Source organism: Leptopilina boulardi, unplaced genomic scaffold (assembly GCF_019393585.1).
Source record: "Leptopilina boulardi isolate dan_hultmark-lab unplaced genomic scaffold, ZJU_Lbou_2.1 LbouV2_237, whole genome shotgun sequence".
NCBI lineage: Eukaryota > Metazoa > Arthropoda > Insecta > Hymenoptera > Figitidae > Leptopilina > Leptopilina boulardi.
This window is the reverse complement of record NW_026137793.1, coordinates 548,364-668,746: the sequence shown is the minus strand read 5'-3', so window position 1 is coordinate 668,746 and position 120,383 is coordinate 548,364. Positions and strand designations below refer to the sequence as shown.

The 120,383-nt window shown below is 27.4% G+C and overlaps 5 protein-coding genes and 1 long non-coding RNA gene across 11 annotated transcripts; 5 read left to right on the top strand and 1 right to left on the bottom strand.

Moving 5' to 3' along the window:
* Positions 1–29,143: 29,143 nt before the first annotated feature.
* Positions 29,144–30,888, bottom strand: LOC127280351 (uncharacterized). The gene is made up of 3 exons (XR_007842823.1): positions 30,801–30,888; positions 30,555–30,657; positions 29,144–30,471 (listed from the first exon to the last, which is right to left on the bottom strand). It is a non-coding gene; the product is annotated as an uncharacterized LOC127280351 (long non-coding RNA).
* A 398-nt stretch (positions 30,889–31,286) lies between these two features.
* LOC127280342 (uncharacterized) lies at positions 31,287–42,483 on the top strand. Of its 2 annotated transcripts, none has more exons than XM_051303268.1 (2): positions 31,287–31,348; positions 38,343–42,483. In XM_051303268.1, exon 2 carries the CDS (start codon positions 38,496–38,498, stop codon positions 41,832–41,834), a length of 3,339 nt encoding a protein of 1,112 aa, XP_051159225.1. In that variant the 5' UTR covers positions 31,287–31,348; positions 38,343–38,495; the 3' UTR covers positions 41,835–42,483. The 2 variants fall into 2 exon arrangements, with proteins under 2 accessions (XP_051159225.1, XP_051159224.1); XM_051303267.1 differs by lacking the exon at positions 31,287–31,348 and adding an exon at positions 37,881–38,029.
* Positions 42,484–43,919: 1,436 nt separating this feature from the next.
* On the top strand, positions 43,920–76,196 carry LOC127280337 (uncharacterized). Of its 3 annotated transcripts, none has more exons than XR_007842822.1 (2): positions 43,920–44,047; positions 45,305–45,484. XR_007842822.1 is itself a non-coding variant. In XM_051303260.1 (2 exons), exon 2 carries the CDS (start codon positions 72,289–72,291, stop codon positions 75,655–75,657), a length of 3,369 nt encoding a protein of 1,122 aa, XP_051159217.1. In that variant the 5' UTR covers positions 44,008–44,047; positions 72,105–72,288; the 3' UTR covers positions 75,658–76,196. The 3 variants fall into 3 exon arrangements, 2 of the variants coding, with proteins under 2 accessions (XP_051159217.1, XP_051159216.1); XM_051303260.1 differs by lacking the exon at positions 45,305–45,484 and adding an exon at positions 72,105–76,196 and having other exon boundaries at positions 44,008–44,047; XM_051303259.1 differs by lacking the exons at positions 43,920–44,047; positions 45,305–45,484 and adding exons at positions 70,580–70,847; positions 72,105–76,196.
* LOC127280330 (uncharacterized) lies at positions 52,027–56,100 on the top strand. The gene is made up of 2 exons (XM_051303245.1): positions 52,027–52,187; positions 52,253–56,100. The coding sequence occupies exon 2, from the start codon at positions 52,400–52,402 to the stop codon at positions 55,772–55,774; it is 3,375 nt and encodes a 1,124-aa protein (XP_051159202.1). The 5' UTR covers positions 52,027–52,187; positions 52,253–52,399; the 3' UTR covers positions 55,775–56,100.
* On the top strand, positions 59,312–69,284 carry LOC127280334 (uncharacterized). 3 transcript variants are annotated; one of them, XM_051303253.1, is made up of 2 exons: positions 59,312–59,373; positions 59,688–64,400. In XM_051303253.1, exon 2 carries the CDS (start codon positions 59,834–59,836, stop codon positions 63,200–63,202), a length of 3,369 nt encoding a protein of 1,122 aa, XP_051159210.1. In that variant the 5' UTR covers positions 59,312–59,373; positions 59,688–59,833; the 3' UTR covers positions 63,203–64,400. The 3 variants fall into 3 exon arrangements, with proteins under 3 accessions (XP_051159210.1, XP_051159212.1, XP_051159211.1); XM_051303255.1 differs by lacking the exon at positions 59,688–64,400 and adding an exon at positions 65,119–69,284 and having other exon boundaries at positions 59,351–59,373; XM_051303254.1 differs by lacking the exons at positions 59,312–59,373; positions 59,688–64,400 and adding exons at positions 64,724–64,806; positions 65,119–69,284.
* A 2,053-nt stretch (positions 76,197–78,249) lies between the features above and the next one.
* Positions 78,250–82,862, top strand: LOC127280331 (uncharacterized). Its single transcript, XM_051303246.1, has 2 exons — positions 78,250–78,485; positions 78,551–82,862. The coding sequence occupies exon 2, from the start codon at positions 78,698–78,700 to the stop codon at positions 82,070–82,072; it is 3,375 nt and encodes a 1,124-aa protein (XP_051159203.1). The 5' UTR covers positions 78,250–78,485; positions 78,551–78,697; the 3' UTR covers positions 82,073–82,862.
* The last annotated feature ends 37,521 nt before the right edge of the window (positions 82,863–120,383 follow it).

Sequence of the window (120,383 nt, the reverse complement as noted above, 5' to 3'; positions counted from 1 at the left end):
ATTAAAATAATAATTATCATTTATATTAATTAAATTATTTTATTTTTAATAAATTATTTTACAAAAAATAATTTGTGTTGTAAATTTTTTTATTTTTTTAAATTCCTAATATTTAATTTTTTTTACTTTGCACTTATACTTAATTTAATAATTATTTAAAAATTGATATTACACATGAACAAATATTGTACTTATAACACTTAAAACTAAGAACGAAAAATCTCGCACGCATGGGGGATCGAACCCTAAACCCTTAGAACGCAAGTCAGATACGCATACCGCACAGCCGCGCTGGCTTGAAGTGCTGACTTGAAGTAGTTCACCTAATACAAAAGTTTTGATTTCAAAGTTTGTATTATCTATTGATCACGAAAATAAAATGAATTTATTCTTAAATTTTTTAAACTCATAAAATTTTTTCAATTTTTACAAAGATTTAAGGAAATAAAACTGGATATCAATTTCAGTTAAATATTTTTAATAAATTATTTTTACCGTAAATAATATTAAAACAGACAAAAATGATTGATGAATTACATAATTAAAAATAAGTTAATAAAAGACGACTGTAAAATATGAATGGTAAAAAATTTTTTAAATTTAATATTTAATTATTAATAATATTTAAAAATTACAGTGAAAAAATTACATTTGCTTTATTTTTAAAACTATTAGAAAAAAATTCTCAACTTATTGTTATTGCATGCATGATAAATAACTTAATGCACATATTTCAATGAGTACTAAAATAACTAAAAAAACATAAATATATTTTATATAGGTATATAATAATACATTACAATTACATCCAAAATTTTGAGGGAAAGTATTCGAAAGAAATTAATATACATTTTTTTAAATAAAAAATCATCGTTCTCTACCTATTGAAATAATTTAAAGACTTTTTCATTTAATGTTTTTTATCACCGACATAGTACTGATTCGGTGTGAATGACAGTGTACTGCCAGTACTGGTTTTAATATTTTTTTACCTCCGACATAGTACTGATTCGGTGTATTAGTCAGTACACTGCCAGTACTGAAAGTCAATACCGACAGCCAGTATTGGATCAGTACCATGCCGGTGTTTAATTACGGCGAGCTACGGATATTTCTACTTGGGACAGATCACAACGCTTGACCTTGGCGGGTCGAAAGTTTTTTCCCTTCATGCGACTATATATATAAGAATAAGACTTCCTTTATACCATTCCTTTTTGCTATATAGCATATATATTATATTTTCTATCAATCGAAAAATCAAGTTTATTCAATTTGACTGAAAAGTTATTTTGCATTTATAATCATAATAATAGTTAATTTTTTTAATCCTTCCATTATCTATATTGAATGAAAAAAACAAATTTTTTTTAAAATTAATTTATTTTATTTTTGAATTAAAAAAAAAAATGTTTTTCCCTCTATTAAAAAAAAAATTTTCATCTACAATTAAAAAAGAAATCTAATTATAAACTATGCGAAAAGATATTTGTAAAACTATCTATATAGAAATTGAATTAAAAGCAGAATAAAAAGTTGTCATTCTTTAGATTTATTGACATTCTTGAATTCCATTCACATTTTTGAGATTCTATATTATTATCATTACGGTTAATGAAATTCTTTTTTTTTTTTTTTTGTAAATTATACGTGATACTCGACGTGAAATGATTCGGGTCTAAATTTGAATTATCTGGGATCAGATTAAAAGTTTGCATCTCTATTTGATACAATTATTGTAGATAGCAAATATTGTTAATTTATTTAAACAAATGTAAAAAAGTGGTGGAAATGAAAATTTTAATCTTTTTTGCATATATTTAAAAAAATTTCAAGTTCCTTTAAAAACAAAATGAAAAAATGTTTTGAGGTATATGGATTGTTTAAATTTTTTTTTTTACGAACTTTTTAATGGCGGAAACAATTAAAAAAAAAATAATTTTTTTTTTATATTAATTATTAATGTTTATTATTTAATTATGATTGTTTAAAGTAAACGCTGTATGCCATTGAGTTTATCAGTGTTAGTCTTTTTATTATTATTAACAGTGAAAAAGTGTTTAAATTAAATAAAAACTGAAAAATTATTCTGGAAAAATTTACAAATTTTTAAGTAAAAATGATTAATTATTATTTATTTAGATAATAATTAATTTCATAAGTTTTGAAATTTACCGGTATTATTTAAGTTGGCAGTACCGTTCCTATTGTAAAAGTTACTAAATTCTCACTAGAACAGGATGCGGTAGTTGATGAGAATTATGAAAAATGACTAGTGTGGGGACAATGGAAACCAACCAAAACACTTGTTTTCATTTTTATAACCTAAAAACATATTTCTTTCATTTATTTTATTACTCAATTACAAGCAGTTTTCAATCGAATATATTAAGTCTAGTATGTTTTTTTTTACGTTTTGTAATTATTATATTTCATGTATTTTTGCAAAATTATTCGTTATTTCACAATATTTTCCCCTTTTTTTTTATTTTTAAAATTAATCTTGCCTGTTTCATTTTGATACTTTTATCTTAGAACTCGAAATGAGACAAACAGTTTAATTTTTGATGCGTATATCAATTTGAGTATGAGTGACTATACACCGCAGTGAGAAGAGAAAAATTTTCATGTGAAAGTGAGAAACTTTTCTCCTCTATGAGTGAGTAAAATCAAGGTTGCCAACCTAGGAGACGTGTTGGTAAGGTAGGTATTGAATAGTTTCTCAAGAAAAAGTTAAATACCTATCTTACCAACACGTCATCTAGGTTGGCAACCTTGATTTTACTCACTCATAGAGGAGAAAAGTTTCTCACTTTCGCATGAAAATTTTTCTCTTCTCACTGCGGTGTATAGTCACTCTATATGAAATTCGTATACTCACTTTGAGTTCAGGTTTTTTCTGTAGGCCGGTTAAAGTTAGTTAAAACTCACCGTGATATTGGGATTGGCGGTCTAGGGAGTTTTACCTATACTTCGTCAGACATTTTGGTTTTTATTTCTCTTTCTATCGTGTTAATTAAAGAAAGACGAAAAAGAAAAATGGTTGTCTGAAGTATAGGTAAACACTAGATAGCGTATTGAAGTTTAGCCTGTAACGTTTGTCATTACTAAATCAATTTAAACTCGTCGAGACAGGGTTCGTTGATTCAATTTAATAATAATAACGAGGTTAATTACAAACAACAACAAATTATTTATTTACACTGTATATTTACAAATGTCGATAGTTAACGGAGGAAAAGGGCGTATCGAGGAAGTCGGTTTCTAGCTAAGACTGTCGGTGTCTATCGGGATACGATGAGCCGCGAAATCAAGAATATCGGCATCAATCTGGGTAACGTCGCTTTATTTGAGCCACGAATTAATGATATTGGCTTCAATCTGGATACATGATGAGCCGTGAAATCTATTGTTATATTTCCTAAAAATCCGCGATGTTTTGGCGAACCACGAGTAAAACTCGTGTTCGAATTGTAGTAGGAGTAAGACTCTTACTTTACATTGTGTTACGTTACTTTATATTGCGTTACTATACATTGCGTTACTTTACATTGAGTTACTTTACATTATATTATTATTAAACCGATTTACTGTTTCAACGGGTGAAATCGCGTTGAAATAAGAGTAATACTCTCTACGATAAGTATTTGGAGTAAGACTCCTGTGGTAAGACCTCTTGTCTTGGTGGGTAAAACCCTCCTTGACTCTGTAAAGCACGAGAGTGACGATTTTATGCGGGAGCGCAGTTTCTATAGCCGGTCGGTAGCTAAGGCACATGCGAGAGAATTCAACGATGCAGCTCGCGCGGCGTCATCAGGTACTACGTCGGTGTACTCTGCGGTCGGTAATATATTTATCGACATATAAAAATATTTAGTATAAATATTTACCCGCGGATTTTCAAACTATCGTTACAAGCCAATCACAATATGATGAGAAAAAACAGAAAACTCACCTTAATCTTATTATAGGTAAATATCATCTGGGTTTTATGAAAAATATATATTATACCTATGGGGAAATTTTCATTGTTCACAAGAGACTCATCTTAAGAAACAAGTCAAACTGAAGTGCGTATTAATATAGTATCCACATTATAATCAAAGTGATTTTCAGTTGCCAGGAAACGCATGTTGGAATATACATGGATCAGATTGAGATGGTTGCAATAGGTAAAACATGAACGTATCATATATGATTCAAGTACGTGAGATACGTATATACATAAATACACACACACACACATATGTATACATATAAATAAAATGCAAAGCATATATATAGGAGCATGCATGCTATAACGGATAACAAACGGGTAAGTCTCGAAGCAATGCGTCAGTCCACCACGAACGGTTACACCACCTAAGCAATAAGTAATCGTTTAAAGCCGTCATGATTCAATGCTACTACATTCAAGAAGATTTAACCCGTGCTCGAGCGCACATTGACTTCTCAGTTGACTCTTGTGAAGTAACATTAATAGGGAGCGGGGTTAGAGTAACTTCACTTGATTCATATGATCCTCCCATTCTCATAAGAATTCAAAATAAAATAAATTTGAAGAAAATTGAAATTTTCTTTTTAAAAATTCCAAATGAATATTCCAAAATAGCGAATAATTTTTAAAGAAAAATTATCAAATTTACCTTCCAGATAATACAAAAGCTTGCGTCAAGCTGCAGCAACATTACAATGAAAGGTTATCGCAAGCTTTAACAAAGTATAAAAAAAAAAAATATAAGCCAATTAAATTAGCGGTTTACATTTTCTTCAATATTTGCGCAAATAAATTTAAAAAGATTTTTTTCTGAAGAAAACAAAAAAGAAAAACATATAGAGAATTCAAAAAATTTCAGAAATTTCTTTAATAAATTCAACATTTTTCTTCTTTTTTTTTTTCTTGCAGCTTATCGTTTGTCCGGGATTCTCTTCTTTCCCTTTTCTTGTGCTCAAACACAGCACGCGATCTCCGAGTGTAGATACATGAGTATAATAATTTCTGCTTACCCACGGGTCGGATTTCGTGCAGCGAATCGCTCGCGAATCGCACACAGAGCGCTCAGACAGAATTCGAATGTTGTATTCGAATTCGCGTCGCGAGTCGTCTGAGCGATTTACTCACTTTGTCTCGAGGAGGATTGTATATACACACATATATATATATATATAGAGGTTGTGCCACGTTCAGGGTAAGATCTCTTTTTAACAAGAGAGTCTCGCAAACCTTTGCCGGACAGTGTAATGTATGATAGAAAAAGCGAGCATAATGTTGGCAAGGATGTCAACAGCTCTCAAGAGATGTATATGTCGCTGAGACATAAGACGCTCCACGCGATACGCATAAGAACTCGTTGGATGCCTTCTATATATATATATATATATATGTTTATACATCTATACATTTTCTCTACATATTGTATATATCACTAAGATTCTTTTTATTTCTCTTATATTAAAGTGTAATAACATCTTAGATTGATATAACAACCTCTTCATTCCACAGATAAAAAGTGTAATTAATTCAATAACACCCCACAAGATTGCCTTCCTCGCGCATGGAACTACAGAATAAGACAACCTTTTGCTCGTAGTTTATCTTAATTTGCACTCTTAATAAGATTTTATACGTGTTCAACTATTGTAAAAAAAAAAGTATACAAAAGTATTTTGTTCAAATAATTTAATTTAATCTTCATTATACAATTTTCACGCACTCAAGTCTGCAAATATGTTGCTCCACAAGAAATGGGAACTTAGAGACAAAAAATTTTAGGTTATATTTGTAATTTTAACTTTATTTCATTCATATGATGTTTATTACTTTTAATGTAATTATTATTATATTACTAAAAAAAAACTATAAAATTTCAAAAATGAATTCTATAATCTATAAATATAATTTCTATTCTATAAAATTGTCAAAATTGTGAAAAATAAATAATAGTACCAAAAGTAACCGTCGCATTGTTTTGATTAGTAATGGGCTGTTTAAATTTTTGTGAAAATATACAAATTTTAGGCCAAGTATTACGTCTTCATTTCGAAATATTATAAAATGAATAAAAGAAAAATTAAATGTTCATAATTTGATAATGTGCTCTTGCCCTCTCATTTTTGATAAAACCGTGAGTATTTTCTGCATAAAATGATTATTTATGTACTTATAAAACAGATTTTTTCGCGATCACATTTTTTTAATCTCATTAACAAAACTTTATTATAATTATTCAGTAAATTGTAGTAAATCACTTTTTTAAAGAAAAATACTATTATTTCACCTTGCAGGGCCGCAGTAAAAGGTCTCTTTAAAATATTTTCAGTTCTAGGGGAAACAATGTCAATTCTCCAACGTTCTTATAAGTAATCCGCAAATTAAGATGATGAATTAAGTCGGGAAATTAAATTAGACACAAAAAATGTATAAAATCACTTTTTAAAAAAATGAATTATTAATGTAGGATAGATTGAATGATTTCGATATTTTCGATTTAATCTTCAATCAAAAAAAAAAAAATTAAAGTAAAAATGAAACACTTTATCATTGATAAATTAATTCTCACGGATTTGATTGATGAATTTATTATTTATATTCAAGTGCGTTTTAAAGAAAAAAAAAAACGGTCATTCAACAAAAAGTTAGTGAGGCAGAAAAATGTTGCCAATCGAAGACTGTATTATTATTTTTTATACTTTCCTCGCAATTTTTATTCCGTAATATATATAAATGTGCCTCATCATTGATGCCACCATCGATGACGAACACGATAATTCACATGCTACGCAATTAATTTCCTGCCACTCGCGACCTTAATTTCCTAATCTGAGAATGGAATTTATAAAAGTAAAATTGAAGCCTGAAGATATGAAAATCAAGACAAGTATTTATATATATATTGCGCGCATCAAAGGCGGATCGCAGAAAACGATAGTGAAGGTATGATTCAGTTTGCTCTCTTCAACTTTTGTAACACGTTGTAACAGCTACAAGATGGGTTGCTATAATTAAAATTACGTATTAAACGCCCGCTCTGAAAGCACTAATTACTACCAACAGAATGCATTTACATTCACGATAACGGCACATATAAAGTGCACACAATATTGGACCTCCTACACTTCACATTTAAGCGTTAAGATAATCCAAATGACTTTTTATTGGTATAAATTCAAGCAATCTGTAAAAAAAATCTCAACAAAAACTGACCCAACGGAGCATTCCTTTCACATTACACATATGTATATATATATATATATATATAAATATATATATATATATATATAAATATATATATATATATATTTTTTTTTTAAATTATTCATCTAAACTTATTATTATGTTTTTTTCAAATAAATATGTTACATTAAAGATATAATATTTAGTAAATAAAAAGTGACTGTAAATTAATTTACGATATGTAATTATAGTTAAGTATAAATAACTAATACTTTGCTATTTGAATGGTGGTGAAAAATATTAAATTCCATCAACAAATAATTTAACAATTATTAATTTAATCATCAGTACGTAATTATAATTAACTTTACAAAAATTAGTTCGGAAAAGCAAATTCCAATGTTCTTAAAATATTCTGACAATACTAATTAATAATTAAATGAAAAAAAATTTCAATAATAATTGCTAAAAAAAATTAACTCCGGGAGTTATTAAATCAAGTCATGATCCTGTCGTGTTTAAATGTCTATGCAAGAAAATGGCATTTTTATGTTCTGGAAATGAATATAAATATTCATAAATATTGCTCATCATTAATCTTGATTTCTCTAGTAATCTAAAACCACTTTATTATGAATTAAAATAAATTTCAAAAAATATATTGACGCGCATCTCGTCGTTTCAATATATGATAGTCGATTTTGCAAAAATTAAATGATCATCCTTTTTCTTCTTCTTTTTTTTTTTGGTATGCAGTCACCTATTTTTACTGCAATTAATTATAGGAACTACCGTATTGCGGATGGTTTGTGTAAATAACACTAAATTCGACAGTATGCCTGCTGGGCAACATTTATCACTAGAGGAGAGTCTCATTCGCAAATGCTTTTTTTTCTGCCTCGCTTATTATTCTCACAGTGTGTGTAATATAGTACACACATATATATATATATATATATATATATATCTGTGTATTTATTATTATTATTCTTTGAAATATGGAAGATTGAGTCTAGGTCGTCTGTGCCTAAAAACAGCAATCTTTCTTCATTCACATACCTTCTGTTCGCAAACCTGTTTCCCTATAGAATGTATTATTGCTGATGTCTTCTATTTACTTCTAAAAAGGCAATTTTTAATATTTCTATAAATATACAATTCGCAACTCTTAAAATCCAATCTCCTAATTTATCTACTTAATCCAGAATATAAAAAAAAAATTTCACAATTTTTTTTTGTTTTGAACGAAAAGCGAGACGGTGAGTCCTTTATGTTTTAATGAATAAAAATGGTTTAACTTTTTTTTTGAAAATATTAATCTTTATTATATAAGATTAATAATTCAGTAGAGGGTGTAATATAGGTAATAAATTTTTTTGTAGTAGTACACGGAGAGAAAAATCAGGGCTTTGTAGCACGGAAGTAGTTCGTGAATTTTTCGCCCGGCGCCTTTCTTCCCCGTAAAGTATGAATTCGTACGCTTTCTGCGCGACGAATATCTATGCTACAAGTCCAAGTCAGATGTGCCTTGGTAGCAAGAAACCGTGCTGCATTCGTAGCGACGCCACGCGAATAACGCAAGCACTAGCAAGGTGCTTCTTTTCCACGAGTTCCGCCCTATTTCGGTAAGAAGAGCTTCTTGCAAATACACTTTCGTGCAAACGTTTCAGAAAACGTATTTTAAAAATTCAATTTAAAGCCATTTAAAGCATATAACTTCAAAATTGTTTTTAATAAATAAACTATAATGGGTAAAAGAAGTCTGATAAATTTAATTATTGAATAATATAATAATATTATGATAAAAGTAAATAAAATAATATTATAATAATATTATACACAAGTACCCACGAAAGTGTATTTGCAAGAAGCTCTTCTTACCGAAATAGGGCGGAACTCGTGGAAAAGAAGCACCTTGCTAGTGCTTGCGTTATTCGCGTGGCGTCGCTACGAATGCAGCACGGTTTCTTGCTACCAAGGCACATCTGACTTGGACTTGTAGCATAGATATTCGTCGCGCAGAAAGCGTACGAATTCATACTTTACGGGGAAGAAAGGCGCCGGGCGAAAAATTCACGAACTACTTCCGTGCTACAAAGCCCTGATTTTTCTCTCCGTGTAGAGTTAATAAAATATTGTTTAAATTGACTTAACTTTACACCGTATGTGTTTATTTCCTGTCGGTATAGTTGTCATAATAATTCTCGTTAACTACCGCATCCTGCTCTAGTGAAAATTTAGTAATTTTATAGTACCTTTTAATTTTAACAATAAAGTCACTAAACTTTCACTAGAGCAGGATGCGGTTGTTGACGAGAATGATGAGAAATGGCGAATGTGGGGACTTTAGCGAGTGGAGACAATGGAAACCAACCGATGCAAATTGTGTCCTTACCCTGACTTTAACTTCTGAATTTATTAATGCTACGCAACCCTGAAATACATTGGATTCCAACCTAACATTACTGTTGTCAGTTAATAGAATTTGAATTGTTTCAAGTATTGATTTTGTTTATTGATATTTTTAAAAGAATTGTTTCGTAATAAGATGTCAGAAAATAAAAAGCATTCTGGGTCCTACTACAGAAAAAAAAAATTGCAAAATACTACAGAGTTGCAAAAGCAAACTTCTACTTTCAAACGTTTTGTTCAAGTTTGTCATGATAGTAAGAAATCCGCCGGTAAATATTTATCCTAAATATTATTGTAAGTCGATAAACGTATTACCGACTGCGGAGCGTACTAACGTAGTACCAGATTTCGCCGCGCGAGCCGCATCGCCGAGCTCTCTCGCGTGCGCCCAGCCCACCGATCGACTATATAAGCTGCGCTCCCGCAGAGGACCGTCACTCTCGTGCTACACGGAGTCGAAGTGGGTCTTACCAACCTGACTAGGGGTTTTACCCCGAGGAGTTTTGTTCCAGGAGTTTTAATCCGAATAAGGTAAATGTCCCAATTAGTGTCCTACTAAGAATTTAACTTTAGTTAATAAAGAAAAAACTCGATTTATATTCTTCCATGGAGATAATTTTTCACATTAATATAAAGGTAATCATTTTTTGAGCAGAAAATAATTTTTATTTGAGTATTATTATCAAAATATTTTAAATTTTCTTTTTTTTTAAAGTGATGTTATTGTACCAATTTGTGTCCGACGAATTTTAGGTTGCCCCTATTTGTGACCTGCGGTGTACCAATTAGTACTCAGCAGCCATATTTGTGTCAAGAAATGCAAAATATAAAAGTAATTGTTATTTCATTCTTTTAATAAATTTATAATAATTAAATTAATACTAAATATGGAATATTAATGTGATAAATTAAATTAGTGTATTTCACAGTCTGAGTAAATAAATAAGTAACTAAAGGAAATAGATGTTCACTATTTGGTACACAATCATAAAAATATGCTTTGTCCTAATTAGTGTCTTTAAAAAATACTCGATGTTCTTACACTGTCACATTTTTCACATATTTAAATAATTTTAGGTTAAAATATAAAAACTCTCACAATAATTTTCAAAATTAAGAGTTATAGAATTAATAAATGAAGTATTTTTCAGAAAAATGTAATAATTTCTTTAATTAAAGTTGTGTTATTGTATGTAAACACAAATAGGATCATTCTCATTTTAGTGTACGTATTTATATTTTTAGGTATACATAAAAATTAACTTACCTTTGCATGAAAAAAACCTTTAAACAGTAAAACTATATTATCTTGAATTATTTACTTAACAATTTAATTCAGTATTAGACGTTAATTATCCTGTGCTAACAACATTCTGTTAACCTGTCTAATGACAATCTTTATAAGATGGTGGCATACTTTCCTCGTTTTGGCAGAGAGGGCGGCAGTGCAAATTTTTAAAATTTAATTTATAATTATTTAAGAATACTAAGACCCTAAATGCAAATCTACACGAAAGATATATAATGTAATATTCAAAAAATATTTTTTTGAATATTTTTCTAAATTGTTTTTTATTTTATTTCGTGCATAAATGTACAAGTGGACACAAATTGGGACATGGTCACAAATTGGGATATTTACCTTAAGTATCGTAGAGAGTTTTACTCTCGTTCGACGCGGTTTTACCCGTCGAACATTATATCGGTTTTTAATGTATTATACTGTATAGTAACAAATTGTAAAGAAACGTATCGCAATATAAAGTTACGTAACAAAATGTATAGTAACAAATTTGTAAAGTAACGTAACGAAAATGTCCAGTAACGTCATATCGTTATCGCAAATATTGTTTCCGTTTTATTACCGTTTTTAAATATACTTAGAGTTTTACTCTTAGTATAATTAGAACACGAGTTTTACCCGTGGTTCATGAAGACATCGCGAATTTTTAGGCAGTATAGTAACAGATTCCACGGCTCATCGCAGCGAGTTGAAGCCAATAACGTTAATTCGCGGCTCAAATAAGCAACGTTACCAGATTGATGCCGATTTTCGATTCCGCGGCTCAACGTATTTCGATAGACACCGATAAATCTTACTTGCAACCGATTTTCGCAATTCACATGTAATCTCCGTTAATTTTTTGACTATTGTAAATACAGTTGTAAATAAATAATTTGTTTTGTAATTAATCCCGTTATCATTTTTGTGTTTTGAATCAAACGAACCCTGGCTCGGCGAGCTAAATATTGATTCCTCAATTACAAACGTTACAAGTTGGTTCTAGACAGAGTAGTGATTCATTATTCAATGTTACAAATCAAGAATCGCTTGAATCATCAAAGGTGAATTAAATTGAATTACATTTTTATCTGAAAAATACTTAATTACATATTGTTAATTTGATATTGTTAATTTGAAATGAAAATTATAGAATTAAATTAATTCAATTATTAATTTAAAATTCAATTAAAATTCATTGAAATATATATTTATAAATTTTTTTTTTTCAATAATATTTCTTACAATTTGTGTATAAATGAATTTAATGTATATCTGCATATATATATGAAAAAGATGTTGACATTTTGAAGAGATAGAGTTGCGAACAATATATATATATATATATATGAGACGAAAAGAAGGTGGACGACGTATGGGTATATATTGGTAAAGAAAGAGTTTAACGAGGGGATCGCACGATCTTTTCCGCAAGAGAATGAAACGATCCAATTAGAAGGCGCGCACGTATAAGTAAACTGGGCGCATAATCAGCAATTTGTATTGTCGAAGCTATAGCGAGTGCATGCGCTTAGCGCATGTCTTATTGTATATAAAAAAAAGATATCGGCCCACTTAGTACAGGGAATAACTTCATACAAGGAACAAACTCACGAGAATTCATTGTGGGGACGTTCGATTAAGCTATGCAATCGCCAATTATCGATAATTTGATCCGGTTATAACTCAATTTAAAGTAATTGGGCCGAGTGCGCCATATACTTCACCAATAAAGGCCCTTGAGCGATGACGCGACTTTTAAATCTACATTCTATAGAGCAATAATTTCTTTTTCACAATTCGTCGTTCTTTTTAATTTATCGCGATTCATAAAATCCTGTTTCACTTTTTCTTCTTTTTAATTCCAAACTGATAAAAAAAAAAAAAAATTTCATAAAATTCAAAAATGAGCATATACATATATGTATTATTATAGAGACGCTCTATTTATAATCACAATATATTTCGCATAGCAATGTTGTATATTAACGGAAATGAATAATTCAAAAGCACGACAATGCACCAACGAACGATTTACGACGGTACAAGGTAATTACGAACATTGCCTACGTTCGTATACACCGCGAGTTCTATTCTGCTGTCCTCGTGTCTTCCCTTCCCTTTTTCTTTTCCTTTACCTCGCGTAACATACGATCCTATGTAGTCCTCAGATTAGTTGGCAGCACTTGTCTTGTTTCCGCACTTACGACCTATTCGTAAGTGGTTTCTATCCGTCGCAAGGCGCGAAGCAATTTTCCTGAAACCCCATTAACCCTTTCGAGATGAACGTTTCAAGTTACATTGAAGATGAGAGAGAAAGAGGGAAAATGAAGACTCTAACATATATAGATGAGAAGGGAATTTGCACTTCTTCGATTATGCATTATATGCGAAAAGTGCATTCTGAAACTACATCTTCTTATATTTAAGCGAGATTGTGTGCAGACTATACAAATTTTAATAGAACATTTTTTTATAACTACCCAGATAGCACGGAAACTTGCAGCAAGCTGTTTAATACATTTAAAAAATTTTATTCATCTTTTCAATAAGTATTTTCATATTTTAAATGAATTTCATAAAATATAACAATAATAACATTGATTAATTAACAAATAAAATAGAAAACACAAAATTTCTATTTAAAAGCATTTTGAAAAAGCCCGCCGTTTTTCAACTCATAAAAACAGTCGAGGGTTAAGAGCGAGATTTTTTATTCTCTGATAGTTGGTCGAGTAGGTTCTCGGTTAGGGTCTTTGGTTAGTGTCTGTCGAATCCGTGTTCAATTCCCAGTCCCCTCAAATTTGTTTCGAATATTTTCTCGTTAAGTTTCCAAATGAAAATAAACATGACATAATTAATAATAATAAACGTCACAAGGATTTTCAAATTTAGAAAACAAATAAATATTTTTTAATTTAAAATGTATTTTTTAAAAATTGCAGCAACCTTTCCAGAAGCTTGTTGAAATTCTTCTGCAACCTTACGTAGCAAGCTTACAGTAATCTTTCACGGCAAGCTTGCCGCAATCATTCTTAATATGCTTGCAGCAATCTTGTAGCAATCTTTCATGGCAAGATTGCAGCAACCTTTCCTGGAAAGCTTACAGCAATCTTTCATAGCAAGATTGCAGCAACCTTTCCTGGAAAGCTTACAGCAAGCTTTCACGGCAAGCTTGCCCTGGGTGGGACATTTCGCTAGCTCAGAAAAGCTTGCACGGTAAGCTTGCCGCAAGCTTGTTGCAAGTTTCCGTGCTATCTGGGTAGTTATAATCCAGGCGAAATTTAAAATTTGCGCCATTTCTAAACTTGATGGTGGGGGTTCAGTTATGGAGGTGAAAAAAACTTTGAACTGTCAACTGTAGATGGCTCTTTCGGCAGAGTCAGCTTACAATTTCTTTTCGAGTTATGCTTCTTCAAAATTTGTTCTCGGTTGAATTTCATCTAGTTATTAGGGTAAAAGGTACAGTGAACGACCCCTCACAACACAAGGATATTCAGGATATCCCTGGGACGTCCTGGGGATATCCATTTGCTTTTGGCGATTCGGATATCCCTAAGATATCCTCTGGATATCCATGGACATCTCTAAGATATCCCAGGGATATCCAAACCGCCGAAAACAAATCGATATCCCCAGGACGTCCCAAGGATATCCTGAATATCCTTTTGTTGTGAGGGACACCTCTGCTATTAAAAATGATAATAACTATAAAAATAATAAAATTGAATTAAATTTCACTAGTAAATTAATTAATATACAATATTTTGAAACTGATATAGTTGACACAAAATTTTATATGTTTACATTTTTCCCAATATTTTACTTTCTAGAAAAATAACCTCAAAAAATTTACTTTATTGATTAAAAATTTTATAAATATGAAAAAATTATTAAATAATTATATTTTAAAAGCAACTTTTTTTGTTTATTAAATCTGAATAATAAAATTTGTGATAATATTAATAATTATAATGTTACTTTAATAGTAGTTTAAATATTTGTTATTTTATTAATATGGGTGTCGTTTACTGTTTTCATACTCCATACATTTCTAAATTAATATTATAAACTCTTATCAAAGTGTTTTTTTTTTATTTTAAACTTATATGTACTATAAATTTTAACCCTTTTAATAATAACAGTCAGACGCAGTTTTTTAAATTTTTCCTAATTAAATATTACTTTGATATTTTTAGCACAAATGTTTCTAGAATTATATAATAATTGTCGATAGGCCAACTTTCTTTATAAAATTCATCAAAGATTTTCGATATAAACATTTTCAATTCACCAGAGCTTGGAAAAATATAAATAATTCGTTGAGGTTGACTTTGATGAAGTGTATTATCATTCGTTGAGATCACGAAGAATAGATATTGTAAATATATATATATATATATATATAGAGAGAGAAAGAAAGATTTCTCCTATTTTAGCGTTTGACATTTTAGAACCGCGAAGAAGCTTTATGTGTGCACACACGCAAGGAAAAGTTGACGAACCGAGAAAGGACCCACGTGGGTCCGGTTTTTCGTAATGAAAGAACGGGATGATAGATCTTTGGCGATGACAGTAGTTTGAATTCTGTGTCAAAGTTGTGCTACTATACACATCTTGAGAAAAGATTTCCGTGAGAGCAAACGTGATTCGAAAAGTCAATATATATATATATATTCTGCGCAGCTAACCGGTGAAACGAACGAGTGGCCACCTTAATGATTCGATCGCTGTATCGATTAGCGCCCGTTAAGAGCGATCGATTGCGTGTCTTGTCAAATTTGTCAACGGGCGCGAACCGGACTTGGATGTAACCATTTCACTGTCCATTACTTTTGGTATATTTATTCACTTTACAAAATCGGTATTTGTAAAATCAATTTTATTAAACCTTGGGGAAAATTGTCTTTTCTCTCTTTTCTTTCACTACTGGTATATATGATGATTAGGTAAACAATTACTCAATAATTGTCTAACAGTTCTGTCAAAATCGTTTACGGAAACTTAATGTCATTTTTTTATACAATGTAATTTTATCGTGTTTTTAAAAAATTTCCACACCTTGCTTAAAAGTGGATCTAATAAATGAGAAAATTTTTTCAATCTTCAAATATTACACGGAAAAAAATCTAGAGATGCGAACGAGCGATATTGGAAATAAAGCTGAAATAGAAATACATACAATTCATTTTTAGAATCTATTCAGCTATTGCTAGTAAATTTTTAAAAAAAAATTGGCACTTTTTATGTTATCGCTAAAATGGCAAATTTCCTTTATTAAGAAATTATCTATTATTTTTAAATAACAGAAACAAACAAGTCTTTCAAATAAAGCAGCAAAATATACACCCAACAGCGCCAGACATGTAGTTGAATTAATCATGCGAAAATCAGTAATTTGTCGATAGTCAAAATCCCCTACAGTACAGTGTGTGAGTGCATCGAAAAAATTAAGATGGCCGCAAGTAATTAATGTGTGATACAAATTCTTTTAAATCTAATTTCAATTCAATCAAAATTCATCGATATAAAAATTTTTTGTTAATGTGAAATCCACTTTATAAAACTTTGCCTGAATAGAAATTCAATAATTTAAGATTTAACACCGTAGAAATTCTTATAAGTTAAATTTGAGGATTATTGATAGGTCCCACTAATTTTTTCAAATAATTCATTGTTTTATTCTAAAAAAATTTAATTTTTTTTGTTTAAATCAATTATATAATTCATCGAAATATTTTTTTAATAAAATAATGTATTAATAAATAATTTACTTTACTTGAATCATTAAATTAAATTTGTTGTATCAAATAATTTTTATTTATATTAAAAAAAACAAATATTTCACTGAAAACATAACCTCAAATTTCAAAATCCGTAAATTATAATTTTGTAAACACAAGATATGATTGAACAATATTTAAATTAAGAATTTTGTTACTATATAATCATTTAATTATTATTTTCTGTATTTTACATCATTTTCTATAAACTGCAGGGCATTTTTTGTTTGCTTTCAGTCCAATCTTTATAATTATTCACCAGAATTATGTTTTTAGCTATACATTTTGAATACTGTAAACGAGGAATTTCAAAATCTTTATTATAAAGTGACATAAAGTATAAATTAGCAGTATACATACTTTCACCAATATAGAGATATTGAACAAAGATTTTCACATTGGCCAAAACAGCGATAATGCCAGTATTGCTCGTTCATTTTCGATGAAATATTTAGCTACTATGGCGAAAAAATTCTCAGATATAGTTTTACTTTTTTTTCCGTGATGTACTTATCAAATCAGTGACATATTATTTTTTAAAGAAAGTAAATAAATTTTGCATTAGTTTAAAAATTCTTTTATATAAGATTATTGCAAGATTGCTCAGTAAGATAAAGAAAAGATTGCAGTGTAAGGTTACAGAAAGATTACAGAAAGATTACTCAGTAAGCTTGCACGATAAGCTTATTGAGCAATCTTGCGATAATCTTATTTTGCAATCTTGCAGTAACCTTACACTTCAATCTTTCGGTTAGCTTACAATGCAAGCTTTCGGTCATGTAGGACATTTGTAGCTTGCCGTAAGCTTGCGGCAAGTTTGGGATATGATATTAATGGTTAAAAACTGATTGTCGTATAAAATTTTGAAATAAAAATGTGAATTAAAAATTTTCTATTGATGCGAGTAATGTTGAGAAAATGACTTCAAAAAAAAAAAAAAATGATCTCCCTGATCAAATGACAGTTGAAATGAGCGCGCGTATTATAAGGTTTTGCAGTGACATTTATAATGCTTAGGAAGTTGTTTAAATTTATAAGTCTCTCTGGCATAAAGAAATAAGTTATTGCAGCGAATGAGAATAAAAAGCAAGCCAACTCTTTTCTATATATTTCTCGTCAAGTTGTCAAATTATCACACACCCCTGGCACTGATTTTCAAAGAAGATCAATCAACCTTTTTTAAGGTCATCGCGCTGTCAAAGCGAACTTATACCATCAGCGACGTCTCGCCGATAATGATGGAAAAACGCGAACGAACATAAAAAGTTGTTTGAAAGCAATCGATGAGTCGTTGCATCAACTGCGTGAGTAACAGAGCAGTTTCTTGATTTGTGCGTGAGTAATTGTCGTATTCCGTTAGAAAACAAATTCGCCAGTTCGTGCTTTATTAACACATTAAATGTTTCCCGTTTTCCTTGCTCTATTTTTTTTTCATTATTTTTCCTATTTATATATGTACAGCAATTGTAATAATTTCAAAATTATTTATTTAAATTTTTTTGCAAATTTAAAAATTAGATCGATTCTGTTTAGCGGAGATTTGTTTATTTTATATATAGAGTATAATACAAAATAATAGAAATTCTAAATAAGGTTTGTAAAATCGACATAACGAAACTGGTACGAAAAGACAAATAACGAAAAGAGAGACACACGTTCCCATCGGCAAAGACCTTTGGAAAAGATCATTATTTCCATTGGAAAATTTATTACGACTCATTACCATTTATTGCCGTTTATACCTTTCGATAGGGACAAATAGTAATGATTGGTATTTCACTATGTTGCACCGATAGAAATTATAATGAGAATGAAATTTTCTTGGTAAATATACTTATCAAGATTGTCGATATTTTTTATATAAACAATATAAAGGAGAAAATTATCGAACGAGAATTAATACAAAAAATAATAAACATATATAAAAAGAGGGAGAGAGAGAGAGAGAGAGAGAGAGAGAGAGAGAGAGAGAGAGAGAGAGAGAGAGAGAGAGAGAGAAAACGGTTAATGAATAGGAAAATTAATAAAAGTGTGAGAATAATTTTTTTTTTTTCTTCTTCCTGGTACATACGTATATTTATATACAACTGAAATTCATTGGAGTTTTATATAGAAATAATAGAAGACACTAAATCGTCATTAGCTCATAGTTTATCTCTTTCGGAGCACACAAGAGTGCAATTAACCAAGTTTATTTTCCTGCTGAAGAAAAGATCTTAAATTCCATCTAACTCAACGCCTCACGCGAGACATGAAACGGCCACTTTATCGATGAAGTTCTGTGATTGAAGAGGAAATCTTTTTTTTTTTCTTCTTCTTCTTTTCATCCTAGGGTGAAGAAAAATAAAAAAGAAAAGAAATATTTAGAAAGCATGAACATACTCGCGCAAAGTTGTTTTCCATAGTTGAAGTACCAATAATCATTAGCTGCTGAATGTTTCAAACTCGATTCACTCATTTGCTATGGTGTGTCAAAGTCTTTATATAAAAGGGATATACACATCTTCGTCTTATAATATATAAGAAATTGCAAAAGATCACGATTGACGGATCGATTTTCTCTCATATTAATTACGTTTATTTTTTTTTATTGAGATTTTTAAAATAATCCATCCGAGGATTAAAATTTTAAATATTTAAAAATTTGAACTTAGAAATATGTTAATATGGTACACTGAAGAAAAAATTTATTTAATTCAAATTATCGATTACTTGACTATTGTCAAATAAATATTTATTTCAACCAAATAATTTTTATTTGAATTAAATAGACTTTATTTAAACTAATTATTTCTGTATTTGAAAAGGATCTCGGTTTTGCTCCACCTTCCCCTAGTATTCTCGAGTTAGTTTTTCAAAATTCAAAATGGCGAATCCAATATGGCAGATGATTTTTTTCTAAATTGATCCAATTCTCTTGAAACTTATTACTCGGAGGTTTTTGATGTCGTAGTTTAAAAGTTTAAAGTCAGTTTTATAAAAACGACAATCCGTTCTTTAAAGTGAGTTTTAAATTGTAAAATTTTGTTATATTTATATTTAGAGATCCAAAAATATTAAAATAATGAAAAACTCCCACTTTTTGTAATTTTGACTTTCCCTATTGAATTTTAAAGAACTGATTTCCAAATTCATAATTAGTCTGTGACGTAAAACTTTTATTAATTTTACAATTAACAAATTTTTATTTATTTTAAAAAATTGATTAAATAAATTTTATTTATTCGGTTTTCATAAATATTATTAAATATTTGTAGGTTGCATCGGATATTCCAAGATTGATTTAGTTTAATTAATTTTAAATTCCTTTATTAATTTTGTAAATTTATTTCATTCATGTAAACTTCGTTTCCTGATTCCTAATTCCTGTTCAACGAGTCATTGTGGGAAATTATAATTTTATTCCAAGGATTATTGGGCGCGCTTATTATCCATTGGAAAATAATAATATCGAGATTCAAGAAAAGATTTCAAAGTTTACCGCCTATTCTAATGTGTTATCCATCGACCAATCAGAAAATCAAAACCTGTTCTATATTCCTAAAAATCCATGGCAAAAGAAAATTTGTTTTTTATTATGTTTTATAACGAGATTGCTGCCTTTCTGCGTTAATATATTTTGGAATTTTATAAACCTTGGTAGAATTCAACTAGCCTTTCGTCTCCTATACGCGAAGCTACCTATTGCCAGAGGCCAATTTAAATCGTCATACGAACCTAGCAATAATTTTGTAAAATTTTTGGATTTAGTCCCGTTGTGTTTTGTGACATATAGTCTTGACAGAATAATGTATTAGGGGATAATGGAGGAGAGAATTTTTGGATTATTTATTTTATACTTTTATAACATCTGGATTGAATACCCTTCCTCATTAATATTTATTTGTGTTTTGACAATTATTAATTTCATCTTTTTATCTGTTTTGAGCATTCTCTGAAAAATTTCTCGATTAATTGAATTTTTAATTTAATATTTATCATGATTTAATCGATCTTGAAATTCCGTGACAACATAGCACAAGCGTCTTGTTTATCGTTTGTTTTGTCTTTTTTCATTTTGAAAACCATTTTGAAAAATTACGTGATAAATTAAAAATGTTTCATTAAATTGAAATTTATATTTTGTAATTTTGTTGAATTTATTGTGTTAATTTTGAATTATTGTTTTGTGGCAATTCTTGCAGCATTCTTTCGCTAATCTTCCCTCTCTACTGATTTATTTTGAGTTAGCTAAGAAAATAAAGTCGATGCAATTTATTATTAATTTCTTTTTGTGTAATCATTCGATCTTGCGTCCGCGGATAATTTTAATAGTTTAAATTTTTCTTGATTGACAACGCCAGTGTAACCTTAAATTTGTTTCGTTTAATGAAAATTTGCTAAAAAGAAGTGATTCCAAAAACCCCCGATTAATGAATTTCAAGTGAATTGGAATAATTTTAAATTTTTTTGTCCTCCATATTGGATTTTTCAATTTTGAATTTTTCGAATTATTAAATTTTCATATCATATTTGGATTTAGAATTCTAAAAGACATTTTAAATCATTCTATTTTAGTAAGTTAAATTTACCGTATTCAATTTTGAAAATCTAATATCAGATTCGTTATCAGCGATCCTGAAAACCTCCGATTAGCAAGTGTTAAAGATATATTTAATAAATTTTTATTAACTATTTTTAAGTCGCGTCTATATGCGTCATGTAGCAATCTTGAACATTTTCTTTATATTTCTTGCGGCTACATGCGTCATCAACGCAGACAAGGGGTTAAATAATAATTTGTTTGAACACGTCTGTTAAATTCTGCGTTTTATAAAAATTTCGATATATGTAAATTTTAAACTCGATGGTGATCTCATACCATTTGCGGGCATCGACAAGTAAATATATATATATTCCACATATAGCCCTTCGCCAAAAGCGCGAAGTTGGTAATAAAGACGTTTTCCCTCCTCTGACATTATAGTATAGAGTTGATTAAGGGAATAGATATAATACGTGCGTGTATTTAATGATTTCGATGAAAAATACTCTAGAATAGACGAGAGAATGGCCAATTATATGCTGATGTTTTCGTGGTTGAAGCGATAGTGAAAAAAAAAAGATGCACATCCAACTTGCGTGTTCCCGTACTGAACCTTTTGGTGCAAATACGATGAAGTAGTATAATAACGTTTTCGGTCAGACGACGCCACAGCTTGGCGCCACCTAGATCGTGTACGTCGGTGTATATATATATATATATATATATATGGGATTCACTGTAAACTGTAATTTATGCCACGTTTTCATGCTTGGGAAAATATTTATTTTTGAAAAATCAAATCCTATCCGTCCATCATTTTAACCGTGTGTAAAAAAAATTAACTTATTGAAATTGAAAAATTTAATTTTTACGCTTAAATTCCACTAGAAATATATTTTGATTTCTTAGTCTTAAATTATTTTAATTTATTATATTATAATAATTTGTTTGAACTTATATAAATGTATAAGAAAAAAAAGTATTTGAAAGAAAATTTGAGAAATAGATTAGTTGGTCAGTATTATATTCATATAAAGGGTAAATGACGTTTTGATTCTCATAGATTTCTTTCTCATCTTTGGTTCCTATATCATATCTTTAGATATTGTAAGTCTTTCGATGAAATACAATGAGGCTTTTGATACTCGCGACTTCTCCGATCATCGTCATTATGCTCTCGTCACGATTTTCATCTGAGCCTCGAATTCGTTTCGATCGTGCGCGCTTAAAGGAAAATTAATTTAACTCAGGACCTTTTAATGTCGTTAATATAGCCACAGTTATGAAGGCTTCCTCATTATTACCTCATTTCCTTCAACCTTTCGATCATCAACAATAACAATAACAACGAATTATACATTCCATTCATTAATCTAAATTTCATTTAACTGTTGCTCTCTCGTCAAGACAAATTCAACTACGAAATAATCATTTTTTTTATGAAATGCTATCATCAAGTTAGTTTGATTCAATTGTTTAATTTACCCTCAATATGGGACAGATCTAAACTGAAAGAAAATTCATTTCATTTAAATGATTGGTTACTTGCGTAGAATAAATATATATATTGGAACCAAATAATTTTTATTTCAATTAAATACATTTTATTGTAACTAATAATTTCTGTATTTAAAAAAATACGATATTTAACTCTTTAAAGTCATGTGGAAAACAAAGTGTGTCAGTGCTCCAGGAGGCAGCGCTAATGTTAGCTATTGGCCACTGAATGAACTAGAAAAGAACACAGTTTACTATTTCCTACTTTATTTTTATTATTTTTGTTTTAAATTAATTTTCCTTTAATAGAGAAAGTTTAAGAGTTCCAAAATATGTTTTTTTCTCACATGTCCTTAAAGAAGTTTAATTATTATTTTAAATGAAAAAGATTCTGATGAATTTGAATCTAAACTCAAAATACAAAAATTTATCCATTTTTACACCACGACGCCTTGAATACAAATAACACATAAATAACATAATAATAATAATAAGAAAAATAATAGTAGTTAAATAAATAAATACACAGTATAGTAATAAAAATAAATGGAAAAATGGCAATAAATTAAGATAAATAAAAAAAGAAATGATAAGGGAAATAAATTAAACATGATTTCTGGCGTTTATTTTAAAGTAACAACATTCAACTCAAAGTGAGATTTTCATGTGATGATATCTTTCGAGGTTAATTACAAGCTTTTACTGTGATTTTTCCTTCCTAGATGATCGTTTGTTGCGCTATGAAAACGCATAGCGAGAGATGTTTCAGAAGGAAGGAGATTTCTGCTCTAACCGATCAGAGTAAAAGGCTTTTGTTCTGCAACTGCATTACATTTATGGTCCATAATATTTGCGTGATTTATAAGTCGTTATTTTCACCCAAGCCTGCGCGAGTTGTCTTTCCCACAATATAATATATGCGTCACGATGTGTCCTTCCTGTGTAATGAAAGCAACGGTGTAAAATTATAATTCCTACTGTAGAAACAGTAATTCATCAAATGCATCGCTCATATGTATATACATATATATATATATATATATATATATTTTTTTTTTCTTTATATATAATAATGTGTACCTAAATTAAAGGGTCAAAACACAAACAGAATGTGTTTAAATCTTTTATAAAATTTCAATAATTTCAATAATTGGAAAATAAATTTAAATTTCGCGCCTCTTATAACTTTGCAACAATTCTTCAAAGGGGAGAATCGCTACTCCCCGGTAAGAAGAAGTTTATTAAAAATTATTCAAATTATTCAATTCCTAACAATTCGTTTCTTGTCCAATTTTTTTGTATTCCCTAACAGTGTATGGAAAAAATAAAATTTCAATTCAGCTGTAACTGAAACATAAACCCGATTTCGCCTTGATTAATATTTTAGTAAAAATTTTGTCACAACAACTAAAAGACAGTGAAGAAAGTTTACAAATAACAAATCATTTTTTTAAGAGAAACCCCATTTAGATAACATAATTATATCATTTTAGTATTTTCCAAAGTTTCAAAACTGTAAAATTATGCTATAACTAATAAATAAACAACAATTTAAAGTACTGCATTGGAAGGAATTAAAATATTATTATTTCAATATCAATTGTCAATATTCGGAAGTTTTCATAAAACGAGTCAAAATTTCTGACGACATAATAAATTAAAATAATATAAATTACTAGAAATTTAGTAAATAAACGGCAACAGAGTGGAAATCTAGACTCCAGACATAATTTTTATGTCGGTTTTATATCGGTTCTTATTTGTCCTTTTGTTTTGTTATAAAAAACTCTTGCGAGGAATTGAAGATTCTCGTCGGATTACAAAAACGTTAAGGACATTACTGTCGATCAGTGAGATTTGAAGTCATCAATGGAAGAGCTTCCTGCTGTATATGTATTCGAATGTGAGTTCCGAATATTCAAGAACACCAGGAAGACGAAAATACTGTTTTTTTTGACGATCTGTCAAAATCCAACATCGGATAATTCAGGAATCTGCGTTAGCACCGGCCACGTATCGATTATTATCGACTGCGGAAATTATATTGAATATTAATTAATTTAAATGGCAGCGAGAAGAGAGTTTGACTCGTCGGCCATTTTAGTCTCATTCTGGGTGTTTTCGACGTTGACACTCTGAGCGCTCTGAGAGCTCGAAAAGGTTCTCAACCACATTTTATTATTTTAGTGTATTTAACCTAATTTAACCTAACCTAATCCAATGCAATCTTCTCATTACGCTTTCAAGACCGGTGAAGACCACGCTGTTGCATCATGGAGGAAAGAATAATTTTAAATGATTTAGTTTTAAAGAACAATAAAACATTATTCAAGAATAATGGTCGTATTTCATGCGACGTAACGAACGTTGATACGGGTAAGTATTAATTTTAATGTAATATTTATATTTTTTATTTATTTTATTTATTTTATTTTATTTATTTTATTTATTTTATTTATTTTATTTTATTTATTTTATTTATTTTATTTATTTTATTTATTTTATTTATTTTATTTATTTTATTTATTTTATTTATTTTATTTATTTTATTTATTTTATTTATTTTATTTATTTTATTTATTTTATTTATTTTATTTATTTTATTTATTTTATTTATTTTATTTATTTTATTTATTTTATTTATTTTATTTATTTTATTTATTTTATTTATTTTATTTATTTTATTTATTTTATTTATTTTATTTATTTTATTTATTTTATTTATTTTATTTATTTTATTTATTTTATTTATTTTATTTATTTTATTTATTTTATTTATTTTATTTATTTTATTTATTTTATTTATTTTATTTATTTTATTTATTTTATTTATTTTATTTATTTTATTTATTTTATTTATTTTATTTTATTTATATTTTAGCAAGATTTTGTACAATTCCTATAGCGTTAACGTAATTGACTTCAGGGTTTAAATTTGCCATTTTTGAAAATTTTCCGTTATTTACCTTCGCACTCAGAAAACACGCTCGGTTTATTAAACAAGATTGAGAAACCAGAGCACGAGCACAGCCCGAACGCATCCTATTTCAAATAAAGCATGCAAATAACACACCCTTTTTTGTGCACATCACCTAAAACTGCAGCCCGTATCACAAACATGTCATTTTTAGCATGCTTTAGCCAATCATAATAAGTTATGGCTAATCATAATTTTTAATATTGGTTGAGAACCACTTAACACTTTCAGAACACTCAGAGCGTCGACGTCGAAAACACCCTCTCATCCTGGTGTTCGTCGAGTTAGTGTCATTCTTTTTTTGGTGAAATATTTCAAAATTTAAAGTGTAAAATTCAAACGAGGCGATGATCATCGTTGGCAACATTTAAATTCGGACGGTGTGTCACAATTATTTATTTTAGGGTCGTTTTCCTTCCGAAATGATCTCATTAATATTATTAAAATTTATAATTGATAATATAAAATTATGAATCTTTCGACCTTCTGCCAATTACTTGACTTTTTCTAAATTTTAATGTAAATATTAATAAATGTGGGAGTGATAGCAAAAGTGGGTTACAATTTAAGTGCAAGCATAAATAGGATAAAAATATTGTGAGCAAAAATGAGTTAAAATATTGTGATTAATTAATCTATTTATTAAAAATATTTATACTTTTTTATAGTAATTTTAGGTTTACAATATTTATTTAAATAATAAATTTATAAGTAAAGTTAAAGTCATAAACATATCTTTCAAATAGATAAATTATTAATCGAAATATTTTAAGCCGTTTTTGCTCGCAAGGCTTTTAAACTATTTTTGCTCCTATTTAAATTATAACCTTTGCTATCAGCCCCTCAAATAGTGTATTGTTGTAATTTTTTGTGTACTTAAAGGTGTTTATTCTTAGTTCTTAGTTCCAGAGCTGGTTTTTCCTATATGTAAAATTATAAACTTTTACTTTGTCGGGTTCAATATTAAACCAATCGTGAGCCTCGACAATTTCCCACTGGGTAAGATATCATAGGAGATCATCAAAAGATGTTTAAATTACATTTTATTCAAAAGCAAATAATTGATAAGATGTTTAGATGAAATTACACAACACATGAAAATTCCTTCATTTTAGAAAATCGACCATATATAAATATAAAATATAGCTTTCTCAATGTTTCAATATTTACGGTTTTATATAGTTGAAAGACGCGATGACGGATTTAAAAAAAAACAATCGTTGACAGGAACGCGACTATCTAGAATTATTTCAATGCCCTTAGGCGCAAAAGTTGAGACATTGGCGTCCTTTTAAGATTCACGCGTGACTGTAAAGTGCGCGCGCGCGCGCGTATAGTCAGGTCAAGGGTTCAACGGGACTTGGAGTTGAATGCAATCACTGACCCTCACGAATATACGCACGATTTAATTATATTTACGCGCAATGAAGACGTTGTTAACTCTGAAGAGTCAGTTTTTGACCTTCTGACAAAAGAATATTAACACATGAGAATCCAGGCAACTGCAATCTCACCATTAACGACGTTGCGCTTAGATCCTCTCTCTCTCTCTCTCTCTCTTTCTCTAAACATTATAACTATTCAAAGAGGGGAAAAAAATTAAGATATTCATTAAATGATGAAAAAATTTTATTACTGAATAATTAATAGACAGTAAAATTATCAAGTACATCGTATATATTGATGCATATGAAAAATATGTTTTTATGGCTTAAAATCAAAAAATTTTTAATAGAAAAGATGTTATTTGAATAGATAATTCTGTATTGTATGTTCAAGATACAAAAAAAAAACATTTAAATATGCATAAGAAGTTATTCGAAAATGATTTTGGTACCACAAAGGATTAAAGTTATCAAGATATAATAAAACTTGATCAATAACAAAATATATTATGTAATGATAATTTTCATCAAATCCGTATTGAAAAAGATAAATCATAACCTTGCCACCAATTTTCAAGATCATTTTGCTATTAATATTTGCATTTTTTTTTTTTTTTTTTAATAAGCATATGGATCTCTAATCGTATCTTCTCTTGATGCATTAGCGGCAGTTACATTACGTAATCAATCGTGAGGTGATCAGGTATAACATGACCCAGGATCAGCATATATAGAATCATCTGCTGATGGCCCAGGTTCGAGGTTGATTCATATAAGCGATTCTTAAGCGCGTGTTTGTGCATTTTTTGAATTTTTTTTTCACATTTGTGCGATCACTATGTCCTTGGCCGGCATCATAGTCAATGCACAAGTAAAAGAATTACTCTTTCATGTTCATTTTATACAATACATGTTCATCTTCATATACATTTTCATTGTCTAGATGACTCTCGACGTATAATAACGATTGGTCGAGTTTTTTTTCTCTCTCTCTCTCTTTCTATATTATCGATCTCGTATTTACGCTCTTCGACTCTTGATCGATCGTGATCTCGCGACATGTGCTTCTAATAACAATGATAATAGCTACAGTCAGAGACGAATTGCCTTGTTCATGAAATAAAAGAATTCTGAGAATATTTCAAAAGAAGTTTTATAAATATTGGAATTGCACTTTACATATATATATATATATATATATATATATATATAATAGAGTGAATAAATTGATCTTCATTTAAGTAGTATGGTTAGTTTTTAATGAGAATAAACTACGCGCTAGATCCTCCTTTTATTCAGAATAAGATTTATAATTTTGTACAATCTCCTCACAACCTGTTGAATTGCTTCATTATGTTTAAATTACTACTTAACGTTCTCCACATTTCGAAGGTGTATAAATTTACCTTAATTGACAAGAATGAAAACTTTATCATTATAAGTTAGCGCGCACGGTATGAAAATAAATCATTCTTTATATATTAAAAAGTGATGATGAAACGCTTGTTTAAAAAAAATTATATTTGAAAACGAATGCTATGTGTATGTATATATATATATATAAAAAAAAATATATAAATGGATCTGAAAATTAAGATTGCAAAACACAAGGATCCGATAAACTTGCCAACCTGCTTTAAAAGAGAATAACATAAAGCTAAAAGATTAATGATCATGGAGTGCACATTTCTTTGGATTGTATTGAGTTTATTTTCATCTCAATGACACCTGAGACATCTTTTCTGTCTTGCAAATAACGGAATTTCTCTCCCTGCATCTCTCGAGTATATAGAAAGTTTCATGTCACATAAAAACTCTACGTAATCGCCAACATTTATAAATGTGTATCATCGAATATCGTTTACAGTCCCAGGATTTTTTTTTATCCTCACTATAATATATATATTATCAGCTCGAATACCATTCGCCAGAAAATTTACTTAATTTCAACTTCTTTAGTTTACTGGGTAAATTTATTAATCATAGCGAGTAAATTTTAAACTAAATATGGGAATTAACATTATAATATACTGAAATGAAAAAGAAATCTGACCTTGTTTAAAAAATAAATGACTATGGTTTAAAAAAAAAATCGTTTTTCGACACACTAAAATTGTTTGCATTCTTTCTGATAATTAAAATAATTCTTTCAGACGCAATATTAATGGTCGGTGAAAGAAATTTATTTTTCTTTTTTTGCATTATAATAAATATATAAAATATTTTGTGAAAATTGTCAAGATGAAATCAACAAATTTGATTCTTATTAAGCCATTAGTGCTGGTACAAATATATATAAAGATTGCAATCGCAAAACTATGATTACAATCGTGATTATGATCATTACCATATAAAGGCATCTGGTAGAATCAGACTTGTAAAATTTTGTAATGAATTGTCGTCTGATCCGTGACTTCTGCTCAGTGTAACATATAATTTATACGGTAAGAGCATGAAAAAAATCGCCAGCAGAGCTTGTTCGCTCTTTCGTCGCTTGTTGGCAGTGCGCTATTAGCAATTTGAAATGTCGTATTTCCATAAGTTTATACTCGGGAAAGTTCATCTCACAGAGAATGTAGGAAGCCAGTATAATCACGCGCTAATAGTAGATAACAGATATATATATATATATATATATACAAGTTACGATTTTAGATTTCATGCAATGAAGATTAAAATCAGGATATTCATTGTCTCCACACATTTTCTGCAAGGATATACCCATAACAACAATTAATTATAGACATCACGCGATAATCAAGTCTATATATACATAAGAACTAAAATAAACATTTCTGGAAAAATTTTGCAGGATGCTGCACAGACAACCAGGAAATAAATCCCATAATTTATTTAATTTTTTTAAAAAAATTTTCTTTAACTTTACATTTATATAAAGAAATCTTCAATTTTTTGATATATGTTGAATTTTGTTTCTAAATAATAAATTATAGTTCTATTCTAATATTTTCAATGTTAATGGTATTAAAGTTAAAATCAATTGTCTTACCGGAAATAATTTAATTTTACTACTAATAAAATAAAATAAAAACCAGCTGTAAAAAAAAGTAACTCAAAGTTAACGCCATCTCTCAAGTTTACATCAGACTCTCATATCAACTTAAGAATTAAATCCTTTTGAATTCCCAAATTGGGAGAAATTTTTTGTCAATTTGAATCCCTTTCTGTTCCCATTGTAAATGTTGATCGATATTTCTCGAATGGGAGCCAAAGAAACAAAATGATAATTGAAGGAAAGGAAGTCCTCTCGATACGTCGATTTAACAATATAGACGACCTTACATAATGTCGAGGCCACGACTGCTTTAATCTCTTCTCATTGCTTGCAGCCATCTTCGGATCACGTTTCTTCCTAAGCGGACGAACCCATTAGTCGTCGAGATCTTTTTCCTCTACTCTTCCTTCTAATTCGATTCTTGAAAAAAGAAAAAATAATAATATCGTGCATTGTAATTCTCTCTACCCAATTTATTACATCTTGAGAATAAATATTCCCACCTCTATTAATTTTGCAAGATTTAATTGATCACGCTGCAAGTTAATATGACATAATTGTAATAATCATAACAATTAATCATAGAGTCCTGTCTCATTATGTGGTCTGAAAAGGTCACTCAATATTATTATCATCATTTTTTTTAAGAAATCACTTTATTAATTTCCAAGAAATCATTATTTTATTTATGTTTCCAGTTTTTGTAATCTTACTGTTATTATTAATAAAAGGAAAATGAATAGCTTTACCATAAGAAAATATATATGTACATAGAAAAAACGTGAATTCAAAATAATGCCTGCACAATATTGATTAACAATATTAATTATATCTAAATACAATTAATATAATATTTCTTTCTGTATATAAATTCAGAATATTTATAACTAAAAAGTTTTGATGATATAGATATTGAATAAATAAAATGTTTATAGAGTTAGTTTACTTATGATCAAATATTGATAATATTGTCATTATATATAATTTGCAACAGGCAATATGTACTTATGCTTATTTCGAAAAATAAAAAAACTATTTTACATTATACTAATTTATGTTAATTTTAACATTACGATTATAATATATTTGTATTGACTAAAAAATTTTTTTTACTTTATCAGTTGTATCAATAAAACTGTGGACATAGTTATACACTTTATTTGGAGATGAACAAAAATTTTATATATATTTTACATATTTTATTAAATATATTGTATATATAAACCCCCAGTAAGAAATAATTGTCAACACTATCACAATATTATTAAAAGCTCTAGAGTTTCATGAACAATATCAGGTAAAAAAATATGTTTTAAAATTTCTTCCTCATGCATTGTTTCCATTTTACGTAACTATTTGATAATCATAAACCAAATTTAAAGTAAAGATTTTTTTTCTTTAGAGTGTATTATATAAATCTAAACATTAAGAATTCTACTGTTAAATAAAAAATATTTTTATTATTAGCGTGGAAATTATTAATTGATTTATTAAACAAATTCTTCATAGCATATGATTTTAAAATTAATTTCAAGTAACTGCTTAAATTTTTAATAATTTTAATATATAGTAACATTCATTGTTCAATAATAAAATTTATTATTTTGTAGATAATATTTTCATTTGAATAAATAGTGCCCTCTTAATTGAAAGAGAAAACATTCACATCAACGACAAGAAAAAATAACTGAAATAGTATCATATTAATCAGACTGGTAAATATAAATGATAAACTATTAAAACTCAAATATCAAGAATGGATACATTTAAAAATCCACTAGAAACGGTACAACTTATACCAATCTTTAGTTATTTAAACATACTGAGTGATTTTTTATTTATTGAAAATTACCTGTCAGAAATCGATCAAAATAAACAAATCCCAATTGTTAATGCACTTTATAAATATATACACGACTATGAGAAGAATGAATTCAAGAAAGTACAATTAATTAGAGAATTATTAAAAGGAAGCGATCTATATGGAGCGAAAGACGACGAATACGTTGATGTTACTTTTGCTAATGTTATGTTTGACCACATTATTAGTTCTCTAGTATTTGACAAATATGGGAATATCTATGGCTTTTTAGCTAATATTTTTCGTAAAGCTGAAAACACACAAATAGAAGAAGTATTGAATAGGATAATATTAGATCTTGAAAATGCGTCCTTTGAAAATGAATATGGCGATAGTTCAAATCTTAGTTTTCTAGCAGTAGGTAGAATATATAACGACATAATCTTACCTCTATTTCCTATACCAAAAGCCAATCTTAGTTTATTGTCTATTGATTATATTTATGCACAAGCTGGTTCAATGTTTCTTCGAGGTGGTAGAATAAATACCAACAATTATATTAAATTCGAAAATAATGTTGAAAATCCAACTGAGGATAATTTATTTGACCAATACTTAATAACCGGTCAAGTAATTGAAAAGTTAATTTTAACTGATGAGAAGAATTTTCAAATGTTAAAAGCTTTTGCTCTCCCTGCTCTAATGTATTATATTTTTAATTCAGAATATTTTTTTGCCTATGAAAACATGGTAAATGTAATTTCAAATTTACATTTCTGGCAGACAGCTTATAAACATTTATTTCAATATACAACTAAAACTTTTAATGACATTAATGTTAAGTTAAAGAATGACTACACATTAAAAATACACGTGCCACTTTCTAGTTTTCAAAGTAGGATATCATTGTCTAAAACTTTGATGAAGCAACATTTGCGTAGTTTGGATGAAAATGAAAGAGAATCTCCAGATTCATTTTACAGGCATTATCCTGAAACTTTTCGTTGTGAAATTCAACAGTGTCGTCTTGGTCATGATGATTATTTTAGGAGTCAAGTAAGTAACATAACGGAATTATATGGAACATATGTTTTACAAATAGTTCAAGAGGCCTTTCCAAAATCTCTTATAGAAAAACTTGGCAATATTACGGTTATTATAAAATTATTAGTACCTATAAATATAACAACATATGGTGATTTTGAAGAACCGCAAAATTTATCTTATGACGTTTTGGAATTTTATTATCCAAATAATAAAATAAGTTTCGAATACTATATTTTAAAACAAGAAGATTACAATGCAATATTAACCAAATATACTGATAATGAAAAAGTCTTTACAGAAGACATTAGGTTATATTTTGAAAAATTATTTAGTGTGTCAACACCTATAATTTTAAAAAGAACTGATGAAAATATTACAGTCTTTTTCCAAAACTTACTAAATTATAAAAAATCACGGTTTGAGTCTCAGTTAGAAATTTTAGACGATTGTCAAGCGGAAAATAAAGAAATGAAAAGTGATTGGTGGAAAGAATTTGGTTTATCATTAGTGCCATATTATCCTTGTTTATCAGATACATTTGGAAAAAATTATAGAAATATTTGTGCATCGTATAACACAGTATTTTTTTATAAATCTCCAATTGACATATGGGCAAATCCACAGAACCGGCCGATTTTTACTTATCAAGATGAAAATTTTCCAAATAGCAAGCACACCTTTTATTTATGGTTTACTTTCTTTAAAATATATTCAAGAACAATTATCTTCTTGCGTGATTCATTTTATTTTAATGCCGTTTGAGTTAAAAGCCAAAAACGAAAATATTATTTTTCTTTTGGAAATTATAATTAAAAATGGCATTTCTTTGTTTTTTTTATATATTATTTGAAATATGTGCAAAACATTTTGAATAATAAAATATGATAAAATACAAATAATTAATTTTTTAATTATCAAAAATAAATTATTTATATTTTATCATATTTTATTATATATTTTATTTATTAGCATTTAATTTTTTATTTCTGTAAATTAAATTGTTTACTTACTAATTTTGATATTAACTATTTTAACCAACAAACTGACATTATTGACATCGATTTTGATATAACTTTGAAAATAAAACAAATGAAAGGATAATTCATTTTTCACGATTAACTAGTTAAATTTCGATAAATTTTTTTTTATTTTTAATTTTTAGACGTTATAAATTGAAAATATAATTTGGCGTTTGCATACAAGAATTATAATAATGTCTTTATATAATCACACATGTTTTCAACTCATCATATTTTATCCTGTAGTTGTGCTACTGAAAAAAGGCTAAGTTGAAAATGGTTCACGCTTAAACATAGAGTGATAATTATTGGAATATTTTCTTTAATTCTGATTGCACTCTATTCTATGATACATACATTTGTTCGTCTGTTCACAAGCAATAAGCTCCAATTTGAAAAATTCAAATCGAATAATCGCCGCAAAAGATATTTACAAAAATGTATAGACATTTCATTATTATAAAATAATGAGTAACGCTACTTTCAACGACTATCATTTCTTTTTATTTAAGAGCACATATTTTTTATTACTTTCAAAACATTCTTCAATAAGTAAACTATAATTCACCACAGTTTGGAATTGTTCGGATCTATGCCGAACAAGTTATACCTATAAGAATTAAAATTTATACCTGGAGTAACACCGTAAATTTCATTTTTTAAGTTACTTAATTCGATTTTATTTTTTATAAAAGACTAGAAGGTTCACATTTATTCAATTTTCTTATTTCAATAGGTTCTCAGAGATATTACAAAATGGTTGAAGTATGAAAATAATTAATATAATACTTCTAAAATAGAAAAATATGTGAGTAACATGAAATCGGCCGGTTCTGTGGATTTGCCCATATCTTCAAAAGCAATACAAACTAATTCACGTTCTTTTCTGTCTTCATTAGGCACAAATATCAAATCTGTGTTTTTGAAAATTGCAAGTAGTGAAACAGTAGATGAAATTATAACAAATCGACAAAATTATAAAATTTTAATAATAAATCTATTAAGTAAAAACAAATTTCTTGAAGAAATTTGTTTACACATAAAGGATCCTGCATTTCAATTGACATTTATAACTAAAGACGATGTGAGTGTACTTGAAAGAATAATTAATTCATTAAGAGAAAAATTCGATTTCAGTTTTACGTCAGTCATTAATAGTCTCTCTAAAATATCAACTTTAAAATCCAACTTATACAAAAGCGTTGGTATTATTGGTGAAAAGAATTCTCGATTAATTTTCATAAATACTTTAAATAACCAAAGTGGTTATGGTTATAAGTTTATTTTTATATCTGACGATGTGTCAAAAATTGCACAGTTAAGAACAGGTTACGAATTTAAAGATAAAAGATTTTTAGCACAAGGGGACATAGAAAATGAAATGAAAATGTTTATTGCTCTTAATAATGTAAGTTTTAAACCTGAATATGTTATGTATGAAATTAATAATCAACTTTGGCGTAGACCTAAAAAACTTTTATTTTCTGGAATACCAATTCAAGCTGATGATTATGATGAGAAATGTAATAATGAAATTAGTTATTTTAAAAAGTCGAAACTTAATAATCTTTGTCAAAGACAACAACGTTTTAATGAAAAAGCTAGATACGAAAAAGAGGCCGTAACATTTATTAAGAACAGTTCAAGTGTTCCTGATGATCGCATACGCAATGTACTTGGAAAATTCACATTTCCAGATAAAGCAACCCTAGTGCAATTTGTCAATTATTGGCTTAAAAACAATTCCTTTGAAGAACCTATTTGGAGTGCAAACTATATACTAGAAAATCCTGATCTTTTAAGAAAATTAAGATATGACCCACGTTTTGAAGAACACAATATTTCAAACTTTGATGGTGAATTTAGAATCAATGCTCTTTATTCGAAAGAAGAAAGACGTCAGATTGAGGAAGAAGCATCTATAGAAAATATAATTAAAAATTACAACGAACAGAAAGCAAGGTATTCAGTAACATTTCATGATTACTATGCGATAAGAAATTATGTGACAACAGGATACACAAGAATAACAAGGGATACCCAAGAAGCAAAGCTGATGAAAATTGCATTATATAAATTGGCTATAAGACAGTCAGACGATCCGGACCGGGAGTTTGACTTAAAATTATTTAGATTAGAAGCTAAACCAATTTCCATTGCCAGAATGTTATCTTCTCAATATAACATTATTTTACAAAAATTTACACAAGCTTATCCAAATCGAACATCCGCTATTAGATTTGCTGGTTATCCAGCACCTGAATATATGAATATTTTGTATGAAATGGATTTTAATGGATTATATGTAAGGGCAAAAATTGAACAATTTTATAATGTAAAAGAGAAAAATGTTATTCTTTTGCCTGGAAGTAAGTTCTTTATCGAAGACCACGAAATAGTGAACGTTAAAGAATTAGGCAAGGTTTTAAAATTAAAGCTAACGTTTCAACACACTATTGATGAGAAGTACATGTGGTATAGAAATATCATGAACAAAATCGAACATATTAGTTTCTAAATATTGTATATGGGCGATTCCACGTTAAATTTACAATCAAATTTTTAATTCGGCCAAAAACATTTTTTCTTCATTCCTTATTGAAAAAAAGGATACGTATTTTTTTTTTATGGCCAAATTTTCTCACTATGAATTTTTGAAATTTTAGATTTTCAAAAGTCGATTTATTTTCAATCACATGTATCTTTAAAATTATCAACTTTAGAAAAATTTTGCTAATAGAAAAAAAGTTTAGTTTTTTCACGACTTTTAAATAATTTAAACAAAAAAAAAATTTGAATTTTTATAAAAAAATATTAGTTTTTTATAAACAAATTAATGTTTTTTACATTTGGGCCCGATTTTTTTTTTATACCTACCTGGAAGTGTTAAGAAGACTTTAGAAAAGGTTTCAGAGTGGGCCTGATAAGTTTAATAAGTTTAAATAAATATTTAAACTCGGATTGCAAGCTTAATGCGCGCGCGGTGCTTTGTGAGTCTATCTAGTTTGAAAAGAAATTTTCTTTAAGAGGCATTTTATATTTTTTTAACTTGTTACATCTGTTTATTACAAAACGGATTTGTTAAAACTTTAAATATAAACATATTTAAACATTTCTATTGTTTATACGATTAATTAAATTATAAAATTATAAAAAACTAATATTTTTTTTATAAAAATTCAAAATTTTTTTTTTGTTTAAATTATTTAAAAGTCGTGAAAAAACTAAACTTTTTTTCTCTTAGCAAAATTTTTCTAAAGTTGATAATTTTAAAGATACATGTGATTGAAAATAAATCGACTTTTGAAAATCTAAAATTTCAAAAATTCATAGTGAGAAAATTTGGCCATAAAAAAAATACGTATCCTTTTTTTCAATAAGGAATGAAGAAAAAATGTTTTTGGCCGAATTAAAAATTTGATTGTAAATTTAACGTGGAATCGCCCATATACTGAAATTCTAAATCTTAAAAAAATTATTGTTTCTTAAACTTCAGTTGTCACAAACTGTTACAGTATTAGTGATGTGTTTTTTTAAATATTTTTTTTTCCTGGGTGTAAAACCATTAAAAAGTATTATATTTATCATAAAATAAAATTTTATAATGGTCTGAGCATTTTTTTTAATTTTCTTTTTTTGACATCAAACTGCTGGTTCAAAAGTTTTGTTTCATTTTTCAAAGGATGCTAACATTCAAATTGTCAACACAAGAAATATTGTTAATATAGATATAGAATAAATAAAATGTTTATAGAGTGACTTATGATAAAATATTGATAATATTGTCATTATATGTACCTTGTAACAGACAATATGTACTTATGCTTATTTCGAAAAATAAAAAAACCATTTTACATTACACTAATTTATGTTAATTTTAACATTACGATTATAATATATAAGTTTTGACTAAAAATTTATTTTTACTTCATCAGTTGTATCAATAAAACTGTGGACATAGTTATACACTTTATTTGGAGATGAACAAAAATTTTATATATATTTTACATATTTTATTAAATATATTGTATATATAAACCCCCAGTAAAAAATAATTGTCAACACTATCACAATATTATTAAAAGCTCTAGAGTTTCATGAACAATATCAGGTAAAAAAATATGTTTTAAAATTTCTTCCTCATGCATTGTTTCCATTTTACGTAACTATTTGATAATCATAAACCAAATTTAAAGTAAAGATTTTTTTTCTTTAGAGTGTATTATATAAATCTAAACATTAAGAATTCTACTGTTAAATAAAAAATATTTTTATTATTAGCGTGGAAATTATTAATTGATTTATTAAACAAATTCTTCATAGCATATGATTTTAAAATTAATTTCAAGTAACTGCTTAAATTTTTAATAATTTTAATATATAGTAACATTCATTGTTCAATAATAAAATTTATTATTTTGTAGATAATATTTGAATTTTAATAAATGATGACCTCTTTATTGAAAGAGAAATCATAGACATCAACGGCAAGAAAATATAACTGAAATAGCATCATATTAATCAAACTGTTAAATATAAATGATAAACTATTTTTATAGTTTTCTTAAATATCAAGAATGGATACATTTAAAAATCCACTAGAAACGGTACAGCTTATACCAATCTTTAGTTATTTAAACATACTCAGTGATTTTTTATTCATTGAAAATTGCCTCTCAGAAATCGACCAAAATAAACCAATACCAATTGTTAATGCACTTTATGAATATATACACGACTATGAGAATAATGCATTAAAGAAAGTTCAATTAATTAGAGAATTATTAAAAGGAAGCGATCTGTATGGAGCGAAAGACGACGAATACGTTGATGTTACTTTTGTTAATGTTATGTTTGACCACATTATTAGTTCTCTAGTATTTGACAAATATGGAAATATTTATGGTTTTGTGGCTAATATTTTTCATAAATTAGACAATTTACAGATAGAAACAGTACTTGATGAGATAATATTAAGTCTAGACAATGCATCTTATGAAAACGAATACGGCAACAGGTCTAAACTCAGTCCTTTATCATTGGCAAGAATATATAACGACATAATATTACCTCTTTTTCCTATACCAAATAGTAATCTTGATTTATTGTCTATTGATTATATTTATGCACAAGCTGGTTCAATGTTTCTTCGAGCTGGTAGAATAAATACTAACAATTATATTAAATACGAAAACAATGTTGCAAATCCAACTGAGGATAATTTATTTGACCAATACTTAATAACTGGTCAAGTAATTGAAAAGTTAATCTTAACTGATGAGAAAAATGTCGAAATGTTAAAAGCTTTTGCTCTTCCAGCTCTAACTTATTACGCTTTTAATTCAAAATTTTTATTTGACTATGAAAACATGGCAAATTTTATTTCAGAGTCATATTTCTGGCAGACGGCCTATGAACATTTATTTCAATATACAACTGAAGCTTTTAATGATATTAATGTTGAGTTACAGTCTGATTACACATTCAAAATGCACATGGCACTTTCTAGTTTTCGAACTGGCAACGCATTAGTCGAATCCTTCGCGGAGAAAATCAATAATTGTAATTTAGCACTTTATTCATCTAATTCTGAATCATTGTACTATCAATATAGAAAAGGTCAAGCTAATATAAGTGAATATGCTAAAAGTAAAATTAATAACATTTCCGAATTATATAAAACACATGAATTGCAAATAGTCGAAAAGGCCTTTTCAAAATCTCTAATGGATCAACTTGATCTTATGACAGTTGTTATAAGATTGTTAATTCCTAACAATACAGTGTTTTATAATGATTTTGATGAGTCAAAACATTTACCTTATGATATTTTAGAATTTTTTTTCCCTAAAAATATAAGTTTTGAATACTATATTTTAAAACGAGAAGATTACAACGCAACATTAATCAAATACACCGATAATGAAGACATTTTTGCAGAAGATATTAGATTACATTTTGAAAAAGTATTCAGTGTTGCGACACCTATTATTTTAAAAACAGTTGACGAAAATATTACTGTCTTTTTCCAAAACTTAATAAATTATAAAAAATTGCGATTTGAAAGTCAGTTAGGAATTTTAGACAATTGTCAAGAAGAAAGTAAGAAAATAAAAAGTTACTGGTGGAAAGAATTTGGTTTGTCATTAGTGCCATATTATCCTTGTTTAGGAACAAATTACGGGAATATTTGTGTGCTAAGTAAAGAACATTTTTTTTACAAATACCAAAATAACATATCTTCAAAAGCAATCAACAATAAATCACGATCTTTTCTGTCTTCATTAGGTACAACTATCAAATCAGTATTTTTGAAAAATGCAATTTCTGAAACAGTAGATGAAATTCTAATTGAAGAACAAAAATCTGGACTCACAATAAAAAATTTAGTAAATAAAATTGAATTATTTAAGGATATTTGTTTACACATTAAAGATCCTGCATTTCAGTTGACATTTACAACAGAAGACAGAATACTTTTATTTGAAATAATAATTATTTCTTTAAGAGAAAAGACAAATTTTAAAATTAATTCTACCATAAATAGTCTTTATAAGATAAAAATCTTAAAATCAAATTCTTTCAAAGCCATTGGTACTGTTGGTGAAGACAATACTCGATTAATTTTCATAAACAATTTATATAATCAAAGTGATACTGGTTATGGTTATAAGTTTATTTTCCTATTTGACGATATATCAAAAATTGCTCATTTCAGAACTGGTTATGAATTAAAAGATGAGAGATTATTTACAGAAGGGGACACAGAAAACGCAATAAAAAAATATATTGCTTTAAATAATGTTAGTTTTAAACCTGAACCTGATCATTCTATGTATGAAATTAATAATCAACTTCGTAAGAGTCCTACTAAAGTTATTTTTTCTGGAATAAAAATTCAAGCTGATGATAATAATGAAAAATGTAAGGATATACAGAACCTTAAAATTTGGAAAAGTTTTAACATTTGTCGAAGACAACAACGTTTCAATGAAAAAACTATATACGAGAGAAAAGCGATAAAATTTGTAATGAACAAGACAAATATCCTTGAAGAACAGATAACCAGCGTATTTGATAAATTCACATTTCCAGATAACTTAACTCTAATGCAATTTGTCGATTATTGGATATATAACAATTCCTTCGAAGTACCTGCTTGGAGTAGAATCTTCGAAATTGAAAATTCTGACCTTTTAATAAAATTAAGATACCACTCACGATTTGAACAACATGCTATATCAAATTTTGATGGTGAATTTAGAATCAATGGCCTCTACACGAAAGCAGAAAGACATCTAATTGAGGAAGAAGCACCTATAAAAAATATAATTAAAGAGTACAATGAACAGAATGCAAGTTATTCTGTTGCATTTCATGATTACTATGCGATACGAAATTTTGCTACAACAGGATACACGAGAATAACAAGGGACACCCAAGAAGCAAAGCTGATGAAGATTGCATTATATAAATTAGCTATAAGACAATCTGATGATCCAGAAAATCAGTTTGATTTAAAATTATTTAGAGTCGAATCTAAACCAATTAAAATTGATAGAAAGTTATCGCCTTATAATAATATTACTCTAACTAAATTTACACAAGCTTTTCCAAGTGCGGCCTTTGCTAAAAGTTTTGCTGCTTATCCAGCACCTGGATGTATAAACATTATGTATGAAATGGTGTTTAGTAGACCTTATGTAAGGGCAAAAGTTGAACAATTTTACAACCAAAAAGATAATAATGTAATTCTTCTACCTGGAAGCGAGTTTTTGATTGTACATCGTACATTTGTGAGCATTGGAGGATTGGGCAAGGTATTAAAACTAAAGCTAATGTTTCGACATACTTATGATGAAAAATATGTTTGGTACAAAAATATCATGAATGAAATTGCACACATCAACTTATGAATATTGTATAAAAAAATTTGAAATTAAGTATTTCTGTCACTAAAATGCTTACTTTATATAGATATAGAATAAATTAAATGTTTATGTATTTAGTTAGAGTTAGTTTACTTATGGTAAAATAGTGCCAAAAGACAATAAATAACAACTTATTTGTTCTTAACAACTCTCACAGCAACTGATACTTTAGAATATCCTACGGACAGCCTAGAAGTATCTGGAGTGGGATTACAAATAGCGACAGCTATTCAAAGCTACATTCATTTTAAAAAATTTTCTTGCTATCGGGTGACTAAAAAAATGGTATCATTTTGATAGATTTAGGTTGGTACAATTGTTTTTCTGTGTATTTTTTTACTCATATTTGCTTTATTTTATAATTTAACAATTTTTTTAATATTAAAAATGTATCAAATTCATAAGGATTTCCCACGATGAAGAAATGAAGCAATTAAAAGAAATATCTAAAAGCCTGACAAATTTTCCAAGTGTAACAATTTCAAAAGTTATAAAAAAGGCAATTTGAGGCAACGATAATTATTAATATTATTATATTAACACTTTTATTTCTAAATTTTAACCTGAAATTTTTTTATAATTAATAATTATAAACTAAATAAAACATAAGAATAATAAAGAAATAAAGAAAACATTTATTTTAAATTTCTATCCTTACAAAATGTCAAGAAAATAATTCAACTTTATCCAATATTAGACATTGTCTAAAATGGGGAAAAAATTTAATTTAAAAAATTTTGAAGATATAACTTCGGAAATAGAATTTTTGTTCTCACGCCAGGTTTCACTAAAAAAATGTATAGGGCATTTTTTGTGAGTTAAAGAGTTTTTCAAGAAATGCAAATTTAAATCAATTTAATTTAAAAAGTTTATCAATTTTTAAATTTAGGCTGGTAAAGTATATGCTAATTTTAAATCTCATGCAATTATTATTTTAAATTCTTGCAATAAGATTAATTTTCTTAATTTTTATTTATTAAATTAAATTAAAAAAATTTATTTCCTTTATAAATTATTTTAACATTAAACTAGATAATTTATTTTTAAAGTTGTTATTTATTAAATTAATAGGTTATTTGCAATATTAAAGTATAATTTATTTCGTCACTAGTTAATTATTTTATTTGAAACTAACAGTTCGCAAACATGAAGTTAGAGAATTGTTTCCACCTTCGTGTAATATTTGTTTGCTACGTAGATAAAACCTTTTAGGAAATTGACATGAATTCTATGTCAAAGGTCTTATCCAGTAGGGTTATGTTTATATTCTCTTTGGAATTACGATCTTGCTGTTTAAGTTTTGAAAAAACTGTCAACGCTATTTTATTTTGGACATCATTTAGAACAAATTTGACTAAAAATATGTAAGTTTTTAACCCTAAATAGCGAAAAGCGCTAAATAGCGACAAGCGCTATTCGTAATCCCACTACTGGAAATTTGGATTTACCCAGAATATCCAATGACCAAATGATATTCCCAGAACATCCCAGAATATTCGTTGGATATCCTGAATATTTTGATGCTTTAATATTGTTACTTACAGGGTTTTTTGGAATCACTGATTATAAATGTAAAGTCAATTTAAAAAAATTCAAAATAGAGGACAATTTTTTATTGGATCTGTTGTTTTTAATTGTAAAAATATGAAATTAGATTTATCTTCAGCTACATGAATCCTACACAAAAATCAAGTTTTATAGAAATCCGTAATAGTTCAAATTTAAAAAAATTGTAAGCAGCCTTTCTGTATTCTTCATTTTAAATTACGGAAATCTAACATTATATTCATAATCATCAACCCAAAAAGAACCTGAAACCAAATTTCATATGAACTCGTTCATTGATTAAATTTTTTAAAAACTGTTGTTTATAATTTTCTTTGTAAAATTAAGAACTATTGTGCCTTACACTAATTTATGTTAATTTTAAAATTCCGCTTATCTTATCTACGTACTGAGTAAATATTAAGTTTTACTTTTTCAATTGTACCAATAAAACTATAGACATGGTGAAAAATTTTGGTGACAGATAAAAAAAAATATAAATCCAGTTTGAATATTAACACTGAAGTTTCGATCGCAATAGTAATTTGCTTATAAAAAATAATATATTTTTTTAAACTACTTTCTATATAATAAAGTATTTACAAAAATAATCTAACTATTGAAATCAGCAGCGTATTAAAATACTGTACAAGGTAAATAAAATTACGTAATAATATAATATAAATTTTATATTTCTGTTTCTATTGCACCTAACTATTTACTAACCATCAACTAAATTTCAAGTAAAGCATTTTTTCCCTCGAAATTAGTGTATTGTATTATATATACATTGTACTATTATATTGTTCTATTGAATTAAAATATTTCTGTCAAGCATGAAAATTACTTTTTTAAAAAAATATACAACAAAACTCACATTTTTTGACAAATTCTATAGCATAAATACATTTCAAATAAAAGCATTTAATATTTCTAAAGACGTTATTGTTTATTAAATAGAATGTTATATAAATTTTATAAGTTAATATCAAAACTAATTTTAACTTTTAAAAAATAATAATGTCGTTTTTTTTAACGATTAAATAAATATTTATCCAGAACAAAAACTTAAAAAAAAAATTATTTCAAATAATAATAATAATAATTTAATTAGTAAAAATTATAAAATAATAATTTTAGCTTATAGTTTAAAGTTTGTTTTAAATTTCAGTAGATGATAATATATTGCTTAATGTAACAGATTTTTTCAATCAGAGTGATATTAATTTATAATTTTTACATAATTTTTTACCTGTTATTTCCATCTTTTATTTCAATCCATAATATTTGATTCACTCGCAATAATAATTTTTAAGTAGGACTTAAAGTATTTTCCACTTTCTAAATCTGAATTAGTTGAAAATAAATAATTTTTAGTAAAATCTTGGCTGTCGTTTTGCTTCAGCAATTAAAAAAATAAATAACTAATAATTAGTAAAAAGTAACTATTTTTTATTGAAAAAATAGTCGAATTTAACAAATTTAATTAATTACCAGAAATTTTAAATACTTTGACATAACCTAAAAGTGAATTTAATAATTAGTTATTTTTAACTAAATCAAATCTAACAAGTAGTATGTGTTTATTAGGGCTACAATGTTAATTCTATCAAGAATTTGAATATTAAAATATAAATTAGATTGAACTACAATTTTTGTGAAAATGTCTAAAATACATTGTGACCCTTCATAAAAAAAATCTCAAATCAATCCATTCAATATTTTAAGAGTAAATTTCCCGATGAAATTAACACTGTGGATAAAGTATAAGGCAAACATTTGTGTTAAACATAAATTTTTCTAAAATAACCTCTCAGTTACTGTTTTAGTAGTTTTGTATCATTTTCTACTAATTTAAATTTATTAAGATTAACACTAATTCTTCAATAATTGTGTATATCATTTTTCAGATAATAATTGAATTACTGTAAATGATATCTCTTTTATGGAAACCAACGACATTGACATTAATGACAAAATAAAAAGTAAAATAGTTTCATATCACCAATTGTAAGACTATTAGTATCATACAATTTCATACAAATATTCAGTTGTAAATAAAAATGATAAATTACACCGTCCGACAAAATTCAACTTTTTTTTCACACATGAAAAGATCAATGATTTTCAGAAACTAGGACCAAAAAAAAGATACCCGTGTCTGGCCGTTTTGCTAGATCAGGTCATTTTTTGATTTTAGGGGTAAAAACAGCCCTTAAATGAAAGGTGATAGGAAATCTTGTACAAATTAATAATTTTTTATGAAACATGGTATCTCAGGTTTTTCCGGGTCGCTGATTACGAATCTGATTTCAGATTTTCAAAATTCAAAATGGCGGATCCAATATGGCGGTCGAAATTTATAAATATTAATTATTTTTTATAAAACTTCGTATCTAGGGGTTTTTGGGGTCGCTGAGTACGAATCTGAAGTCAGATTTTTAAAATTCAAAATAGATCTAATACTGTGAAAGATTAGACAGTTATTTATATGTTCGTTTTCAGTTGCATAGTTACGGAAAATAGTACATAAAACAAATGACAATTGTAGACTTTTTTACTTTGCACAGCAGTTTTAAACAATCACTTCACATCTTTAAATTCATCTTACTTGAGCCTATTACTGTTATCTAATAAAAATATTCTTACTTACTACAAAGCCTTTTTTGTCATTAAAAAAGTGTCCAATATACAACAAACACATATGTGGAAATTTTTATTTTTTATATATTGTTTTCTAATCTTCCACATTATTAGATCTATTTTGAATTTTAAAAATCTGACTTCAGATTCGTACTCAGCGACCCCAAAAACCCCTAGATACGAAGTTTTATAAAAAATAATTAATATTTATAAATTTCGACCGTCATATTGGATCCGCCATTTTGAATTTTCAAAATCTGACATCATATTCGTTATCAGCGACCCCAAAAACCTTAAAGTAACAAGTTTCAAGTAAATTCGATGAACTTTTATAAATTTCGACCGCCATATAGAATCCGCCATTTTGAATTTTGAAAATCTGACATCATATTCGTAATCAGCGACCCCAAAAACCCCTAAGTAACAACTTTCAAATGAATTGGTGAATTTTTATAAATTTCGACCGCCATATTGGATCCGACATTTTGAATTTTCAAAATCTGACATCAGATTCGTAATCAGCGACCTGGAAAACCCCGAGATACCAGGTTTCATAAAAAATTATTAATTTGTACAAGATTTCCTATCACCTTTCATTTAAGGGTTGTTTTTACCCCTAAAAGCAAAAAATGACCTGATCTAGCAAAACGGCCAGACACGGGTATCTTTTTTTTGGTCCTAGTTTCTGAAAATCATTGATTTTTTCATGTGTGAAAAATCGTGTCGGACGGTGTTATTATAACTCTAATATTAAGAATGGATACATTTAAAAATCCACTAGAAACGGTACAACTTATACCAATATTTAGTTATTTAAACATACTCAGTGATTTTTTATTCATTGAAAATTATCTATCAGAAATTGATCAAAATAAACAAATCCCAATTATTAATGCACTTTATAAATATTTGCAAGACTACGAGGAGAATGAATTCAAAAAAGCTCAATTAATTAGAGAATTGTTAAAAGGCAGCGATCTTTATGGAGAAAAATATGAAGAATACGTCGATGTTACTTTTGTTACAGTTATGTTTGAGCACATTATTAGTTCTTTAGTATTTGAAAAATATGGAAATATTTATGGCTTTTTGGCTAATATTTTTCGTGAAGCAGAAAACCCACAAATAGAAGAAGTATTGAATAGGATAATATTAGATCTTGAAAATGCGTCTTTTGAAAATGAATATGGCGATAGTTCAACTCTTAGTTTTCTAGCAGTAGGTAGAATATATAACGACATAATATTACCTCTGTTTCCTGTACCAAATACAAATCTTAGTTTATTGTCTATTGATTATATTTATGCACAAGCTGGTTTAATGTTTCTTCGAGCTGGTAGAATAAATACCAACAATTATATTAAATTCGAAAACAATGTTGCAAATCCAACTGAGAATAATTTATTTGACCAATACTTAATAACCTGTCAAGTAATTGAAAAGTTAATTTTAACTGATGAAAAGAATTTTGAAATGTTAAAAGCTTTTGCTCTCCCTGCTCTAATATATTATATTTTTAATTCCGAATATTTGTTTGATTATGAAAACATGGTATATTTAATTTCAAAATCACATTTCTGGCAAGCAGCGTATACAAATTTATTTGAATATACAACTCAAGCTTTTAATGATGTAATGTTAATTTAAAGAATGACTACACATTAAAAATGCACCTAGCACTTTCTAGTTTTCAAAGTAAGGTAGCATTGACAAAAACTTTCATGAATAAACATTGTTCTCATTTGGACAAGAAAGAAAGAGATTTAGGATTTCCGTTTTATTTGCATTATCCCAAATCTTTTTACTGTGAAATAGACAAATGTTTACCTGATCCAAATGAGTATTTTAAGAATCAACTGAATAGTTTAATCGAATTATATAGCAGATTTAATTTTCAATTAGTTCAAGAGGCCTTTCCAAAATCTCTAATAGAGAAACTTGATAATAGTACGGTTATTATAAAATTATTAGTACCTCTAAATACAACAGCACATAATGATTTTAAAGAACCGACAAATTTATCTTATGACGTTTTGGAATTTTATTTTCCAAATAATAATACAAGTTTTGAATACTATATTTAAAAACAAGAAGATTACAATGCAATATTAACCAAATATACTGATAATGAAAAAGTTTTACAGAAGACAAAAAGTTATATTTTAAAAAATTATTCATTGCGGCAACACCTATAATTTTAAAAAGAAGTGATGAAAATATTACTATCTTTTTTCAAAACTTACTAAATTACAAAACATTACGATTTGAGTCTCAGTTAAAAATATTAGACAACTGTCAAGGAGAAAATAAAGAAATGAAAAGTGATTGGTGGAAAGAATTTGGTTTATCATTAGTTCCATATTATCCTTGTTTATCAGATACATTAGAAAACAATTACACACATATTTGCGCATCGTATAACACAGAAAATTTTTTTTATAATTCTCCAATTGACATATCTTCAAAAGCAATAGACACTAATTCACGTTATTTTCTGTCTTTATTAGGCACAAATATTAAATCAGTATTTTTAAGGAATGCAAGTTATGAAACAGTAGTTAACATTGTAACGAATCAACAAAATTATAAACTCTCAATAACAAATCTATTAAGTAAAGATAAATTACTTATGGATATTAGTTTACACATAAAAGATCCTGCTTTTCAATTAACATTTATAACTAAAGACAATATAAAGGTATTTGAAAGAATAATTAATTATTTAAGAGAAAAGATGAATTTCAGTTTTACGTCAGTCATTAATAGTCTTTCTAAAATATCAACTTTAAAATCCAACTTATACAAAAGCGTTGGTACTATTGGTGAAAATAATTCTGAATTAATATTCATAAATACTTTAAATAACCAAAGTGGTTATGGTTATAAGTTTATTTTTATATCTGACGATTTTTCAAAAATTGCACAGTTAAGAACAGGTTACGAATTTAAAGATAAAAGATTTTTAGCTCAAGGGAACATAGAAAATGAAATGAAAATGTTTATTGCTCTAAATAATGTAAGTTTTAAACCTGATTATGTTATGTATGAAATTAATAATCAACTTTGGCGTAGTTCGAAAAAACTTTTATTTTCTGGAATACCAATTCAACCAGATGATTATGATGAAAAATGTAATAATGATATTAGTTATTTTGAAAAGTCGAAACTTAATAATCTTTGCCGAAGACAACGACGTTTTAGTGACAAATCTGTCTACGAAGTAGAAGCGGTAACATTTATTAAGAATTATGCAAGAGTTCCTGATGAACGCATACGCAATGTGCTTGGAAAATTCACATTTCCAGATAAAGCAACCCTAATGCGATTTGTTAATTACTGGCTTAAAAACAATTCCTTTGAAGAACCTGTTTGGAGTGGAAACTATATAATTGACAATCCTGATCTTTTAAGAAAATTAAGATATGACTCACGTTTTGAAGAACATAATATATCAAATTTTGATAGTGAATTTAGAATCAATACTCTTTATTCGAAAGAAGAAAGACGCCAGATTGAGAAAGAAGCATCTATAGAAAATATAATTAAAAATTACAACGAACAGAAAGCAAGGTATTCAGTAACATTTCATGATTACTATGCGATACGAAATTATGCGACAACAGGATATACGAGAATTACAAGGGATACCCAGGAAGCAAAGTTGATGAAGATTGCATTATATAAATTAGCTATAAGACAATCTGATGATCCAGACGAAGAGTTTGATTCTAAATTATTTAGAATGGAATCTAAACCAAGTGCAATACATAGAAATTTACTATCTCAAAACTACATTACTGTGCAAAAATTTACACAAGCTTATTCAAATCAAACGTCCGCTATTAGATTTGCTAGTTATCCTGCACCTGAATTTATAAACATTTTGTATGAAATGGAATTTATAGGACCATATGCAAGGGCAAAAATTGAACAATTTTATAATGTAAAAGAGAAAAATGTAATTCTTTTGCCTGGAAGTGTATTTTTTATCCAGGACCATGAATTAATAAACATTAAAAAATTAGGCAAGGTTTTAAAGGTATAGCTAAAGTTTCGACACACTATTAATGAGAAGGACGTTTGGCTTAGAAATATCATGAATAAAATCGCACGCATTAGTTTATAATTATTGTATATAATATAGATCAAAATTTTTAAAAATTATTTTTTAATAAACTACAGTTATCGTAAATTGGTACACTATAAATTTTGGTGATGTGCTTTTTTTCTTAAATGTTCTGTTTATACTGGGCAGAGAAAGCGTTAAAATGTATTATATTTAACCTGAAATAAAATTGGATAATAGCCTGAGAATTTTTTTAAGATATTTTATTTTGAAATCATACTGCTGGTTGAAAATATATGTTTTATTTTTTAAGGGAAAACGTGTCAACAAGTAATGCAAATGTTCAAATTGTCAACACAAGAAAAAAGTGTCTTTATAACAATAAAAATTGTGTTTAAACAATACGCAACACTTTTAACATCAATTGACGGCTTCTCTGTTAATCATTTATTATTCGTATCTCTTCTAACATCATGATTTAAAAAAATTTTAATTTAATGTTTTTAATAATGTAATAAATTAATAATAGTAATAATAGTAAAAATAATGTACATTTTTAATGTAAAATTTTATAAATAATAACTTTAGCATAACAATATTTGTAATTTCTTTAAAAAAATTAATTATATAATACCTAATTATTTATATTACAGTAATTATAAAAATGTATTTATCTATCTTAAAACTTTTAAATACTTCATATTTCAATATTCAAGTATTGTTTTCATATTCATTCTTGAGTGGTGGAAACACATTAAGACGCTTTTTTAAACTATTTTTGTGAATATAATGTTTTTAAATCTATATTAAATAAATAATCTCAACATATAAAAAACATTAACAGTTAATTATAATTTTAAAATACACTGAATTTTATAAATGCAATATTTCTAGATATAACAATATAAATACTACTCCAAATCGATCTCCTAGAATCAATTGAAAAATTTATTTTTTTATATTAAAGTAGTGTGTTAGTTAATTTTTTGTGATGAATTACAATTTGTAGATTTAATTATCTAATTTACATTTATTTTCATTATCTCGTATTATCTACTTGATAAATCTTTATTTTACGACAACTTAATGAATATTTTTCATTATACCAATAATTATTTTGAAAAGTAATTTAAATTTCAGAAAAAATGTTTCCTATATATTTAACAATTAAATAAATACTTCTGAATAACGTCTTTTAATAATTAATTTTTTTATGTGATTCTTATTTTTTAACCAGGATTCAATTGTTTTTTCTGTAATATTAAATGTATTTGATAATTCTTTTATAGATTTACCTGGTTCTAGACAACAATTAGGTACCAATTTAAAACTGACAGTAAATTTGAAAATATTTTGAAAAACAAGTGTAAGTGAGCATGCGCCGCAGTGGAAACATCTAATTAGTGTGATTAATCGTTGATGTGATGACGGGTTGAGGGGAATGGAAACTTAACGGACGAAAACTTATCGGACTTGTACTGCATGTACATAGAAAAAAAGGGATTCGAAATAATGCCCGTGCAATATTAATTTTACAAAAAAATTATCCTCAAATGATTTTGAGATTGAAAAAAAAGAATTAAAATTTAATTATATCAAGTAATCATAATATCTAACTACAATTAATATAATATTTCTTTCTGTATATAAATTCAGAATATTTATAACTGAAAAGTTTTCTTGACATAGATATAGAATAAATTTATAATGTTTTTAGAGTTAGTTTACTTATGGTAAAATATTGATAATATTGTATGTACCTCGTAACTGATAAGATAGTACATATGCTTATTTCGTAAAATTATAAACAATTTTTTATTATACTAAGTTATATTAATTTTGAAATTACGGTTCTAATAAATATATGTATTGAATAAAATTTTTTTTTATTTCTTTTCTTCTTTCAGTTGTATCAATAAAAAACTATATAAATACATAATTCCACCTTAACCAACAATTAACACATTTAGATTAGAATAGTCAATTTTATAGCAAATAATATTTATTTCAATTTTTCTTTGTGAAATAAATTAACCACAAGTACCTAATTATTGAAAGCTGCAGAGTTTCGTAAACAATATCAGGTAAAACAATATATTTCACAATATATAATATTCATTATTGAATAATAAACTTTATTATTTTTCAGATAATATTTGAATTTTTTTATAAAAGTCCTCTTTATTGAGAGAGAATAGAGTGACATCAACGACAAGAAAGAATAAATGTGTTAGCGTCATATTATTCACAGGCTGGTAAATATAAATGATAAATTATTAAAACTCAAATATCAAAAATGGATACATTTAAAAATCCATTAGAAACGGTACAACTTATACCAATCTTTAGTTATTTAAACATACTGAGTGATTTTTTATTCATTGAAAATTGCCTCTCAGAAATAGACCAAAACAAACCAGTACCAATTGTTAATGCACTTTATGAATATTTGCAAGAATATAAGAATAATCACTACAAGAAAGTTCAATTAATTAGAGAATTGTTAAAAGGCAGCGATCTGTATGGAGCAAAAAACGACGAATACATTGATGATACTTTTGTTAATGTTATGTTTGACCACATTATTAGTTCTCTAGTATTTGACAAATATGGAAATATTTATGGCTTTTTGGCGAATATTTTTCGTGAAGCAGAAAACCCTCAAATAGAAGAAGTATTAAATAGGATAATATTAGATCTTCAAAATGCGTCTTTTGAAAATGAATATGGCGATAGCGCGACTCTTAGTTTACTAGCAGTGGGTAGAATATATAACGACATAATATTACCTCTTTTTCCTATACCAAAAGTCAATCTTAGTTTATTGTCTATTGATTATATTTATGCACAAGCTGGTTCAATGTTTCTTCGAGCTGGTAGAATAAATACCAACAATTATATTAAATTCGAAAACAATGTTGCAAATCCAACTGAAAATAATTTATTTGACCAATACTTAATAACCGGTCAAGTAATTGAAAAGTTAATTTTAACTGATGAGAAGAATTTTGAAATGTTAAAAACTTTTGCTCTTCCAGCTCTAACGTATTACGTTTTTAATTCAAAACATTTAGTTGACTATGAAAACATGGCAAATTTAATTTCAAATTCACACTTTTGGCAGACAGCTTATGAACATTTATTTCAATATACATCTAAAGCTTTTAATGGCATTGATATTGAATTAAACAATGATTATACATTAAAAATGCACGTGGCACTTTCTAGTTTTCAAAGTAGGAAATCATTGTCTAAAACTTTGATGAAGCAACATTTGCGTAGTTTGGATGAAAATAAAAGAGAATCTCCAGATTTATTTTACAGGCATTATCCTAAAACTTTTCGTTGTGAAATTCAACATCGTCCTTCTGTTGAAGATGATTATTTTAGGAGTCAAATTAATGACATTACGCAATTATATGGAACATATGAATTTCAATTAGTTCAAGAGGCCTTTTCAAAATCTCTAATGGAGAAACTTGGCAATATGACGGTTATTATAAAATTACTAGTACCTCTAAATACAACAGCACATAGTGATTTTGAAGAACCGCAAAATTTATCTTATGACGTTTTGGAATTTTATTTTCCAAATAATAACATAAGGTTCGAATACTATATTTTAAAACAAGAAGATTACAGTGTAATAATAACAAAATATTCTGATAATGAAAATGTTTTTACAGAAGACATTAGGTTATATTTTGAAAAATTACTTAGTGCGGCAACACCTATAATTTTAAAAAGAACTGACGAAAACATTACTGTTTTTTTTCAAAATTTACTAAATTATAAAAAATCACGATTTGAGTCTCACTTTAAAATGTTAGACAACTGTCAAGGTGAAAATAAAAAAATGAAAAGTGATTGGTGGAAAGAATTTGGTTTATCATTAGTCCCATATTATCCTTGTTTATCGGATACATTAGAAAACAATTACACACATATTTGTTCATCGCATAACACAGTATTTTTTTATAAATCTCCAATTGACATATCTTCAAAAGCAATAAAAACTAATTCACGTTCTTTTTTGTCTTCATTAGGCACAAATATCAAATCTGTGTTTTTAAAAATTGCAAGTAGTGAAACAGTAGATGAAATTATAACAAATCAACAAACTTTCAAACTATCAATAACAAATCTACTAGGTGAAACTAAATTACTTAAAGAAATTTGTTTACATATAAAAGATCCTGCATTTCAATTGACATTTATAAGTAAAGACAATATAAAGGTATTTGAAAAAATAATTAATTCTTTAAGAAAAAAGATGAATTTCAGTTTTACGTCAGTCATTAATAGTCTTTCTAAAATATCAACTTTAAAATCCAACTTATACAAAAGCGTTGGTATTATTGGTGAAAAGAATTCTCGATTAATTTTCATAAATACTTTAAATAACCAAAGTGGTTATGGTTATAAGTTTATTTTTCTATCTGACGATGTATCAAAAATTGCACAGTTAAGAACTGGTTACGAATTAAAAGATGAAAGATTATTTACACAAGGAGACACAGAAAACGCAATAAATAAATATATTGCATTAAATAATGTAAGTTTTAAACCTGAACCTGATCATTCTATGTATGAAATTAATAATCAACTTTGGCGTAGACCTACAAAAGTTTTATTTTCTGGAATACCAATTCAAGCTGATGATTATGATGAAAAATGTAATAATGATATTAGTTATTTTGAAAAGTCGAAACTTAATAATCTTTGCCGAAGACAACAACGTTATAGTGAAAAAGCTAGATACGAAGAAGAAGTCATAAAATGTATTAAGAACAAGACAAGTGTTCCTGATGAATGCATACGCAATGTACTTGGAAAATTCGCATTTCCAGATAAAATAACTCTAATTCGATTTGTCAATGATTGGCTAAATAACAATTCCTTTGAATCACCTGATTGGAGTAAATTATATAAAATTGAGAATTCTGATCTTTTAAAAAAATTAAGATACGACTCACGTTTTGAAGAACATAATATATCAAATTTTGAAGGTAAATTTAGAATCGATGCTCTTTATTCGAAGGAAGAAAGACGTCAAATTGAGGAAGAAGCATCTATAGAAAATATAATTAAAAGTTACAACGAACAGAAAGCAAGGTATTCAGTAACATTTCATGATTACTATGCGATTAGGAATTATGTGACAACAGGATACACAAGAATAACAAGGGATACCCAAGAAGCAAAGCTAATGAAAATTGCATTATATAAGTTGGCTATAAGACAGTCAGATGATCCGGACCGGGAGTTTGATTTAAAATTATTTAGATTAGAAGCTAAACCAATTTCCATTGCCACAATGTTATCTTCTCAATATAACATTATTTTACGAAAATTTACACAAGCTTATCCAAATCGAACATCCGCTATTAGATTTGCTGGTTATTCAGCACCTGAATGCATGAATATTTTGTATGAAATGGATTTTAATGGATTATATGTAAGGGCAAAAATTGAACAATTCTATAATGTAAAAGAGAAAAATGTAATTCTTCTGCCTGGAAGTGAGTTCTATGTTGAAGACCATAAAATAGTGAATATTAAAGAATTAGGCAAGGTTTTAAAATTAAAGCTAACGTTTCAACACTCTATTAATGAGAAGTACATGTGGTATAGAAATATCATGAACAAAATCGCACATATTAGTTTTTAAATATTGTATATGGGTGATTCTCCGCGTAGCGCACAACTTGCTTTTTTTCATGTTGTGAAAGAAAAATCACAAATAATGTTCACATAATATTTCGATTCCAATGTAAATAGGTAATTTCTGTCATTACAATCAAAAACCAGTAGTTATTTTTGTATTTAACATTATAATTTTTCGTGAAAATTGGTTTTTAAGGCTGAAAACGTCAAAATTTGACCTGTCCCCACAGGATGTTTAAACAAAAAAGTTAATATTTTTAGCAATGTGCACTAATAAATACAATTTCTGTTGCTATTTTAGTATTGTATATTATAGTGGAATTGAATAAAAAAAACGTTTGATCAAAAAAATAATTATTTTCTTTTTTTATTGCTATTTATACTTGAATGCACTTTTGTGTGTTATTTTGCGTTTTATTATTAAACATTGAATTATTTAAATAAAAGTCAAATGTTAATATAGTTCTACTTTAGTAACATCAAAAGTTATATTCCTTAAGTTGATGTATGAAGAAAGTAATCAATTTTCTAATTGATTTATCCTTTTTTTACACATTTCAAGATTCAAATTTGTGCAGTTATATTATTTTAGTCTATATATATGTGAAACATATGAAACCGATTAAAAATAAATGACAATTTTCTCAAAAAATAAAAAAATGAAAACTATTAACATCAGTTCCACCGGTTCGACTAACCCCAGCGTCTCCACCCGCCACAAAATTTCTACCGTCACTAGTCCAAGTTTAATACACAATGAAACAAACGAAATTAAAAATTTATATTATAAACTATCATAGCTCCGGTAAGTTTACTATAACTTACCAAATAAATTTCTATAAATTACCATATAAATTTCCATAAATTACCGCATGAATTTCCATAAATTACCTCGAAAATTTCCGTAAATTACCGAAATAAAAAATTTTAATTGTCGTTCGCGCTATATATATATTTTTGTGAATTATTCCAAAAATTCCCATAAACATTATAAATCAAATTTCAACTATTTTATAGAATTGAAAAAGCAAAGAATTTTTTTTCAATTTGTTTAAAAAAATTATAAAAAAATTTTCCGGCCCACCATGGATATTTATTTCTTGACACTTTATCTTCAAAAATATGTATTGACATTTATGATTTCGATAAAAAAATATTTTTAAAGTTTCAGACACCAAATCGTGCGCTACGCGGAGAATCACCCATATATTGAAATTCTAAATCTTAAAAAATTATTGTTTCTTAAACTTCAGTTGTCACAAACTGTTACAGTATTAGTGATGTGCTTTTTTAAATATTTTTTTCTCTTGGGTGTAAAACCATTAAAAAGTATTATATTTATCATAAAATAAAATTTTATAATGGTCTGAGCATTTTTTTTTTGAATTTTCTTTTTTTGACATCAAACTGCTGGTTGAAAAGTTTTGTTTCATTTTTCAAAGGATGCTAACATTCAAATTGTCAACACAAGAAAAAATGTCTTTATTACACAAAAAATTGCATTAAAACAATACGCAACATTATAAACACCAAATGACGGTGCCTCTGTTATTCATTTGATATTCGTATCTTTTCCAAATTTATTATTTAGAAAGAAATTAATTTAAAATGTTTAATAATGTAAAAATAAATAATAACTTAATAATAGTAATAATAGTAAAAATAATGTAAATTTTTAATCTAAAATTTTATAAATAATAACTTTAACATAACAATATTTTTAATTTCTTTAAATACAAAAAAATTAATTTTATAATACTTAATTATTTACATTAATGTAATTATAATAAATTATTTGTCTTAAAACTTCTAAGAAGTTCTTCATATTTCAACATTCAAGTATTCATTTTATATTCATTCTATATAATCGTAACTCAGAGCTCAGTTCAATATGAAAGTAGTTAATTATCTAAATAATAAAATCGTATGTCAATTTTTGTTTAACATAATTGTATCGCAAATTTGAATACATAATATTGTATTGAAATCTATATTAAGTAAGTAGGGGAATAGTGTCAGGGTTGGACACTTGGCTTTTTTTTAAATAAGAACACTAGCGCCACCTGTGTGCGTACGTGACGAATCTTCTAGTAGTGTAACCTAACTTTTTGTGGCATTACATTTTTGGAGAATCAAAAGTAACGTCTGCTGTGACTTCGGTGCAATCGAAGAGACAAAAAAAGTTTTGTTTGACTTGTGAATAAACCTAAAAAATGTGTAAAAAAAGCAAGAATTCGGCTAGATAAGCTTGTTGAATGTATTGTGGGGTACATAATTTAAGAAGAAAAAAAGTGAAAAATCGAATCGCGACACATGTCTGGTTATGGTTAGCACAATTCGAAAATGATGCTTCTAGTTAGGGTTGGACACCCATATTAATTATGAATTTGACACAATTTATAAATAAATATACAAATAAATTTTATTTTATTGATATTTCAGTGCAAAATTGTGCCAAAGATATTAGAAAAATAATACTTAAATTGTATAAATTTTGTTCATCATTTCATTGAGTTATTTGGAACAATAAAGCGTTATTTTTTGTAATTTGAGTTCATTCCTTTTTTAAACCCATGAAGCTTTACAATTTGTAAACAATAAGTAAAGATAAACATAAAAAAATAAGAATAAAAAACATTACAAATGTTAGTTTAAGTTTTTATCAATAATGCGTTTCGATTTTCAAAAAGTGTCCAACCCTGACTGAAACGTCCAACCCTGACTAGATTTTTTTTTTAAAATGTTTATAACTTTTTTAATTTTTGACCAATCAATTTACGGCCCACAGCAAAAGTGTTCCTCTTTTGTAGGTCTTTCTACCCATATACCACAATTGACTGAATTTATCTAAACAAAATATTTATAAACAAAAAACTAAAACTGTGTCCAACCCTGACACTATTCTCCTAATCTTAACATATAAAAAATATTAACAGTTAATTTAAATTTTCAAATACACTGAATTTTATAAATTAAAATTCACAATTATTCTTTTTATATTAAATTAGTGTATTAGCCAATTTTTTATCATGAATAACAATGTGTAGATTTAATAATCTAATTTATATTTATTTTCATTATCTTGCATAACCTCTAATTAAAAATTAATCATATCAAGTAATCATAATATCTAAATACAATTAATATAATATTTCTTTCCGTATATAAATTCAGAATATTTATAATTAAAAAGTTTTGTTAATATAGATATAGAATAAATAAAATGTTTATAGAGTGACTTATGATAAAATATTGATAATATTGTCATTATATGTACCTTTTAGCAGACAATATGTACCTATGCTTATTTCGAAAAATAAAAAAACTATTTTACATAACACTAATTTATGTTAATTTTAACATTACGATTATAATATATAAGTTTTGACTAAAAAATTATTTTTACTTCATCAGTTGTATCAATAAAACTGTGGACATAGTTATACAGTTTATTTAAAGATAAACAAAAATTTTATATATATTTTACATATTTTTTTTATATATATTGTATATATATATATATATATTAACCCCAAATAAAAAATAATTGTTACCACTATCACATTATTATTAAAAGCTTCAGAGTTTCATGAACAATATCAGGTAAAACAATATGTTTCAAAATTTCTTCCTCATGCATTGTTTCCATTTTACTTAACTACTTGATAATCATAAATTAAATTTAAAGTAAAGATTTTTTTTCTTTAGAGTGTATTATATAAATCTAAACATTAAGAATTCTACTGTTAAATAAAAAATATTTTTACTATTGGCGTGGAAATTATTGATTGATTTATTAAACAAATTATTCAAAGCATATGATTTTTAATTTAAGTTTAAGTAATTGCTTTCATTTTTTACTAATTTAAATATGTAATAATATTCATTATTCAATAAAAAACATTATTATTTTTCAGATAATATTTTCATTTTTATAAATAGTGCCCTTTTTATTGAAAGAGAAAACATTCACACTGACGACAAGAAAAAATAACTGAAATAGCATCATATTAATCAGACTGGTAAATATTAATGATAAACTATTAAAACTCAAATATCAAGAATGGATACATTTAAAAATCCACTAGAAACGGTACAACTTATACCAATCTTTAGTTATTTAAACATACTGAGTGATTTTTTATTTATTGAAAATTACCTGTCAGAAATCGATCAAAATAAACAAATCCCAATTGTTAATGCACTTTATAAATATATACACGACTATGAGAAGAATGAATTCAAGAAAGTACAATTAATTAGAGAATTATTAAAAGGAAGCGATCTATATGGAGCGAAAGACGACGAATACGTTGATGTTACTTTTGCTAATGTTATGTTTGACCACATTATTAGTTCTCTAGTATTTGACAAATATGGAAATATCTATGGCTTTTTAGCTAATATTTTTCGTAAAGCTGAAAACACACAAATAGAAGAAGTATTGAATAGGATAATATTAGATCTTGAAAATGCGTCCTTTGAAAATGAATATGGCGATAGTTCAAATCTTAGTTTTCTAGCAGTAGGTAGAATATATAACGACATAATCTTACCTCTATTTCCTATACCAAAAGCCAATCTTAGTTTATTGTCTATTGATTATATTTATGCACAAGCTGGTTCAATGTTTCTTCGAGGTGGTAGAATAAATACCAACAATTATATTAAATTCGAAAATAATGTTGAAAATCCAACTGAGGATAATTTATTTGACCAATACTTAATAACCGGTCAAGTAATTGAAAAGTTAATTTTAACTGATGAGAAGAATTTTCAAATGTTAAAAGCTTTTGCTCTCCCTGCTCTAATGTATTATATTTTTAATTCAGAATATTTTTTTGCCTATGAAAACATGGTAAATGTAATTTCAAATTTACATTTCTGGCAGACAGCTTATAAACATTTATTTCAATATACTACTCAAGCTTTTAATGACATTAATGTTAAGTTAAAGAATGACTACACATTAAAAATACACGTGGCACTTTCTAGTTTTCAAAGTAGGATATCATTGTCTAAAACTTTGATGAAGCAACATTTGCGTAGTTTGGATGAAAATGAAAGAGAATCTCCAGATTCATTTTACAGGCATTATCCTGAAACTTTTCGTTGTGAAATTCAACAGCGTCGTCTTGGTCATGATGATTATTTTAGGAGTCAAGTAAGTAACATAACGGAATTATATGGAACATATGTTTTACAAATAGTTCAAGAGGCCTTTCCAAAATCTCTTATAGAAAAACTTGGCAATATTACGGTTATTATAAAATTATTAGTACCTATAAATATAACAACATATGGTGATTTTGAAGAACCGCAAAATTTATCTTATGACGTTTTGGAATTTTATTATCCAAATAATAAAATAAGTTTCGAATACTATATTTTAAAACAAGAAGATTACAATGCAATATTAACCAAATATACTGATAATGAAAAAGTCTTTACAGAAGACATTAGGTTATATTTTGAAAAATTATTTAGTGTGTCAACACCTATAATTTTAAAAAGAACTGATGAAAATATTACTGTCTTTTTCCAAAACTTACTAAATTATAAAAAATCACGGTTTGAGTCTCAGTTAGAAATTTTAGACGATTGTCAAGCGGAAAATAAAGAAATGAAAAGTGATTGGTGGAAAGAATTTGGTTTATCATTAGTGCCATATTATCCTTGTTTATCAGATACATTTGGAAACAATTATAGAAATATTTGTGCATCGTATAACACAGTATTTTTTTATAAATCTCCAATTGACATATCTTCAAAAGCAATACAAACTAATTCACGTTCTTTTCTGTCTTCATTAGGCACAAATATCAAATCTGTGTTTTTGAAAATTGCAAGTAGTGAAACAGTAGATGAAATTATAACAAATCGACAAAATTATAAAATTTTAATAACAAATCTATTAAGTAAAAACAAATTTCTTGAAGAAATTTGTTTACACATAAAGGATCCTGCATTTCAATTGACATTTATAACTAAAGACGATGTGAGTGTACTTGAAAGAATAATTAATTCATTAAGAGAAAAATTCGATTTCAGTTTTACGTCAGTCATTAATAGTCTCTCTAAAATATCAACTTTAAAATCCAACTTATACAAAAGCGTTGGTATTATTGGTGAAAAGAATTCTCGATTAATTTTCATAAATACTTTAAATAACCAAAGTGGTTATGGTTATAAGTTTATTTTTATATCTGACGATGTGTCAAAAATTGCACAGTTAAGAACAGGTTACGAATTTAAAGATAAAAGATTTTTAGCACAAGGGGACATAGAAAATGAAATGAAAATGTTTATTGCTCTTAATAATGTAAGTTTTAAACCTGAATATGTTATGTATGAAATTAATAATCAACTTTGGCGTAGACCTAAAAAACTTTTATTTTCTGGAATACCAATTCAAGCTGATGATTATGATGAGAAATGTAATAATGAAATTAGTTATTTTAAAAAGTCGAAACTTAATAATCTTTGTCAAAGACAACAACGTTTTAATGAAAAAGCTAGATACGAAAAAGAGGCCGTAACATTTATTAAGAACAGTTCAAGTGTTCCTGATGATCGCATACGCAATGTACTTGGAAAATTCACATTTCCAGATAAAGCAACCCTAGTGCAATTTGTCAATTATTGGCTTAAAAACAATTCCTTTGAAGAACCTATTTGGAGTGCAAACTATATACTAGAAAATCCTGATCTTTTAAGAAAATTAAGATATGACCCACGTTTTGAAGAACACAATATTTCAAACTTTGATGGTGAATTTAGAATCAATGCTCTTTATTCGAAAGAAGAAAGACGTCAGATTGAGGAAGAAGCATCAATAGAAAATATAATTAAAAATTACAACGAACAGAAAGCAAGGTATTCAGTAACATTTCATGATTACTATGCGATAAGAAATTATGTGACAACAGGATACACAAGAATAACAAGGGATACCCAAGAAGCAAAGCTGATGAAAATTGCATTATATAAATTGGCTATAAGACAGTCAGACGATCCGGACCGGGAGTTTGACTTAAAATTATTTAGATTAGAAGCTAAACCAAATTCCATTGCCAGAATGTTATCTTCTCAATATAACATTATTTTACAAAAATTTACACAAGCTTATCCAAATCGAACATCCGCTATTAGATTTGCTGGTTATCCAGCACCTGAATATATGAATATTTTGTATGAAATGGATTTTAATGGATTATATGTAAGGGCAAAAATTGAACAATTTTATAATGTAAAAGAGAAAAATGTTATTCTTTTGCCTGGAAGTAAGTTCTTTATCGAAGACCACGAAATAGTGAACATTAAAGAATTAGGCAAGGTTTTAAAATTAAAGCTAACGTTTCAACACACTATTGATGAGAAGTACATGTGGTATAGAAATATCATGAACAAAATCGAACATATTAGTTTCTAAATATTGTATATGGGCGATTCCACGTTAAATTTACAATCAAATTTTTAATTCGGCCAAAAACATTTTTTCTTCATTCCTTATTGAAAAAAAGGATACGTATTTTTTTTATGGCCAAATTTTCTCACTATGAATTTTTGAAATTTTAGATTTTCAAAAGTCGATTTATTTTCAATCACATGTATCTTTAAAATTATCAACTTTAGAAAAATTTTGCTAATAGAAAAAAAGTTTAGTTTTTTCACGACTTTTAAATAATTTAAACAAAAAAAAATTTGAATTTTTATAAAAAAATATTAGTTTTTTATAAACAAATTAATGTTTTTTACATTTGGGCCCGATTTTTTTTTTTTTTTTATACCTACCTGGAAGTGTTAAGAAGACTTTAGAAAAGGTTTCAGAGTGGGCCTGATAAGTTTAATAAGTTTAAATAAATATTTAAACTCGGATTGCAAGCTTAATGCGCGCGCGGTGCTTTGTGAGTCTATCTAGTTTGAAAAGAAATTTTCTTTAAGAGGCATTTTATATTTTTTTAACTTGTTACATCTGTTTATTACAAAACGGATTTGTTAAAACTTTAAATATAAACATATTTAAACATTTCTATTGTTTATACGATTAATTAAATTATAAAATTATAAAAAACTAATATTTTTTTTATAAAAATTCAAAATTTTTTTTTTGTTTAAATTATTTAAAAGTCGTGAAAAAACTAAACTTTTTTTCTCTTAGCAAAATTTTTCTAAAGTTGATAATTTTAAAGATACATGTGATTGAAAATAAATCGACTTTTGAAAATCTAAAATTTCAAAAATTCATAGTGAGAAAATTTGGCCATAAAAAAAAATACGTATCCTTTTTTTCAATAAGGAATGAAGAAAAAATGTTTTTGGCCGAATTAAAAATTTGATTGTAAATTTAACGTGGAATCGCCCATATACTGAAATTCTAAATCTTAAAAAAATTATTGTTTCTTAAACTTCAGTTGTCACAAACTGTTACAGTATTAGTGATGTGTTTTTTTAAATATTTTTTTTTCCTGGGTGTAAAACCATTAAAAAGTATTATATTTATCATAAAATAAAATTTTATAATGGTCTGAGCATTTTTTTTAATTTTCTTTTTTTGACATCAAACTGCTGGTTCAAAAGTTTTGTTTCATTTTTCAAAGGATGCTAACATTCAAATTGTCAACACAAGAAATATTGTTAATATAGATATAGAATAAATAAAATGTTTATAGAGTGACTTATGATAAAATATTGATAATATTGTCATTATATGTACCTTGTAACAGACAATATGTACTTATGCTTATTTCGAAAAATAAAAAAACCATTTTACATTACACTAATTTATGTTAATTTTAACATTACGATTATAATATATAAGTTTTGACTAAAAATTTATTTTTACTTCATCAGTTGTATCAATAAAACTGTGGAAATAGTTCTACAGTTTATTTAAAGATAAACAAAAATTTTATATATATTTTACATATTTTTTATATATATTGTATATATATATATATAAACCCCAAATGAAAAATAATTGTTACCACTATCACATTATTATTAAAAGCTCCAGAGTTTCATGAACAATATCAGGTAAAACAATATGTTTCAGAATTTCTTCCTCATGCATTGTTTCCATTTTACTTAACTATTTGATAATCATAAATTAAATTTTAAGTAAAGATTTTTTTCTTTAGAGTGTATTATATAAATCTAAACATTAAGAGTTCTACTGTTAAATAAAAAATATTTTTATTATTAGCGTGGAAATTATTAATTGATTTATTAAACAAATTCTTCATAGCATATGATTTTAAAATTAATTTCAAGTAACTGCTTAAATTTTTAATAATTTTAAAATATAGTAACATTCATTGTTCAATAATAAAATTTATTATTTTGTAGATAATATTTGAATTTTAATAAATGATGACCTCTTTATTGAAAGAGAAATCATAGACATCAACGGCAAGAAAATATAACTGAAATAGCATCATATTAATCAAACTGTTAAATATAAATGATAAACTATTTTTATAGTTTTCTTAAATATCAAGAATGGATACATTTAAAAATCCACTAGAAACGGTACAGCTTATACCAATCTTTAGTTATTTAAACATACTCAGTGATTTTTTATTCATTGAAAATTGCCTCTCAGAAATCGACCAAAATAAACCAATACCAATTGTTAATGCACTTTATGAATATATACACGACTATGAGAATAATGCATTAAAGAAAGTTCAATTAATTAGAGAATTATTAAAAGGAAGCGATCTGTATGGAGCGAAAGACGACGAATACGTTGATGTTACTTTTGTTAATGTTATGTTTGACCACATTATTAGTTCTCTAGTATTTGACAAATATGGAAATATTTATGGTTTTGTGGCTAATATTTTTCATAAATTAGACAATTTACAGATAGAAACAGTACTTGATGAGATAATATTAAGTCTAGACAATGCATCTTATGAAAACGAATACGGCAACAGGTCTAAACTCAGTCCTTTATCATTGGCAAGAATATATAACGACATAATATTACCTCTTTTTCCTATACCAAATAGTAATCTTGATTTATTGTCTATTGATTATATTTATGCACAAGCTGGTTCAATGTTTCTTCGAGCTGGTAGAATAAATACTAACAATTATATTAAATACGAAAACAATGTTGCAAATCCAACTGAGGATAATTTATTTGACCAATACTTAATAACTGGTCAAGTAATTGAAAAGTTAATCTTAACTGATGAGAAAAATGTCGAAATGTTAAAAGCTTTTGCTCTTCCAGCTCTAACTTATTACGCTTTTAATTCAAAATTTTTATTTGACTATGAAAACATGGCAAATTTTATTTCAGAGTCATATTTCTGGCAGACGGCCTATGAACATTTATTTCAATATACAACTGAAGCTTTTAATGATATTAATGTTGAGTTACAGTCTGATTACACATTCAAAATGCACATGGCACTTTCTAGTTTTCGAACTGGCAACGCATTAGTCGAATCCTTCGCGGAGAAAATCAATAATTGTAATTTAGCACTTTATTCATCTAATTCTGAATCATTGTACTATCAATATAGAAAAGGTCAAGCTAATATAAGTGAATATGCTAAAAGTAAAATTAATAACATTTCCGAATTATATAAAACACATGAATTGCAAATAGTCGAAAAGGCCTTTTCAAAATCTCTAATGGATCAACTTGATCTTATGACAGTTGTTATAAGATTGTTAATTCCTAACAATACAGTGTTTTATAATGATTTTGATGAGTCAAAACATTTACCTTATGATATTTTAGAATTTTTTTTCCCTAAAAATATAAGTTTTGAATACTATATTTTAAAACGAGAAGATTACAACGCAACATTAATCAAATACACCGATAATGAAGACATTTTTGCAGAAGATATTAGATTACATTTTGAAAAAGTATTCAGTGTTGCGACACCTATTATTTTAAAAACAGTTGACGAAAATATTACTGTCTTTTTCCAAAACTTAATAAATTATAAAAAATTGCGATTTGAAAGTCAGTTAGGAATTTTAGACAATTGTCAAGAAGAAAGTAAGAAAATAAAAAGTTACTGGTGGAAAGAATTTGGTTTGTCATTAGTGCCATATTATCCTTGTTTAGGAACAAATTACGGGAATATTTGTGTGCTAAGTAAAGAACATTTTTTTTACAAATACCAAAATAACATATCTTCAAAAGCAATCAACAATAAATCACGATCTTTTCTGTCTTCATTAGGTACAACTATCAAATCAGTATTTTTGAAAAATGCAATTTCTGAAACAGTAGATGAAATTCTAATTGAAGAACAAAAATCTGGACTCACAATAAAAAATTTAGTAAATAAAATTGAATTATTTAAAGATATTTGTTTACACATTAAAGATCCTGCATTTCAGTTGACATTTACAACAGAAGACAGAATACTTTTATTTGAAATAATAATTATTTCTTTAAGAGAAAAGACAAATTTTAAAATTAATTCTACCATAAATAGTCTTTATAAGATAAAAATCTTAAAATCAAATTCTTTCAAAGCCATTGGTACTGTTGGTGAAGACAATACTCGATTAATTTTCATAAACAATTTATATAATCAAAGTGATACTGGTTATGGTTATAAGTTTATTTTCCTATTTGACGATATATCAAAAATTGCTCATTTCAGAACTGGTTATGAATTAAAAGATGAGAGATTATTTACAGAAGGGGACACAGAAAACGCAATAAAAAAATATATTGCTTTAAATAATGTTAGTTTTAAACCTGAACCTGATCATTCTATGTATGAAATTAATAATCAACTTCGTAAGAGTCCTACTAAAGTTATTTTTTCTGGAATAAAAATTCAAGCTGATGATAATAATGAAAAATGTAAGGATATACAGAACCTTAAAATTTGGAAAAGTTTTAACATTTGTCGAAGACAACAACGTTTCAATGAAAAAACTATATACGAGAGAGAAGCGATAAAATTTGTAATGAACAAGACAAATATCCTTGAAGAACAGATAACCAGCGTATTTGATAAATTCACATTTCCAGATAACTTAACTCTAATGCAATTTGTCGATTATTGGATATATAACAATTCCTTCGAAGTACCTGCTTGGAGTAGAATCTTCGAAATTGAAAATTCTGACCTTTTAATAAAATTAAGATACCACTCACGATTTGAACAACATGCTATATCAAATTTTGATGGTGAATTTAGAATCAATGGCCTCTACACGAAAGCAGAAAGACATTTAATTGAGGAAGAAGCACCTATAAAAAATATAATTAAAGAGTACAATGAACAGAATGCAAGTTATTCTGTTGCATTTCATGATTACTATGCGATACGAAATTTTGCTACAACAGGATACACGAGAATAACAAGGGATACCCAAGAAGCAAAGCTGATGAAGATTGCATTATATAAATTAGCTATAAGACAATCTGATGATCCAGAAAATCAGTTTGATTTAAAATTATTTAGAGTCGAATCTAAACCAATTAAAATTGATAGAAAGTTATCGCCTTATAATAATATTACTCTAACTAAATTTACACAAGCTTTTCCAAGTGCGGCCTTTGCTAAAAGTTTTGCTGCTTATCCAGCACCTGGATGTATAAACATTATGTATGAAATGGTGTTTAGTAGACCTTATGTAAGGGCAAAAGTTGAACAATTTTACAACCAAAAAGATAATAATGTAATTCTTCTACCTGGAAGCGAGTTTTTGATTGTACATCGTACATTTGTGAGCATTGGAGGATTGGGCAAGGTATTAAAACTAAAGCTAATGTTTCGACATACTTATGATGAAAAATATGTTTGGTACAAAAATATCATGAATGAAATTGCACACATCAACTTATGAATATTGTATAAAAAAATTTGAAATTAAGTATTTCTGTCACTAAAATGCTTACTTTATATAGATATAGAATAAATTAAATGTTTATGTATTTAGTTAGAGTTAGTTTACTTATGGTAAAATAGTGCCAAAAGACAATAAATAACAACTTATTTGTTCTTAACAACTCTCACAGCAACTGATACTTTAGAATATCCTACGGACAGCCTAGAAGTATCTGGAGTGGGATTACAAATAGCGACAGCGCTACGAAGATTTCGCTACGTAGCGATTCAAAGCTACATTCATTTTAAAAAAGTTTCTTGCTATCGGGTGACTAAAAAAATGGTATCATTTTGATAGATTTAGGTTGGTACAATTGTTTTTCTGTGTATTTTTTTACTCATATTTGCTTTATTTTATAATTTAACAATTTTTTTAATATTAAAAATGTATCAAATTCATAAGGATTTCCCACGATGAAGAAATGAAGCAATTAAAAGAAATATCTAAAAGCCTGACAAATTTTCCAAGTGTAACAATTTCAAAAGTTATAAAAAAGGCAATTTGAGGCAACGATAATTATTAATATTATTATATTAACACTTTTATTTCTAAATTTTAACCTGAAATTTTTTTATAATTAATAATTATAAACTAAATAAAACATAAGAATAATAAAGAAATAAAGAAAACAATTATTTTAAATTTCTATCCTTACAAAATGTCAAGAAAATAATTCAACTTTATCCAATATTAGACATTGTCTAAAATGGGTAAAAAATTTAATTTAAAAAATTTTGAAGATATAACCTCGGAAATAGAATTTTTGTTCTCACGCCAGGTTTCACTAAAAAAATGTATAGGGCATTTTTTGTGAGTTAAAGAGTTTTTCAAGAAATGCAAATTTAAATCAATTTAATTTAAAAAATTTATCAATTTTTAAATTTAGGCTGGTAAAGTATATGCTAATTTTAAATCTCATGCAATTATTATTTTAAATTCTTGCAATAAGATTAATTTTCTTAATTTTTATTTATTAAATTAAATTAAAAAAATTTATTTCCTTTATAAATTATTTTAACATTAAACTAGATAATTTATTTTTAAAGTTGTTATTTATTAAATTAATAGGTTATTTGCAATATTAAAGTATAATTTATTTCGTCACTAGTTAATTATTTTATTTGAAACTAACAGTTCGCAAACATGAAGTTAGAGAATTGTTTCCACCTTCGTGTAATATTTGTTTGCTACGTAGATAAAACCTTTTAGGAAATTGACATGAATTCTATGTCAAAGGTCTTATCCAGTAGGGTTATGTTTATATTCTCTTTGGAATTACGATCTTGCTGTTTAAGTTTTGAAAAAACTGTCAACGCTATTTTATTTTGGACATCATTTAGAACAAATTTGACTAAAAATATGTAAGTTTTTAACCCTAAATAGCGAAAAGCGCTACATAGCGACAAGCGCTATTCGTAATCCCACTACTGGAAATTTGGATTTACCCAGAATATCCAATGACCAAATGATATTCCCAGAACATCCCAGAATATTCGTTGGATATCCTGAATATTTTGATGCTTTAATATTGTTACTTACAGGGTTTTTTGGAATCACTGATTATAAATGTAAAGTCAATTTAAAAAAATTCAAAATAGAGGACAATTTTTTATTGGATCTGTTGTTTTTAATTGTAAAAATATGAAATTAGATTTATCTTCAGCTACATGAATCCTACACAAAAATCAAGTTTTATAGAAATCCGTAATAGTTCAAATTTAAAAAAATTGTAAGCAGCCTTTCTGTATTCTTCATTTTAAATTACGGAAATCTAACATTATATTCATAATCATCAACCCAAAAAGAACCTGAAACCAAATTTCATATGAACTCGTTCATTGATTAAATTTTTTAAAAACTGTTGTTTATAATTTTCTTTGTAAAATTAAGAACTATTGTGCCTTACACTAATTTATGTTAATTTTAAAATTCCGCTTATCTTATCTACGTACTGAGTAAATATTAAGTTTTACTTTTTCAATTGTACCAATAAAACTATAGACATGTTGAAAAATTTTGGTGACAGATAAAGAAAAATATAAATCCAGTTTGAATATTAACACTGAAGTTTCGATCGCAATAGTAATTTGCTTATAGAAAATAATATATTTTTTTAAACTACTTTCTATATAATAAAGTATTTACAAAAATAATCTAACTATTGAAATCAGCAGCGTATTAAAATACTGTACAAGGTAAATAAAATTACGTAATAATATAATATAAATTTTATATTTCTGTTTCTATTGTACCTAACTATTTACTAACCATCAACTAAATTTCAAGTAAAGCATTTTTTCCCTCGAAATTAGTGTATTGTATTATATATACATTGTATTATTATATTGTTCTATTGAATTAAAATATTTCTGTCAAGCATGAAAATTACTTTTTTAAAAAAATATACAACAAAACTCTCATTTTTTGACAAATTCTATAGCATAAATACATTTTAAATAAAAGCATTTAATATTTCTAAAGACGTTATAGTTTATTAAATGGAATGTTATATAAATTTTATAAGTTAATATCAAAACTAATTTTAACTTTTAAATAATAATAATGTCGTTTTTTTTAACGATTAAATAAATATTTATCCAGAACAAAAAATTTAAAAAAAAATTATTTCAAATAATAATAATAATAATTTAATTAGTAAAAATTATAAAATAATAATTTTAGCTTATAGTTTAAAGTTTGTTTTAAATTTCAGTAGATGATAATATATTGCTTAATGTAACAGATTTTTTCAATCAGAGTGATATTAATTTATAATTTTTACATAATTTTTTACCTGTTATTTCCATCTTTTATTTCAATCCATAATATTTGATTCACTCGCAATAATAATTTTTAAGTAGGACTTAAAGTATTTTCCACTTTCTAAATCTGAATTAGTTGAAAATAAATAATTTTTAGTAAAATCTTGGCTGTCGTTTTGCTTTAGCAATTAAAAAAATAAATAACTAATAATTAGTAAAAAGTAACTATTTTTTATTGAAAAAATAGTCGAATTTAACAAATTTAATTAATTACCAGAAATTTTAAATACTTTGACATAACCTAAAAGTGAATTTAATAATTAGTTATTTTTAACTAAATCAAATCTAACAAGTAGTATGTGTTTATTAGGGCTACAATGTTAATTCTATCAAGAATTTGAATATTAAAATATAAATTAGATTGAACTACAATTTTTGTGAAAATGTCTAAAATACATTGTGACCCTTCATAAAAAAAATCTCAAATCAATCCATTCAATATTTTAAGAGTAAATTTCCCGATGAAATTAACACTGTGGATAAAGTATAAGGCAAACATTTGTGTTAAACATAAATTTTTCTAAAATAACCTCTCAGTTACTGTTTTAGTAGTTTTGTATCATTTTCTACTAATTTAAATTTATTAAGATTAACACTAATTCTTCAATAATTGTGTATATCATTTTTCAGATAATAATTGAATTACTGTAAATGATATCTCTTTTATGGAAACCAACGACATTGACATTAATGACAAAATAAAAAGTAAAATAGTTTCATATCACCAATTGTAAGACTATTAGTATCATACAATATCATACAAATATTCAGTTGTAAATAAAAATGATAAATTATTATAACTCTAATATTAAGAATGGATACATTTAAAAATCCACTAGAAACGGTACAACTTATACCAATATTTAGTTATTTAAACATACTCAGTGATTTTTTATTCATTGAAAATTATCTATCAGAAATTGATCAAAATAAACAAATCCCAATTATTAATGCACTTTATAAATATTTGCAAGACTACGAGGAGAATGAATTCAAAAAAGCTCAATTAATTAGAGAATTGTTAAAAGGCAGCGATCTTTATGGAGAAAAATATGAAGAATACGTTGATGTTACTTTTGTTACAGTTATGTTTGAGCACATTATTAGTTCTTTAGTATTTCACAAATATGGAAATATTTATGGCTTTTTGGCTAATATTTTTCGTGAAGCAGAAAACCCTCAAATAGAAGAAGTATTAAATAGGATAATATTAGATCTTGAAAATGCGTCTTTTGAAAATGAATGTGGGGATAGTTCAACACTTAGTTTTCTAGCAGTAGGCAGAATATATAACGACATAATATTACCTCTTTTTCCTGTACCAAATACAAATCTTAGTTTATTGTCTATTGATTATATTTATGCACAAGCTGGTTCAATGTTTCTTCGAGCTGGTAGAATAAATCCCAACAATTATATTAAATTCGAAAACAATGTTGCAAATCCAACTGAGGATAATTTATTTGACCAATACTTAATAACCGGTCAAGTAATTGAAAAGTTAATTTTAACTGATGAGAAGAATTTTGAAATGTTAAAAGCTTTTGCTCTCCCTGCTCTAATATATTATATTTTTAATTCCGAATATTTGTTTGACTATGAAAACATGGTAAATTTAATTACAAAATCAAATTTCTGGCAAGCAGCGTATACAAATTTATTTGAATATACAACTCAAGCTTTTAATGACATTAATGTTAAGTTAAAGAATGACTACACATTAAAAATGCACCTAGCACTTTCTAGTTTTCAAAGTAAGGTAGCATTGGCAAAAACTTTCATGAATAAACATTGTTCACATTTGGACAAGAAAGAAAGAGATTTAGGATTTTCATTTTATTGGCATTATCCCAAATCTTTTTACTGTGAAATAGACAAACGTTTACCTGATCCAAATGAGTATTTTAAGAATCAACTCAATAGTTTAATCGAATTATATAGAAGATTTAATTTTCAATTAGTTCAAGAGGCCTTTCCAAATTCTCTAATAGAGAAACTGGGCAATATGACTGTTATTATAAAATTACTTTTACCTCTAAATACAACAGCACATAGTGATTTTGAAGAACCGCAAAATTTATCTTATGACGTTTTGGAATTTTATTTTCCAAATAATAATACAAGTTTTGAATACTATATTTTAAAACAAGAAGATTATAGTGTAATATTAACAAAATATTCTGATAATGAAAATGTTTTTACAGAAGACATTAGGTTATATATTGAAAAATTACTTAGTGCGGCAACACCTATAATTTTAAAAAGAACTGACGAAAACATTACTGTTTTTTTTCAAAATTTACTAAATTATAAAAAATCACGATTTGAGTCTCACTTTAAAATGTTAGACAACAGTCAAGGAGAAAATAAAGAAATGAAAAGTGATTGGTGGAAAGAATTTGGTTTATCATTAGTTCCATATTATCCTTGTTTATCAGATACATTAGGAAACAATTACACACATATTTGTGCATCATATAACACAGTATTTTTTTATAAATCTTCAATTGACATATCTTCAAAAGCAATACATACTAATTCACGTTCTTTTCTGTCTTCATTAGGCACAAATATCAAATCTGTGTTTTTAAAAATTGCAAGTAGTGAAACAGTAGATGAAATTATAACAAATCGACAAACTTACAAACTATCAATAACAAATCTACTAGGTAAAAATAAATTACTTGAAGAAATTTGTTTACACATAAAAGATCCTGCATTTCAATTGACATTTATAACTAAAGACAATATAAAGGCATTTGAAAAAATAATTAATTCTTTAAGAGAAAAGATTAATTTCAGTTTTACGTCAGTCATTAATAGTCTTTCTAAAATATCAGCTTTAAAATCTAGCTTATACAAAACCGTTGGTATGACTGATGAAAAGAATTCTCGATTAATTTTCATAAATACTTTAAATAACCAAAGTGGTTATGGTTATAAGTTTATTTTTATATCTGACGATGTGTCAAAAATTGCACAGTTAAGAACAGGTTACGAATTTAAAGATAAAAGATTTTTAGCACAAGGGGATATAGAAAAAGAAATGAAAATGTTTATTGCTCTAAATAATGGAAGTTTTAAACCTGATTATGTTATGTATGAAATTAATAATCAACTTTGGCGTAGTTCAAAAAAACTTTTATTTTCTGGAATACCAATTCAACCTGATGATTATGATGAAAAATGTAATAATGATATTAGTTATTTTGAAAAGTCGAAACTTAATAATCTTTGCCGAAGACAACGACGTTTTAGTGACAAATCTGTCTACGAAGTAGAAGCCGTAACATTTATTAAGAATTATGCAAGAGTTCCTGATGAACGCATACGCAATGTGCTTGGAAAATTCACATTTCCAGATAAAGCAACCCTAATGCGATTTGTTAATTACTGGCTTAAGAACAATTCCTTTGAAGAACCTATTTGGAGTGGAAACTATATAATTGACAATCCTGATCTTTTAAGAAAATTAAGATATGGCTCACGTTTTGAAGAACATAATATATCAAATTTTGATGGTGAATTTAGAATCAATGCTCTTTATTCAAAAGAAGAAAGACATCAGATTGAGAAAGAAGCATCTATAGAAAATATAATTAAAAATTACAACGAACAGAAAGCAAAGTATTCAGTAACATTTCATGATTACTATGCGATTAGGAATTATGTGACAACAGGATATACGAGAATTACAAGGGATACCCAGGAAGCAAAGTTGATGAAGATTGCATTATATAAATTAGCTATAAGACAATCTGATGATCCAGACGAAGAGTTTGATTCTAAATTATTTAGAATGGAATCTAAACCAAGTGCAATACATAGAAATTTACTTTCTCAAAACTACATTACTCTGCAAAAATTTACACAAGCTTATTCAAGTCAAACGTCCGCTATTAGATTTGCTGGTTATCCTGCTCCTGAATTTATAAACATTTTGTATGAAATGAAATTTATTGGATCATATGCAAGGGCAAAAATTGAACAATTTTATAATATAAAAGAGAAAAATGTAATTCTTTTGCCTGGAAGTGTATTCCTTATCGAAGGCCATGAAATAGTGAACATTAAAGAATTAGGCAAGGTTTTAAAATTAAAGCTAAAGTTTCGACACACTATTAATGAGAAGTACGTATGGCTTATAAATATCATGAATAAAATTGCACGCATTAGTTTATAATTATTGTATATAATATATAGTTCAAAATTTTTAAAAATTATTGTTTAATAAACTACAGTTACCGCAAACTGGTACAGTATAAATTTTGGGGATGTGCTTTTTTTTCTTAAATGTTCTGTTTATCCTGGGTAGAGAAACCGTTAAAATGTATTATATTTAACATGAAATAAAATTGTATAATAGCCTGAGAATTTTTTTAGATATTTTTTTTTTGAAATCAAACTGCTGGTTGAAAAGATATGTTTCATTTTCCAAGGAAAAATGTGTCAACAAGTAATGCAAATGTTCAAATTGTCAACACAAGAAAATGGTGTCTTCATAACAACAAAAATTGTGTTAAAACAATACTCAACACTTTTAACACCAATTGACGGCGTCTCTGTTAATCATTTATTATTCGTATCTCTTCTAAAATCATGATTTAAAAAAATTTTAATTTAATGTTTTTAATAATGTAATAATTTAATAACAGTAATAATAGTAAAAATAATGTATATTTTTATTGTAAAATTTTATAAATAATGACTTTAGCTTAACAATATTTGTAATTTCTTTAAAAAAATTAATTATCTAATACCTAATTATTTATATTACAGTAATTATAAAAATGTATTTATCTATCTTAAAACTTTTAAATACTTCATATTTCAATATTCAAGTATTGTTTTCATATTCATTCTTGAGTGGTGGAAACACATTAAGACGCTTTTTTTAAACTATTTTTGTGAATATAATGTTTTTAAATCTATATTAAATAAATAATCTCAACATATAAAAAACATTAACAGTTAATTATAATTTTAAAATACACTGAATTTTATAAATGCAATATTTCTAGATATAACAATATAAATACTACTCCAAATCGATCTCCTAGAATCAATTGAAAAATTTATTTTTTCCCTCACAACACAAGGATATTAAGGATATCCCTGGGACGTCCTGGGGTTATCCATTTGCTTTTGGCGATTCGGATATCCCTAAGATATCCTCTGGATATCCATGGACATCTCTAAGATATCCCAGGGATATCCAAACCGCCGAAAAAAAATCGATATCCCCAGGACGTCCCAAGGATATCCTGAATATCCTTTTGTTGTGAGGGATTTATATTAAAGTAGTGTGTTAGTTAATTTTTTGTGATGAATTACAATTTGTAGATTTAATTATCTAATTTACATTTATTTTCATTATCTCGTATTATCTACTTGATAAATCTTTATTTTACGACAACTTAATGAATATTTTTCATTATACCAATAATTATTTTGAAAAGTAATTTAAATTTCAGAAAAAATGTTTCCTATATATTTAACAATTAAATAAATACTTCTGAATAACGTCTTTTAATAATTAATTTTTTTATGTGATTCTTATTTTTTAACCAGGATTCAATTGTTTTTTCTGTAATATTAAATGTATTTGATAATTCTTTTATAGATTTACCTGGTTCTAGACAACAATTAGGTACCAATTAAAAACTGACAGTAAATTTGAAAATATTTTGAAAAACAAGTGTAAGTGAGCATGCGCCGCAGTGAAAACATCTACAGTCGAATCTCCCATAAGTTAACTTCCCATAAGTTAATTTTCTCCTATCACGTATCCCCTCTATCTAAAAAAAACTTTAGTCATTACACATGCGCATAGTGGTGCCAAGATGGCTGACACATAAATAAACATAACCACTACCTAGAATAAAAACATTCGATTCATGTTTAAAAGAATTTTCTTTTAATTTAATTGAATTTTGTTTTTTTTAATTTAATTTAATTATTAAATAATTGTTTCACTGATGTAGCTGCATCATTTACGAATATTAATTCCTTAATAATATTTCCAATTAACTCAAATAATATTTTATCATGAATAAAATTCCGTCCATGATTTATAAAATTAATAAAAGTAGTTAAAAGAATAATACAAGTATGTACCGACAATGTTTTTTACAGTCAACTAAACTTATATTAAATTAAATATTCAAACATTTCTAATAACTCATTTACTTCACAAGACTTCAAACATATATTTTGAAATTGACCGCCATGCGCAATAGGTCACTGCGCAACTATTTCTCCTTACGCGGCAATTCTCTCATAAGTTAACCCCCCACCAGAATTAACTAATGGGAGATTCGACTGTAATTAGTGTGAGTAATCGTTGATGTGATGACGGGTTAAGGGGAATGGAAACTTAACGGACAGAAACTTATCGGAGTTGTACTGCATGAACATAGAAAAAACGTGGATTCGAAATAATGCCCGTGCAATATTGATTTTACAAAAAAATGATCCTCAAATGATTTTGAGATGGAAAAAAAAGAATTGAAAATTAATTATATCAAGTAATCATAATATCTAACTACAATTAATATAATATTTCTTTCTGTATATAAATTCAGAATATTTATAACTGAAAAGTTTTCTTGACATAGATATAGAATAAATTTAAAATGTTTTTAGAGTTAGTTTACTTATGGTAAAATATTGATAATATTGTATGTACCTCGTAACTGATAAGAGAGTACATATACTTATTTCGTAAAATTAAAAACTATTTTTTATTTTACTAATTTATATTAATTTTGAAATTACGGTTCTAATAAATATATGTATTGAATAAAATTTTTTTTATTTCTTTTCTTCTTTTAGTTGTATCAATAACAAAATATATAAAAACATAATTCCACCTTAAGCAACAATTAACACATTCAGATTAGAATAGTCACTTTTATAGCAAATAATATTTATTTCAATTTTTCTTTGTGAAATAAATTAACCACAAGTATCTAATTATTGAAAGCTGCAGAGTTTCGTAAACAATATCAGGTAAAACAATATATTTCACAATATATAATATTCATTATTCAATAATAAACTTTATTATTTTTCAGATAATATTTGAATTTTTTTATAAAAGTCCTCTTTATTGAGAGAGAATAGAGTGACATCAACGACAAGAAAGAATAAATGTGTCAGCATTATATTATTCACAGACTGGTAAATATAAATGATAAATTATTATAACTCAAATATTAAGAATGGATACATTTAAAAATCCACTAGAAACGGTACAGCTTATACCGATCTTTAGTTATTTAAACATACTCAGTGATTTTTTATTCATTGAAAATTGCCTCTCAGAAATCGACCAAAATAAACCAATACCAATTGTTAATGCACTTTATGAATATTTGCAAGAATATAAGAATAATCAATACAAGAAAGTTCAATTAATTAGAGAATTGTTAAAAGGCAGCGATCTGTATGGAGCAGAAAACGACGAATACGTTGATCATACTTTTGTTAGTGTTATGTTTGACCACATTATTAGTTCTCTGGTATTTGTCAAATATGGAAATATTTATGGCTTTTTGACTAACGTTTTTCGTAATGCAGAAAACTTACAAATAAAAGAAGTATTGCAGAGAGTAATATTAAATCTCCAAAATGCATCTTTTGAAAATGAATATGGCTATAGCTCAACTCTTAGTTTAGTAGCAGTGGATAGAATATATAACGACATAATCTTACCTCTTTTTCCTATACCAAAAGCCAATCTTAGTTTATTGTCTATAGATTATATTTATGCACAAGCTGGTTCAATGTTATTTCGAGCTGGTAGAATAAATACCAACAATGATATTAAATACGAAAACAATGTTGCAAATCCAACTGAGGATAATTTATTTGACCAATACTTAATAATCGGTCAAATAATTGAAAAGTTAATTTTAACTGATGGGAAGAATTTTGAAATGTTAAAAACTTTTGCCCTTCCAGCTCTAACGTATTACGTTTTTAATTCAAAACATTTAGTTGACAATGAAAACATGGCAAGTTTAATTTCAGATTCACACTTTTGGCAGACAGCTTATGAACATTTATTCCAATATATATCTAAAGCTTTTAATGACATTGATGTTGAATTAAACAATGATTATACATTAAAAATGCACGTGGCACTTTCTACTTTTCAAAGTAAGATATCATTGGCTAAAACTTTCATAAAGCAACATTTGCTTAATTTAGACGAAAATAAAAGAGCCGCAGCAGTTCTATTTTACATGTATTATCCTAAAGCATTGCTTTGTGAAATTGATCAGCGTCCATCTGGTGAAGATGATTATTTTAGGAGTCAAATTAATGACATTACAAAATTATATGGAACATATGAATTTCAATTAGTTCAAGAGGCCTTTTCAAAATCTCTAATAGAGAAACTTAGCAATATGACGGTTATTATAAAATTACTATTACCTCTAAATACAACAGCACATAGTGATTTTGAAGAACCGCAAAATTTATCTTATGACGTTTTGGAATTTTATTTTCCAAATAGTAACATAAGTTTCGAATACTATATTTTAAAACAAGAAGATTACAGTGTAATATTAACAAAATATTCTGATAATGAAAAAGTTTTTACAGAAGACATTAGGTTGTATTTTGAAAAATTATTTAGTGCGGCAACACCTATTATTTTAAAAAGAACTGATGAAAATATTACTGTCTTTTTCCAAAACTTACTAAATTATAAAAAATCACGGTTTGAGTATCAGTTAGAAATTTTAGACGATTGTCAAGCGGAAAATAAAGAAATGAAAAGTGATTGGTGGAAAGAATTTGGTTTATCATTAGTCCCTTATTATCCTTGTTTATCAGATACATTTGGAAACAATTATAGAAATATTTGTGCATCGTATAACAAAGTATTTTTTTATAAATCTCCAATTGACATATCTTTAAAAGCAATAAAAACAAATTCACGTTCTTTTCTGTCTTCATTAGGCACAAATATCAAATCTGTGTTTTTAAAAATTGCAAGTAGTGAAACAGTAGATGAAATTATAACAAATCGACAAACTCACAAACTATCAATAACAAATCTACTAGGTAAAACTAAATTACTTGACGAAATTTGTTCACACATAAAAGATCCTGCATTTCAATTGACATTTATAACTAAAGACAATATAAAGGTATTTGAAAAAATAATTAATTCTTTAAGAGAAAAGATTAATTTCAGTTTTACATCAGTCATTAATAGTCTTTCTAAAATATCAACTTTAAAATCCAACTTATACAAAAGCGTTGGTACTATTGGTGAAAATAATTCTCGATTAATATTCATAAATACTTTAAATAACCAAAGTGGTTATGGTTATAAGTTTATTTTTCTATCTGACGATGTATTAAAAATTGCACAGTTAAGAACTGGTTACGAATTAAAAGATGAAAGATTATTTACACAAGGAGACACAGAAAACGCAATAAAAAAATATATTGCATTAAATAATGTAAGTTTTGAACCTGAACCTGATCATGTTATGTATGAAATTAATAATCAACTTTGGCGCAGTTCTAAAAAACTTATATTTTCTGGAATACCAATTCAAGCTGACGATTATGATGAGAAATGTAACGATGATATTAGTTATTTTGAAAAATCGAAACTTAATAATCTTTGCCGAAGACAACGACGTTTGAGTGAAAAATCTGTCTTCGAAGATGATGCCGTAACATTTATTAAAAATAAGATAAATATTTCTGAAGAATGGATACGAAACTTGTTTAATAAATACACATTTCCTGATAACATCACTCTATTGCAATTTGTTGATTATTGGATGTATAACAATACCTTTGAAGCACCTGTTTGGAGTAAAATCTTTGAAATTGAGAATTCTGATCTTTTAAAAAAATTAAGATACGACTCACGTTTTGAAAAACATGATATATCAAATTTTGAAGGTAAATTTAGAATCGATGCTCTTTATTCGAAGGAAGAAAGACGTCAAATTGAGGAAGAAGCATCTATAGAAAATATAATTAAAAATTACAACGAACAGAAAGCAAGGTATTCAGTAACATTTCATGATTACTATGCGATTAGGAATTATGTGACAACAGGATACACAAGAATAGCAAGGGATACCCAAGAAGCAAAGCTGATGAAAATTGCATTATATAAATTGGCTATAAGACAGTCAGACGATCCGGACCGGGAGTTTGACTTAAAATTATTTAGATTAGAAGCTAAACCAATTTCCATTGCCAGAATGTTATCATTTCAGTATAACATTATTTTACAAAAATTTACACAAGCTTACCCAAATCTGACATCTGCTATTAGATTTGCTGTTTATCCAGCACCTGAATGTGTGAATATTTTGTATGAAATGGATTTTAATGGATTATATGTAAGGGCGAAAATTGAACAATTTTATAATGTAAAAGAGAAAAATGTAATTCTTTTGCCTGGAAGTGTATTCCTTATCGAAGACCATGAAATAGTGAACATTAAAGAATTAGGCAAGGTTTTAAAATTGAAGCTAAAGTTTCGACACACTATTAATGAGAAGCACGTTAGGTTTAGAAATATTATAAATGAAATCGCACATATTAGTTTCTGAATATCGTATATACTGAAATTTGAAATCTTAAAAAAAATTATTGTTTCATAAACTTTAGTTATCGCATATTGTTACTGTATAAATTTTAGTGATCTTATATATCTTAAAAATAATTATCACGATGTCATCTACATGTTTATAGAATATTTTGTGCTGTACTGTATTTTGTGGATATAGATCTAATGTATGTATAGAAAATGTTGTAATGAATTAAAATAAAAAAAAATTTGTTTGTTAAAAAGTCTAGGAAATATTTTTCTCGTCCTCGCGAGGAATCAGTAAAATAATGTTGTGTATATACCTTGAAGGACATTGACTCCAATCAGTCATGGGAGAGAAAAAGGTAATAATTAAGCCAGGAAGCTTAATGAACCGCGAGAGTCGCAAGTGTTCGTTTAGACGTATTTGTTCACTGCCACTCGTTAAAAGTGCCGTGTGATAGTCACTTTATGCTCCTCAAAAGAAGCGGAAGTCAACGCCTGTATATGCCACTTATATCCTTTGATGCAGCGCAGAATCATGTTTTATCTGACCTTGTACCTTAGTGATTTCATTTTATAACCGCACAGTATGTGTGCTCTCTAAGAACGTTCGGTATATTGCAAAAGCGGTGGCTGTGATTTTAACTCGATGAACCTCAATAAACACGTAATAAAAGTCGGCTGAGTTATGACGTTGTGTGTGTAATTTTTTTATTGAAATTCAACTTTTGAACTCAAACGCGCCGTTTCGCACTATACACACTGTCTACGCGGGGAAAATTATACTTTGAATGTGTCGTAAAACGTGAGAATATCCATACAAGAGAAATAGATGCTTTTACCTCGTCTTCTTTTCTTCAGTCTAAATTATTATATATATAATATATATGACGTAAAAAATATTTTCTTTAAACAATTTTAAAATTATATCCATTGTAAATTATTAATATAATAGATACATAATTATATCTATAGTATATATGATTTATTTGCCTCTGAAATCTTGACAATTATTTCAACATTGTTTTTATCGACGAGCACAGAACCACTAAACTCTGCAGTACTAGCAATGAGCGCATGTTAATGAAGAAGAATAGAACGGCGTATTGCGAGAATTGTAAAATTGCGTGGAATCGCGACGTCAACGCAGGTCGTAATATATTGAATTTGGCTATTGTCATACTCGGTGTAATTGACAAGGAGCAACTACCTTATTGGAGTGAATTTAGAGTACTCTCGGGAATGACTGATTGGATTCCCTAAAATCTTTAAATAGGGGAGATCTGTCCCAAAAAACCAATAGGCCGCTCTACTTGATGAGCTGGTTTCTCATGCTTCACAAAGGTATACTAATAGTAACTGTTTTTTTAGTAATTTAATGTAAATAACGTCGAAAGAAGAAAAAAAAGATATTATTATATTAAATAATAGTTGATGCAGCGTGAGTGACACGTTTATTTATGCATAATGTAAATTTTTACAATATTTTGTAATAAAACAAAAGCTAATGTATATATTTTATTAATAGTAAATATAAATGATAAATTATTAAAACTCAAATATCAAGAATGGATACATTTAAAAATCCACTAGAAACGGTACAACTTATACCAATATTTAGTTATTTAAACATACTCAGTGATTTTTTATTCATTGCAAATTGCCTCTCAGAAATCGACTAAAATAAACAAATACCAATTGTTAATGCACTTTATAATTATTTGCAAGAATATAAGAATAATCAATACAAGAAAGTTTAATTAATTAGAGAATTGTTAAAAAGCAGCGATCTGTATGTAGCAAAAAACGACGAATACGTTGATGATACTTTTGTTAATTTTATGTTTGATCATATTATTAGTTCTCTAGTATTTGTCAAATATGGAAGTATTTATGGCTTTTTGGCAAATGTTTTTCTTTAATCAGAAAACTTATTAATAGAAGAAGTATTGCATAGGATAAATATTAAATTTTCAAAATGCATCTTTTGAATATGAATATGGCGATAGCTCATAACGTTTACAAGAATATTCGTTTTTTCTTGAAAAATTTTAATTGAAAAGAAAAAATTACTTTTTTTTCAATAAGTTAATATTTTTAGATAACTAAAGCTCATGGCCTAGAGAAGATTTTTAAAAAACCAACCTTAACACTTACCACACTTTTAAAATTTTAATTAAATAATTTTTAAAAAAATTTTCGCACAAATTCAAGGCTTATTTAGGGCTCTAAAAATGTTCCTTTAAAGTTTTTTTAAAGAACCAGCCTTAAACCCAAAAACATGTAGAAAGTCAACGTAGCTGTGTGGTCAGAATACATGGCTCGCATCCCAAGGGTCCTTGGTTCGATTCCCCATGCGTTGGAGATTTTTCAAAATTATTCCCTTATATTCTGTACTGTAAATATATAATAATCGTAAATAGAAAATAAGTTAGAAATAAAAAATTGTAAAAACTGTAAAAGAAATAAAAATAATCTCACAAAATAGGGGAATTGAAAGGAAAAATGACAAGGTATTGATAAATTTTTCCCTAAGTAAGATATTAGGTCGGTAACAGCCTTGTAGAACGCTAGTCAGTTTTTCTGGGAAGGGCGACATCAGAGATAGGGAAATCTGGTAGGTACTCCATATTTAAATTTCTGCACTGATAGTCGCGTGAATAGTATTATATACAGTAAAATCGTGACAGTAGCATTAATATAGTAGTGGTAATGTGACGTTCGTCTTACGTATACACAACGATGTATTTTATAAGACGGTGTGCAAGGAGAGCGTGTCCCATGAATATTTAGGGCTGGAACTCCCGCAATGGAGTATTTATTCTTGATGCCGGTTTTATATCACTCAGACCGCGCAACAGCAGCAGCCATCCACCGATACGGCCGGCATTTCTCAAAGCGTATATATGCACTCCACACAGTTTCCCGAAGAGCAAAAGAAAAAGGCATTATAAGAAAAAAAAATCATAGAAATGAAAACTATAATAGAAAAATAAAACACATGAAAGGAAAACAAAAGATGGAAAAACTGATTTTGCCAATTCGGGGTTAGAGAATAATTATTATTATAGAGGAAAAAAATTGTACAACTAGATTACAATTAACAATACTGACTGTTTTTATGATATGAAAAATTAAAAATAGATTTTATTTTTCGAATATATTTTGAGATTAATAAAAAAAACAAATATTCTTATGTAATACATTCTTTTATGTAATATCAGTTTCAGAAGTCTCTAATTGCAATTTTCACTTCATCTGATGCATCGTATCTTCTTTGGAAATGCTCTTTGCTCCTTCTAGAAAACATTAAGTATCTTGCATATAAATGTATACTTTCGACATCACTCACATATCAAGAGGTTAAAAGCGAGCAATGCTATAAATAGAATATTAACCAAACGTTTATAAATTTAAAAAAAATTACTTTTCAAAATTAGATTAACAATTTCCTACATGTATTGAAAAACTTTATTACAATTTCAGGGATGCAAATCCAATTTCTGCTAAATTTGTTATATTTAAAAATTTATTCAAATTTCGAATTTGTTTTATATTTTCATATGTGAAATATTTATGAAATATGAGCATATATATATATATATATATATATATATATATATATATATATATATATATTTTTTTTTTTTTGAAGCAATTATTCGCTCTCAAAAGTCGTCAAAAGCGCGGTTAATCGTTATTAATTGTATCACATATTTATATATATATATATATGAATATACATGCAACACATCTCTCGAAAGTGAGACACGTCTCTTGCGGAGAATTAACTTCTTCTTTGGCGAAAGCGGTAAATCGTCGCGAATGCACAACACACACTCGGGGCGAGAATAATCGTTGATAAAAATCTTTTTAAGAGGCGGAAGAAGGAATATTGCGTGGGGCCTGAATATGTCGTTGCCACAGTGAATAAAAGAACGAAAAAGGAGAGGAAAAAAAAAAGTCGCTCGTAATAACACGTTGCATCGTAGAATATCAACCGACATATTAATTACATCGGTAGATTAATTAGAGGCCCCTATAATCTTTACCAAAAGATCGCAATTCATTAAAATAATATTTTTTTTTTTAATTTTCTTATTTTCTAATTGATTTTAAGTTTCATTGCAAAATTACTTTATTTAGAATTTTCAAATTGGTGTATGATAGGAGTTTCTTTTTTTAAATCACTTTTCGAAGTAACCTAACCAATTTAAATGAAATTTTGGTAGTATGACTATGTGTAAAATTCCTCAAAATTTAGAAATTAGTTTTTTTTATTTGGAATTATTTTAAAAATCCGTTATTACTGCGCATGACGTTTATTATTTTCCAATCAATGATACCAATATGATGTGTAAACTAAATATGGTAAACATAACCTCACTTTTCAGAATTATGTTTGTATCACTGATTGGAAAATAAGAAACGTCGCGCTAAACCATAACAGCTGATTAAAGTAAAACAAAAAACGGACAATTTCTAAAATTTTGAGAAAATTAATATCAAGCACGCGAATTTTCTTTTCAACGTCCAAAATTTAAATCGTATTTGCAAAAAATAAGATTTTATATACTTTGTTGCGTATATACAAAAATTGTGTTTGTGTGTGATATTGTTTGACATTAATTTTTCTGCACACCTTTCTTTTCTACTGTTATTGCGATATATAATCCTATAGACTATAATATGGAGAATAAGGTTATCAATGATGTGAAAAACAATGGTAAAGATGTATAAAGCCAATCGAAAAATTGTGCCACCTTTCAGTTTCATTATGGCATTTTGCATTTGATCGGCATCGACCGGATGGCTCATATATATATATATATATATATATATATATACTCTTTGAATACTTTCTGCCTCTGCTTATTCACCCGCGATCATATACTGACAAGGTCAGAGTCTGACATTTGTAGAAGTTACTATTGGAACGTGGGCTTGGTTAGGTGTACATGTGGACGGTAGTTTTTCCCTTTCAGCAACTCATTGTTTCTAATTCAGTATATATATATATATATATATATATATATATATATATATAAATACAATATGTTATTCTTACAATGTAAAATAAAATCGATTCACATAATTCCTTTCCTTAAATATTGATTTCATTACAGTTGTTAATTTTTTTTTTTTTTTAATAAAAATTATCGACAGTTTTATATGATAATGTATTTTTTTTTTTAAATAACTGTCGCATATAAATTGGTAATTCTAAAAGCAAAAGAAGTTTAATTAAATGACATTTTCTAAACTGTCTAAAAGTGTTCCGTCAAATAAATTAAAAATTAATTTCTTTCATGAATTCACAGTTCCTATCATCAAATCAAATCATCAATTTTGGCAGAGAGTTCTCTTTTCAATTAATATAAAACACATGTTTACATTAAAAGTAAAATTAAAAATAAATAATTAATTAAATACACCATCAAAGAAAAAAAAGGTCCGAATAAAAGGATTTTTATTATAATTATAATTAATAAAATTTATCTCAATATAAAAAGGTAAAAATAGAAGAGAAATATAAAAACAGATGATCTGTTTTTAGACTTGACTGTAATGATACTAATTGACCAGGATTGGAAATTAATTTCGTTAATCAACAAGACTCGTTTTACTAGTAGTAAGAGTGACACATCGGCGTGATAAACGAAAGAAAGAAGTAATGCTTTCCTTAAGTAGAAAAATCCACGTTTGGTAAGACAATAAATATATCAATAAAACTTTTAAATTACTCAACTATTTCTAAAAATGGATTTAATTTCTCCTTTTTAATAACATATATATACATATATATACAATCGGAACTTTTCTTTTTATAACTAAATTCTAAAAAAAAAAATTAAAACTTTTACTTTCATTTTTTATTTACAGATTTAAGTCCTTTCTTTATACTTTTATCGCTCATTTTTATTTGAATATAGATGGAAAAATTTTAGATGGAAATTCATTTTCACAATATTGGCCAAATATAAATATATCTATCGAAATATCGTGATACTGATTCTGTCGCTTATTTTGTGCGCTTACGACATAAAAGTGATAAAATTTAAAGCGCAAACGAAGCAGGCATCGAAATTCGCGTTTTACATACTATATCCATATAAATATAACCGCGTGCATGGAAAAACAAAAGGTTTGGGAGGGGGGGGGAAACGAGCGCTCGTGAGCGCGATGTCGCGATAAAATAAGATTTTTTTTTCCCGTAGAATTCACCTTTAGCGACGATTAAGGTCGCCTTTCCTTTATAAATCCCGGTCAGAGTCATTGGAAATAAAAGGTACCCTCTTTTCCACGATCTCGACAGTCACCGTCATTAATGTCCCATACCGTACCGGGTAAAAGTTACTAAGTACGATCCGCGCGCGGGCATATACACAATATATACCCGCGGTCCTTCGAATATAGAGGCTCTCGAATACGATACGCGAACGGAATTCAAATGAGACGCGTGTCCCCCAGGACAATGCATTCTTGTTTTGAACAAGTCACGATTGAATAAGAGTATCAATATATATATATATATACATATACAGACGAAAGGACGAGGAGAACCAAGTACAGAGGCGCCCAATGGTATATCCTTTAACCGACCATACGTCAAGATTATGTCATCGCGGTGGTCTTATTAAATCAAATCTCGATTTTATCCTGCATTCAAAATATTTAATCAAATAATTCTTTGTAATTACAAAAATCAAAAACGATAATTTGGAACAAGTTATTGAAGAAATACTGTTGGTAAAATTATAATTACAATTGATTAACACATTCCTCTAAAAATGTAAAAAAGATTCTATATATCTATTTCAAAAGTTGAAAAATCTAATTTATTTCAGAACTTATATGGATTTATTAAGGAAATACTTTCTTACAAATACAAGTGGCTAAATGCAAAAATAAACTAATGTAATATAAATTGTATAAAAAAACGCCTGGGCCATCTATATTAATACTTAGAGGAAAATAATAGACTCGGCGTAAATCATAGTTATGATCGTTAAGATTATAAGGTAAATTCAATTGTATTGCTGCCAATAGATGGAATCTATTTTGGACACGTTCCAATCTTAACAAAAGAAAAGTATAAAAAGGTACCCAAATGATACAAGTGTATTCCAAAATACTTCTAACAAATGTAAAAAATAACACTCTCAAAGTAGCGCTCGTCATGAAATAATAAAGCGCTTCTCGTGACAAAACCCAGGGGTTTTAGTGTTCTACTAATAACATCAGAAATATGATAATTGAAAGACAAAGAACTATCGATAATTACACCCAGGTCACAAATCCGTATTACCCTATTAATTTCTATATCTTCTTTTACTGATAAATAAGTGTGCATTTATTTTTTGATAATCTAATCTAAAACGAGCTTATACCAAAGTCCCCTAGTACGAGTATTGACACTTAAGTCGCAAGACCAATTGCACCTAATCCCGGCAAGCTCGAACCCGATCTCTCTCCCTAGAGTCCTGTCCTCTTCCAAAAGTCCAGTAACTCTTCTACCGAGAAGTTGCGAATTCAATCTGGGTCTACAAAGACATGACCACAGCATTGATGTTGAAGCGAGTTAATCATTTGAAATATATGGGTGCATAGAGAGAGAGAGAGCAGCGATAAATAGAGAGAGATACAGCGAGACGCGTGAATAAGATAGCGTTGGTGACAATTGCCCGCCAAATTCCTCCAATTCTGAATATTTAGTAGAAATACGATGCGCTACGAAAGGGCTTTTATATCATCTTATATGACACACGTTCTCCTCACTTCAAAATTGAAATTGATAGTGACTTGTCGCGGCGGAATAGACGCGTCGCCGACGATCTTATTGGTATGTAATGTGAAATTCATGAAAACCAGTGCGATTCTGTGATATTATGTGATAATTATTGCATAATTTAAATTTGTTTATAGTGTGGCGACTTTATTTGATGTTTTATACAAATGTAAAAGGAGTTTTCTTTCTCGACCTCGTGGCTGACTCGATGACGAATGTACAAAGCGTCCGGACCGTTTAATAAATGTCGACAACCGTTGAGCAATCCACGAAATATCCAAGAGGAAAATATTCATCCACTGTGGCGGATTATCTTCTTCGAGAAACTCAGGAAGCGATAAGTCCTATTTTTATATTGTAACTATTATATGTCTCATTGTCTCAAAATTCTATCTCTCTCCATGTAAAATTTATTATATCTCGCTATTGATTTATTAATTTAACGCATGATGATGATTTTGTGCTGATGATAGTTTAGAAGGCAAAGTCCTGTGAGCAGCCTAACCACTGCTCTAACTCTGATTTTGGTGAGTTTCAGAAGGGACTCGACAAAGTCACTGTTGAGTTTTAATCCCAACAGAACCTTGGCCTGTCTACCTACAGTAGTCTCTGTCCACTCTCTCTCTCTCATGACATCCCCTAGACCTACTTCGTCCAATACCTTCCGGCATTCCGAAACTAGTTTTGATTCTATAGTCGGATTACTCAAGGCGTTTAAAGCAGCCTGAATATCGAATTTATCCACACTAAGTGACATATTGTTATTTAAACACAATGTATTAAAGCAATTCAAATCAGATTGTAATTCAAAGAAATCGTTATCAGTCTTAATAGTTTTGTATAGTTTGAGATTATCTGCAAATAAAAGAAAGGTACTATGTTTGAAAATATGTTTAACGACATATTCATGTATAAGATGAAAAGAAGGGTACCCAAAATTGATCCCTGAGGAACACCAAAAGTTGACAAAAATTAGGAGTTGAAAAAGAATTATTAATACGTACTGACTGGTATCTATCATTTAAATAATTAATGATTAAATGCAGCAAATCATCCGGAAATCCAAGGGTCCTGTGTTCTGTCACGAAGATTACATGATCGATCACATGATTTAGTTTAATTTTAATTATTTCACGAAAAAATTACAAAAATATGTGGTAAAAATATATTTCAGAATTATAAAACTAAAACTTAATAAACAATTGCTGAAAAAAATGTAAACGATGAAATTAATACAAAGTGACAAAATTTACAAACTTCATTGAATCAAAAATTAAAAAAATAATAATAAAATAAATTCAGCTTACAACAAAATGTGTTAGGTATAAAAAGTGTGTATTTCATGGAAATATAAAAAAAAAATTTAATACAAATTCCTTTAAAATTAATAGAGTGAATTATCGTAAAATCATTTATTTAAGGAAAAGTAAAGGAGTGGTTCTTATAATAAAAGTAAAATTGACTTTTCAAAGGGAACGCGTACATTGACTAATCATAGCAAACCCATAGTGTTATGCCTCATCACACATACACATACAAATATACATCAGAGTGCGTCTTCATCTTCGCAGCATATCTTTGTTTTCCACGCGATCATATAACTTCCCGGTCTCGATTACGAATCGGCCGCAGAGGTGGATTAAATTGATGGCAATTATAGATTGCATTTGTCTGCGATTTAGTGATCGGTCAGTATTTAACGGTACTGAAATTCTCTTCTCTCTATGTGCTTGATTCACATTTTTCTCGAATTAGAGGAAGAAAGATCGCAAAGAATGTTTCCGAGAGGAGAAAGTCTCTAATTACTTACTCACGCACTGTAATGGTTGGTTAAAGATTCGCTCGCTCAAGTGGATTTGTTATTGTCTTAAAAATTTTAATTAACCCCCAAGTGGAAAAAGAATTTATTTCAATCCTGATTTGGTATTCTTTTCAATTGATACACGAGGCAATTTGTTTTAAAATATATAGTGACTTCTCTATATAAAACATTGGGTAAAAGTTTCTTATATAATTTATAAACAATACAGGTCTTATTTATGTATATAGATATTATATCTAACTTTCTAATTCTTGATTTTAATTTTACTGATAATAATTTTAAGATTTTTTTAAAAATAGAAATTGATTATAATTGTGAATTTGGTGTTTTTTTTTGAAAAAGAATTCCTCCAAGAGATCTGGGATATTTAATTGAAATCTCAAGGGGGCATTTAGTCAGTGTACATTCAATAGCAATTTAAATCTACTCTACCCGATTTACAATCGAGCTCTAGATCGAGTCCTTTTGCACGATAAGAGGAACACGTGACTCGAAATGTGCAACCAAGGACGGAATGCGGGTGGAGGCGTGATCCCGCAGTCGATGATCGTGATCGTATAATATATGTATATATATATAGAACGTTCCTCGATACATTTAAATCTGTTCATTTGCGTTAGAGTTTTGCTTTAAAATGAAATTGAACAAGAGAGTAAGAAGGAATAAAATAAGGAACAAAAAGAGCTCAACTCACAAGGGACAACGAAGAAATCGAAACAAGATCGAGACAAACACTGTAGAAAGGTGAAGTTGACAAAATATAGGTCGCCAATGTCCGATGATACTCGATTTTTTTTTCTGAGCACAAAGATAGAAAGTGCATTCTCCAAGTGACAAATGCACACATCATCATCATCTCCTTTTTTGTCTATTTGTGGAATTGTCCTGATCAATATAGTAAGAAATTATACAGAATTTTCTGTTTTAATTCTAGTTTGGAAATTATGAAAGAATTTTTCGCGTCGCTCTGGTTAAAGTGAAAAATCATTATAAATTAAAAGTAAATAAAGTTATGTTAAATTCAGTACAAAATTCTGCTTTGCAGCTATACCACTAGTTAAAAAGTGATTCACTCAATTTTAAGTTTTTACTGTTTCTCGCAAAGATATTTTTGTATTTGGATAACTTCGGTAGGAGGCAGAAATTTTTGTTTACACAATGTAAATTAATTTCTTCTCTAACTTTGTTTTAAGCTCCCTTCTTTTGTTCCCAATAAGTATTGGTCATTATATTAATCAATATAGAATCTTGCGAGTAAACTTTTACGGTCAGTTCTACCTCTGTCTGCATCAGGAATAGGGACTTTAACTATAAATCTCCTACTGCAACACACAGACTTAAGTACAACATTACCATTTCAATTGTTACATTCACATATTTTTCATTTAGTTCTTTTAGTACTTTATAAAGTAAGGATATTCCCTTCCGAACTGTTTAATAGAAAGTTGAAAAAAATCGATCCTTGGAAGGAATAAAATAACATAAAAAATGTATGGGTATACATGATAATTTTTTTGAATTTACATAATTTAGTCAAGATGTTAGTTGTTTTTGGTCAAAATCCATATTTTATTTTTAAATTTCTTAATTAAATGATCTTTCGCCCGTCAACGTTGGGCCTCATCAGATTTAAATACAATATGGATTTCCACTCTCATTTAATAATTTCAAATAAAAAAAAAATAAAAAATTCTATTATAAGAATAATTTTCCCAAAAAGGGAGTTTATTACCATAAAACAAAAAACGACGTTTCGATGACTTCGTTCCTCCTCCTCTTCAGGTTAAATCTGATTTAATAATTATTTAAATTATTTTATTATTATTTAATTTATAATTTATAGACACGTATCGTCAAGATTAAATTCAAAAATACAAAATTTAAAACTCTAAATGAAATAGAGGAGTCAATAAACTTAGATGTAAACAGCATGTGGAAGTGAAATATTTTCAGAAAAATAGAATCATGAGTTTAATTTAAAAATTAAAGGGAAGTAGATTTTATTTAAATACATTATTGTCTTTTGTTTTATTAATAGTGAAATCATTAATTTTTATATGTAACATTTCTAAAAAACAACGTTTTTTATAATTTTGTTCACGGTCTAGTATAACGACATTATCCCAATCAAACCTATGATTTAAATCTAATCGATGTAATCCTACTACTGATTGAGCAATTGTTTTATTTTTAATATTTTTATACTCATTAATACGTGCTTTTAATGAACGTTTAGATTCTCCAATATAATTTGCTGGACAGTTTTTACAATTAAATTTGTAAACTATATTTGTTTCAATCCACTTGTCAATTGGATACTTACCTAATTTTATAATAGATCTTAAAGGTTTATTAACAATAGGAATAGTATGTATGTTATATGTTTTTAGAATTTTAGACAATCTAATGAAATCTGAATTATTGTAAGGTAAACTAACTTTAGAAATTTGTTTATATAAAAGTGCTTGTGAATAAACAATATTATTTATATTATTTTTTTTACGATATTTAATGCTATTTAAAAGAATTTTAGTGTGTTTCTTGATAAATTTAAATAGATAATCGTTGTTTTGTAAAATATTATTAATTTTCATTAAATTGTCATTGTGAAACGTATGATGTGATAATAATATCCCGTGCAGAAATTTGAGTTAGATTTTAATAGGGACCTCGCTGTGCGTTCCTTTTGCCAGATGGGTTCCGGAAGGGAAACTCTAGGCGGGACCCGGCATTTTTCGTCACGATCGACGTCAGCGAGGAATGTTGGTAGGGATCTAGCAGAGATATCCCTGCGATTTTCCTACCAGAAGTAAAGGGTTCTCGCTAAAACCCTATTAGCTCCCTTTAATCGATTATTATTAAATAAAAATTAATAAATATTTAATGGATCCAAAAAACATATTTATATAAAGATCCAACGTCCTTTCATCCGTGTGTGTTTTTGAAATTGTAGAGTTAAAAACGCCCGTTATGCTATTTATTATAGCCGTGAAGTTTAATTGAACTATTCCTAACCTCCAAACAGTACTAACACAAATTTTAACCAGAATTATAAATAAAAAAGTTAGAAATCATAATATTACCTGAAGAATTTGGAATAATCATAGTAAAAATTAAAAATATGCAATAATGATATTAACATAAAGACAAAATTTGAGGTTAGAAAACCAATCAATAGATTTTTTACTTTTAATATTCTAAGTACATATTTCATGTTTGTTGGCTTAATATTAAATATTCTTAAATTGATAATATTATGTTAATATTTACCTTCTGATAAAGAAGATAAGTGATTTGAGTCATCTAAATTGTTAATATCCATAACTTGCTCTTGAACATATGGCATTCTATTTAATTCAGCGCGTACGGATTTCACCTCACGATACTGTTTGCTACGCATTCGCGATTGCTTTTTTTTCTCATTATTTTCCATTATTAATTAACAAAAGAACAATAAAATTCAGGTTCACACAAAATGACATCTGCACTTGCACCATTCATGTCATCATTCTCGACGATGGAACATCGATATATTGAAAACTTCGATACATCGATTTCGATATTTTCGATTTAAATTTAAATATTATTGTTAAATTAAATGAAAAGTGAAACTATATATAATAATGTAATTTATTAATAACATTATTTTGATTCTATCACTCGGTGTTATTTAATAATAAATTTAATTTATTTAATAATTTTATTATTATAATTAATTATTATTAATATTTATTCTTTTTATTATTATTTCTAAGACGAACATTTTAAAAATATTTGTGTCCCTTATTGAACGTAATTAAATTCATATTTTAAATAAAGAAAACATCGAAAAATAATCTAAGTCCAATTCGAGGTATTTCTGGCTAGAATTTAGTAAGGGCTTAATCAGATTTTTCTAGTTTGAATTGCCTTTCTATAATTCAAACGGTATCTCAGCAGATATTTCTAGTCTGAATTTCTCACAAGAATCTAATCAGGTTCGAGTACGACTTTTCTAGGCTAGATTTTCTAGCGCGGTTCTAGTCGGAATCCATTATCACGTTGGGAAGCTTAGGGACATTTCTACATGGGATTACTCGGTCTACAAGATTATATACAATGTTTATTTTTTGTTGCAATGGATGATTCGAAAAGTAATTGATGAGTCTGCCAGAAGAAGATGATTTTTGATACGCCGTTATATGTAATATTATTATTTTTTATAATTATAGAAATATCTAGATAGTTGATTTGATTGATATCTTGTTGTTCATAAGTGAATTTTAGTTTATTGTGATAGGTAATAAAAAATTTCAATAACCGGGTTAATATGATCTTTATGTATATATAAAATAGTGTCATCAAGTAAAAAATAGGTTCACAATTATATTCAATTTTTAATTTTTTAATACAATCACTTTCTAAATCATCCATGACAATATCAACAAAAATCGGAGAACCTATAGGAGTACCATCAATCTGTTGATAATATTTTCCATCGATGACAAAAAAAGGTCTTTTAGTACTTTATTCCTTCCACCATTTATATCTACTGTGCATGTACATTTACCCTAATATATACTGTATTCCAATCAAAAATGAAGTATTATTTAAACACATAAAAAAGGTGTCTAATTCGTCGAATTAAAAAGAACATCAGCAAACGTTATCGATATAGTCAGTCTGTGCAGAAGGTGCACCTGCAATAGATCTCGACACTCTGATACAGATGCACATGTGTAGGTGCCCCCTATAGGCATATATAATAGAGGATTGCTTTAGGTTGCAGGAGCGAGGACGAGTCGTGATCCAATGTGCAAACGACAGGAGACCTTTTGCTTTCTAATCATTCTCAAGGTTAGCCCCGTTGAACCTGTTAAGTTGACTACACTTATGGAGGTTAGGACCTAACCCTCTGGCCTCCCCTTCCTTGTAAGGGGATGACCTTAACCACAGCTGGAATAAGACATCTTTCGTGTGTCTCTCTGCGGTCGATGTCGTTCTAACTATGTATATATATATATACTCGCTTCGTATATGTACATTAAGACTTAGAAACGCCTCCTATGCCATTGTTTCAGATCTTTATATACCCGGAGAGGGAAAGGACTCTTCTTGCGCGGTCTAATTATCATTCAGGGTCATCCAGGGTTACCAGACCAGGGTTATACACTTCACACATATACAGTCAACAACCAATTCAATCACATTGTGTCAGTCTTTCATTGTTTCTCTTTCATTTGCTCTGTTATTCTGTAAATTTACCTATACCTTTAACACACATATATATATATGATTTATTAACATTTATAAAGAAAAATTTAGATTCTTTGCTTTGTTATTTCATTGCAGGTATTTGTTTTGCCAACTATACAGATGGCAAAGTTCAATGTTTTTCATATACTGTACAGGGTTTAACTTATTGTGAACAGTGTGGAATAAATCTTGAGTGACTTACATGAGTTATGCACAACGATTATTTATCTATTCAGCTTCTTTTTAGTTGTAAATCTTTTTATTCAGATTCTACCATATGATGTGGTAAACGATTTCGTAAAAAACGTCTCTGACAATAGGCGAAAAAAAAATAAGTAATTTTTGTTGGAAAATTATTTATTTAAAATTTGGAGTATGAGAGTGTGAAAAAAAAATGATACACTCCAGAATGTCAAAAGTCTCGTCAAGGGCGTAGATATTGTGTATGTGTGTGTGTTTTTGCAAATCCATTAGATCCCTCGTTATGTGTCATTGCCATCAGAAGGATATCTCGTTGGGCAGCGCGGGTCGCACAATTATGCATCCGGCGAAGACAGAACATTAATTTATGGTTGAAATAAGGTGCCCGGCGTGTGCGCGCGTGTCGGCGCGTCTGTTGCCACAGATGAGCGTGGGCGCCGCGAGTGGCTCGCTTAAAACATTTCTCTGGTTCACCTCCCCGACACGGGGCATGTTCGTTATTTGTACCCACGTAAAAGGATTCACCTCGCGATTAATAACCGAGGTGTTTCGAATAAATTAAATATTTTCCCAAACCCCCATCATCCAATCCCGGATTAACCTTCTCACTTCCAGCAGATATATATCCTTTGCTCCTCACAATATATCCTCACCATCATAAATTTTATCCACTTTTCATATTATAGAGAATTTATCATAATAATTCCAAAATTGATCAAACAATTTTCTTTTCTTTTTTTAGAATATATTTTTTACTGCGATGTCCTCTGATGGAAGCCATTTTTCGCCTTGTCCGAATGTTACTTTGATTGGTGGAAACAGGACAAAAAAAGCAATGACACGCTCAATTGCGCTTGCGCTACTGCAACTCTCTCATTGGTAGAAAAAGGCGCTCTTATTTAAAATACTTTAATATAAGCATTTTGTTATTTTAAAGTATTTCAAAAAAAGAAGAGAAAGGAAAAAAGCAGTTTTTTGTTTTAAAGAGTAAATACAATAAAGAATGAAATAAAGCTACTATATAGCATTGAAATTTCGATTTCTCGTGAAATTTTTTATCGTGAATTATATGGATATATTAATTATATGACACTTTTATTTGCGGCAAAATATTTCGCAAGTGAAGATGATTCTATCAGGGAGATGTTCCAATTTTACATTCGATTGTGAACATTCGTGTCCTCGTTCGCTTATAAAGATTCAAGTGAGAGGATTAAAAAAAAACTAACTTGTGTCACACCGAAAATTACTCTTGCTCGCTATATTACCGTTAATACATCGCTACAGAGTGATATGATATAAAGACGATCGAATAAATTACATTTCGTAAATCAATTCGTCAGACCACCTAGGGTGTTATTAACTTACATAATTTATATGCTTGCATTTCCAAAAACTTAATTTTCATTCTTATTGTAGCAAAAAGGAGGCAATGCATTTTTTAATCGAACTTATTAATATTTTATTTTTTATTACGAGAATTAATACAAAAAATAAGAAATTTCTTCAATGATTACATTATTGGTACTTTTGGGATATAGAAAAAAATTCTATTTGTATTTAAAATTATTTTTTAAAAATGTAATATTTAAATACCTTCTTCTGTGGAATATTCCAAGATATCTAACGTTGTATATGATGGTAAAAATATGCTTCTTAAATAAAGTTAAATTTGTAGAATTACAAGTTTTTGCTTGGCAAATCATCATTTCGTTGAATTATTTAGCTAGAATGATATAAAGTTAATTTTTAATTTCAATATTTTGATTTCCATAATTATATAATAATAAAATGCTTAGTCTGTCCTTTTGTCCTAACTTGAAGTTGGCCTTTTCTAATTTCACGTGTTTTTTTGAATAGTAATCTTATGACGTGTCAAATTTTGACAATTCTTTTTTTCATTTTTGCCAAAGTTGTATAATTGTGTTTCCAAATTTTGGAATAAGTTTCTTTAAAATTCCAAATTCGAAAATTCAATTCATGAAACTGAAGTAATTATAAACACAGGCCTCGAATCAACTTAAAGACACAAAAAGTCGTTTTAGTCGATTTATATTCTAAAAAAAAATGGATTTGTTTTTTATTTTAACATAATTATTTTACAGATTTTTAAAAAAAAAAATTTTTTTTTTTAATAATAATCCTTTTCGAAGGATTAAAGTTGAAATTTTTAGAAATAAATAAATTTCAAAAGATATTGTTAATTTTCAAACAATTATTAAATTTTACAGAACTAAAAATAATTTATCAAACAATTTTTGGAAAACATTTTTTAAATTTAAGGCCATGTGAGACAAAGACACTTTTTGGTAGTTCCAAGTATTCTCGAAAATGAGAAGAAATTTCGGGTTGAAATTTTGAGGAATGATAAAAAAGGGTTGAAGGAATTGGGCCGTTCTACTTATTTACTGTAAGTGAATGCGAAATAATTTAAAAAAGTAATTAATAGTGGAATTAATAGGTTTTTGTTATTTCTTTGAGCGGCCACTAACTTGAATTGGCGCTATAGTTTCTGGACCACTGATACATTCACGCAACGTCTGTGTGTACCCCCGCCATGTTGACTTCAACTTTCGTTCAAAAGTGGGAATTTTCAAACTTTTATTTTTAATACTTAAACGGAAAAAATATTTCTTTAAATCGAGAACAGCGCCATTCTGAATGCTATTCTCTATCATATTTTACAAATTTCAACCAAAAATTCTTTACCATTTTAGAGAAAACTTGGTAATACGATACCATGTTTTTTGCAGGGGAGTCACGTGGGTATTTCCCACATGGCCTTAATTGAATTTTCAAAGATTTAAAATTAAGATTTTTAAAATTAATTGAAACTCTAAGTGTTTTGTGATTAAAATTATAGATGATTTCGCTAAAAATTTATTAGAAAATGCGGGCAAAATACAATAATTTGAAAATCATTTTTAATTGAAAAATGGTTTCAGATAGTTGAAATTTCAAAGAATATTATTAAAATAGTTAAAAATAATTGAATTTCCTTAGAGTTATAATTGAAATTATTAAATTTCAAAAAAAAATTTTTCGATGGAAAATTTTAGAAATAATTAAATTTTAGATGCTTTTAAATTCAAATTATTGAAAATTCAATTAATTTTGAATTCAATTTTTGAGAATAAACAAATTTTATTTGATTTTAAGTTGAAAAATTTTGGGTAATAATTGAATTTTAATTGAAATTTTGGATAATAATTTAATTGAAGTTCATTTTTGATTGAAAATTTGGATAATTAATTTTGAATAGAAATTTTAGAAAATAATTGAATTTTATTTCATTTTAAATTGAAAATTTTGGATAATTATTGGATTTTTAATTGATTTTGAATTAAAATTTCGGTTAATAATTGAATTTTAGTTTATTTTGAATTGAAATTTTTAAAAAATAATTCAATTTTATTGTGATATATTTTTTTAAAATTATAAACAATTGTTAAAGTTTATAAAAAAATTTAATTGAAAAATAATTTTGATATAAATGAATTTGTGATGTATTTCATTAAAATTATTAAAAATAATTAATTTAGTGAAGAATCATTTTAGTTCAAAATTTGTTAAATAATTGAATTGAAGAAGATCTAAAGAAGATCTACATTTTATACTAGAAAAATGTATTTTATTTACATTTTTTTTTCAAATGTAAAAAAAAAATGTCGCATTCTATTAAATTTCAATAAATCTAATTATATCGTTTAAATTATAAAATTGGTTTTGAAAGAATTTTACAATTCAATGAATTATTGTCTGATCAAAATCAAACCTGGATAACAAAATGAAAAAAAAAATAACTTAATAATTTATGAAACAAAATCAACATCTGGAGGCTTTCAAAAATTTTGAGCTACATGAGTTATGGGAAGTATTAAAGTGTCAAATTTTATTATAGATGCTTGCAATATTTTACGATGGCAAACTTTCAACTTCCAAATTGGCACAATTATTTTTAAAAAAATTGTGAAATGCTTATCTCTTTCAATAATATGTAATTGTAATAAGAAATTTGGAATGGAAGAATATGAATTACAATTTCAAATAGACAATATTTTTTATCGTCATTTAAATGAAATTTAAATAAATAAATAAAGTGTAGAAAAATATTAATTACTTATCTTAAGGAGCTATAAAATTTTAGAATTAAAACGAAGAAGATAATCAATATTCTGAAAAATGGCAGAATTTTTTTTTTTTTTTTTTTAATAATAAATATTTCTTGTTCGGCTCTATATTTTATATTAATCTGTAAATCGATGTTTTTGATGTGAAATGCAGTTCCATTAGACGAATGGAAAGGTCGAAACATATGAGAAACGAAATTCATGATGACGCTCGACTAGTTCATAGGAATCATAAACTTGCATCCATTATGCGGTACTTATATGCATCCAAAGCTCACGTTATCTCACATACAGGTTCGTTCACAGGCACCTTGTTATGTCGCACTCCTTTTATCTCATGTCCCGCGGTGACGAAGCGCGCCTGTCAGTCACGTATTCTGTATATATACTTTGATTTTATCGTCTTCAGTTTGTCTCTACATATATAGTTACTGACCTGTTTGGTACACATGTGTCGCTTCTTCTTGCGCACCCCACACGTTACATTATATATCTTGACTTTTCCAGCGTTGAAATCACCATATATTTTATACGCATATCGCCGCATTATTTCCCAATTCTTAAATGTAGATGATGTTCAATGTTGACAATTATTTTTTCCCATTAAATATAAAAAAAAAGAAATTTTATTTTCTTCAAAATTAACTGAATAATTGAATAATAATAATAGAAAAATAAAATTTTCCTGAACTAGACGCAAATTATTGTTAATATGTATATAGGCGATTCTTCAAAAAGAAGTCATTTTTAAGGTTGAAAATATTTAATCAGTAAAAGTCTTATGCCCTTATTAAAATACTTTTGTGATCACTTTAGTTATAACTATATATTTAATGTCAATAAATAGAAATTGATTAAAATAATCGAAATTCCAGTTTCTGGAGAATCAGCATAAGAGAAGTGAATTTTTTAATAAAATAAAAGACGCGATTAGAATGTAACGGAATAATAAATAAATAATTTTATTGTGATAAAATTTTGCCATTCTTTGCGATAAAATTATTACGACAATAATAATTATTAAGCGTTAAGATTCAAAAACGCTCTAACGCTATTCTCGAGCCGCGCCACAATTATAAAGGTTAAACGCTTCTGGGCTCACGAATCTTCATATCGGAGAGAATCGTCAGGACATTTAATAGGCGAAGCACGTCGGAAATTGCCATCGAGAAACAAAACGTTACAACCTTTGCACGTTGATATCAGGGTCATTTATTTACACACATTGCGTGTGGCTCGAATTAAAGCGACGAATTACTACCGTAAATTGACAATGGCGCCTCTCGCTTTTGACTTCATTTGGCCTCGCGCTTTATTTCGAGGGCACAATTACGAATTTTTTTTTTCTTCTCTCTTCATATTATTGAGAAACAATTCAATTATTATTTTTTTTTATTCACCACTGAATTATGTAAATAATGTAATTATGTTATATATATATGTATGTTTTGAATTAGAATCAGGAACTATTATTGCGTTAATTAAATTTACAATGACATATGACACAATACATATATATATATAAGTAAAGAAATTGTATGTGTGTTGAAATTAGAAAAAAATTGTATCAATTGATATAAACTATCAAATGAAAAAAATCAATTATAAATTTACTCAATGTTAATTAAAAATTAATAAAATATCAATTAAAAATTAATTTTTTATTAAAAAAAAACATAACTTTCAACTAATTTTATAATAGTTTCAAATGAAAAGTGTTTTAAAACAACTTCTGAAGGTATATATATATATATTTATGAAGACAGCCTTACCAAAGTTGGATTTTTCTACTGAAACTTGATTTCTTATAATTCCCTTCTTCCCGAACTATAAAAATACCAGAATCAAAGAAACGTGCTTTAATCAAAAATCTAGAATGAATGAATGAATGGAAAAAAAATAAACCTAAAATGATACACACATTTACATAATCGTTTCCCTGAAATTTCAAAATTCATGAATTACAAATGACTCATCTGGATTTAGGTTGTCCTTTAAAATGAATCAATTAATGAGGAATTCAGTGTGGTCTGGATAAGATAAAAAAAAAAACATCATCGATTTGTAATATAAATTTCAAAATGTAAAATATGCGGAAAAATGAAGAGGAAAATTTATATGTTTTTCGTAATTATTACGATTTTTGAATAATTTAATTCTTTATGGAATTTGTGTTACATTATTTTACACTTTAATTCTGAATTATTAATTTTTTTCTTCTTCTTTCGAGAAAGTTTGTTTATCAATATTTATTGATTTTAGTGGTCAATTTTGGAAAAAAAACTCTAGATTAAGTTAACAATATCAATAATTAAAATTTCATTTGATTTGTTAATTGACCAATATCGACTGTAATTATTATCAATTGTTTTCATGGTAATAATTACCATAGCAACCGTTTCCATAGAAACCATTAGTTAAATAAATTATTTTATTGTCGTAATCAAATTTCGGTTGGAATTTAAAAGTGTTCAATCAAATAATTTTGTTGGCCTAACCAAATGTTTGGTTGAGATAACTCTAAAACTTTGTTTCAGATAACCATAATTTTGTTATGACAACCCTGTGACGTCCCGGTATGTCAAAACCTCACACTTTTCTTTTTGAAATTTGTCTTAGGATGAGGGATGCAGAATGTCCTAATTTAAGATGTAATTATATTTTAATTATGTATTGTTGTGTATGTAAGAATGTTTTCCCCGTGTAAAAGAATGTTGTATGAATGAATATTATATTTTATTATTTCTTCTTATTTTATATTAATATCATTTTTACTCAATTTTATACAATTTTTACACATCTTTAGAATTTCAACATTTTAATTTATTATTCAAACATAAAGAATAAATGTTCAACAATCTGGTTCCTGGGTTTTTCCGTTCACATTTTCAGGAAACACGCAAAATCCTTTTTTTATAAAAAAATACCATAAAGCTGTTTCAATAGAGAAAACGCCTAAACTAGAAAGAGTATTGATACACATAAGGATCTTAATCCCTAAATTTTAATATCTCAATAAATAAAACATCTAAATGAACAAATGCAATAAAGGATCTTGCATTCTCAGAAATGACAATTCCTTAAAAGTGTGCGAGTTAAGCCTTGCAATAAAATTACAATTAGACAAAAGAGCAAGGGGACCAACTCCGCACATAGCGTAAACATTTGTTGGCCAAATGTTTTATTGCACCTCCACCTCAGCGTGTACCTGGTCCACGTGGACCCTAAGGGTTTTTAATACTCAATTTCTATTTTTAGGACGTGATTTTTATGTTGTTTTCAGCAAATCAGAAACCTTAATTTTCTCCTTTTCCAAAATTTTCCCTCCACCTTTAACTTTTTGCAAGTTTTCTTGAGATTTCTTGTCCTATTTGTTAAAGGTTCGAACTTAAGATTTGTAGCATGTCCAAATCTCAGTGATTTCCTATAACCGTATAAATCCTCGGAATTAATATTTAGTTCAGGATAGGATCTAATCTCCGTTTCGTGAATATAGGTACCGTTTTACTTTAACTTTAAAAATTCATTGAAATTTTATCTTGTCAACTTGTATTCTTTTTTAAACTTATTAATTTTATAATTTTACCCTTATTCTGGTTTATAGATTTTGTAGTTATCAATAAAATTCTTAATTGTTCTTATATGTAAATTTTGTGTGTTAATGTGTTTCGTCGAGAAATCTCATTGTGTGCGTAAGTTTGGTAAATAAACAAACAATTTTAATTCAACCTAACCTATTTTCTCTTTCCTTCTATTTTATTATTTATTCCTCTAATAACAATAATAAAGTGAGTTTCAACTCTTTGTAAGTAACAAGATCCCGCACAAATTCTATTTTTTAGCCGCTCGAAGAATAGAATACAATATATAATAACGGGTATAAATTTAATTGTCTAAATTTTAAGGTTAAGTTCTTAATTTTTCTTTAATTATTTTTTTATTCTTTATAATAAATTATTTATATGTTGCGAAATCAATTAGAAATTTTGGTGACAAACTTTTAGTTTTTCTTTTAACCTTTATTTACATGCCGTGACGTAACAACCCAAATTTGATTATGACAACAAAAATTGCTTAACCAATCAATTTTGTTGCAAACATAAAAATTTTTTTTTCATTGTTGTATAAATGTGATTTTTAAATATAGGTATTACAGTTTTGCAGGAAAAGAAAAATATAATAAAATAATGATTTATTTAAATTTTTTGTGGAAAACCATTTTTTTGTTCGTATATGAAAACACTGAAAGAGTCGATGAGAAATAAAGTTGCCCGAGAACAAGTCTCCAATGCTTCTTTGACTTTTTCCTCTCTTTTTAATCTGTGCAACAACACTCTTCCTCGCTCTGTATAGGTCACGCCATTCGCGTCATTAACACGCCTCTTGATTTATTGCAAGTGAAAAAAAATGCGAAGCGCACGGGATTTCGACTGCGAGCGCGCACACCGATAATCCGTGGCTAATGACCATGGACACGAGCATTATGGAACGCGCGCGGTATATCGTTCGGCGTGTTTCTTGCAGAAATTAAGAGAAATTAAAGGGAGTTACCTTATTCTCTACCTCGGTCTACCCTCAAGGTCGATACTTATGTTCCTATCAAGATCTCTCCCAGATATCTTAACATATATATATATATATATATTTTTTATTAAATCACGTGCAGTGTTCATAGGGACGTTTTTCATAATTTCTCTCAACGTGTCTATTAATTTTATATTTTAATAAACGTACACTTAGAGAAAAAGTTAATTTGACTTAACCGCAAATATTTTAATTAACCTCACAGTAAAAAACTGAGGTTCACTTTTTACTGATACATATTTCGTGACAAGAATTGTCAAGCTTCAAGGTACAAGTATTTATTTGATTTCAAAATGATGGCCGCAAAATGTCGACTAAAATACATTTTTTTTTGCAAATTCATAGTAGCGTGTGCGAAATCCTGAAAACAAAAATAATGATCAATATGGCTTAAAAATTGTTACTCTGGGTTTTTTGGGGTCGCTGATTACGATTCTACGGTCAAATTTTCAAAATTCAAAATGGCGGATCTAATATGGCGGACGACTTTTGCAAAAATTCATTAGATCCATTTAAAACTTGTCCCTTGGGGGTTTTTGGGGTCGCTGATTACGCATCTGAGGTCAGATTTTCAAAATTCAAAATTACTGCATTTTTAGAAAATCGACCGCCATATTGGTTCTGACATTTAAAATTCAACAAATATAACCTAAGATTTGTAATTAGCGAACCCAAAAACCTCCGAGTAATAAGTTTTAAGCCTAATTGATCATTATTGCAAAAGTAGTCGGCCATATTGGATCCGCCATTTTGAATTTTGAAAATCTGACCTCAGATGCGTAATCAGCGACCCCAAAAACCCCTAAGGGACAAGTTTCAAATGGATCTCATCAATTTTCGCAAAATTCGTCCGCCATATTAGATCCGCAAATTTAAATTTTAATTTCTGACCGCAGAATCGTAATCAGCAACTCCAGAAACCCCCAAAGGGACAAGTTTTAAATGGATCTAATGAATTTTAGCAAAAGTCGTCCGCCATATTGGATCCGCCATTTTGAATTTTGAAAATTTGTCCGTAGAATCGTAATCAGAGACCCCAAAAAACCCAGAGTAACAATTTTTAAGACATATTGATCTTTTTTTTTGTTCACAGGATTTCGTTCGCACCCTACTATGAATTTGCAAAAAAAAATCTATTTTAGTCGCCATTTTGCGATCGCCGTTTTGAAATAAAATAAATACTTGTAACTTGAAGCTTGACTATTCTTGTATATTACGAATTTGATGTTAGTTTTTTAATAATCCCTTTATTGAAGATTGTCAATCCTCTTGTGCATTGGAAAATGGCAACTTTGAAAATAATTTGTATATAAGAGAATAAGAATCTCTTCTTTACTGTTATTTTCTTCGCAGACCAGACTCTTCGAGTTGAATGCTGTTTGTTTCATCTTCAATTTCTCCTTCTCTTTTTATTTCCACGCGTCTATATACCAATAGGCACATATTGTTTTCCAACTCGGTCAATCGAGATGTCCTTCGATTAAGAATTGGCATGATAGGATCGAAATCTCAGGGTCGCGCATATTGGAAAATACGACATTGGCGAAGATACAGGTAGAGATACCTATCTGTCAGTTCGATACTTCTATTCTGACGTTAAATATATATATATATATATATATATATATATATATATATATATATATATATATATATAAAAGAGAGGGTGCTGAAAGGAGCGGCTAATTCTCGATTTTATATTGTATAGAGAAAACAATATTATGTTTCATTTCAATATAATGAATATTTACATTTTTATAATATATATGTTATTTTCAAATAAAAAATTTTATAAACTCATTTAATATAAATTTATGAATTTTAGAAACAATTATGAAAAATATGATATAAAATATAGTCGAAAATATGGAAAGAAAATCAATTTATAAGGTATATATTAAAATGAAAAAAAAAGTATTTTATTATACGCTCGCATATATAATATTGTTATATGAGTATCTCTTATATTCATGCCAGTTTGACATCAAAATATTATATACTCTACTATATGGCTCGACATTTCAGTGTTGCGCCATTTTTAGCAATAAATTACTGTTTTCACACAAAATCTCTCACTTGATGTTTGCGTTGTTGTTCCTCGCACTGGGGGATCACGACCTACAAATCACATGCTTATGTCTTATTCATATATATATATATAGACACCTGCTGTCACTTATGACTCAACTTTTCAGATCGATTATCGTGAAATTTTTTGACATTCATTACAGACCGCCAAAGTAGTTTTTTTAACATATTAGATTGAACTACTTTCTTTAAAAGAAATGTTGGAAATTAATTTTCTGCCACATTCATAAATCATTATATTTCTTCGTGTGTCTTGTGATAAAATACTGAAACTGATCTAAAAGCAATTGAAATTATATAGGGTACGTATATATATATATATATATATATATGTACTCCCCTCTGCGCGTTTCGCGCGCCTATCACATTATTTTCCACTTTAAGGTGGAAGGGCCCACGCAGTAAGTCAAAAGCAAACTTTTTTTTCTAAAAGTTGAAAAAAAAAGTAAATTCTATTATGTAAAATAAAAAATCATATTTTCAAATAATTTTTTTATGTTAGAACGTACAAATTTGTAAAAAATAAAAATTAAAAAAAAAAAGAGTAATATTTTGAACAATGTAGTGTTTCGCCGTACGAGACGTGGCAACACTGCAGTCACTGCAGAACAGCTGATGCACACAGCACACAGCTAATTTCTACGTAACTTATTTTAAATCAAAATAAAATATAATGAATTGTTTCAAGAATAAATAATTATGAGTTACAAGAATTTATTCATTAACTTTCTTGAAAAAAAGATAAGTAAAGCAATATGTTCTAAATACTTGGATATATTTAAATCTTCCCGCCATTCAATTTCTCCCTCACAAAAGTTGCGCTGTTGCCACGTTCTCTGTGTCTCTCGTGTCATAGAAAAAATTACATCCAACTTTAATTTTTGGATTAAAAATACTCGGTAACTAAACAGTAAATTGTACAATACTTGAAGCATTATGATCCTTGAATTTCAAATTAATTTTGCTTTAATTTTGAGATGAATCCTTATTGAGCATAAAAAGTTATGAAGTAATATATATCGAGTTGTCAGTTTTTCGTTCGCAGCGGCCATAAGCACAATGCTAAGTAATAAGAAAAATAGTGAATTTCGGACGACAATATCTTGAAAACCGTACGATAAAAATTGCTCATATTTAACAATAATGTGCATTAATATGTTATTCAATTTTGCTGAAAGTTTTACACGATTCCGTACACTTTGTGATTTTGACCCTTCCACCTTAATGATTTATTTTTTAAAGGCTTGCAAGTATTAAAATCATGGAGTAGTATAAGGAGACCGAACGACCATGTTAAATCTGCGTTAAAAGTGGACCAAATTTTGGTAACCGCTTAGTGTCATGAAAATACGTAATGGAACACTAGCGCCACTGATTGTGTTAAACTCACCTGGACAGTCAGCCATTGTAAAAGTTTTAAAAATAAGGAGCAATGTATTTTTGGGTTATGTTTAACATACTTCTAATTTTTCCCACTGTTTACATACTTCCCACGAGAGCGCTTGTGTTCCATTACGTATTTTCATGACACTAAGCGGTTACCAAAATTTGGTCCACTTTCAATGTACGTCGTTCAGTCTTCTTATACTACTCCATGATTAAAATTATTAAAATTTTATCTAAATTTTGAGGTTATGTTTGTTTCTTGGTTAGGAGAATTTGAAGTTATGTTTGTCGGACGTAGCCTCAAACCCAAAGGTCCTTTAAGTTATGTCCTTGAATTTTGAGGTTATGTTTGAACTAAAGCCTTGAATCTTGGAAACCTATGCCCTAGAATTTTTAGGTTATGTTTGATCTATGACCTTGAATCCTGCAACTCTATGCCCTTGAATTTTAAGGTTATGTTTGATCCATGACCTTAAATCCTGAAGACCTAGGACCTTGAATTGTAAGGTTATGTTCGTTTTAATACTAATAAAGGTAGATATATGGGTCGTTCCACTTCGATTCGCCTGTGGGTTTGAGGTTAAAATCAACTAAAATACTAATATAGGTATATACATATATATGTGGGTCATTCCATATCAAGTGTAACCAACCGATGTTTTTTGACATGCACATAGAATAAAGAATTGTCGTGGTTACTAAAAATTAAGTCCACACAACATTTCCAGATTGTCAATATAGAACCAGCAGTTCTATTTGTTTTTGGGGACAAAAAAATTTTTTAAATGGGATTGTTATTAAAACTATTTGAATTGTTCGGTGAAAAAACAGAATTGCTTGATGAAAAAAGAAAATTGTTATAAAACAGTTGAAATAACAAAACTAAATTGTTAAATCGGCAATACAATTTGTTGTATTAACAAAGCTTTGATCCGTCTAATACAATTTGTTCAGCAGTGTGACCAGGCCGCAGATAGACTTGACCCCCACCATGTTTCCATCCGCACACTGACACATGCACATACATTTCCTGTATATGAGCCTCTTTTTTGGTTTCCTCTATTCGCTAGATACTATGCATGCATTTATTAGCGGTCAATTGCTTTTTGGCGCAAAAAATTTAAGATGTAGAAATATTCTTTAGTAATTCACAATAAATGTATGTAAATAAAAATTAACTTTTACACCTTATTTATAAATAAGCTGTAAAAGGTAATTTTTTTAAATTTGTGTAGATTAAATTATAAAAGAAGTAAGTAGTCTGAAATATAATTAACAATATATAATTATTTAATTAATAATTGTGTTAATTAAAAATTATCATTAAAAAGCAGGGACTGTCTCGAAATATTTGTGTCGTGTCCGTGTAGTGTCGCGACTCGACACGTTTGAAAACAATTAAAAGTATCGTGGCGAGACCCGACACTTTTAAAAATTTTCAAACGTATCGTGGCACGACCCGACACAGTTAAGAAATTCATAATTGTATCGTGGCGAAGCACGATACATTTAGAAATTTGTAATCGTATCGTGGCAGGACTGGACACGTTTACGAATTTCCAAAAGTATCGTGGCGCGACTAGACACAATAAAAATTTGAGAATCGTATCGTGGGGCTGAACTACACGACACAATACAAAAATAATTATGAATTTCGTGTCGCATACAATGAAACTTGTTGATCAACATCTTGACAGTTTATTAATCCTTCAATAACATTTCAAGAAATAAAATTAAATTAAAATAGATATAGATTAAATATATATCAAATGTAAATTATTAAATTTATATTATATTATATTATATTATATTATATTATATTATATTATATTATATTATATTATATTATATTATATTATATTATATTATATTATATTATATTATATTATATTATATTATATTATATTATATTATATTATATTATATTATATTATATTATATTATATTATATTATATTATATTATATTATATTATATTATATTATATTATATTATATTATATTATATTATATTATATTATATTATATTATATTATTTCCACGAATTTCTGTTTTCATCCTATACTGTTTATTTTCATGTATTTCTTTTTGTATTATCAACAACTTATTGTCTAGTATGTAAACAAACCACACTTAAAATTAAAAATAATTTTGTTCAATAAAATTATAGATTAATTTAATTTATTAACATTTTAATATTATTATGATTTAAAGAATTAAAAAAAATGTAAGACTTGATTACGAATTCAATATCAGTTTTTTAAAATTCAAAATGGCGGATCCAATATACCGAATCAAAATAACTAAAAATGGGCAAATTCGTCTATACCATGTTACCCAGGGGTTTTCGGGGTCGCTGATTACGAATCTGACATCAGTTTTTCAAAGTTCAAAATGGCGGATCCAATATGGCGGAAGACAAAATAAAAAATTAATCGGATTGTATTAAAAACCTATTACTCGGGGGTTTTCAGGGTCATTGATTACGAATTGTGACAAAAGTTTTTCAAAATTCAAAATGTCCCAAAAAACGCTCGAGTAACAAGTTTCAAAAGAACCGATCCTTTTTAAAAAATTGTTCAGCATATTAGATCCGCCATTTTGAATATTAAAAAACAGATGTTACATTTGTAATCAGCGACCCTGAAAACCCCTCAGTAACCGGTTTCAATCCAATCCGATTAATTTTTTATTTTGTCGTCCGCCATATTGGATCCGCCATTTTGAATTTTAAAAAACTTTTGTCACAATTCGTAATCAATGACCCTGAAAACCCCCGAGTAATAGGTTTTTAATACAATCCGATAAATTTTTTATTTTGTCTTCCGCCATATTGGATCCGCCATTTTGAGCTTTGAAAAACTGATGTCAGATTCGTAATCAGCGACCCCGAAAACCCCTGGGTAGCATGGTTTAGACGAATTTGCCCATTTTTAGTTATTTTGATTCGGTATATTGGATCCGCCATTTTGAATTTTAAAAAACTGATATTGAATTCGTAATCAAGTCTTACATTTTTTTCAATTCTTTAAATCATAATAATATTAAAATGTTAATAAATTAAATTAATCTATTAATTTTATTGAACAAAATTATTTTTAATTTTAAGTGTGGTTTGTTTACATACTAGACAATAAGTTGTTGATAATACAAAAAGAAATACATGAAAATAAACAGTATAGGATGAAAACAGAAATTCGTGGAAATAATATAATATAATATAATATAATATAATATAATATAATATAATATAATATAATATAATATAATATAATATAATATAATATAATATAATATAATATAATATAATATAATATAATATAATATAATATAATATAATATAATATAATATAATATAATATAATATAATATAATATAATATAATATAATATAATATAATATAATATAATATAATATAATATAATATAATATAATATAATATAATATAATATAATATAATATAATATAATATAATATAATATAATATAATATAATATAAAAATTATATATTATTGTATATTATTTTGTATGCATATTATTATTAGTATTATTATTATTCCATATATACTATATTATAATAGATAATACATAATAGATAAGTTTAAATTAATTGAACAATTTTTTTTCATGCGACACGACATATTTATGCAGAATTATCGTGTCGTGGCAAGTCATGATACGATACGATTCTCAAATTGTTAATGTGTCTAGTCGCGCCACGATACTTTTGGAAATTCGTAAACGTGTCCAGTCCTGCCACGATACGATTACAAATTTCTAAACGTATCGTGCTTCGCCACGATACAATTATGAATTTCTTAACTGTGTCGGGTCGTGCCACGATACGTTTGAAAATTTTTAAAAGTGTCGGGTCTCGCCACGATACTTTTAATTGTTTTCAAACGTGTCGAGTCGCGACACTACACGGACACTTTCTTAAAATTCAACAACATTTCGTGTCCGAGACAGTCCCTGTTAAAAAGTAATTATTAATTATTGTATAATATAGAAAGATAAAGATTTATTGTTTATTAATTTATTTATTATTGTTTATTGTAGGTAATTATTGTTCTATTATTGATTTTATTTATTTTATTATTGTCACTTCAATTCAATTTACGTTATCTACACATAATTAATTATTAAAGTTACACCTTCTGGCTCAGAATTTTATTAGGAAAAACATTCTAACAAACCGCGGAGATGGGCGTGATAAGGAGAAACACCATTAATTAGACAGAATTTAACAATAACACTATTTATTAACATTCACTTCAATTTTGAAAAGTTAATTTTGTGAAAATGACAGAATGCCGATTAACAAGAATTCATAGTTATTTTTAATACAATTTTAAATAATAATGAGATCGATTCAGAAGGAAACTCATACAATTAATTTGGGGACTCACCGCCATTTTAAAGACCACAATGACGCCTCGTTCCATCAATTATTAATTTTTACATTTTAATTAATTCAAAAAAGAAAAAAAATAAATAAAAGAGGCAAACGCGAACTACTCTGTACTCACATCAGGATGAGAATGAGAGTAAAAATGGCTGACGAGTATTAATCAATATTCAACATTTTATCCTCGATCGATAACTGATATGCGACCGTCGGTAACGTAGATTCCGGAACTATCCTATATAGAGTTGATTGACGCGAGAAGTCCATTGGAAAATGACTGCCAGTATTGATTTTACAGATCGTCAACAAGACATCAATTTCGTCTTCCTGGTGTTCTCGAGTATTCGGGACTCTCATCCAAATATATATATATATACACCAGGAAGCTCTTGCCTTGGTGACTTCTAATTCCAATGATAAATAGTGATGTCCTCAACGTATTTATGACCCAGTGAGAATCCTTAATGCTTCGCGAGAGTTTTAATAACAGAACGAAAGGACAATTAAATTTAATTATTATTAGTCGACTATTAATCTGACGACTTTGGCAAGTTGGTTTATTCATAAGAGAATTTATTATTTAAACAAAATGAAGTGAATATCGAAAGAAAACAATTTTTATAATTTATACACAGAAAAAACGCTGGGTAAATTTTGTTGCGGGTAATTTTCACCAATGCTAATTCACATAGACGGTGGCGCCCTCAACTAGGATAAAATTTGTTGCAGATAATTTTTATACCGATTTTGGGGTAAAAATTCTACTTTTTTTTCGTGTGTAGTATTTTACAGCCATTATGGCTGGATTCCTACCCTGGTGTCGTTTATTTACAAAAAAATTTATTTAACTTTATTATTTTTAGGTCATTTGTACGCGACAAAATGCCGCGTTACAATAAAATGAGTATATAGTAATAAAGAAGCAATCGGTTGTAAAAAAAATATTATACTTAATGTAATTTCTAAAATTAATATTAATAATTTTAATATTTCGTATTAATAAATATTAATGAAAAATTATATTCTGTTTTGGAATTTATCTTTAATCGCATATAACGTTTGCATCATCATTATCAAAAAAATGTTTTATAAATGAAAAATTAGCGAGCGTGAAACGCATTTTCTATTTTTCACGTATATACATATATATAAACAAAACTCATTTTCGATGAATCAATATATGATCTATTTTTTTATACATATATAGATATATTATATAAAGGTCATTCAATTCTCACGAAAATGACTTCTGATCTACTTTTAATAATTCGCTTCTGTCTATAGAATAAGTATATATGTATATCTTTTAGAGAGTATATGAATCATACGAGAAAATACCTGCAGTAAAAAAAAAATTACAATAGAAAACTTATCATACAATACAATTTATATGTAGAGTAAATTCATGATAAAAGTATTATGTTTTTACAGTCCACAATAATAATAATAATAATAAAATATTTCCAAAGTTTTATAAGTATATTAAAAGAAATAGGAAATGAATAAATGCGTACAGAAGTCTAATAAATATAAAATCCATTAGCTATGATTAAAGAAACAAAATGTGAATCACTCTTAATTTAATCTCAAGGTGTGTTTTGTATCCCACGATCCAGTATTGAGTAATCGGCAATGAAACGTGTTACGGATCGAACAATCTCAGAAAGTAACCAGGAGTTAGCATGGTCTATTATATATATATATATTATATGTATATACATATACCCTATCGTGGGAGGCTCTTCCGCTTCCGCTATTTACAAATTTAAACTCGTCTCACGAATAATCAACAAAATAGAAAGAGAGAGAAAATTTTTGATCGGTACAAAACTTAGGAATATCAAATAATAATAATAATAGTAATAATGAAAAGGGTTGATCGATCAACGGTACTCGATTTATCTCAAGATCTTTAAGTAGAGGAATCCGGAAAGTCAAGATCGACGATGATGTAAAGTGACTCTTATATATATGTATATATAAAATATATGTGGTGATCTTCATGGCTATGTGCGTATAGCACATGTGCGCATGAGACATGAGAAAAGAGAGTGACGTGGCGTGCGAATAATTCGATGCGGATATTTTAAATGTGTTAGATAAAGCCAGATAATGAAATCGAAATCATATATATATATATATGTATTGGAAATATATTCTCGAGTGAAATCACCTCCAACTTAATTAACAACAGTTTTAATTGTAATCAAAGAAAGAGATTCATCTCGCGAATTTATATAACAAAAGGCTAATTTACATGCACGTATATCTTAAATATAATTTCAAATTTATTTCTATAAGGATATCTTGATTATAATTTAATTTTTATAATATAATAAGAACTTGTGAATATTATTTTGCGCATATATAGAAAATTTATTAATATTTCACAAAAAGAAATGTATAAGATAATGGGAAATGTAATTTCACTTAATATTGTATATACGAAAGTTAATTTTCATATTATAGACAAAAAAATAATAACATGATGATAATTCATAGAAACTTATTTCTATTGCACTCTTAATTACTTAATTTTCAGTTTAATAAAGAATATTTCATGTGAACGAAATTGAATTCTGATTTCAACGACAAGGGATTTTGTTCTTATAATGTTAGGGAAACACCTTGTTAGCGAGTAGAAACAACTACCACACACTCTATACGCCACTTGTCTGAATTATTGTCGTGCGCGCATGCGTTCCACGTAGCGCAGGAATATTCAAATTGTGATTTCAACCATTCTATGAAACATGTAATAATTATTATTATTCGATTAAAAATAATTAGGTAGAATTTTCAATATATTAAGAATTTTATTAAATATAATTATTTTTTAGAAGAATTTTCATTTTTTGAATTATCTTTTAACAGAATTTCTTTTTAATCGAATTTTTACTGTAACGTTTGTAATTGTAAGAATCAATATTTTAGCTCGCCAATCCAGGGTTCGTTTTGATTCCAACAAAAATAATAACAGGATAATTACGGGTTAATTTCAAACTGAAACAAATTATTTATTTACAACGGTATTTACAGGTGAAAAATATACAGGCGTACAGATAAATCGCGGAAGTCGGTTTCACACAACGATTGTCGGCGTCTATTGCGATACGTTGAGCCGCGGAATCGAGATTCGGCATCAATCTGGTAACGTCGCTTATTTGAGCCGCGCATTAACGAAATCGGCTTCAACTCGCAGCGATGAGCCGTGAAATTAATTGTAATACTGCCTAAAAATTCGCTATATTCTGGTGAACTACGAGTAAAACTCGTGTTCTAATTATACGAAGAGTAAAACTCTAAGTATATCTACAAACAGTAATAAAACGGAAAATTTACTTTAAACTGCAGGAATACAATATTTCTTTACTATACATTTGTTACGTTACTTTACCTCTTGATACATTACTTTACAATATTTATTTACTATACATTACGTTACTTTACATCGCGATACGTTATTTTGCAATTCGTTACTATACACTATTTACACATAAAACCGATATAATGTTCGACGGGTAAAACCCGCCGAACGAGAGTAATACTCTCTACAAAGAGTAAAGTAAAAACTTTAATTTACTAAACTTTTTAGTAAAACTCCTAATCAAGTGGGTAAGACCCACCCGGAAACCGTGTAGCACGAGAATGACGGTCCTACTTTACTTACTTTTTAAAACGTCTTTATTTATCAAATTAAAATACAGTAATATAATAAGAATATATACATAATTTATAGATTTAAATTCTGCACCTGTTAGTTTATAAACTTATCAGAATATTTATATTTAACTTAGTTTACACTTATTATAGAGTTACTAAAGATAATTCTTATTTCATGAATTCTTATATTGGTAAAAAGGTCCATTGTAAAAAACCCATTAGATGATTATTATATAAAGAATGACGGTCCTCAGCGAGAGCGCAGCTTATATAGCCGATCGGTGGGCTGGGCGCACGCGAGTGAGCTTTGGCGATGCGGCCCGCGCGGCGAAATCGGGTACTACATCTTTGTGCTCCGCGGTCGGTAACATGTTTATCGACGCGCGATAATATTTAGTACAAATATTTACCGGCCGATTTTTAACTATCATTACATTACAAAACAAAATAGATACCGAACTTTAATTGAACAATCTTGTAAAATTTATATTAACTAATATTACTCTTTGTATAGTTGTATAATTACGTAAAATTTATATTCAACGATTATTTCAATGCTAAATTTATTGATTTATTATTAATTTGACAAATTTATTATTTATTAAAGAGAGAAATATTTATTTTATGTGTTTTTTTTAATTAATTGTTTAAAAGGATTATAAACTATTATTAGTTGTAATAATTTAAAGATAAAGTAGTTATTTTTTTTTATCACAAATGGAAGGTATAGTACCTACAGTTTTAATATTCGGAAATAAATGTTAGGTAAATATTTGTAAGTCAACGTGGTCGTGTGGTAAGAGTACATGGCTCGCGTCCCAAGGGTCCTGAGTTCGATTCTTAATATGTGAGAAATTTTTTAAAAATTATTCTTGTGTTTTATGTATGTGCAGGTATATGTTTGTAGGTCCAATTTCTCTGACTGGAGCATTAAAATTGAATATAAAATTTAAATTATTAATAGTTCTCTAATGACGATTCGATTTATTAATAATATCATTGTATATGTAAGAAACCCAAATATGTTAAACGATTAGTACAGTAAACACATCAAGATAATAAGCTTTCATTACTCTAAAATAGATATACATATAAGCGCGGAACTATAAACAAATATATATATTATGAATTGTAGCACCTGTCTCTAAGGCTGTGAGAATATGATGATTCATGAGAATGGTACAGCCATCCACCTTCGCAATCAAAAAATAAAAGAGATGTATAACGATAATATAGTTTCTATTTATACTATGTAAACAATGTGTAAAAAATTTCATATCCACATGACGCACCATTTATATATACATTGATTCGATACTCAAAAAATTGATTGAAAGTAAATCTTAATTGATCAAAAAGTTTTTTATACCTTGAATAAAATCACAGTATTTGTTTAGTGAAGTCATGATCAAAGCAAAAAAAAAGAACTACATTCATTTCTTTCATTGAAGTGAAAATAATGGATTTCATTATAATTTTTGAATTAATATTTTTTAAATATTCTAAATGTAAACAATACCTATTTTGTTCTAAAACAAAACATTTGAAACTTGTCATTTAAATTACATGGTCTAATGATTTTTTAATTACATATAAATATATCTATATACCATTTATAGTAAATAAGTATATATATATAGTTGAAAAATAGTTCAATCCGTACAGTGAATAGAAACAGTATTGCAGAATTTGATTATTGTATCTCTCTGAAAATTTTAAAGTGAATCAAAAATAATAAAGATCTAATGAAATATGTTGTACAAAAAATTCGATGATCTTAGTAGTTAGCAGTTGAATCGAATAAAAAAATATTCAAATAAAAATGGAATTGAACCGGTAAGTATGAAATATTCTCAAAAACTCATTAGTCACTCTAAATTGTTTTTATATTTTTATTTTAAATATTAAATTATTTTTATAATTGAAATTTTTGGACTAAACTTAAAAAAAAACTATTTTTTCTTATTTTTCGAAACTCTGATATTTTTTTGTTCAATTAACATAGGATAAAAGAAAACGTAATTAGCATTAATGAACATTATAATGATGATGAGAATAATATGTTAGAATCATTAGGCGACATCAGTAGTGAAATAAATAAGTAAGTTAAATATAAAAAATATAAATTTATTAAAACTTATTTTTACACATAATTATATTTTTTTTGTAACAAGTTTGTGAAAATTGCACGGGAAGCTTGTGGCAAACTTGTTGCAATATTACGTACTACTTGGTTAACATTTAAATTTTTATCTGTTTTTTTTTAGATTATTAAATGAAGAGACCGAAGACACTGAAAAATTAAGAGAAAATGATTTAAATTCTTCCGTAAATGAAGATGAAAGTGTCAATGACGATGACAGTGATCATCAATTATCAATTTATTATTATTTATTTATTTTTCTGATACTTTTAATATTATTATTAGTATATTATAGCAACTTTTCCCCATTGGTTTTGAAGTTGCTAATAGAATTTAAAAAATTTTTTGTTGGCATATTTAAATAAACATTTTGAATTTTTTTAAATCTAACATCAAATTTTAATTCAGAGATTCAAAAAACAATCGAGTCACATGTTTCAACATAAGTTTCAAAAAAATCTGATCAACTGTTAAATTTTTTTTTAAATTGTAAACGTATATATATGTAGAAAATTGCCTGTATATAATTGTTTCAATACTCAAACATATTTTTTTTTATCATCAACATAAATGCAGGAAAATAAATGTAAATAAAATTTTTTCTATTCAATTGTATACTGATACCGTGTGAAACAATTATTTCCAGATATTAAATAATCAAACGTTAAGGGCATTTACCTCAAATTATTTTCTTCTCAACATTGTTAACTGTTTTACTATTGCTAAATATATATAAATGGTTGTCTTAAAAATCAAATTTATTTATTTCAATCTTATTTACCACTTTTCAAATGAAATTTACATAGTATTTTCTTAATTTTAAACTTAGAAAATGATTTCAATAAAAACGTGAACATATATATGTATAAGTATGAGAAAAGAA

Excerpts from the sequence above, each read along its gene's own strand:
- LOC127280330 (XM_051303245.1), top strand. The coding sequence starts at position 52,400 with ATGGATACATTTAAAAATCCATTAGAAACGGTACAACTTATACCAATC.
- LOC127280331 (XM_051303246.1), top strand. The coding sequence starts at position 78,698 with ATGGATACATTTAAAAATCCACTAGAAACGGTACAGCTTATACCGATC.
- LOC127280342 (XM_051303268.1), top strand. The coding sequence starts at position 38,496 with ATGGATACATTTAAAAATCCACTAGAAACGGTACAGCTTATACCAATC.
- LOC127280337 (XM_051303260.1), top strand. The coding sequence starts at position 72,289 with ATGGATACATTTAAAAATCCACTAGAAACGGTACAACTTATACCAATA.
- LOC127280334 (XM_051303253.1), top strand. The coding sequence starts at position 59,834 with ATGGATACATTTAAAAATCCACTAGAAACGGTACAACTTATACCAATC.